General features: G+C 36.9%; 1 protein-coding gene across 1 annotated transcript; it reads right to left on the bottom strand.

Moving 5' to 3' along the window:
- Positions 1 to 14,087: 14,087 nt before the first annotated feature.
- On the bottom strand, positions 14,088 to 80,963 carry NETO1 (neuropilin and tolloid like 1). The gene is made up of 11 exons (XM_072851321.1): positions 80,827 to 80,963; positions 77,179 to 77,232; positions 75,415 to 75,552; positions 66,564 to 66,812; positions 42,725 to 42,766; positions 42,487 to 42,614; positions 31,884 to 32,112; positions 19,568 to 19,681; positions 16,701 to 17,259; positions 15,475 to 15,549; positions 14,088 to 14,244 (listed from the first exon to the last, which is right to left on the bottom strand). The coding sequence occupies exons 1-10, from the start codon at positions 80,852 to 80,854 to the stop codon at positions 15,489 to 15,491; spliced, it is 1,602 nt and encodes a 533-aa protein (XP_072707422.1). The 5' UTR covers positions 80,855 to 80,963; the 3' UTR covers positions 14,088 to 14,244; positions 15,475 to 15,488.
- Between the last annotated feature and the right edge of the window lie 63,216 nt (positions 80,964 to 144,179).

Raw genomic sequence — 144,179 nt, forward strand, 5'->3', positions numbered from 1 at the left:
AGCTGAAGAAGAACTGGTTTTGCCTTCACTTTTGATTCAGATATTTTACCAGAGCCATTTCTGCAATACTGTTTGACTACTCAGAATTAGCTTTAAGCAGCCCAAAAACCTGTTGATAACATTTATACTAATTAATTTTAGAGATAAAGGAAACAGATCTTAAATCTCTGCATCAAAATATGCCAGTTTTCCAGAAGAATAGATTTATTTTGCATACACATAAGTACAAACTCGCTCATCCAAGGACTCTCCCAAAATATGGAAAAACCTCAGGTTTGGATCCATGGTATGAATCACCTCAGACTCATGTATTTCTCTCCAAAACACCTGAATATTATAACAAAATGGTTTGTTTTGGATCTCTTTCTTTTCCTTGTTAAATAAACAATGATCATGTGATTATTTTGCTGTAAAATCAACTTATGTCATTTTACAAATCTTACCAGTTTCTGGCAAAGGAAAATTTGCCTTGCTTTACAGCATAACTGTAATTACATGTAAAACTTACGTAGTCATGAGTGACATCAAGGAACACCTGATATGAGGTAAATGTCTGGGACATTTATTTCTTTTTCTTCTTCATCTAACAAGTTCTGGCCAGATACACTACTTCAGCTTAGAATCTAGTATTTAGGAACACAAAAGCTAACCCAATTGCAAGCCTGTTGAACAAATGAAGTACAAGGCCTACTTTCAGTTTGACTCAATATCTTTTTCCATCCCTTCATTCTTCTTTAATTTGATATCTAGTCAGTACTGTTTCATTCAAACTGTAGTCTCTTAATCTTGATGGAGAAAATGAGCCTTCCACCACCTGGATCAGGTGAAAAAAGAAGAAGATTCATGCAGTTTATATGCTGGTGGCTGAAGCTAATATAGACAAAATAAAGTTTCACATCTGTTTAATAAAAGGCATTAATTTGCTTTGATGTGGTTTTCAATTTATCCAAGGATCTCCATTTATCACTTTCCAGATGAAAGGTATGGTTATAATCAGCAAGATCAATAGACATCAAAGCTCTTTAAACAAGGTTTAGCAACTGCTTGCTCGAGGCATATATAGCTTGGCTACTAAAATTAGCCTGGGTCTTTGGATTATAAATAACATCTTGATCTATGGCTCCCATTTCATTTAACTAAACAAATGTTAAATTCCTGCCCCTAGAGTCTCACAGTGACACTGGCCAAAATTCAAACCCTGGAAGTTGTCCAGGATGTACAGTGCATAGAAAACGTTCCCCATTGATTTTCAGACAGAAGGAGAAAGTATTAGTCAAGATAAAATGCTTTGCTGTACATTACAAATTACAATGCTGTAATGAGAAAAATTCTTTCTTGCCCTTACTATATCTACAGCGAGGAACTTAAAGCGTGCACGAGGACACTCAAACACCCTCATCAGAGGGAAAAGTTAATGCCATGATGACATCCAATGCATTGTTTAAGCTAGTTTTAAAGTTAACAATTAGACAAAGGTATTTGTATATTAAATAGATTTTTTTCATCAGTTCTAAGTCTTTCAATATACATCTGAGACAGAAATTTCAGATCAGTCTGTAATGTTCCCTAGAGACCTAGAGAAATCGATAAACAAGGCCATAATGAATTCACAAGACAGTTTTGTCATTAGAAAACCTTGTAAGCAGCCAACAGTTTAATTCTTACAAGGACTGGGAATCGCTATCATGCATCTAACACCTTAGACTGTGTAATTTAGGTTTTTAGAATAAAAAAAGTTAGTAGACTTAATTACATTGCACACCATTAGAAATAACTTCTTACTGACTTGGCAAATCAGTAGATTGGATGGGATTTTACTTTCTCCTCTTCTATCCCCCTACAGTTATCAAATCCAAGTAAAAATTAAAAATCTAATTTTTCATTAATTTCAGATGGCCTACAAAGGTCTTCAACTATCATCTTGCATATACCAATATGCTGTGTGTACCTGCACAGAAGAGAGATAACTAATATCTTTTTGGCCTTGCACATAAGGCCTAGGTCAGTAACTGTAGTGGAAAGTCTTTGCTTAGATCAATGTTAGGATTTTCAAATAGGTACCTGAAAGGAGGGCAATATACATTCATTCAAGTATTAGCCAGGCAGTACTACTGGTACGTACACTGCAACCCAACAAGTACACAGTCACTAGTACAAATCGGAATGAAAATCAAGCCAAATCATTCCCTTTCTCTTTCCCTTCTTCTCTCCACCACTCAAGTAAATATCTTCCTTCTTCATGGAAGAACATACCAGCATTCAAGTATTTTTTTAGAGGAGTTGCTTTGCCCGCATCTCTTCTTTCATGCTCTTATCTGAATCTGTAGTCCCTGGTATCACATTCTTTTCACCTGTATTGTCAGTCATAGCAACCAATGCTACGAATTGGATCAAAAGGCATTACTTTTAGTTGTCACTGATGTAAAATAATAAGCACTCATCCGACAGGTTTAAAAAGAAGAATGAATGGATAAGAATGTAATGAGGCTTCAGAAATGAAACCAACTATCAGTAATATTAATCTTGTTTTCACAATGGATGTTCTGTGAAATAGAAAGGAGGTTTATTTTCTCTGGAGAGCCTTGATGAGAACCAGGATTCTTATTAATTAAAAACATTCTTTTTTTTTAATTAAAAGAGGAGAGAGAGTGCTTGCTCTCAAATTCCTTATTTGTCATCTCATTTCCCAATTCATTCTCAGGCAAGCACATTTTGTAGATTAGGCCTCCATTGGAAAAAAATCATGTTCATATTTTTTCTCTCTTTAGAAACCATCAAAACTGAAGCATATCCTGAAAAGTTTTAAAATAAAATACCCCCCCTTTACCTACACACAAAGGAACTCTTAATTAAAACTTAATGAAGGACAGAAGAAAAAGCAATAACACAATATCAAGGGACAGGTAGATGAGAAGGAAGCATTCACCCTGAGATATTTAATATTTTAATTCATTATCTGGAAGAAATAAGAAACTGAGTGTTATGAGTCTGATTCTAACCTTATTAAAGTCAGTGGCAAAAAGCCCGGTTAGTTCAATGGGGCCAAGATGAAGCTCTAATTGAATTAGGAACTGACTTCAGATAAAATATGTTACGTTCTTCCCTTCGTCTTCCCATTCTAGCAGAAAGAAATATGAAAGATTTATTGAAATCTGTCACAGAGGCAGGTAATTGAGTTTGTTTTGACTTGGATCAAAAGAAAAAAGCACTCTCATGAGGAAAGTAACTTTGACAATGAAGTCATTGAAATAACGATGCTGGACACTGAGCTTTCTGATAGAAACTGACTGACCTACTGAAGTGTCTAAAACCTGTCCTGCACTAAAACCTGAGGTGTCTAAACACTTTGCTGATAAGGTAGCTCTATTTAAACACAATAAATATTTAACCTTTCTTGAAAAAAAAAAAAATAGAATTAGTTGAGGGAAAAAGGCACATCCGCTTGTGCTTACAGTCCTCTCTGCCAGTCAGCACTTGCTGTAAGTTCACGTAAGGTGTAAGTTCACATAAGGAGGAGCTTCCCAAAGAAACCTTCACTCCCTTTTACTGGATGCAAAACAACTTATCGGCTGTTACTGGTGAAAGAGCAGTAATAATAGACCAGGAAAAGACCGCAATTTCCCTTTGCCAACAGCACCTCAGGGTCTCATTCCTCCAGCTGCTACCAGTTGCTGCCACCTCTTTGACCTTGGTCATCTGTGAGAGTGACTGAGCTGGGAGGAAGGGAGACTCAGCTATCTAAGGCATATGTTGGGGAGAACCCTTCTTCTGTAGGGATTTTCTTCCAGCCCTCAGAAGCAGGAGCTTCCAAATTCTACTGGAATAGCAGAACTGAAACATGGAAAGACAGATGCAATATCAGAGCCTCTTTTCAACTGGAAGGTTTCAGAGTGTTACCTAAAGCTGTGAACTCAAGTAACTTAATGGAAATAATTAATTATTCTAAAACTAATCACCTGCAAATGCAACACTCTAGCTGTTCTTGCATAGTTCTCTGTTAAATTGCTCTCGTGAGAGTTGTTCCTTTTCCATTTGAAGACAACCATTCATTAGAACAAGAGGGAAAGCGAAGGGAGATGAGTGAGGAAAAGTCCAACTCCTTGGCCCAGTGGTTAGATCCCATTTTCTTTGATGTGGGAGACTAAGTGTGAAACCTCCCAGATCAGTTTCAGACAGAGAGACAGCAATTGTATTTCATGAAAAATAATAAAGGTGAACAATCACCTAGTAATAAATTAGAAGAATGTCAGACAGCTTGCATCTACCTCTCATATTCTTTTTGTTGGCAGCAAATGAAGTACTTTTACAGAAGAGGGACTTTATTTACAGGGCTTTGGTTTCCAAGGTACAATAAGGTTAAGGGGTCCAACAAACCTCTAGAAGTTTTTCAGATAAGGCTGTTTCCTTCCCTACTCACCCTGCAGTGGCACAAGCTTGGGGAAATGCCAAGTACCCATCATTCCCTTTGGCTCCTGCTGTATTTGTCTCAGTAAGGGTCCAACCCATCCAACATCTTCTTGAAGCAAGATTTGGTTTTGAGACATTATATGCCTTTGACTAACAGCTTTTAACATTCATTAAGAGTGAATTAAAGACACAAAAACCAATACCAAAACACAAATAAAGTAAGTGTGGAGTTTCATTAGTCATGATCTGGTAGAACAGATGTTTCCTAAGTGTCATGACATTTTAGTGACATCTTTTTTGCCCCCAGAATAAAACACTACCAGCATCTTCAGAAAGCGAACAGATAGATCTTTTTAATTTATGTTCATCATCATAGCAATTGAAATACATTTTGTAATGCCAAGCATGAAATGTTCTGGAAATGGATGAAAGCATTCCCTTGTATTTCTCTGTCCAACTTCTTTGTGCAATATCAGTCCAAATACTTGCAGCATTACCTTGTGCACATTTGCAGTTTTCAGCAATCTGATGACTGCTTATTGCTGTCTGGGGACATATAAGCTCTTGCGTTCATAATGGAGTATCCACGTACCTGGGAGATATGCATATTAAGTGATGGAAAGCATGCCATATTAGAAAATTGATTGCATATGTCAGCATATGCACCACATTTTTACAAATTAGTCTGTGTTAAAGTCCACTACACGCATGACTGGGGGGAGGGATTCGTGACTTTTGTTCAAACTTGAGCTTCCTTCAAATTTTTAATCTAGAATGTATTTCCTGTTGAAAACAGCAAAGGCAAAATGCTGTAATATTCTCATATCATGTTTATTGGATTTATGAATTTTATGAAACTTCAATAACAAGCTTGGGGGAGGCTTGCATAAGCATCAGCGGTACATGTTATGATCGAAAGCCTGTATCAGTGCAGAATTCTCCCCAAACAATACATCACTCAAGCAGTAGATGTAGAGATAAGCATTTCTATTATAATGAAAGAAAAAAATCTGGAGTATGCTTTTGTTCTCCCTTTCTCCTTCACAATGCTTGTTATCATTTTAGACATCAGCATATGAAAAAGGACAAATTCAAGCTCCTCAGAAATAACTCTGAACTGCCTTTTCACTAAAAGGTCCTTTTCCAGGGTTCTGTGGATTGGGTCCTTGAATATGACCTTATATTACATCATTACATTTTTCCCCTTCAAACAATGCACTATGATTATGGTACTGCCTAAATGACATAGCTATGCAATGTTTTGCTAGGCTCAACAGGAGTTCCATAATGTACTTCCTGTTTCTAAATGATCTATAAAATACATAGAGCAGAGTAAGATGTTGGAACTGTCTGGCTAACAGCTTTCAAAAGTATTTAGGAATGTAGAGAGTTCATAATTCTTAGAACTAGATGAAGCAAACATAACGAAAATGTTAGCAGACAATGCCTGATCCATGTCTAAAAACAAAGCCCATAAACTCATTAGAGGATTTGCAAATTGTCGAAAAGGAACAGAGGTGGCTCCACTCCATGGTATGTTGTATGCATTAATTTTATGCACAAGTGTACAATGATTTATTTACTTACCACTGTTGGGGTTTTGGAAGTTTTTTTTCTTAGCAGCGTCCTTTGCTTTCCACTTTCTCTTGTAGGTACTTTGAAACTGAGGATAATAAGGACTGTTTTCACATGGCAAAAATACAACTATGGTGTAAACCTAGCTAGTTGGAACTTTAGGTTTTTTTCTCCCCTAACAGTAGAAGGATCCACATGGCTATAGTACTCAGGTTGTTCTTCACATTGAGAAAATATGTTGGCAATTTTCAGATGCAAAGATTTTCTTCTTTCTTCTGACCCACTTGGTACTCATTACTGACAAAAGTCAGCTCCAAACTGGATAACAGTTCCTAAGATGCTTGGAGAGCTTTAAAATGTTAATAAATGTCGGGGGAGGGGGGCGGATAAAAAAATTTAGATCTTCAGAGCTTTATGCTTAAGCTAAATGTCATTTGAGCCATGGCGTTCAACAAGAAATACTTCAGATAGGTGCTTATCAATGAACATGTCTCAAGAATGCTAAAGAAAATCCAGAGTGATAGAATGTATTTTAAATTAAATTATCTATCTATTTACCCTGTTATTTCTACTTTGACTGCTAAGATATAGAGAGAGAGTCAGACGATACAGATATATAGTTAAGGTTTAACTAGACCAAGTTCTCCATCACTCACTCACTTCTGTTATTACCATCATAGCTGGGGGTGGGATTTGCAGTGATAACAAAAATGACAACAGGTCTGTCACAAAGAGCATTGCCTCTGAATCATCAGCCCATTTATTGCCATCAGCAACGGAGGGTAGTGAGCCCACCATCACAGACTGGATGACAAGATCCTGATTCAGTAACTAGGAAAGAACCTCAGTAAGAAAAGACATTTCCTAGTGACTTTATTGGATATTACCCCCTTGGTATGTAGTAGCTTGAAACCATATGCCTTATCGTAAGAAAACAAAAAGGGAGATGTTAAGTTTTGCAGTATTTCAGGGTAGTATCTACTAGGTTCAGAATTGCACACCATAGTTCTAAAAACTTTCACTGCCATGATCTAATTCTGTTGCTTCTTAAAGATTGCATTTTATACCTCCTATTTAAATGTTTTGTTCATCATGGTGCCCAGATTCTACAGAAAGGAGCCTGTGCAAAGTCTGTTTGACTAATTCTGAGATAGAGAAGCATTCATTTTCTCAAACCATTAAAAAAGTTCCTAAATGTTCCCTTTCTTTTCTCCATATACTCCAAACAGATGTGTGTTTAAAACTTTGTGCTATATAAAGTTTATGTCCCTGTTGAGATTTCCATAAAAGTTTATGCCTGTTGAGAATTCTGTCTTGATCAAAGCCAGTTGAATAATAAAATCTTAGAGAACTAAAATCATGCAGAGCTTCCAGAGTACTTTCCTATTTTTATTTTTATGCATCTTGGATCTAATAATTTTCCAGCAGCACATTAAGTGATGCAGCTAAACTCTAATGACATCTGATAGCCTTTTTTTAAAAAGCTGTATATTATATGTTATCACAGCAAATATTTTTTTCTTTTGACTCCCCACTGAGATAAGCTACTGAATTACAAAAGAGATGTTCATCCAATAAACATATGCAGAGTACAAAGTTTGCATTACAAAAGGGGGAGGAGTACTAAAACTAAGAATTCTAGCTGAATTTAAGGAAAATCACACACCTGAAAACCCTAGCACATATAATAATGATGTCACATTATCTTTGTTCCCTTCTGCTATGAACTGAAAGTTTTCTATGTTCGTATCACTCTCTTTTTCAATCACCAATGTAATGGTGATATTAACAAATGGAGATGCCATATTCATATCATTTCTAATAATTTAAGATTTAAGTTATTACTAGCTAACTAACACTTAGTATTTGCCTAGACTGGTGTAGACTTTCCACCAACACACTAAAAGTTAACAAGATCATTTATGTCACTAAAGTTACTCTCAAATGACAGCACAAGTCTGTGGGCCTGGATCTTTGCCATGCAACTTACATAATAGTGGAAGAAATTCCTCCTGCAGGCAAAGCTGTAATGTACTGTTTCATTACTAAAGGGGTGCCAGATACACTCAGAATATTAAATAAAACTACCTCATGGGTGTTTTCTACACAAAAACAGTCAGTAGAATGTGGGAATGAAAAAGTTTGAAAGGAATTTAAAATGTCTTCCATTTGGCAAGGAAAACTCAAAATGGAGGGACTTGGCTCTGAAAAAAAGAAGACAATAATTCTTTCTGGCCAGCAAAATCAGTTGTATTTAAAATGTCTGTCCTAGAATAAAGGATATCAGCTCCTTGTTACAGATTTTTAAACATTAGATTTATAATTTTAAACTGGTATACAAATATAAAATTATTTGTATTCCTCAGCTGAACTCCATTTTATGACAATATGAAATTTATTAAAAAAATGGGGTTTAGTATTGGGTTTGTGTAGTAACCAAGTGTTCAGCTGTTAGTCTTGTAACTGTTAAAAATATTATTGCTGCATTGATCATTGGAAAGATATGCTTACTTTAGATTTCTAGCATTCTCTTTCATTGTTTTACTTCCTTTTCTAACTTACATGGGTCAGTTAACTATAGAACATTAAGTTTGCTTTGAAGCACTGATTCGTCAAACAAAGGGAAAGAGCAGTTCACCTATATTTTCACTGATGTTGAAAACTCCTCTAGCACTAAGCAAGAAATGAGGAATGAAGCTCTCCTTCCCTGATGTAAATTGTATTCTGTGCTTCACTAAAGACAGTGAAAGCCATTCTCTTTCAACAAACTGATTTTTCCTAATTAAAATGTTCACTGAACTCAGAAAAAAAACAGGATCTAGAGGGATGATGTGAATAGAGCATGAATCGGGCCCTGCAGTTTTATTAGCAAAACCTCAGATGGAAGGTATAGTCATTTACTGATGCAGTTGATGCAGCAGAATGGTTCATTTAACCAGATACATGTATCTAGGATCTGTGCAAAAAACCCCAATTATTATTTTTTTTTTACAGTAGCTGCAGAAAGTGCCATGGATACCTTTCATATCCAACTAAATTAAATACCAAGTAATCACTTTCCAATGAAGCCACCATTGTAGAAATAGTTGAGTGTGTTTACTATGTCTCTCACTGGAGCTGAGGAGGACAGACTGAAGAATGGCAAACTTAAAAGGTCTAAGTAACTAGATATTGCAGAGCTGTCCACTGCATGTGGCAGCACAAGGCTGCCCCTATAGGCCCAGTAAGTCCTTGTTTGCCTACATTTCTGCAAGTAGCTGTTAAGTCCTTCCAGAGCCCTGAACAGAATCGGTACTCACAGTTGTGGTATCCTGCTCCCTGGGATAAAGAAGGATTGCACTTCAGTCTTCCCTTATCTGAGAATGAAGAGATGCAATGCTGCTGCACGGTGTTGGTCAAGCCTGTTACTTTGGTAATGAAATCTGAGCAATCTTGCTCTTTCCGTTTTTTATCATGGGCTGCTTAGGTTGTCTCTCTACTCCTAGTTACGGTTTGTTGCTTGAAGGGGATGGCAGCTTCCCTTTTTTCCCATAGTGACCTTGTTGGGAGATTGTGGATCATCATGACTCCTTTTCCTGGGAAAGAAAATGGATGGAAGCAGCAACTTCTGCTTCTCCTGGTAGCTGATGTTCTTACCTTGCTGATGTTAGCTCTGCCACACCACTGGCAGGTGTTTGCCAGGCTATGCAGATCAAATGTGTTTTAATAGGCATGTGAAGGAGGCTAGGACAGGGATTTATGTTGTGTGGAGAGACATACTAATATAAATACAGCATAGGAGAAAACATAGAAACGTTTGAAACAAAACTTGGTTTGACAGTGGTGCAGGTATCACTGGGAGAAGAAAAGGGGTGGAAGTGAGTTTCTCTTTGAGGCACATTGAGGTATGACTGTAGCAGGAGCAGGCATGCTAACCCAGATGCAGATGGCCCAGACAACACTGATGCACAGTCATTAAACTACAAATCCAGTATCCCTAATAAGCCTATATTCCAGTCCATTCCAATGCATCTTCATAGCTTTTTTTGTGCTGTATAAATTAAAGGTAATTAACATATGCTGCAATAACATGTTTTTATTTTGCTGTTTATAGGCAAGGTAAGGTTAAGATGGCTCTGAAGTGATAGATGGGAAAGAGCCATGTGGATGCAAGGGTAACACAAAGTCAGTGAGCTCATAGGATTTCAGCATTTTCAGTGAATTTGGAGGAGAGAAGGGAAAAGAACTAAACTCACTGTGGACAGAAATGAAAGGCAGCAGTGATAAAGATGTAAAATGATCATCAAAGAGTAGAGAGATGATGCTAAGGTAATGATGAGGAAGAACAGTGGAACCATGAGTCCAAGACTTCACATCAAATGTTAAGTCAGGAGTGAGGAGATAAGAGACTTCCAGATCAGATACAGACTTATGTCTTAAAAAGAGTTTTGAATGGCGCAGTTTTCATCCTTTGTATCACTTAGCTCTTCAGCTGCGCTCCCTCAGCTGGAATATCTTTGTCGTAGCAGGGAGATTCCACATAAAGTAGAAGACAAGAAAACACAAAAGGCAACTTCTCGTTTGCAGGACAGTGTTATATAAAGTGCAGGTATTACAGCTATCTTTTGGAGTTGGACATGGACAGAACATTTTTATTTGGTGGCTAAGGCATTTATCTGTCCTAAATGTGCCTGCAAATTTGTGAATGGGTACAAGCAACAATCCTTCATACTCTTCTTCTAATTGCATACCTTTCTCTGTTTCTTTTCTTTGTCTGCCTTTTTATTTTTTTTTTTGGTGCTAGCAATTTCTTTTGAGCAGGAAACCTTTCTACTTTCTCTTATTGCCTTCCATTGGTTACCTCGTTGCTAGGTTCAAGAGAATATCTCCAGCATAAAAATGGAGAAAAATAGAAGGATGAGGTACTAACATTTCTCAGAGCCTTTTTTTTTTTTTTTTCCAAGCTGTTTTTAGAATTGGGAAGATAGAAAAGTTTTACACTGGGATGGTGTACAGAATGGACTTCCTGAGATTTTTAATGATGCTGCAGAGAAGACTTTACAAACTGAAAAGGCTGTATTTCCTGGAGCAGAGAAAAATGGTTGGGAGTGGTTGTTCACACTATCATCTGAAAAGAAAAGTATATACATAACACTACCCCCATGGGAAAAAGTTAAAAAAAAAAAAGCAAAACTATGAAAAATATGGCAATGCACTGTGATAACAAAAACTCATGTTTGAAAAATATATAAGAAATAAGCGTACTGTCAACATGGCTATACATCACACACATTGCACCAGTCAAACCAAAATGGTCTGGTAACTACCATTCTTAGTTTTAGCTTAAGGCAAACTTGAGGTAAAATGCATGAAGCTAACACTACCAGCTCAGCTAATCCACGGTAATTTACTAAGTTGTTATACAGAATACAAGTAGCTGTGTTAATTTAACAAGCCAAACCTTCTTTCCATAAAATGGAAAAGGTGTAATAGAATAGATTAAATGTCACTTATAGTATGTGGTCAAATACCAGTTTTGAGTATTCTCTTTAGAGTTAATTGAACTTGCGTGAACTTGAAGTTTCTTGAACTAGCTTGTCTGTTTGAACTAGCTTGCTTGAACTGCTTTCTTTTTTTAAAAATGTGGCTTCATAATAATAAAAAATACTCATAGCAAAGGCAAACTGTTTACTTTCAGCAACAACCCCTTTTATTTTAATATTTTGAGTTTTATAGATCACATTAAGATATCCTACTATTGTGTGATACCAAACAAAAGTTATCTTTACTATTTGCAGTATAGTGGACCAGGCTATTATTTACACTGACTATATACAGAACATAATTACTTAAAATTAAATATTTAAATTATAATATTTTAATTGGGTTTGAATTAATTGTTCTTTATTTTTTTAATAGATAATTTAATAATTTGACCCTGTTCCCCCAGTATACAGGTATTTTGTCACTTACAATGGTGTTTTTGTTTAAGGGTATACCTAGCTATTAGACAACATGTTTCTAAAGGAGTTTCCAAGATCAAGTAAGCATTACCATTTTCACTTCATTTGACCTGCTCTATTTACACAGGTTTTTATGTTTCTCGCTCATTTTCCCTGATGCAATTAGTTTTTTTTAAGAAAGCAAGGATGTGCATGCAACATAATTATTAATAACCATGTCTTCTCCAGTTAAGTTCTCTCAGTCAACACTTCATTGGAAAAATCGTAAAATGGATTTCATTGTGTGCTTGTCTAGGAAGGAGTAGACCAACTCTATGTTTCAGTGGGATTTAGGCACTTAAATATATAGCAACTTTAAAATCCAAGGCTTCAACATTTTTCTAGGTGATGACCAACATCATAATTCATTCAAAGCTAAATTCACATATTTAGATTTCTCCTTGTATATTTATTTATACAATGTATCCATTAGCATATATTTATAAATATACATAAATGTGTGTGCATGTATATGCATTTCTTTCAGCAAGTCTTTCATTGTTCCTTAATTTTATAATGGATGCACGGATGCATCCATTTTAAGCATGGATGTGGCAAATATCTTAACATAATATACTTAAGAAAGGATCATGAGATAGGACTTGGAAAGACTAAGGAAAAAAACAGTGATAAAGTATATGAACTTGGAAAGAGATACTGATCTGGAAATGAACTATTAGTGCATGCTAAAAATCCATGTAACTGAGAGATGACTCAATGACTCAATGACTGCAGAGGACGGAGGACTGTTTGTTGCATCTAATATGTGATAACAAACAAGTTAATCAAGCTAAAATAAAATTATGTAAAATACATTGGGAATATAGTGTACAAAAAATGAAGCAAATACCTGAAACCCTTCGTCTCATGTCATTCCTAAATCACATTTGTAGAAATTATTTTGTAGAAATTTGATCTCCTGTATTTTTAATTATGTAAATTATGTACTATATATTTAAATAACTTATACAGATCACCTTATTTTTTATGTCAGTCTTTCAGGTTTTCCCTTTTCCCATCTATTTATACTTTGGGAAGATCCATGGAATTCTTCCCACTTTTTCAATAAAACTAGCAAAACTTTTATACAGGAAAACCTAACAACCATGAATGACATAATATGTTTAAGAAGGAACTGGGATTTATTTTGAAACAGAATTTGGAAGATAACATTTTAAGTAGATAATGAAACTATGATGTTATGCATGGTTATTGAGTTCTTGAATGAGGGGGTTTTCAACTTTACTTAATTGTGGCTTTTCAACCTACAATAATTCCTTAATAACTTAACCTTTCAGGTTTGATTTCAGTGTTGGTTACTAATGTTTATAGCTTGAATTATGAATATCATTTTATCTTGCATAAGGAAGTGGTGTATATCTGTATCTCTAAAGTTGGAGCCCAGCCATAACATTTGTATAACTGACAAAAATCTGCTACTCTGCTACCCTGAAGCAAACTTCCTAATAATTGCCATGGAAATAAATTAGTTTAGAGTACAGAATTGAACACAAAGGTTATCACAAACCTTTTAACTGAAATTAGGTGATCAACTTTATGTATTATGAATTCATTTAAATCTTAAAAAATTAATGTATTTTGCTTTTCAATAAGTGAGGGATGAGAGACAGCTGATTCTCTGATGTATCTGGGTTTCAGGTTCCTAGAAGCTACATTTTGAGATTAATCTTCTGAATTACACAAGATTTGTAAACTGGGTAAAAGAAAACATTGCCGTTAAAGTCAAGGTAAGAAATTATCATACATTTTTTTATGTATCTTTATATAAAAAGTTACAAGTAGCAAGCATATGACACAGAAATGGAACAGTAACAGCAACAATCATGAATGCATGCTTTTTACAATGTATCTACTAAAGGGATTTTTGCCAACTCAAATATTCAGTAACATACATGCAGATTATTTTCTCAATGTCAAATTCAGTCATATTGCTAGATGCTTATCCAACAAACATTTCTATTGAAGTGATGATGAGTGGCTAAATACCTGATCTCAATAAATTGTTCCTGAAATTGGGAATTTAACTTGCAATGAAAAGAAGAGAGGAAAAAAAAAAAAAGAGAAATGACCAATAAGCATAATAACCAAAGTCTTATTGCCTTCTAGTAATTTTACTCAACACTGCTGAATTTTGTCATGATATGAGAATAGCTGGTCAGAGAGTCCATAAAACCTCTAGCTGGTGTTTCCAAGGACGATAGTTTCACATTTCATTGTAGCATGTTCAAAATCACCCAGGAGCGCACTATTCTCAAGCAGTCTATATAATGAAAACAACGTACATATAACAAAAGTTCAATGTAAATCTTCCACATATCACAAAACATACAAGTAAATAACAGACATAAAACATATAAACTGAAATAAAACTAAGATTAAAAAAAAAAACCAAACCCAAAACAAAAAAGGGACAGTCTCAGTTAGGAGCTAATTTCTTCAAGTTTGCAACAAATCTCTAAATGTATTTAAAAACTAAGGAGCACTTGGTGGCCAGCAACCAAATTACAAAAGAAACATATTATTGTGGAATGGGAATATATTGCTAAGGAAGTAAGATATGTCGGTACTTCTTAGGTTTGGATAAAGGCAATGAAATGAAATTAGAAACATGTCCACTCTCTCATTCAGACAGCTGAAATAATTCACTATAGATTTTTCCATACAGAGTTTGCATGACTGCATGAATAGTTGTCTGAAAGCAAAACAAAGTTAAAATATGTTCTCTCTATGAGGAGAAATACAGAAAAAATCTACCTAAACTATCTAGAAGCAATAAAAGCATTAATGGATTATTTCCCAGTAAAATTGCTGTACATACATACACATATAAACATGTATATATACATATATCTGTTTATATATATACATATAGACAGACTAGCAGCTATCTATAACTTCATTATAAATATCTAAGATTATGTTTATTGAGATTAAATGTTGATAACAAATTATACAAAATGAAAAGCCTAGGAAAAGACTCAAAAAAGGAAGTTTAATTTGCAAATGTTAACATTAGTGCTACACAATCTCTAAATTTATCAGTACTACCACATACCCTTCCCCCAACACTTCACAAGGTTGAAAGAATAAAATGAACTGAAAACAGATAGTTCCACATCTTCCTGCTTGGGTTAGATTACCAAGTTTTACATACTATTTCACATGCTGGGACTCTAAATTTTATTTTCCTAAATAAAAAAATAAATGAGACACCAGAGCCATGCAAAGCATCTGTCTTTATAATGTGTTTGGAATGAAGAATATATTTAGCTAGGGGATGATTATAGTGCTGTCAAGAATAAGGAATTAATAGATTTTGCTTAGTTTACAATGCTAACATGGTCATCTGTCTTTTAGTTTTCTCAGTAGTCAAACCTGGCTCTCTCCATACAAGGTGACATATAACTTGAGAACTAACATGCATTTTAGCAATATAACAAATAAAATAGAAAGAAACAGATGGTTCAGTTGTATAGGTATGTTTACTTACCTCAAGTTTGTCTCTTAGACCCTAGTTGTGTTGTACTCAGACTCATGTTTGCTTAGAGACCCAATGAGGCAGAACCTGGAATGTTATGGCTATTTCATTCAAAATAATAATGTTTGCATAGAAAAAAAGAAATATATGCATATAGATACTTAATAAACAGTACACCTTGATAATCTGATAAATATTCATGAAGTAATTTACATTGGCATGCAATTAGATTAAAATAATCTAATAACTTATTTTTTTTAAGAGACAGAAATGCCTTAATGTGCAAAGAAAATATGGAGGGCATGTAAACAGTCAGAAGAAGTGCATAAATAATGCATGCAAGAGAAAACACAAACATATATAAAAAATTTCTGTGTTCTTTTTCAAATAAATGGTTCATAAATGTTTCTGCTTTTCTTTTTCTTTTTCTTGTAAACTTTTAATCATTCATATTTACAGTCATTCAAAGTGCAATATACAGTAGGAATAGCTCTTTTATTAAAAATATCATGCTTGACTTTTTTATTGATTAGAAAGATTCCTTTTAACTACATTCTTATATGTAAATATATGAGTATTCTCTATTCACTATGCTGTCTCATGTTCTAACTGATATATATATATATATGTTAATATGACAAGCCAAGATACTGTGATTAATAATGGAACAGATACAGTAAAGTTTTGCAAATACTGTCATTCATTATATAAAAGATAATGTTTCATGAGAAAAGGGGTTTCCTTACTCCAGGACTGTGTTTCTCATTGTGGTGCCATGCATCAAAATGGATACATGTATTTTTTATTTATTGACATATTGATTTAGAGATGTTAGACCAACAGTGGATGATACTCAAGGCTACCTCAGTTACAGGGAAACCACATGTATGTGGCTCTTTCAAAAACTAGATTCACACAAAATCTTCTTTGTTTTTTAAAAATTGTACCTGTTCTCTGTTGGCCTGTGTGTGTATGCATGTGAGTATGTGTAAAATAAAGAAAAAGAAAGATATAAAGTAGAAAGGTAAAACTGAGATACAGGATCGTTCAGGAAACAGGAGCAGAGATAAGAGAGAGACAGGAAGAGAGAGATAATATCATGGTATGTACTATCAGGAAACAGAAATTTAAACAATAAATAAAGAAGAAAGAAAATGTGTCTTTACTGAATAAAAAGTGAATATGTTTGGGCAATCAAGTCCTTACACAATAGTCTTCAAAAATCTATTGATACTGACCGCTGAACAGCTTTATCATGTCTGGACAGCCTGTGACTTGTGGTTGGTACCTCTTCAATTTCGTCTATCTCACACGCATCTGCAGCATCTTGTGAGTAGCTATGCTTCATGACAAGGATATTTCTCCTGTTCATGGGCTGAATGAGTGGTTTTACAGGCTGGGGTTGTATTTCTGTCAAGACAGAAGCATCTCTTGTGCTGAGGTTACTACGGCTGCCCTTAATGCTAGACACTTGTGATCCACAGTGATGGTCATGAATGCATTTTGAAGATGATCTCCGCAGTTTATGATAATTTTCAAAGTCATCTGCAACATCAGCAAGGTCAGCTGTAGGCCCTGTCCCTCTGAGGGTGCATAACTCATAATGAGGAGGCTCAAACACCTCCTGGAACACTGTTTGATCAAAGTCTGTTTTCCTTTGGACGAATTTTTTACGAGGCTGCTTGATCTGTACTATAACAGAGATAACAATGAGGATGATCACAATGCAAGAAGTCACCCCAATTATAGTCCCACTGGTATTGGTAAGTTGGTCCAATAGGTTAGCTTTTCTTTTTTCTGTGTAACAGGAGAAAAAAAAAGCACAACATTAACTGCAGTTCAAGAATAAAAACAATCATGATGGGTTCACAGATTACTTCAAAGCTGAGCCTAGTCTATGTCTGAGTTCACATAATCAATCTCACTGACAAAAAGAAAAAAGAAAGAAATCAGGTATTCGTGAAAGCCAAATAAACAACACAGAGGTCCTCTGTGTGCCTATTCACTTGGAAAGTGATTTATTCAGGGTATATTACAAGCTTAATTAGATGAAAGGATTATTTACATTTTTTATAAAAAGCACCCACCAGAACAAGCAGATGGCTTTAGTGTCACCTCTGAACTCCATTTGCCTGCTAAAGTCCCCAAGACTGTTACAGATGTTCTCTTCATTATTTCCTGTCTCTTCCAGTAAATATATGCAACTAGGACATTAGGACCAATGAAAGAGCGAGAATTTACAGGATTTAAAAAGAAATTCTTCTTTGCATTGGGAACTTCGGTGAAGTGCTAATATTTATGAACTGACTGGGACTGTTGGCAGTATTCAATGAAAAAGCTAAATCAGGAGGAAATATAAAAGTTATTCAAACTGAGGTTTCAGAAAGGAAAAAAAAATGTGTGCAAGTTATTTCTTTTGTTCCTGACCTATTAATTACCAGAACTTTTCTAAACACCCATAAAAATCCAAAAGCTGATCCTACCTACTATCCTTTACTTGGGGGCCCCTAGGAAGTTAGCCAGCAAATTCAGCATTGTGAATGAAGAAAAACAGAAAATAGGCAGTAAAATAATAAAAAGAAAACCAGTTTCACCCTACTTTTGTGTATATTTCTCAGTGATTTGCTTTCACATGGCTGCAGATACATGTGACATGTGACGGTGACTGAGCCTTGCAGAAATCCAAGCTGAAAGCATTAGCATCAGTCTCTCACAGGCATAGCAAGACTCGACAACTGTGATTAAGTTTCAACACCCAGTTTAGTGTAATTTTTCCTGGCAACCTAAAACATATCGAAGGACTTAATAAAAAGCCTTTGAAATGAAAGTTATTGACACCAAAACAATAACATCCATCATAATCTCCTAGATACCAAAAATGAACTTTTCAGTACTCCCCATTGCCTACTCTTGTAGATTCACCTGGAGTTTCTCTAACTGACTGGCACAAACTCTGGGGAAGTAGCAGAGTTAGGAAAAGCAACACAGCAGCAAACAACCTTTTTGCTGGAATCAGCAAACCTCTTTTTAGTCAGAAAAACAAGAGAGGATGAACGCACAAGACCCAATAAAAAGATACTTGGCAAATGAAAGATGAAAATCATTCTGGAAAGGAAAGAGTGGGGAAGGTTTTCTGTTTTCCTCTGTGCTGAAGAAGTAGAGAACAGATAATTATTTCCCAATTGTATATTTAGTTTCTTTGAAGAATATTATGCCATGCCACAGTTCTGCTATGTTCTTTTGAAATATGTTTTCATTTGTGTTTTACCTTATTGCACTGCTTGTCAGGATTTTACAGGCTTCAGCAGACTTATGGGCTGACTGCTAATCCACCTCATTCTGAATTTTTTCTTGATTGGTTCCTAAATTTGGCATATCCCATGTTTCCAGGAACAAATCTGCAGTAGCGGGGCGGGGGGGTGGGGAGGGGGGCGGAAGGGAAGCGAACTGTCTCCCTAGCCTGCAACATAAGTTAGTTAAGCTCTTTTCCCTGAAGACAACACAGATGCTGATTTTTTTTTTTCCCCGAAACACAAAGCAACATTTAGAAACCATTGTCAGCACCTGGTTAGGAACATCAGTCCCTGCCTATGAAATAGACATTATGCCTGATTTCCTGTGCTTGTTCCATGCTCTTCAATTTCACTTGATTATAGGTAGATTTGGTTGCTTTCTTTCAGTGTTAATTCCACTTCACCTTGGCTTTTTAGCCCACCTGGGCTATTATGGGCATGGCACACAGCTAAAAGACATCTGCTACCCATATGCTATTCCATTGCAAAGGTAACTATGACAAAGGAACCAAAATATGACTTTTAATTACATTTTAGATTGTATGGAAAACAGAGACCAAGTGATCAGAAAGCCTGCCAGAAGGACATAACCAACACAAATCAACACCAAGCAAAACAAATGCAAACACTGAAAGTAAAATCCATCAGTATTTTTACCTCTCTTCATTTTCTCTATTGCTTGATGTATGCTTTCCCTGAATTACTCTTCCTGAGCTTTGACCCATCTGGCACATACTTAACAAGAAACTAAGGATAATATGCTGTATCCCACGCAGTCTAAATGACTTGACATTTCCAATTCTACACATTACCTTTGCAGTGGTTTTCATCCCAAGGATACACACAATTCTGGAGTCCATTGCAGACCAATGTATTATTAATACACATATTACTGTGGCAAAAGAATGTGTTGGCTTCACAAGGGGCTAAAAACAAGAGAGAAAAAGCTGATATTAAGTAGTAAGTCATTCAGCTCTCCACAACAAACACATCTAGGAGTGATCATGTAATCTCTAATAGGAAAAAGCTGTACAACACGGGTTCCTTGAGCATATTTAATATTTGACATGCAGCATTGAGACCACTCAAGTCACACACTGTTTATTATTCTGTGGCAAGAGATTTTCAATTCTGTCTAACGGACTTTCCCATAGTCTGAGTCTCATAGCTGTAGTGGGTTGCCCCCCCATACATTGGTAGAGGGTCATTGATGTGTTATCAACAGTTTTAGCCACAGATCCAAAACACAACACTCTATGGGCTGTTATGAAAAAAGTTAACTCTATCCCAGCCAGATCCAGTGTATAGGAAATAATTTGTTTTAAAGTTTGTTGCTGAAACTCCGGTTTTATAAGAAAACTTGTGTGACTCAAAGAAGATATGTACTTTAGTGCCCACATCAACGCCGCCTGAACATTTATACACAGAGAAAATAAAATTATTTTTAAAACCTTTTGGTCATAAGAAAGGCTACAGCAAAAGAGTACCCCTTTGATCAAAAGTGTGAAGCTTAAAAAAAGCAACAGTCTTTAGTGTCTCTGAAGCCCATAGTCTAGGAGAATCATGCAGATTAAAGCTGCAGAATGAAGGCTTTACTGAAGGCCATATACTGTTACTGTGAAGAAGCAGCTTGGAAGCCATCAGAAGGAATGGTCCATGCTGCTAAACTGTACTACTTACTCAAGTGTTGGGAGATCCTTCAGTGTTGGGGTTGTAAAGATACTACTCCACAATTATATAACATAGTAAAAATAAATTACTTCTCATATTTCTTTTATTAAAACCAAACCAGAACATCTTCCTCCACTTAGAAAAAGAGCTACAAACTTTATCAGTGTTAAATCAGTAAAAATGAACTGTTTATGTATTTTTTATCAAAAATAACCCAAAACCAATATTATTAAGGGAAAGTTAAAAAATAACCTAAGACCCTTAACTAATCAAAAAAGAGTTATGATATTCATATTATTGATACTTAGTATTTGATGCTTCATGGCAATTTTTCTCCTCTGCAACTGTAAAAGCAGTTCCTATGACAACATATATGCATAGCGCAGAGGCTGGCACAGAGCAGATGACTGCTTCAGTGGTTTGCTAACTAAGGACAGTACAAAAGATTTATATTGTAGAACTTAATGACTCCATATATCATGTCAAGAAATCCAGTTTTCAATAAGTGTTTAAGTTCAGATATCCATAACTGACTATAATGGCTTCTTCAGAGCAGTTATGGTCTGTTAAACAAATAGTAAATGCCACCAAAATTTGTACACACCCCCAAATATGCAACCATCCACTCAGATATAACAGTATACACATACTGTATCTCTTAGCCAATGCAGAAGACTGACCAGCCAGGCTGGTTCTGCCCACTGTTCAATTTTTGGAAAAATCTGGTATACCATCTCCTAAGCTGCAGTGACTCTAGTCAGGTGTTAAGCTTGTTACAGGAAGGATTTTACTTTAAACTGGATAGAAAGAGCAGAAGAGCACACACGCATATTAGCAAGGGAGGGTGCTTTGGGACAGTCCTTATCTATCTGTTGCTGTCATCTGGGGACAGTGAGGGCTGAGCCTGGAGGATACTGTGTCACATCATGATGTGACACATCATATAGGGAACCCACCAGAGGCACTATCATTCTTTCACACTCTAGCTGAAATACCTGTTTCTGGGCAAGGCAAGGATCTTTTGGGACTGGTTCTTTCCAACACACAGCAAGAGTCTCACTGCCTGTTCCAAGCAAAAAAGTGAAACAGAGAGGGAGAGAATTTATGAAAGGGAAACCTAGAGAAGACCTAAGTAGCCACCCATTCAAAATACATGGTAATAAGTAGGAAGCACACAAGAAAAGAAGACCCAAATGACAAATGGAGAAAGCACAAGAAGTGACGGGAACAAGGGAAAAAAGAAGTAGTACAGGATTAGGAAAGTTTATGCTAATAAATCTATAAAGAAGAAAACAAAACAAAACAAAACACCAAAACACAAAAAAAACATGCAGAGTGGCATGAAAGGCCTTAGAAGTGAAGTGGTGAGGACAGAGTGCTGTGTCTGAGCAGGCAGAACCTCCTAGATGTCTATGACTTGCTCTTGCCACTTTAAAATCAGTCTGATTTAATCCTGAATGCAACAGCAAAGAAAGAATTTATAGGGGAAAAACTACCCCCAAAAGAATAGAGAACAATGTAAGAAAGGAAGGACAGTTGTGTGAGGCAAAAAATAAAGGAATTTAGAAGTATAGTGGTGGTAAGTAGGAAAGGAAGGTAGTAAAGTAAGTGAAAGGAAGAGGAAGAAAGAGAGAACTGCACAGCAGAAATAGATGACACTTAAGGCATTCTGCACTGAAAGGAATGACAAGAGATTTTATATAAAATGAATAATATTAGGAAATGTTTCAGAAATAAGAGGAAAAAAAAGAGCAGTACAAAAGACATTTTTTGCAGATTTAAGAAGAAGGGATAATTATGCAAAGTGATGGAAGGGGGATCTGGAAATGAAAGGCAAGAGAAAGGAAGCAAAAAGAAAGAAAATTTCAGTTTCTCTAAATTGTGCTGTTGAACTATGGAGGAAAGAGGTAGTATATGAATAAATGTCAAAACTAGATGAATAGCGAGGCAGAGCAATTTCAGAGTAAGTACAGCAAACTTAGCATGAGAGAAATCCAAATGTAAGATTCCTAAACCTAATGACAAACACCCCCCTCTTGTTCATGTTTACAAAATTAGTATAGTCAAGTCCTCTCTGTAGTCCCTTGAACCTGGTGTGATTAAGCTGGACAAGTAATCAATATATTTTTCCCACTCTAATGAAGGCTTTTTGTTGGAATGAATGAAATCATCAAGGCAAGCTGAAAACTTGTCAGTCCCATTGTACATTGGAGGAATTAGGTTTTTTGCCCTTGAAGAGGCACAGCAAAGGGGTCTTGGAATGCTGTATCAAGGACATTCTACTAATAGCAAAAAGATAAATGAACTGGTAGTAAACAGGATTCTTTTACAGCAGGATGGATCTAGTCCTGATGCTTTCCTGAAGCTGTTACAGAACCCAGGATGGGCGTGGTATCAAGCAGACAAGATATGTGGCAGCAACACTTGATAGCTTAACCTAAGTCTTGAACATCACCTATGGCAATGTCTCAGTATGTAGATGTTTAAACATGAGGAAAGGTTGTGGATGTTTTCACAACAGGAAGCTACTGCTATAATTAGCTTCAACTAGATAAAGCAGCACAAACCTCTCCACCCAGCAGAAGGCCTACTTTATCAGTCTACAGTCTTCCCCATGACTGTATAAATGCCCTTTACATGAGAGAGCAGCGGGAATGCACAGAGCTCTGCCTTGGGTTGGGTGAGGAGCCAAGTGAGAGTTTTTGGGTCAGGATTAGTGGGCAGCCCAGTGTTGGCCCACAGCTACCAATATTGTAGGTGGTGTCTGTCTGCTATGGACTACCTGATCAGGGACAAGAAATAGATGAAATCTTCTTCGGACAGCTGGAAGAAGCCTCATGTTTGCAGGCCCTGGTCCTTATGGGGCATTTTAACCACCTGATATCTGCGGAGGGTAACACAGCAGGGCACAAGCAATCCAGGAAGTTTCCACAGTGCATTGATGATAACTTCCTGATACAAGTAATCAAGGAGTTGATGAGGGAAGCTCTGCTGGGCCTCATACTTTTATAAACAAGGAAGAGCCGGTTGGGGATGTGAATGTCAGGTGCAGCCCTGGCTGCAGTGATCATGAGATGGTGGAGTTCTGGGTGCTGCAAAGAGGGAATAAGGTAAAAAGCAGGATCACAACTCTGGGCCTCAGGAGAGCAAAATTTCACTGTTGAAGGGTCTGCTTGGAAGAATGCTATGGAAGGTGGTCCTGGAAAGGTAAAGGTTCCAGGAGAGTTGGTTGATCCTGTAAGATCACCTCTTCCAAGCTCAATAGTTGTCTATCTTGACAAGCAGAAAATCAAGTGAAGGTTGCAGTTGTCTGCATGGATGAACAATGAGCTCGTGACTAAACTCAGACATAAAAAGGACACATACAAGAGGTGGCAGCAGGGTCAGATGACCCCAGCAGAAATATAGGGGCACTGGCCAAAGATGCAGTAATACAGCTAGGAAAGCTGAAGCCCATCTGTAGTTGAATCTGGTGAGGGCTGTAAGGGGCAATAAAAAGGACTTCTACAGGTATGTCAGCTGTCAGAGCGAGATGGGGGAAACTGTGAGTGTGATGCTGAATGGGGCAGGAGACTTGGTGAGAAAGGACATGGAAAAGGCTAAGGTACTGAATCCCTTCTTCTCCTCCATCTTTTTTTGGTGGGATTTGCCTTTTGGAGTTCCAAGCACTTGAGATGAGGGAGAAAGCCTGGAGCAAGGAAGACTTATGCTCAGTGGAAGAGGTCTAGGTTAGGGAATATTTAAACAAACTGGACAGAAATGAGCCCATGGGCCCTGGTGTGATGTCCCCAGTAGTTGGCTAATGTCATTGCAAGGCCACTCTTGATTATCTCTGAAAGTTCATGGTGATCGGGGGAGGTTTCCAAGGACTGGAAGAAAGCAAATGTCCCTCTGTCTTTGAGAAAGGCAAGAAGAAGAATCCTGAGAGCTACAGGTCAGTCAGCCTCATCTCGATCCCTGGGAAGGTGACAGAGCAAATAATCCTGAAAACCATTTCCAAACACATGAAGAACAAAGAAGAGTGTTGTCTGCATGGATTTATGAAAGGGAAATCATGCTTGACCAACATGACAGCCTTCTATGATTGGATGACTGGCTTAGTGAGTGAGAGGAGAGCAGTGGATGTTGTGTTTCTCTACTTAAGAAAAGCTTTCAACCCTATTTCCCATAACATCGTCATAGACAAACTGATGAATATGGGCTAGATAAATAGACAGTGAGTTGGACTGAAACTGGCTGAACTGCCAAGCTCAAAATATTGTGATCAGCATCATGAAGTCCAGCTGGAGGCCAGTCACTAATGATGTACCCCAGGGGTCAGTGCTGAGGCCAATACTCTTTAATCTCTTCATTAATATCCTGGATGATGGGACAGAGTGTATCCTCAACAAGTTCGCAGGCAGTGCAAAACTAGGAGGACTGGCTGATAGACCAAGTGGTTAGGTGGCTGTACAGATGGGCCTCAATAGGCTGGAGAAACAGGAACTTCAAGAAGAACAACAAAAGGAAATGCAAAGTCCTGTGCCCGGAGAGAAATAACTTCATGCACCAGTACATGCTGGGGACTGACCATCTGGAAAGCAAGTTTGCAGAAAAGGTGCTGGTGTGCAGTAAGATGACCATGAGCCAGCAATGTGCCCTTGTGGCAAAGAAGGCCACCAGCATCCCGGGCTGCATTAGAAAGAGCATTGTCAGCAGGTTGAGAGACGTGATCCTTCCCCTCTACTCAGCACTGGTGAGGCCACATATGCAGTGCTGTGTCCAGTTGTGGGCTCCTCAACACAAAAGAGACATGGACATACTGGAGTGTGTCCAGCAAAGGGTCACAAAGCCCATTAAAGGCTTGGATCATCTGACATACGAGGAGAGGCTGAGAGAGCTGGGACTGTTCAGCCTGGAAAAGAGAAGGCTCTGAGGGGCTCTCATCAATGTGTACAAATACCTGATGGGAGGGAGTAAAGAAGACAGAGCCAGGCTCTTCTCAGCAGTGCCCAGTGACATGACAAGAAGCAATGAGCACTAAATGAAATACAGGAAATTCCCCTTAAATGCAAGAACAGACTTTTACTTTGAGGCTGGTGAAACACTGTGCAGGAGCTGATTTCCCAGAGAGGTTGTGGAGTCTCCATCATTGAAGACAGTCAAAACCTAACTGGACACAGTCCTAGGCAACCTGCTGTAGCTAACCCTCTTTTGAGCAGGAGGGTTGAACTAGATCATATCCCGGAGTCCCTTCCAACCTCAACCCTATTGTGACCCTCTGAAAAGGTGGCTTCATAACTAGATTAAAAGTAACAGCTGGGAATGCATAGTTATGTTATTTCTCCTGTGTCCCAAAGCTGCCTTGCGTCAAGCTCTGCCAAGGTATCGGCCTAGAAATAAGTGAGATAGCATATTCAGCAAAATGAACAATTCATAATGATTATAGCACAGGCGAGCAAATTAGAACTATAGATATAATTCAACCTGATGTATTTTAATAACTTTAAGTCTTTGATAAATTGTTGGATTTTTACAGCATGAAAACACTATAATTTAAATTAAATCACCAATTACAGAAAAAAAATATTATTAAAGGTTCTTTTTCCAGTTTGTATTTCAACCAATAATTATTTTTATGTAAAATTATAGTTTATATAAAATAATATATACAAAACGAAAAACTTCAAACACTTTCATTCTACATTATTTTTAATGGTAATATTTTCTTCTTAAAAATTTGTGTGGTGTGTGTAGGTATACCTTGTATCTTAATATACAAACAGATTTTATAGTTATTGAATTAATTATAATGTAACATCTTCTGCTTTGCAAGAAGTATTTATACTGAACACAAGATGGTGCACTTATCCTAGAAGATATATAAGCAAGTGAGTTAACAGGAATAGACATGATATCCCAGATTCTTTTTGAGGTTTAGGAAACCTATACTTCAAAAAGATCTTATAATAATAACACTATTTCTGTTATCTGGCATGTAAATATATTTTGTTTCTAGTACAAGTTAGGAGATTGTTATAATGATCATATTTCCAGAAGGTTACCATCACAGTATTCAAAAAAGCCTGAGTTTAGTATTTGAAGGTTACTGCTTTCAAAATTTATAAAAATTAAGCCAATGGAGTTGCCTATATTTTCTTAATATTGGAAGGTTTTAGGAATGCACATGGAGCCAATAATCAACACTTTTTCATTTATTAATGCTAAATGATCATAACTTCTTTTAATACTGATTAGCCCTAGGGCAGAGAAACATAAAGAGCATTAATAGTTCTTCCATATGCCATGTTTACAAAGTAACATGAAACAAAAGCAGTCATATTTCATATCTTTAAAAAAAGACTGCTTTCACTGAGACAATAAAATAAATGATCACAAGTAATACATGCACATTTATACTATAACAATATTTATAAAGCACTATAGCAATTAAATATTCTGCGTGTTATTAATAATTACTATACTATTGTGATGTTCTGACATTAATAATAAAATACATTATCTGTGCGTGTTGAGCATCATTTTGTTGGGCATTACAGGATACTTTGGGTATAAAATACAAACACGGCCAGGTCAAAACATTTTTACAAGATGAAGTCAAAAGCTGCCTTGTTACGGACCTGTCGTGAAGCCTGGCTGTTCGACTTCAGTGCAGTGCTTTCCCCAGTGTATTTACACTGTTTCTCAGCACCACGCAGAGTTAGTGCAACTCCTTTGCTTCTAGGGTGTGAACTAGCTCTGAGCAAGCTAGCTTGGGTGTCTGCTTCGTACTTCATTGAACCATGTGGAGTTACCCTTTGAGCCTGTTTCAAGACAGGGATTTCAGTGCGGGACTCCCTAATCTTAGATGAATGTCCTACCCTACTTGCTGTTTTTAGGCTCTCTTCTCCCCTTCCCTTCTTGTCATACATTTTTGACAGGTCTTGCTTTCTGCTGAGGGTGAATGGGAAAATTCTAAAATCTTAACAATAGTTAGATGTGAGAAATATTTTACACTGAACTCGTTAGACATTTCACACCTACTCCTCACATACTCAAGATAGCTCATTGCATCATGCTCTGCACATGAATTCTTTAAGTATAGATCATTTAGATTTTCCTACTGTTCCTTAATGAAAAATAGATCTATCTTTCCTTCACAAGGGAAAGAAAAATGAAATTCTTCAGATATTCCTTGAATCATCCTTGAAACAGAGGAAGAAGTTTTCACTCAGTCTCTCCAAGTAACAGTTCATCAGTCATGCTGAGAGACTGTTTCAGTTACTTTATTAAAATTATAAAATTAAGAAGGTTTTAGTTCTGTACACTACAAGTATACTACCTAAACTAAAATTACTTCTCATTTGCAACTAATGAAAAAAAAATCTTATTAAAATACAGCTATTAGAAACTTGAAATGTGCTTAATACTGAATTTTCTTTGTCAGCCACCTTCAGACAGCTCTGTTCAAGATAAATGTAACTTTTACGGCTAGTTAATACCAGATACACATCGATAATCTAGTCTTTAAAAAACACTTGTATGGGGTTTCATGGGGTTTTTTTGATGTACGAACTCACCAGAGAATGGCAGCTCAGGAGCATGTGCTCAGAGCTCCAGTCTGTGTTCAGCTATACACTCTAGGCACCTCAAACAGTTATTTTGTTCAGGGTCAGAGAGTCATTGGGATGCTTAGCCAGTGCGGGTTTTTCACTAGAGATAGCTGCAAATAGCACAGAGGGGAAGAAAATCACAGATGAGTGCTCACCAGTAAGGAGGCAATCCCAGTGTTTTCTTTTTTATATATTAGTGTGGAAGCAGGCAGCAAAACTAGCAAAGCTGCAATCTATTTACACTCCTAAGTCCTTGCAAAGGGAAGCCATCTCTTCACATGTGTTGCACTTAATCACTTTATTGTTCCCTAAGTAGTTCCCTTTGCATTACCACAATAAACACAGTCATTAATACTGCATACCTGCAGCGCCTTTTCCCCATTAGAGAATTGCAGGTGATCATCTTCAGGGATTCTGGCTGTAAACAAGGACTTGAGTGCTGTTACTCGATAAAGCTGTGCACTACTCTTCTAAACATGGCCCTGGATTTCTATCCAAATGCAAGTTTTGTTAATAAAAAGAAAATAAGAATGACAGAACTTGTGTTCCTTTAGGAAAGCCACGTGTGACAGGGCTTTAAAAACAGGCATAGAGCTCAAAGGGGCAACAAAATAAGAGAAGGAATGGTATTTTTCTGGTCTGGGCTTTGTGATGCAGGGTTATGGACAGAGAAGGAAGAAGTGCTACCAAATAGCAGTCAGAGGTGAGAGAACGAACATCTTGCCTGCTGTGCATACAGAGGGATTTTCTCTTATCCCATATGCCCTGGTTCTACGAAATCTGCTTTTAGGTTAAAGCGTAGGTGTGTCTGCTCAGGAGCAGCTCTTTGAAGAAGCTGTAGGTGTAGCATGTCTGTCATTAATCAGGCTGGAGATCACTCTCACAGTCATGGAAAATGAAATGAACAGTTAGTCAGCGGGTGAAAAAACAAAGACTCATTTTTCAAGTCTTCTTACCAGATGAACAGACACCTTTTGATGATACCAGCTTTCTTGTTTTCCTTTTTCTGATTCTTAAATTAATTTATTGGATATTTGAAATCTATTGTAGGCAGTGACTACCATACACAAAAATATGATTGGATATATATGCTTAGAAGATATATTAAAGATTAAGAAGGTAAGGACATAAGCAGACAAACCCCATAATGATAGTTGGAATAGCTCATAATGCTCATCACGAAATATCAGATCATCACTCTAAATTATCAGCTATTAAGAATTAATTGGTTATTAAGTGTTACTTAGAGCTCTACCACTATTTTGATGATGTGAGAATCATTGCTAATTTTCTGGCATAGGAAATTTAACAACTTCTTGCACTGTATGCCTTTCCTTCAGACATATTTATAGCACTGCTGCTCTGCAGAGCATCACTGCTAGGGGTTTGGAAACTTGTAAGACCACTTTTTAGAGGCAAACAAAAAGACATCTATATTTCAAATGTAATTGGAGCACACTGATCAAACCGTATGAAAATAATCATGTAAGAAATCTCTTTAAGATTTCTCTGTTCTACACAAATGTCAAGTCCCCAGGAAACGGCTCTATAAGAAGAATTAAAACTGAACAGACTTACACAGAAAGAAAACATTCCTCGGGCTAAGTAACCTGTTTCCACAAAAAAACCACTTCCAGTTCACAGAGCCTTGTGGAAGGGAAGACTCACAATCTCAACAACTTAGCTCCACACTAAGGAGAGGAACTTGGGGAGCTGCAGATCACAACACCTCCTGGTCATTCCCACAGCAACAGTAAATACAGGAATTTTACTTTGTCATTCTTTCCCATGCACATATCCACAACATAAATGTCATCTTCTATTTTGTTTCTTTCTCAGCTCTAGGTGAACAAAATAGCTTTTTTCCTCTTTCTTTGTCCCCGAGTAGAGACACAGGTGTCTGTTCCCTGATGCACATCTCCCTGAATGAGGTCTGACATTCCTTCTCTTCCATGCAGATGATCTAATTATTCCCACACGCTGCGGAAAGACGTTGCGGTTTACATGCTATGAGCTGTGTCTCGCAATGCGCACACCAGACATCTGCTCTAGCTGACTCCTGACAGCCAGCACCAGTCTGCGGCATAGGGCAGCACTTATGGACAGCTGACATGGCACAGAAAGTACAATCTGCATCACCTTTAAATCTTTAAAGTCAGTTTCCAGCATTAAAAACACAGATGCAGTTTCTTCTACTATTTATGAGCAGGCTACGTATACACATCTCAAAGCACAATTTAGCCCTTAATAAATTTTCAGCTTTTAGAGCGCAATGACTGTTCAGAATAAATTTACAGAAAACACATCATGGTAATACTTTCAACTTCCCAGTCAGAATACCATGCAGTATAAACTATTGTCTGTTTACAAGAATGGAGTAGCTCATAAGATGTAGCATGTCAGGTAAACATATTAGGAATATTATAAGAGAAAAAAAACACATTTTTCCTTATTTTTCTTTAAAATATGAAAGCCTTGCAAACACACACTTATTCAAACCTTCATTTCAAGTTAGTCATCATAGTGCTTCACTCTCCAGTTCTTTATATGCTGTGAACCTCCAGTGTCTATGCAGTTGTTTCTAAGGTAACAGATCAGGATGCCTTGTGAAAAAAATGAATCAGATCTTGAATATTCAAGACATCTCCAGTTGCAGAAATGAGAAAAGGGCAGTATCATCTCAACTGAGGGTTCTCAATATCTTTTAGACCCTGGCCTCATTTACAGACAAGAAAAATACAATCCACCCTAAGGCTGCAGTGTGAGAATAGAGTGCTGTATGCAGTTTCAGGCATGTAGACTGTCAGAAATTTTTAATCAGAGCCATAATTAAGGAATTACAGAGGCCGTTCTCAACAGAGTCTCAAAGCCTCATTGCAGGGTACACACACGCAGAATACAGATGAAGAATGTGTTTGGTAGGATTGCGCCTTCATTCCAACCACTGACAGCCGCACAGAAATCTTCCTGTCAGACATGTGATGCACAAACCAAAACATACATTAAGAATGAACATGAATCAGCATGTGAAAATAAATGCGTATACTCCTTCCTCAAGGTACCAAATATGCATTATTTCCATCAAACCAAACGAATTGATATATTTAACAGGTGATTACTTGAGTAAATAATTTTCAGTGAATGGGATTATTGGGTTTTGTTCAGGATTTTTTGGTGGTTTGGTTGTTTTTTTAAACTGGCTAGAACTACCTTTTGTTTCTTTCAAAGGCTGTTTTGCTTATTATCTAAGTCCAGAAATCATATAAACGTATGAATACAGGCAAGGCACATAGAGAGAATATTAACCAAAATATCATGTAAGGTTTTTAGAAAACTTCTGTTACTACAAAAAATTAACTAAATTATTTGCTTAACAATATCTGACATATATGTTTATTGATATATGAATTCTGGAATATGCACAAACACACCTACCATCTGTGATAAAATAATCATAAGGTATTTTTCAAACGCCTATCATAATGAGATCTAAAAAATCAAATTCATAGGAAAGGATCAGGCTTGATAAAAACGTTCAGAGCTGTATTCTTTTCCATGCTGTGTAAGGAAAAACTGAGACATAGCGGCTCACTAGCCTGGGGATCAGATAAAAGTCACGGTCATACGACTGGACAGGTTGTGACTACTCGTACCTGTCTTCCTGTCCCTGAATCATGTGCTCTATCTACTGTGTTACAAGTTATTGCACACTATAAATGATTGGAATAAAAACTGTTCTGAATATTTACATAGCTTGTTTGGGAACATTCTTCAGTGACTACTCTGCATGAAGAAAACATTAAGAGTTTTTGGGACTTGTATCATTTAACAAACTGAAAGGTGGACGCATTGATTAGGGTCTTACGTTCTTGGAAAGATGTGAAGAGCATCTGGAATCGGCTGCTTCGACTGCCTTCGTCTGCCCACATGCGGATTACACCAAGACCTGTCCGCAGCATTACATCATTAGCAACAGTGCTGCAAAACTTCGCTTTCAAATCCTCCACAGAGCTGCTTCCGTCATAGACAGCTACGAAATTCCTTTTGCATTCATTGGAATTCTGCATCTCGTAGTCCAAGAATCGCAAATAGATCTATGAAACAAACAAACAATAAAGGCAACATGTACAGACATTTGAGAATGACTAAACAAACATTAAACACCTTTGCTCTACCTTGTGGGAGAAAGACTACACAACACTACCATCAAAATAATTTTTCTGGAGCTGGTCATCCATAGGCCACTTCCCTGGAAGGGCATTAATATGGAAACTGAGCACTGGTTATACTTTCTGGTATTTTGTCTTGCTTCAAAGTAGAATCTAGTGGAAGATCTAGATATTTTTGTTCTTTGCAGTAAGGTCCTAATTTCCAAATATATACCCGTCTTTGAGAAGTATGTACAACAGTCCTTCAAGCTGAAGGACAGACAAACTAGAAATTTCTTCTTTCACTGGTTGGCACAATATTGGTCTATTACTTGCTTGACATGGAAAATAACAAGGCAAATAATTGCTGCTCCCTCCCCAGAGTCAATATGTGTCATCTTTGTGATATGTCTCAGCTACACTGATTCAGGAAGTGAGAATCTGGGAGCCAGGCAGAACTCAATCATTAATCTTTTTATGTTTCCTCAAGCAATTTGGCCACAATCTCAGCTTTTCTAAACAAAGCCTTATGGTATATATCTTCATAATTTAACAGGGTTGAAATCAAGTGTATTTTGTGGAAACTATTAGAAACCTAAGAAAGTTTTTTAGGAAATGTTGCTTGCATACAAGCTAAGTTCTCTCATAAATGTAATAGAGGTATTGCCCTTTGCAAAGAACTCTTTAAATCTACCGAAAAAGAACCAGGGGTGAGGATAAAATGCTATTATTTGATATTCAACTCTATATGACTTTAATAGGAAAACCCACTCATTTTAAAAGCAATTGATAATACAAGCAACAACAAATATTCCAGTAACAGCGAAGGCAAGTAATATTTTCAATAGACACATGATACATAATCAAACTGCCAAGCATACTCTGGAGACTTCAGGAGAATGATACAGAAAGGTGAAGTAGGGCAGAAATAGCATAAAAAGCCAGTAAACATATCCAGCACCCAGCTATATGCATCTTCACTTGAAAAAATAACCAAAAAACCACTTCACTGTATTAGGCTATACTTCTTTATAGTCTTATTAACTTCAGCTAGTTTTTTACATGCACAGAACAACTGCTTAAAAAGCTTCTCCAGATTTGCATAAAGTACACAAACATAGCATATCCTAGTAGCAACAAGACTCACCACTTCACCTTGTTAATATATTAAAGCTCTTATGGTTTGAGAATTATGTGCTACTAAGCAGTCTGCCACTGTTTAATAATTGGTCAGATTTTTAAATGAGCCTTTTCAGGTAGTGTATTATGGTACATTTTCATTCTTTGTTATGCTTTGCAACTGGTCTCTCTGAAAAGAATATTTGTAAAACAATTTTTACTAGCATATGAAATTTGGTATACTAAGTTTCATTTTGCTTGCTTCACCTTTTTCTAGTATGTTATTTCTTACAGTAATCTTTCTTTACTTATATTCCAACATTCCCATCCTCCAGAATAACTCAGAAGAATATATTTCAATTAAATTGCAGTTAAGTGAATTCTACTTTCACCATGTATCCTGTTTTTTAAATACTATAAATTAAGGAAGCTGTTTGTATTGATCTCTACAAAATGGAACAGTTAACAGCAATACACGAAGTAACATTCAGATGGCAATATCTTATATCAAGGAATACTTTTTCTAGTGTTTTTAATTTCATTTACTGGTTGCTCCACCCCTGCAGTGGAATGAAAAATTACTAGAGTTCGGTCACTCGGCATTGCTAAAATTTTCTCACAGTATCCACCACTTTTTATAAATGTGTTGTCTTGAAATGTCTTGCCATTTCCTCTCCTACTGGGGAACATGCAGTTTCCATTCCTGCTAAAACAGGTCGCCTACTTCCTTGGTGAAGGCATACTTAAAGGCTTGGTTTGAATTCTAAAGATTTGTTGAGTGCAGAAAATGCATATCTGAAGTTCCTCTGCACTGGCTATGTCCCTTTACAAGTCTTTCTCTCATTCTCTACTCTCTTCCTCCCTTCCCCAGGTGCTCAGGCACCTGACCCTTTACTCCTTCTCGTGCTCCAAGTCCTTGTTCTTGGTGTTCTTCAGCTGTTTAGAGCACTTCTGTCTTGCTGATACCTGACTACTTTAGCGCCTCAGGCAAACTTCATCTTCAGGGTGGCTCCTGCTCTTTTCTGTTTATATAGCATCAGCCACTTCCATGGCCACCAGGCAGATGGCTGACCTTCACTGCCAGCTACTTCCTAGAAAGTGTTACACCTCTGATAGGAAATGTATGAAAACGTGCAGAAATTAACTGGAACCAAGCAAAAATGAGCAGCAAAAGGCCAGTGAGAGAACCGCAGACAAGAATTTTGGACTAGTCAGTGACTCAAATGCAGCCATGCAGAACTGGGGTGGGCAATGTGAGATGGGCTCTTACTCCTCACTCTCATGGACCTTCTTGTATTAGCAGCTCCTGGGGTCCAGCTGGCACAGGCACGCTATTGTCCTGCTGGAGCAAGATTACACATGAGAGAGGGAGGTATGGGAAGAGGCAGAGCCATGATACCCACACTCAGCAACTGGCCATAGCTGGGACACACCAGAGAGCTGCCTCTGTGTCCTAGAGACCAATTGCTCCTGCCCAAACCAGAGCATAACAGGCCCTGTGAAATCCTGGCACCCAGCCTCTCCTGTGAAGCTGCTGAGATAGTCCATAGTCCATCTCTGCATAACATTTCACTTAGAACGGGGAGATAAATATGCACCTCACTTGTCTTTCCTCCACTAACACAAGCAGCCTGCTTCAGATGGATCTTTCAGTGCTTGCCAGCTTTGTCACAGGTAATGCAATAAAAACCTCCTGCAGCTGATTATATGCAATATTGTATACCCATGGCTGTTTTCCAGAAAGCGAAGCACGTCAGGTAAATGTGTCATAGGAAAGCACCGAAGGCTTCCAACATATTATTGTCATGAATCATTACTTTTATGCCATATAGGCCTATCATATGTATACCATCTATATGTTACAATATACCATATATAGATATGATAGACCATACAGATATAATGCAATGTACATATATCACATTTTTATCCTATTCCACTCTTCAGGAAAGCCCTTACCTACTGCAGAAAAAAATTATCTTCGTCTGACTGCAGAACAATAGTAAAACTATACTTTACTTAATGGGGGAAAGACCTCTTACACCTGCTCACTTGTTCTCTATTTCTCCACTGCCGTCTTATAGATATACATTTATATGTACATACGTATGTGTGTATACATATATATAAGCACACATATATCTTGTATAGGGTATCCCATTTCAGTATTGAGATGTAATTTATATCAGTTTTCATTCTTACGAGAAATGTGTGCTAATCCTCCCTGTGGTTATAAAATACCAGCTTTCACAGCAATTTCTAGCATTCATCAATTATTCCTGATCTGTTCAAACAGATTGTTCATATAACAGTACAGCCAAAGTCTGATTTCTATGGGCTTATCATTTGACGTTCTCTAGTTTCTGGTGGCACACTAGCCTTATAAAATAGTAAAATATTTCTTAGAGTAGCAGTTATAAATGCTGAGAAGGAATCAAGAGAACAATAACTTAGCATTTCACTTTGAGTCTTTCAGTGAAGAAGCCAACACTTTCAGTTCTTCCCAAGCCTGAATTCTGCTGTCGGTCATACCAGTTCATTCCTGTGTGTGATAAATTCAGCTAAGATCATAACATATATAGACTTTATAGGTACTGGAACCACTAGAAAGAAATATTTGACTTAAAAATCTATGTCCATCCTTCAGAAGAAAGATGGCACCTTCTCCAATGGCATGAAGTTTCATAAATTAGAGGAAATAAATTCCTGATATTCTGAGGTGAGTTGGAGTTTCATTCGCATAGACCCCTTTGGAGATGACTATTCCCAGAACTTTATATAAAGTAATGAGGACTTGATACAAATCTCACTAAAATCAGTGGGTATCTTTCAATTTACTTATTTGGATCAGACCTATGAATTAAGACTGCAGTGCATTTTTAAAAACTGGAAACTGATTACACAAACTGACAACCTGATATTGGATCAGATTTTATTTTAAAGAACTGGAATAATTTAATTGCATCTGCACGCCTCTGCCAATTTTTATGGGTTTGTTACTATATATTTGCCATTGTTCCTGTCACTGGCTGTAAGACCCACACTGGCAGAAGAAAATGACTAATAAATTGAGTTCCCCAGGGAAAGAATAAAACTGATTATATGACAAACTGTTATCTAATGCAAAATGTTCCTTATACATAGTTTTCTGAAATCAGTGGCAATATTCTCATTATTTTCACTGGTGTGTGTATCTCACTAAAAGAAATTAAGCAGAAAGTGAGAGAAAAATTATCAATATTTCTGGTTATTTCATTTACTGAGATCTTAGTCATTACTTCTACCAGCAGTGGATGAGAAACTTTGCTCCCCCAAAAGAAAACAAATGAACAAAAAAGAGGTCAAAAACTATAATGCCACCATCTGCCTTCATTAAGCATTTTTTTATTGATGCCAATGGGAGCTTTTGGAATGATAACATTTCCATAGATACTGACACGTTATATTAGCATAATCGGGTCATTCTTGTTGAAGAGAACATCTTATTTGAAAGAAGCAGCATAACTGCCATATCTTCTTCTTTCACATTTTTGTTGTAAAGTTTTAATAAGACACTTTCCTCAATTCATTAGTTCCACATTACTTAGAAGAACAGGCTGCTAGCACACAAGTATTAGCTTTTACTGAGTTTTGAGATGTCACTGCAAATGCCAATGCCATTAGCAACAAAACTGATAAAACCTCACTGCAACTGTGGCATATATAATTTACACTCGGTCACATTATATTTTAAATAATTGTCCTGTCACCTTTAAGGTTTGTATTGTCATCATAATAATGAAAAAGGAAATGCTGGATAAGTTCTACTATTTTTTTATTTAAACTTGAAAACAACAGAAATCTCTGACTGCATATATTAGAAAAAAAAGAATAATTGTAAACTATGAATAATATATCACCTCAGTAAAATGGTCAGATTATAATCTTTTCATGGTGAATCACTTTTGATGAGTTCTGCTTTTTAATCAATCACTAAATGTTAGGGCTGACAGCATGATTGATCAGGCCAGTCAGGAAAAGCTTCAAACCATATCCCAGCGTATCAGACTTAATATATGTGCACAGACATTCAGCCCCTTAAAACCAGAACAAACAAACAAAAAGCCATCATTCAACTGCTGAAAGTAATTTAGATGTAAGACAAAACCCTCTTCTTCATCTGGGCCTAACGTCCAGATTTCGCATATTCAGCTTCTAGGTTCAGTCAATTCTCTTGTAAGCACAGAACTCGGTTAAATGGTCCTATGTCTTTCCCTATTGCCCAGTGATCAGTTACAGTGTCTGCTTTGTTCTGCATCTTGTTCAGCTCTATGTGATTAACAAAGGACTTTCAAGATGATACCTCCAGTGTTTAGGCCTGGGAAGCCCAGTTTTTTAAAGCAGATTGTGCAACGCTAATTAATCTCCTTCAAGGCAAGACGATGACAAGTATACCAGCCTAAAAAGCATATTACTAACAACACTTGAATTTGTCTTCTAAAGTAGCCTGTCCTGTTGCTTGGATCCTAAACTTTTTTTTTTTAAATCAACATTACTTCAGCCCAAAAGTGTTAACAGCACATGTTCTGTTTGAGTTTTTTTTGTTTGGGTTTCTTTGACATTTTTGGGCCTGCTGTTACTAGTCTGAGACCACGCTATGCAAACAGAGAACTCCATACCTCTTATTTTCCTCTCTGCTGGGGCTTGGAAGATACTGTCTGTTGAAGGTGACAACCTTATATGGTACTTCTTCTAACACCCTATGATTCGCAGCCAGGCTCAGACATCAAAATACCATTTTCCTGGACAAGTGAAGCTCTTTGGATTTCTTTGCTTTCTCTTACTTGTTTCTTCAGACTTCTGTGAGTCCCCAATAACTGACATTTACTCTAACTGACAAGTCACCCTCATTTTTCTCTCATACAGTGGCAAAATGCTCACAAGTGACAACCTTTACAGCTCCTTGGTGCTGTTGTCCAGCCACCACCACACACCAGCCGCCATGGCTGGACCTGCCCATCTCTCCTTGTCAGCCATGTCCTGGCCCTGTGGCCACCCTCGCCCTGGCCCCTTCCTATGTGCTGTACATCCCCCTCTCACTGCTCCCCAACAGCTCTGCTTGAAACAAACATCACCGCTCGTAGGAAGCTCAGGTTTAAGGATACTGCAATAATATGTCAAAACTAGATACTCATTAATTAATCCTTTCAGTTTCTTAAGCTTTTTGTTAAGTCTTGCATCCTATAACCTGTAAAGATATCTTCTTTGCCCAGTAGCATGCTCGTGGGGCAGGAGGATTAGTCATCACTTTGCCTAACTAGCTTACAACTTCATTTTATTTCTCGTGGTGTACATACAGAGGGTAGCCTCACTATTTGCTCAGTCTAAATGTACATCTTGCTCATTCCTCCTTAATAGATTACTTCCACTGGACCAGATTCAAATTAATTCTGCCTATCGGTAGTTTGGATGCTCTTTCCTGAGATGCCCAGAGCTTCTGATTATAAGCACTGCTTACTGTTTTTTCCCAGCATCAGAACATAATATTTGTAAATGTTTTGTTACTTTTGCTGTCAAATTCTGCTGTCTTTTTTTTTTTCTGCAAAACCTGTCAAGGAACAAGCATGACACAATGATACTTTGCTGGGGAAGTTACCCACCAAAGCTACCTGAGCACAAACATATCTTCCGTCTTCCAGGGGGGCCTTGTCAAACTCTGATGACACATCTAATATAGAAAAATGCTTGTGGTCGATATTATCCTCCAACATTTCACCCTTAACAGAAAGTGAGAAAATACTATCATTCTTTTCATTTTCTTATTTTCTATTCATAAATAGAGGTTATTTGCTTATCCACTGCTGTAGCCAATGATATCACTGAAGTGTTTCAAATCCCGGTGCAATTAAGCTTATCCATGTCCTCCTTTGGGCTTTGTTCTACAGTGAAGAATTTTGGGATGGGAAGGTTCCTCCAGCTCTTTACTGTTCTGGGTGGGCTGGCACATTCAGTCAGCAGCTCTCTTCATTTTCCATTCTTGCTCTGATTCAAGTCAACTTCTACACGAAGTGTAGAACCCCCAGTATTTCTGAACTCCAGATTCACAGCTGTCTTACTCAGCAGGAACTGACTTCGAATGATTACAAGAAACACACACTTTGCAACCAGTCACTGTCAAATATAAGGCTCCACGTCTGTGTATAGATTGAAGTCATGTTTAAACTGCCTTCTGCTGTCTTCTGCACTTCAAGAAGTTTTCAGTTCTGTATGCATTTTCAGCATTTTATTTTTTGTGCTATAAGGTAATCAGGTCTATTTTAAGTGTGTGCAAGAAACTTGCTGTTGTCTGTCCCATTCCAGCTTGCTGAGGATAGCAGCAGCATTACACCCAGACTGTCAGTTTGAAGCTCAGGCTTAGAGATCTCAAGTTCATACTCCCTGACTGATCTCATTGCTCATATGTCGAGCTCAGACTTGGCTTGAATCTGGAATTGCAAACCAAAGAAAGGACTTGCATCTTGTTTCTGCAGACAGTTTAGATTGGATGAGCTTAAGCCAAATGAAATTGCAAGCAGCCCACATTCTGGCACAGTTTAATTAAGAAACTGAAGATGTAAAGATCCAACCCAAACTCTGTCTGAGAAACTCTGGCCTTTTAGGCATAGTTCCCAGTAACAAACTGTGCAGCCCAGAGTACAGGAACATGTGGATTTAAAGACGTCTGCTGAGTTCTTACTGTTCTTAGCAGTAGAGCCTGTTTTCATAGGTGCAAGCTGCCATAAATTAGAATGATGTCACTGAATTATTGTACTGAATATGTCATTAGTTCAAGGTTAGATAAGCACAAAGGAAGCTGACTGTAAAATATGGACAATAGAATCCAGTTCAATTGAATCAGGCCCATAAACAATCTTACCATAAATCTTACTTCATACAAGGTTTTTTACAATTTTATCCACTAATTCCATCTTTAATATCTGAAAATTTTTCAACCTGTCCTGGTATGGTGATACCATAACCATATGTGTGTGTGCTTGTGTGTATACATACATGTATATATTTGTGTATATGTATATGTGAAAACCACACTAAGAAAGTTCAAGTGCTAAATTGGACTTACCCCTCTAAGATGAATCGAGGCTTGAAAATTGTTTTTTTTCCTAGCTTGCTGAAAAAGCTTTCAACTCCACATTAGGAAACACTGATTTATATGCTTTTATATTGCCCTATCTCTCCACCCAGAGAATTCTGTAAGATAGGGAGCAGCAAGATTTGTCAAGAGATGACCCAACCCAGCCCTATGCCTAAAGGTAGGATTAGTAATGTTTCTCTCATTTTTCATGGGTTGTTACCTAACCGGCACTTTAAGACCTCTAGAAATGCTGGCTGAACAAACTTCCTTAACCAGTCATTCATAATCCCCTCCTTGCTGTTTGAAATTTTCTTCCTCAGTATCTAACCTGAATCTTTCTTTCGGAGTGCAGGACCATGACTTATCCCATAGACATGGACATCAGAGCATTCCTTCCTCGGTGTAAAAGCCTTTTATTATCTGGTATCATGCTGCTTCACAAAATCTTCAGTGTTTCCTCAGGTTTTCTAGAACTGTCTCATCGCTCTCCCTTCCAGATGCTATTCAGCTGGCGTACACTTTTTGAAATGCAACACAACTAAATGCAGGTATAGAATTTCATGAAGAACTAAACAATTTTTAATCCTCTATTAACAGTGGTAGTGTGGCATTCTTCTGTTATACACTGTGTTTATGGTTATGTAGCTACACAATTTGTATTTTTACATCAGGACTGAAGTGCGGATAAATCCTACAGGTAAGTAAATATGTGATTTTTAGCAGGACTTTGAATCATATAGAACTTTAGAGTTAGGTCAAGCAAGAATATCACAACGACATTACCTGACCAACCAAGCATAAACTAAAATTAAGATTATAGGACAATTTTATTGGTTTATTTAGTTATGCTGATTTTAATAAACACAATTCTAATTTTGTGTTTACCTGTTTTCTTTCTACTAATACCTAAGTGTATAACATATGCAATAATCATTCATCAGTCCGGTCCTTTCATGTCTATAGCTGCTTACTGTAGCAAAGTGGGAAGCTCATCTACTTAATTGAAAACCTCTATGAATATTGAATTTATCCAAAAGTAAAAAAAAATATGAGATTAAAGTATATTCTAGAAATAATTTATCTGTAGTCTTTATAAGACAACTATTCAACTCCTCTCCTAAACTTTCACAATAGAAAAATGCTGATACTAATGACTTTTTCTCTTCTGGAAATCCTTCCTCCTGCTTATTCAATACCAAATGCTGGAACAGTTAGATATAGCCAGTACAGTCTGCTCTGAGATTATACAAAAAACCCCTTATCTGTTTAAAGATGGCAGAGATTAGTGGATATATAAATTCTATCTTGTAAAACCTTTCCTGTCCAATAAAAGTCAGCTAGAAAAAATATAATGTGGAGTTGTCTTTAACGTGGTGAATGAAAGTAGGTGGGAGAAACAAAGCTGTTCCAATTGTAAGGAGAGGAGAAACGGTAGTGTAGCCAGCAACAATTAATCCATATAATAACTGATAAGCCATGGATAAGAGAGGAACTCAAACAGAATCCAAGAAAAAAATTGTTAAATTCATTGCAGCCCTCTCCTGTTTGTTACAAAGGCACGGCTTGCTGACTGTGGTGGGACAGAAATGAGAACACTATCTCTTTTTGTCTGTGGCTCTAAACCAAAGGAACTAAAGGTCTCATACAGAGGAACGTGAATTTTCCTGGGCTCCATTTTCACAGTTCCCAGATGAGAAACAATGATGACCTTAGGGAGCCAGCGGTGTTCTTAGTAGTCTCTATATTAGGTATTTGAAATATATTGCAAATTAAAGTGATAAGATTACATCCAGCTTAAGAAAACACATTGATAATTTAACAATATGAGCAAAATTAAAGATGAATTTAAGAAAATTACTTATGGCACAAAAAGCACATTAACACTGCCCACATCATTATTTATAGAGAAAGAAGGTTATTTTGGCTGAGGTGACAAATTACCCTTCCATGGCAGAAGGAAAAAAATAGTTTACAAGTTCAAGCTGTAAAATTATTAAACAAGATCTGACTGTACTAAGAAATGCACAACATATTAGAAAAGTCAATTTCTTAAATTAAATGGCAAATCAGCAAGTGGATGAAAGACTGACCTTGGATCGGGGTGGTGCTCGGATGTACCATTTACAGTCTACTGCTTCAGTTTCAGAAGCTTTTCCTTCTTTGACAATTTGTACAGATTCCACAATTCCTTCAGGTCCTCCCATCTCAAACTCACAAACTGAATAACAAAATACCAGAAAAAATGAAACCTGAACAGCAAACAACAATATTTTCTACAGCAGAGTACAAAGGCCTCCAAGTTAAAAAAAAAAAAAACAACATACCAACCTGGCAATGGTTTCAAAACACCAAGGTCCTTAAAATCTGGATCTTAAAAATTGAGAAAGAGAAAATTAGTTTTGTTCAATATCTTGGCTATAATGTCGACGTGCTAAAATTTGACAATGCACTTCAGTGATATAATTATACATATATTTCTTGGAAATGAGAAATGTTCCAAAACTATGGCAACACACTAATTATTAATGCAGAAATTATTGATACTATCATACCAAGTTCTTTTTTTTCTGTTATGAAATCCTTCTTTTCTCTGTCTTTCTCTTTCAGAAGAGTGAGTTCAAAAATATTTCTGCATACACTAGCAAGCAAGAACATCACACAGCTAACCACATGGTATTTTAATACATCAGTCTAATGAAAGAGGATATATTTACAGATCCACTCAGAATCCTTTTGCCTATTTTGCATTTTGCAGTATAACACTCAACTTAACCAGAGAAGTCTAAACTTCATTCTGTGTTTATGAATACTCTGCCATCCCTACTGACAAAGAAGAGACACTTTCTTTGTCAGAAGGATCCATTTGGTCTTCCTGGAATAAATACCATAAGGATTTACCATGGAATTCATTGTGCTAACAAGGTAATAAGTCTAATATATGTGCTATTTTCAATCAGATAAACATGATTATATTTACTGTCTGAGATGCTTTGTATCATGCTTTTATAGCCGGTATAACACATAGATGGAATGAGTTTGGTCTTAGACCTATGCTTCAATAGACAACTATCCATAGAGAAATCATCATTTCACAAAATTTGTCCCAGTTTGAAGATACTGTCCAAAACCTGAAATGTGAAAGAGGCTAAAGTACTTCAACAGAAGATGATTTCTTCAAAATAGGCTGGTCTTTTCTGGGAGATTTTTATCACTTACACCGCTTTTTTACCTAAAATGAATGTTCTGCACTGTTTTTCTCATTTTCAGGAGGAAAAAAAAAAAAAAAAACAAACAAGAAAGAAATCCACTGGCCTTTACTTTTTTTCTGGAAAGCTGATAGGATCTGGTCTTCTGAAATTAATGATAAACACTTCTATACAAACACTCTGCATTAAGCTTCTCCTGAGCCACATACATAGTGCCCAGGCCTCAAAAGGTTTGCACAAGAGGAAAACCGAGGTACAGTTTGAGCCATGTAGTCTACTAATGGAACTGATTTTATTGTTTCAGGATTGGGTCAGTGTAGAAAAATCTATAAATAAAACAATGAAGAGAAAGTTTGGAAGTAGGAAATGTATCAAATGAAAAAAAAAACAACCCACCACCAAAAATGCTGTTCCTTTCTAGCCTTAATTGAGTCAGGACAGTAAGAATCATAACCAATTAACATCCTGAAAAAGTCTAGTGCTCTATAAGCAAGATCAGCCATTTTAACCTGAACAGTCAGAATGTGTTGACTTCAAAAACTGGAGTTGTAAAATCACAGTTTAAAACCATCCCTCTATAAACAGGCTGCTGCTATTCTTCCCAGTTATCTTTTACAGTTGCACAATATAAATTGTGAGTAAATACTCATGAACTTAAGGGACTGCAGATATAACTGAGTAGGCAATTAGCATTAATTGTTAAGCAGTTTTATAGATCAGTAGATAGATATGATAACCAACTACACTAAATGTAATTAAATATTTCACTTAATGTACTCAGATGTTGATATCTAGTGCTGAAAGCAAGATACTTAAAGGAAACCTACTTTGACTACTGCTTCAAATTAACATCCAAACCCTGTCTAGTGTAACCATTACATTTCTTCCATTTGCTGAGTTTGCAAGGATCACTCTGATTTACCGAAAACATTCCACCACATTAGCAAAGTACAGAGGAGGAAAGAAGGAGAAAAAGGTCCTGACAGGATTTCTCCCATATGGAGTTTTCATATAAAGGAGTGCTAGTAGCAAGGCTGAAGCGTAATCTAGACCATGCAATTTGACCCACAAAACAATTCTGAAAGTATGTTCTCATTTGCTGACAGTACAGTAACATTGGTAACAATGCACAGAGAAGTGCACAATCTGTTAAAATTCTAGAAATATGGTAGATCTTGCTCAGTTTTGAAAATTAATCTGTGCAACCTTTTAACATCTCAGGAGTGACAGTGAAATAAAATCTATGGCACCTGAGGTGATACACTTCATTAAACATTAATAGCACACCAATATTATTATAATAAAACCAACAATCTGTAAATAAAGTATTATCAGATGCTGAAAATTCAACCATGTTTAAGCATATTTACCCAGCAAATGTTTGTTTTTTAAGTAGCCTACCATTAAACAGATTATATTTTAGCAGTTCTTCTGTATGTAATTCAATCAAATTGTTATTATCAGTCTGGCTGGGTCAGAACCCTTTTAATATCTAAACACTGACTGGCTAGATCTTCCGATAGACAGATAGTCCTGATGAAAATCGTGTTCCCATTAGGCAAAACTCCCAAGACAGGAAAATTTTGTTGTGAAAATTAAGATTGATCACCTATAATGAGAGAGAAAAATAGGAGGCAATAGGCCTTGAGGGGAATGTAATACATGTAAATTTTTTTATGGGGATCTCCTTAGTGGGGAAATTAAGTATGTAAGGAGAAACCCAGGAATTTTCATAAGAAATGTGAAAATGTGTAAAGGTTATATAAATGGAAGACCGTGCATCCAAAGGAAGTTCTGTGGCTCTTTCCTGAAGCATTGAATGTGTCTTTTGAAACCAACTAAACCCAACAAAATAAAGGTTATACAGGAATTTCCCTTGGTGATTTATTACAAGCTACTCCACAAATAATAGATTCCTGCAATGTTTATTTACTATAAGCTTTCCTGTAAAGTCTCTGCGAAGCACTGAATTACATTTGAAACGTCTTATGAGATGTGAAAATCTATGCCAGGTTATTTAGAGTTACTGGCAAAAAAGCAGAATGAGAAACTTAAAGAGTGGCCCAAGGAGACAATGGTGATAATCTGTAATTTCCTTAACCAGTAAAAAAATGTGAATGAGCAGACAATGAGGTGGACTGGAAACTGGCTGAACAACCAGGCCCATGATGGTGGTGATCAGCAGCACAAAGTCTAGTTGAAGGCCATAGCAGTGTGCCCAAGGGGTCAATATAGGGTCTGATCCTGTTTAACATCGTCATTAATGATCTGGATGATGAGGCAGAGTGTACCCTCAGCAAGTTTGCTGATGGCACAAAACTGTGAGGAGTGGCTGATACACCAGAGGGTCATGCTGCCATCCAGAGGGGCCTCAACAGGCTGGAGAAATGGGCTGACAGGAACCTTATGAAGTTCAATAAGGGGAAATGCAAATACCTTCACCTGGGAGGAATAACCCCAAGCACCAATATATGCTGCATCCACCCAGCTGGAAAGCAGCTTTGCAGAAAAGGACCTAGGGGTCCTGGTGGACACCAAGTTGAAGATGAGCCAATAGTGTATCCTTGCAGCAAATAAGGCCACCAGTATCCTGGACTGCATTAGGAGTGCTGCCAACAGGTTGAGGGAGATGATCCTTCACCTCTACCCAGCACTGGTAAGGCCACACCTGGAGTGCTGTGTCCAGTTCCGAGTTTCCCAGTACAAAAGTGATATGGAGCTACTGGAGACAGTCCAGCAAAGGGTTATGAAGCTGATCAAGGGACTGAAGCATCTCTCCCATGAGGAAAGGCTGAGAGAGCTGGGACTGTTCAGCCTGGAGAAGAGAAGGGTCAGAGGTGATCCTATCAATGTGTATAAATACCTGAATGGAGGGTACAAAGAGGATGGAGCCAGGCTCATTTCAGTGGTATCCAGTGACAGGACCAGAGGCAATGGGCACACACTGAAACACAGGAGGCTCTGTCTGAACATCAGGAAACACTTTTCCACTGTGAGGGTGACTGAGCCCTGGCACAGGTTGCCCAGAAAGGTTGTGGCGTCTCCATCCTTGGAGATACTCAAAAGCTGTCTAGACATGGTCCTGGGCAAGCAGCTCCAGATGACCCCACTTGAAAAGGGGATTGGACAAGATGACCTCCAGAAGTCCCTTCTAACCCCAGCCATTTTGTGATCCTATGATTCTGTAATAACTAAACACCAGAATTGGCTAATATTGAAATAAGTAGTCGAAAGACAAATTTAAGGTAATAGCAGAGGTTAAACAAATCTGTATCACAATGCAGACTTGTTTTGGTGGAATTTGCTTTGAGTCATGGCAACATACATATCCAGCCTGGAGAAATCTGTAATATTTAGGGCTGGTTTCAAATGGATCCACTAGGTCTTCATGGGAGCCTCTAAAGGTTTTAGATGCTAGCTCTGGGATCTGTTCTATACCTGGCCCATGGATACCATGCTATGTTTCTTTATTTTTAGTTTCACTGTTAATATGCAACAAGTCTGGCTTTTCTAAGCAGCTGGCAAGCATGGAATTTAAACGCAAAAACAAGAGGACAATTGTAATGAGTTAGGGCACTGATTGCTCAAAAATCTTATGAAATAAAGGAAATTGTAAAGTAAAAAGGGATTGTAGGTTAACTGGATTAATTCTTCAAAAAGTTTGTAAATGACTTTCTTTACGAGTAAACTGCAGCATCTTATGTGGTTGCCCAGCTGTGGCATATCCACACAGAAACATATTTACCCCCTATGCATACATGTATGCATGCACTCTCACTCTAAGTCACTTGCGCAGAAAGTGAAATTGTTTAAAATTCTATTACTTCAGTGATTTCTGTAAGAGACAGGTAGATAGTATCTAACAGAAAAGGGAAAATGCATTAAGTTAAAACTAATTACTAGCAACAAGATATTCTGCTCGTAAGTATTATTACAAGTCTATTTAAAAAGATCAAAATTTGAATAAAAAAATCCACAGTTATCAAAACTGTTCAACTTGCCTTCAAAGACAGATTCCACAAGGCTTTTAAAAGTAATTTTAAGTCATTCAGAAAAATTACCATATTTTCTTTCTTACAAATGCACAAATTTGTGAGTAAACCTCTCACATTTTGTCCATCAGTTTCTTTAGCTTTTCATATAAAGTTCATTTTGACACTTTCTTACACAGTCAATGTCAAACCTGTTGCTTGTACTGATAGAAATAATAGGTATCTCACTCTTGGAAGTCAAATGATTTAAGTTAACAGATGTTTCAATATCTCTTTCAAAAAAAGTAAGATTGAGCTGGTATGTTCCTTAGCATATCTGGACTCGAATATACTTTATTACACAGAATTTTTTAGATCTGAAGTACAATATATACAGTGAAGAATATGAGCAATTACTGTATGGTCAGAAGTCAAGATGAAGGAAGTGCATACTGCAAAATCCTGGTGCAGATATGAGACCTCAGTGTGATTAAGTTTTGAGGTATTTTGCTTTCTTTTCTTCTATAAATGAGAAATGAAGGAATTAATTGATCAAACAGCACACTACAAAGGGCTGATGTTTGAAACTTAAAGGACTTTTTGCTGTTTGTGAATACAAAAACCTCCTTTTTTAGTGGATATATACACAAAGTAGTCACAATATGTAGAAACCATATTTCCTAATGATAAATAGGGAAACTGTCCATTTTTACTCATTGAACAAACAGCTGTAGATACATCTTTTCATTGTTTGTCTTTGACTTCTAGTCTTTGAATGACTAGAAATAGGCATTCAACTTCTATCTACCAATATTTAATAAATTTTAACACATGCACATGGTTTTCTGTCATAGAACTTATTAGAGACCTGATTCTACATGTAAATGCTCATGGAAAACTGCACTATTCAGCAAACCACCAGTTATTTATTTTCAGGTTTATGAAGTCAGGTTCTTTTTACAATGATTTCTGGGAGCCTAAACCAGTCCTGCCCTCTTGAGGGATGAATTATAATTCTCTGTAAAAGCAGAGCTTGCAGAACTCAGTACAGAACAGCAGGATTATTCTAAGGTATTTTATGTGGTTGGCTCCTAGTATTTGATGATACAGTAAAAATACTGGAAGATGATGACCAAAAGATTTTAAAAGCATAAAAACCTGCTCAAAGAATCACTAAAGTAATTCTAAAATAGAAAAACATTTCTATAAGTAAACATTTTTTGTGAGGTGTACAAACAAAGGGGACTTAGCTATTCTGCTGGGGAGAGTAAAGGAAAAGTACTAAGTAAAAAAAAATACTGAGTGAAATAGATGTGCAAAAATACACAAATTACTGTTTTGTTAGACAAAAATGAAATTTGTTCTGATGAATCTTTTCAGCTCTGTAGCCTTGTTGAAACTTCCATATATGTCTATATCTGTATTAAAGATACCAAAGGATCTTCAAAGAAAGCCTATAGTTAGCAAGACAACCTGAAAAACAGTTCTATAATAATTATAGCTGGCAATAGTATGTGCTGTATTTGCTCTTTGTATTCTATGTTCTTTCTTTTAAGAACAATATTGTGAGCAAGGGCAGATACTTTGGAGGCTACGTATTTATAATCTAAAACAATGCTTCTCAAATTTTTCACTCCTTAGCACAGTCATGAAAGAACTCAAAGGTGGTAAGTGCAAATATAGAAGTGAATATGACTCTTGCTATTTCACCTTGAAGTTCTACCTGCTATTAGATCAGTAAGAAGTCATATGAAGACAAATAAGCCAAAAAAGATTTGTACTCTGGAGAAGTTTGAGAAATTCTGTTTTAGAGGATGTAGCTCCATAAGGAGACACTACTTTTTCTTGCTTTTGGTGATCTGACTCACAGTAAAGTACACTAAAGCTACTATTTATCTTAGGAAGAAATTTTATAAATGAATGCTGCCAGCAGTAGGTGAAGTAAAATAATGTTTCGAAAAATACAGTCAACCTGCTCTAGTTACTTTAACCGGATTCCTTATATTGTTGAAATAGCACAAACTGCTGCCCAGAAGTTTGATTTCTAAAATATTTTTTTAATTATTTTTTTCTTTTGTCACATTTACTAATCTCAGCTCATACTCACAACCAAAGTCTCTTTATAGTGTAATTAATATATTATACTGATTTACAAACTGCACAGCTATGGTGAGCTCATTAAGATGAGATATACTGCAAGTGTTAGCAATAGCCGGACATTTGTATACCAAAAGTTAAAACTTGTTTCTTTAACATCTGTTTGGAAATGAAAAGGCAGTATCATCAGAAAAAGAAAATCCATGTCTTTGCATAACTTCTTGCTAAGATTGGTCAAACTGAGCAGACAAGAAGTGCCTGAATGAACTCCACTGGACCACATGATTACAGAGGTTGCACCTAGATTTCTCTTTTCATTAACACAATGGCAGGCCTGCTTGCCTCCCTGTCTACTCTGTAAACTGTTTAGAGTAGGTTCTTTCTCCAGTGTAAATTTTGTATGGGTGGGAACCATTTTAGAAGGTAAGAGGACTCATGAGAGCCTGGGTCTCATCCTCAAACGGTGTTTGGACTATTTGATATGTGCACCTAATTCCCAGAAGTGAGAAGTACTTCTTGGAACTGACCTAGTGAGAAAGGAGAGCAAGAATAGGCAACAATGTCATACTCAGGCTGCTGAGTGGAAAGAGAAGTCTGGGAGCCTTGATGATATGTGTGGAATTATTTGGCAGATCATTTTTATGATGTTAAATATTTACATTAGCAGCTGAGTGCTCCAGTTAGGCATCATATTCCCCTTATGCAGCACACTGTGTGTGGAAACACAGGGAAAATGATCCTATGACGAATATTTCAGGGGCTGCATATACCTTTATCTGCCAGTTGCCCAGAAACATGTGAAACAAGACTGAATGACCCCAGGAGCCCACTTTATCTGAGCAATGCAGCCTTGCTGCGACAGTGCAGCTGACTTGACCGCCAGGACTGACTATCAGTCAAGGGCAGCACCTTGTATACATCTCCCAGTGGCTTCCTGTGATTGACTAATGGTCTCTGAACTTGACTAGGAAGAAAGATGTGCAACATAAAAGTGCTATGGAGCTTTTCCTGAATTATGTTGAATACTAAGTATGGCCTAGTCATGCAATTTCAGCGCAATACTACTAAGGCTTGGGATTTGTCTCATTGGTTTGTTATAGATGACTCCTAGCCTAGCCCAAGGAAATAATACTTTAAGTTCATGGCAGAAGTACAGGGGAAAATGATCCAGAGGGTTTAGCCACAACTGGTTGCTAGGCATTACTTCTTCAGATTGAATCAATTTATACATGGTTATTGCTTGCTACTATTGAGTACTAAATCTGCATATTCTTTTCAGAGAGGCCATTCATGCTGTATCAGTCCATAGAGTGGATTTCCCAGGACAGAGAGAACTTATGGGAATAACTTGGTGATATAAAGTCACATTTGTTATTTTATCACAGGAGAAATGCTTTCTCCTAGTTTTACCTCAGAACATTCAACAGAATGAATACATTCACTGCAATGTTCCCAATTCTTTTGAAGAGCTATGTCTTTTTCAGCTATTATAGTCAACAGAATATATTACTTGTGCTACTTCAAATAGTACTGAATAACCTGTAGTTGACCACACATTAAGACACATTTCCAATACAAACAGAAAGGTCAGCATAGTGTTTACACCTACTAACATTCCCTTGCTGTAGCTGGCCACACCAGCTATGGCATGTATGTTTTTGGCATCTTTTTGAAGATAACTGCATCTCACATGAGAAACTCAACTATCTCCTCTAGTTTCCACGTGTGAATAGTTCACTGTCCACTTTAACAAGAGATTTCTTGCACTGTCTCCAAGTATTTTTCTCTTACAGCCTAGCAAAGCACCAGGTGGACTTTCACTAAAGCGAATAACTGTGTCAGAGAGCACTGGAAGGGTACTGAGTTGTGTTTGTAAAAGCAACTGATTGCTTAATCATCTGGCCATATAAGATACCAGAAAAGAGATGAACCAGATGCAATACTCCAGAAAATATGATCCTTAGAGTGGAAACAAGTGAAATAGCCATAGACAAAAAGCCATTCATTAGTTTACTGTGCAACTGCTAGATTTTTGAAAGTTATTGGATGAATTATGTTGTAGTGCTCTCCTACAACAAAGTCTTTGTATGATTCCAAAAGCCAATGTCACAGGATATTTTTAAAATGCATTCTATATCCAGAGTAGAAATCTGTTTGTGTTTAGGATCAAAGGGAGAATTCTAGGTTTTCATCCCCACTGGAGCCTGCATGCTCTCTTTCTAAAGGAAAAATAAGAATACTAGAACATATCAAAGGAAGAGTGAAATTCATTCGTTAAACCAAATTGTCAACTCTAATTGTAATTATATGTCCCCACCACAGACACGTTCAGTGAGCAAGAAGAGGAACTCTAAAAGCCACATAGTTCAATGAATTGCTGAGGAAGGCATATCAACACCAAGTCCCAGAAACAACTGCGGGAAAAATAAGTCTCCTGTCCTGTCCTTTTAGCATCCATAGCAGTACAGTGTTCAGTGACACCAGAGCTTTCCTTCCCATTCTGCTACTTTTAGGATGTTTCCTGCCTAGAAATTGTCCTTTCAGGGAGCGCTGAGCTGTTGACCCCAGCAGTTTTCCCAAATGTGCAAAGCCCTCTGTACAGATGAGAAGATGGGTTTTCATCAGCTTTAGCTACAGGGTATACTGTGGAGCTTCCTTGGAGATATTCTTGCACTTTATTTTGTTTCTTCATCTTTTTAACGTCATAGGGTAGCAGTTTTCTCTGAGGAAGAGTTTCAGTATAGTCCAGTTGTCTGAAAGAAGATAACTCTGTGTGTTAAACTGTGAATTCCTACTTAAATTACCCACAAACTATGCATTTTACATTTTATTATACAAGATAACATTCAGATATTTAAGGATATAAATAATATATGGGAAGGGAGCAATAACCCTTCTACTCTTTCCAGTATTATGATATTCAACTTCTCCTGAGATTAAGGGAGGAAAACATTTTGATAAATTTTTGGTTAAGTAAGGCTTTACAGATAGGTTTTTTGCCTTACAGTTCATCTGCTTCCTGTTGGTTACAACTTCATGAGAGTGACATTCTCTTTTGTTCAAATAGATAATTTTTCTCCAATTTCATGCAATTAAAAGTGTCAGAGAACAGTCCAAACCATGATTAATTGCTAATACTGACCTAACGTAGACAGAATCTGTTAAAAATGAGACACTAGGTCAGCTGGGACTTTTATTATTTTGATGAGGAAAGCCCAACTGTATGCTTTACTATGTATTTGACTAAACCAAACATAATTCATACCAACCCTAGCCCCAAATGGTTTCCACTTAAATTAATGAATAAAGAAGATTGTTGCTCATCAGTAACAGTAAGACATGTTTTGCTATATGCCCACATGAAAAAAATCAACAGGCTGATAAATTCTAAATCAAAGGGTATTGTCTTCAACCTTTTTAACTTTTTCTTTAAACAACAAGATCCTTCTAATGGATCCTCAGTCCTCTTTGAGTATCATTTATGCCACATGCTCTGTGTTCACCAACCAATTCTCAAATTGGTTTGTCATGACCATCAGCAAACAAATGGGTCTGTGGATAACTGGAGATCTGTAATCTAGCCTTTAAATAGAGTTAGATGTCTATCTATAAAAACTCAGTTACTGCTGACTTTTCCTCATCCCAGAAACTCCAGATCCAGCTATCCCTAAACAGTGATTATATTCAATATAGATTAGTAAATTTTTAATTCTATTATTATAACTTGGGAATTTAGATTAAAAACTTATATTTACCATATAATTTATCAGATTTGCAGTTTTTCTCCTCTATTCAAAAGCTACCAGTCTGATTTCCACTGGATTTACTCACAGTTTTAATATTGATTCTAACAGAAGCAGGTTTAGGACCACAATCTGAGTTGAATTTAGCAACTGATTTATTGAGTGCTACACTGATTGACTGGCTCAGCCTCATACAGAGAATGAAAACTGGTTTTTTGCATCACATTCACCATGAAAAAGCCATTGTGATTCATTGAATCACACTTTGGAAACATGGTGTTCATAAGTCCTTATGTCTACTTTATACAATATCCAATATTGCCATTAACTGGCTGAAGAGACTGGGAAAAGAACAGCAAAGTGGGTACTGGTTAAAGATTGTCTAGTTCTTCCATTGATGTGGTAACATTTAGAAGAAGTGAGGTATCAGGACAGCTTTCACTTTCAGCAACAGCAGGTCAAACATGATGGTCAGTCACAGCACTCAGGATTTTTAAGTATGGGTCAGCCACTTATCCAACAAGCAGACAATAATTAAATTTCATTTGACCAGATCAAGTTTTTGACTGCCAAACAGCAAGATTTTTCCTAGCTTTATTTGGAAGAGTCATTTAAAGCTCTAGTGATTAAAAAAAAAAAACCCAAACATATATAAAAACCTTTCATTTCAAAGTACTTGGTAAATCATTGATCTTTATGTATATTGGAATATCACTGATATGCAATATTTTGGAATACAAACAACTATATTAATGCTACAAATTATTCTTGTGGGGAGAGCACATACAATTACAGAGATTCAAATTCCCCAAATCTGATTTTTAAACTACTAAGCCAGTATGCATTTTATTAAAAAAAAAAACAACCTATAAACTTATTTTATATAATTTCAGTATGGACTTTGTAGTTGATAACAGTTAATAACCAACTGTCTAATCCACATAATGAAATCAGTATTAAAGAACAAAATGTTTTTAATAATAATTTTCTGCATTCTCTTTTAATATTAATTTTCACATAGAGTTGAGAAATGAGCTACAGGAAAGGGAAGAAAGGAAAAAGTCAAGAGAAACCAAGAAGTGGTATCATACAATCTTTTATTAACCCACATACTGCAAACAGCAGATTTGATAACATTGTCTCTTGAGCTTCAACTATCAGATAACATCTGGCAAATGATGTTTGTAAGTCCTGTTACACAACATCTTCTGGCTTCTCGGTGTCATCTATGGGACTGATATGTGACTAGAATAACACATTTCACACTGCCTGCTTCTGTCATGCTAGTACAAATTTCTAATAATGGATGTGCCACAAACATCAGTTTATTTGAATCTGAATTCTCAGAAAATATTTGTCAATTCTGTTCTCATCATCTTACTCATGACTCAAGCAATCTTTCTTAACACAAATTGCTGGATATTAGATGTAGTCTTTTGACATCAAAGTATTCAAATAAACTTTCTGCATGTCTAATGTGTAATAATCTCTGAAGCAATATTTTTAAAATGTTGATCAAAAGCACTTGCTTACTTATTTTCACAATTTTGCAATGAATTTATTCCTTTCGATGGCATTCTCAATTGTTTGGTAGATCTCATCACCCTAAACATTAAAAAAAAAATTAATCGAAAGTCCATTTTAGACTGTGTAGCACACACCAAAACATTTTGTCTCACTTAAGTTAAATTCTCCTCTACAAATCTATTTGAGGAAACACTAATGTCAGACACTCATTTACCTAGTGAATTGCAGACTATGCTGTGATCATGTAAATACTGTGCATTTGACATAATCAAGAAGAGTCTTCAGAGCAAGAATAATTTGAGGGCACTGGATCTCTCAATTTCAAAAGATATTTGTGTACTTGAATATTTGTGGTATTTATTATATCATGCATTTTTAATAAGAAACAGAAAATGTCTATCTTGAGAATTGCTCTCTAAGGGGAGAAGTAATTTTGCTAACAGTAATGGTACCTGATTTGATTATGAATGACTACCATCTTTTTAATGAAAGGTTCTCAGTTAGACTGTATGTCCATACGATTGCAAAGCACTCTTAAATCAGATTGGATATATCATGGCAGAAACAAATACAAGACTAAACCCAGCCTGCCTGACCGTGCATCCAACTTCATTGGTATGAATAGAAGTCTCATTCTTAAACCAGAGAAGAATTTTGTCTGTTTAGCTGAAATCTTTTCTGTGTTGTATGAAGTTGTAGATAATGCTTTTATGCATCTGATTATACTAGTTAAATAAACACTGGACTGCAGCGAAACCACTTTGGGAAAATAGTTTAAAACTTTAGGAAGACAAGAGGGGTTAAGGAATGTTGTAGTCTTCATTCAGTAATTATAAATGCAAGTTTTGAAAGTAGTTTTAAATATTTCCTTATAGTAATAAAATAAAAATATCACACTTTTATTAATACAATGCAATTTCTAGCAAACAATCATGTTGTTGGGTTTTTTTTAGTTAAACGGGGAAGAAAAGGCAGACAATACAGATATGAAAAATGTAATTGAAAGATAACGAAGTGCCAGGTCCACAAAGAAAAAAAACTTAAATTTGAATCTTTCTAAATCCAGTTCTTTTGCTTAAATGATTGTTTATTTCAACAGACATCTCACCACCTAAATGTCTTTATACTTCATCCTAAATGAATTGAGAAAATAAATGAACAGAGAAGGTAGGTGCTTCTAAATGTCTGCAGATTGCTGAATAAATGAATAAGAAGTAAATAAACTAGTGATAAATAGTCATAGCTGCCAACAAACAACACACAGTATGGAAGACAGACACCATTCTTTGGAAGATCTACAGCTAAGCTAGCTCAGGCTCAAGAGATCTGAGTTCCTTCATTATTGGAAAAGTGTGTGATAAAGGCAACTACTCCTCGATCCTGGCTTCTACTGAGTTCCAAAATCAGCTACAGTGAGGACATTAGATTTTACAGAAGGAGCAAGATACTAAAGATCATCTTGGCTTTCCCTAGGTACCTCTTGTTTGTGGAGATTTTTTCTGGGAGCTTAACTTCTAATTTTAGAGAAAAGAACATATGATAACACAAAAAATCACAGGCCTCTTTTCCTATCAATAAATAATTGTCCCTTTCAAAAAACTAGCCTTAAGTACTGCTCCATTTTTATTTCAAAAAGCCCATTTGGCAATGAATTCACTACCACAAGTTTAACTAGTGGGAATATAGTAAAAATCTACTGGAAACTTTATTTTATGTTTAAAATTTAAAATCCAAGGAGTGGAACCAGTACTCATTGCAAATGGTTGCAGAACTAGTATCACTTCATTTTACAACTTGTAAACCTGATTGACAAACTGAGTTGGACCAAAAAACTTATCTGAATGAATTCAGTTCTAAGCATGATTGAAGAAAATTGTACATTTTTACATACAGAAAATAATTTCATTTCAGATTATTCCAAGCTGATTTTTCAGGGACAAGGATATCTAGAGGAAGAATAGCACAGAAAGACAGACAAATCACTAATCATGATGTTCTAACTCCATCAAAAACTCAACTTACTGTAACAGAATATGAAAACAAGTGAAAACTGGGAGTGAGTGAATAAGTTGAGCCTACTTAAAGCTATATTAGTGTGATACTGATCAAATAGACAAACACTGATTTGATATATATCTACCACATAATTTGTGCAAAGGTAGAAAATGAATTTTTAATTAATTAAAGGAGTTGAAGAAGTACTAGTTCAGTTCTCCAAAATAACCAGATATTTCATTTTGACTTAGTTCAATAGATGAAAAGGTAGAGGACAGTATTTAAACGTACTTACCTTTAAGTAAGTACACAAGCCTAGAGATTGCCCAGATTTAGGCACATACTTAAATGTAGGCTTCCTGAAGTTCTTTGCTAAATTGGGACTAGATTTAGTGTCTTGTCAGTGCAGCATTTGAATATAGTAAGCTTAAGCAACTGTTCTTTGGAATTATCCTTGGGCATATCAGAAAGTAATTTCAGAGATTTTTGATGGATTACAGTGTTAAGTTATAGTAGCCGTTATTCTTACTTGGCCCAAGGGCCTTAGTGAAATGAACAGGTTTTGTAGAGAAAAACATAAAGACACCTAGCATTTGGACTTGCCACAATAAAAAACATGTGCAAATTGAAAATATCTACACATTGAACATAAATTGAACAAAAATCCCTTATTGGTTTTCCCAAACAAAAGAAAAACATTAGCTGTGCTAGTGGTATTCTGCATGTAAAGATGATTTCAAAGATTTGCAGGAATGAAAATGATGTGACAATGTTTTTTTATTTCAAAGCTAACTAATAAAACATCTACAAGATACCGTGTAAATTACACTATTTGACATTATTGAAACAGACTACAGGAGGCAAATTCTGAAACTTTAAATAGGGATGTCAGATACTTGTGGCATCCTGTATTTAGTGGCTGAACTTTTTGTCAACCTTACCCCGTTGACCAGAAGAATATACTACTTATGAGATTTTAAAGGAATATCTCTACATAATGTGAATTCATAATGCAAGGAAAAAAACCCTTTAATCTACTCAGTATTCACAAATGTTAAACAACACTCACAATAAGCAAATGTCTCTTGCATGAACCCATTATTACTATTATATACCTCTTCATTATAGATTTCCATATTTTAAAGTTTAGATTTTTTTAAGATTGGACTTAAAATATTCAACTTCTTACTTCCTAAATTGGTCATGATCAGTTTTAGGATAACATACCTGCATTTATTGTATACATAACATGAGTTAATGTTACTGAGATGAGGTTTGTTTATAACTCCTTAGTGTATGTATAAGGTAAAGGCATATATGACAAAAAGAGCTTGTCAGTAGCTTGAGGTAGGTTATAACTGTACAGAGAGAGAGTGAAAGAAAGAAAGAGAAAAAACAGATAGGAGTAAGTCTGGGTGTTAGGAGGCTTGATTCAAGCTCTTGATTTTCTACCAGGTTTGTGTCTAGCACTACATCCATTGGCTAGAATTAACCATACAGATGCCATCTACCTCTCACTGAAATCTTCGTATCTCTCTTCCTCACATTGGAAAGGGCTATGCATGATAGCATTTCTCTATCCCCACATGGAAAAGACTATGCGTGATAGTATTTCTCTACCCCATGAGAGCAGTATGATATTTGATATCACATAATAAGAGAGAAAGAGAAGACAGGTAAAAGGCATAGATACTTTAATGGGCCAGCTAAAAGTTTATTTACAAAATAGTTAGGACAAAATTTCTATCAAAGTTGAAGGAAGAACAACATTACTTTTAGACCTGAGCACAAAAGAATCTCGAATGTGATATCTGAGATGAAAGAATGACATAGTCTGCATTTCTCAACAGACAGTAAACAAATCAACATTGGTCATAGCCATCAATATCACAAAAGATATATTAAGGTGACAACATACACCTACGAGAACTACAAATACACAAAACAATATTCAATAACATTCACCTCAGTAAGCAAAAGAGACTTTCTGGATTGACCTCTTTACAAAAAATATTAATACTACCCTCAGAAAGTGAACCAATGCTAAACAGTTGTGAGTATACAAAACAAAGGCTGAGAGAGGATATATTTTATATTTGACATATTTACTAATTTACTAACCATTGTATACTGCAAAAATATTCAATTCTAGAAACAGAAACATGACTGACTTTTCCAAAGACTACAGTGTACAGAATCAGAGCTACTAATTATTGGGCAAGAACTCTTTTTATTAGTTACATGGGAGCTTTCTAACAAGGGTTTGTGTGCACTTCTTTAAGGAGAATTAGCTAGAAGCACTATTCAAAGAGTAAAAAATCTGTTAAGAAAAGCTAAATATGTCAATAAAGATCCTTATTTATTGCTGTTAGAATTGAGAAATACTTCATTAAATGAACAGATGATAACAAAAATATCAACAATCACAGTTACCTGAACCTATGCAAATATCAAATTAACAAATACAGGTAACTGAAAAGAAGTGATATAAACATGGTTTTGTATCTAACATAAAAGCATCATTTTCTATACGGACAGCTAAAGAATCAGACCACTTGCAACTCTGTGGCTAGAATAAAAAATAGTTTCTCTGCCTAACAGAAGGGCCACAGTCATGCTGATTAGACAAAAGCACTGAGGTGATTGTCAAGATTTATTGGCTATACCCATAACACCTCAGAAACCTGTAGATACAATACATAAAGATGAAAATTCAACGGCTTAAGGAATGGATAAGTAAAGAAAAAGAATTGCTTCAATGTCAGCAGAATCTCTGCAGACATCCACATCGCCAAGGTCACTAAGAGAAACTATTACAGACAACAGTGTTGCCAGGATGAGGCCACAACACAGTCAGCCAGAAGTGCATCCCAGTAAGAGCTATTTAGAAAATCTGCCAGATAAGGAAGTCAGATGATCTGGAACAACTTTGAAGAGTATTCAAAAACTCCTTACTCATTACATATGAGGCACGAACTTTCTCATTTTTTCCATGAAGAAATAGGTGTTAAAAGGTTTGAATGAGAAATACCAAGTAAGATACTAAACAACAGGTTTTGGAGATGTTATTCTGAATATGCATATTACTAGTGAAAATCCTCATTGTAAACAAGGTGTTTCCAAACACTTGTGGAAGATGACTACCCAGGCTTTCTGTTCAGTACAAATTCCATATTATCTTCCCTGCTCTGCCATTTCCAAGTGTCTCACAAACATTAAAGAGAAATCAAGAATTAATAGGGAAAGCAAATGCCCAGGGCTCACTGGTTATTTCCACATTTTGCAAGTGTTTAAAGCAAAGGGTAATCACTCTATATCAGACCTAAGGTTAAGCTAACTCAGTATAGTATTTGCATAAAGCCAAAAGTCTATCCTTAGGAAAAAGAGCATAAGAAAAGGACAATATTTAAGGAAAATCCTCTCCTGCCTCTAAGATTTAGTTTTAGATGTTCTGTAACAAGTAATAAAATAAACTCTTTTGAGAATTATGACAATGGTGTTATAAAAACACAACTTAATCTAAAAATGTTGGGTTTCTAGTATTATTTTTGAATGCACATCTAAGCTTCCTAAAGGTTCCTCCCAGGTGTTTCCAAAAAGACAGACTTTTTGTCAGAGAAATGTGGTTCCTCTGTAAATAATATTTAGCAATACAACACCATAATCACCTTTATTGGTGACATCACCTACATATCAAGACAGGTATTTCCTGTGGAGATTGAAAAGAATTATTTGTACCTGTACTGCAGTACAATATCGTAGTAAACCACCTGTAGAAGTCTGTGTTCAGTTTGTTGTGGAATGGATACAGAGAAAAGATTCTTGGAGAAAGAAGGGGCAGTACTGATGGCAGGGGGAACAAAGAGCCTGTGGCATAAAAAGACAGTACAAGGATTTGGCTTGTGTAGACAAGCAAACTGACATCTTAAAAAAGAGATGACTGCAATCTCTAAGCTCATGAAGCAGTGGCATATAGTCCTGGTGGGAAAAGAGGTTTCAAAGCTAACATGTAATGTTGGTATAAGAAGACAAAGACATAAGGTGGCTATGAATAATTTTAGGTAAGAAATCAGAAGAACATTTGGAATAATTTGGATCCTGGAACAGGTCTTCCGTAAGAATGGCTTAAACAGAAAATACCCATATAAAATTAACTCTGAAAGTCTTTAAAGATCTATCAATAGAGGGATAGGAATTTAAACATTTATGACATGAATTGGAAACTTGCTGCTTGCAGTCCCAGTGTGAGAGACAAGACTACATGACTTGGAAAGCCCCTTCACTCCGATATTCATACACAGTCAATACAAATGCAACTCTAATGTCCCTAGTTAATACAGCTCTTGGGTTTTTTCTTTCTTCCAATGTTAGAATACTTAAAACTATATCTTATATTTCTATTGCTCTTACTTTTACAGCAAAGCTCAACAGGGTAGGAACTTAAGTGTTCAACTTCTTTCTGTTGGTAATATGATACTCCCAGCACATAGGGATTTCTAAACCAGGAAGTTCTGTAGCTGCCTTTTGGGTATTGTAGAAAGAAAAATGTAAGTATGTGATACCAAGAGGTAATATGGGACCTGAGAATCCCATGAGATCTTTTAGACACTCATTTGTGCCACATAAGGAATTATCTTTCACTTGAAATTTAAAATAAACATATTATCCCATTACATTCTCACATTTATGGTACTGAAATACTCTGGGCCTAATCCCACAGTTCCTGTAAATTAATGGAATCTGTAGAACAGCACAACACAAATCAAATTCCCTTGAAAAGACAATATTTATGTAGCTGATCATGATTTTCAATGTAACATGCAAATGCATCATCCTAGATGTTACAGTGAAATTCCTTCTTATTCACAAGACCAGATGCCCTAATACACTGTAAACAGCAATGAAGTGCCTGACTGTTGTGCACTTGTATGAACAGAGTAAAAGTTCATAACTCAAGGAAGGTGCTTATAACAATTTGAAGTGCCAAGGGCTAGAAATCTCAATAAATAAAACAAATTCACACTTTTTTTTTTAAACATTAGAAGGTTCTGGCTCAAAAGTTTAAACAAAGAGTTATAATGAGTAATTTCTCATAATTTCAAACCAACTCTGATCCCAAAGGAAAAAAATTGACTCATTCAAAGTTGCATGGCTCTGAGATTGTTTATTGTTTCTCAAAAAACTGAACTGGATTACAAGTTGGTTAAAAGTTGTTGTCACTGCTGACATTAACTTAGAAGCAATCACACCAAGTTCAGAAGAGAACAGCAAAATAAATAAAAAAATAAATAAAAGCAAGTGAGCAAGCTCCCACAAGTATTCAGCTGTCCCAGATGCCTGGGAAATACCCCTTCCTTAAATACACACAAGGCAGGGCAAGGACATTAGACGGCAAAATAATTTGACAATATGTTATCTAGGTTCTTTAGAACTGTGACTGAATTTAATAAATTCACAATAAATTTTTCATCAATCCTAAAATATGGAAATTTTCCAATCAGGAAGAATTTGGGTTGGTTTGGGTTTTTTTCCTTGAGATAGATGATGTCATTATTCTATTAGTCTGACATTCTACAGCTACTTGTACCACTGCAATGGGGATGTAAAAGTACCGTTATTCTGATTAGACGGTGTTTTACACTCCACTTTTCGGGACATAAGAGTATAAAGCTTTTTTTCTTTTTCCATTATCAGGCAGTTGAACAGAAAACATTACTGACTGACCTTTATATTAATGAGGCTAAATAAAAACACAGATGGCTTCTACTAAGTGAAGGAACTGAAAGTAATGATGTGCTATCTTAAGCCACTGTCCTGCAAAATCAGGGACCAGGATAAACAGAAATCTGATTATTCTAGCTGAGTAAGAAAGCTCAAATAAACATATCCTCTCTCTGTCTGAATCCTTGTCTACACTAAAAAATTGACTCATTTTAAAGAATGATTGTCAAGAATAAGCCTCCTTGAAGTAATACCTGAACAGCGATTCAACACCATTTCAGAAAATGCTCTTGAGATATAACTTTTAGTAAAAAAGAGGGTAACAGATTGAGTCCAAGGGCCCAGAGATGTGAAATGAAATTTCAAGTGTAGGCCTTTCAGTGGCCCAAATGATAAAACAAGAGCAAGAAAGAATTATCATGTGACTTGTCTCGTGTGTCTTTCCCTAGCCAATCATATTTGCATTCAAAATGAACCAGAGCAACCTGAAAATATTGTAGTCTGATATGTTATTTCTTTTACGCATGAGATTTGCCAAAAAACAACAAAATGTTTGCATACATTTATGAAGGTTTCATAGGTTCAGATAGTTCCATTTATTTAACAATAAAAAATAAAATTAGAGTAGTACATAAAGATTAAATATGGTTTGTTTTGCTTATAAACTCTCATGTATACAAAATGGCTGAAAATGTACTTTATACCCAAATTGCATCTGGTTATTATTGGTATTCAGCTGTAATAATATAAAAGAAAAAAGGCAATTTCTTTCCTTAACCCAAAGTTTTGACATTTGAAATAGTCTATCCTTATACCATACATACAGCTTCATTCAACCACATCTTGCTTAATCCTATAATTTATAAAATCACAAAAATGAAAACCTAAATTATCCTCTTAATAAGGAACATTTTTGCAAAAGTTGCAGTAGTTTTACCATTTACTGGCTGTGTTTATGTTGGGTTTGTGTGTAGTTCTGGATTTGTCATTAAAGTTTCTTCTGCTAGATCTCACCTTTTAGAGTGCTGAAAAGTGCTCTGAAAAGACATCTATTTAAATGGACAGAATTTACAGCAAGAGAATTATGTTTGTTTCAAGATGCCTGAAATTCCGACCTGTTGAGAGACTGTTGAAACTCCACTGGACTTTTGCATCCGTGGATGGAGTTCCAACCTTTTCAATACCAAGGAGTCAAAGAAATTATTAAACAGAAAAGTTCTAGTAATTGCAAAATATTAGTTTATTCCTTAGGATTGTTCTATAAAATTTCTTTTTTTAGGGCTTAGTCCAAACTAGTTTTAAAATGCCTCAGGTGACAGGGCTCTTTCCATTTGCACAGACTAACAGATCTTCATTGGAACATTTTTCCTGATACCTTAATTGATCTTCTTTTCAGCTTCATCCAGTTAGCTGTTTTTGTATACCCTGGAGACATAGTAAATAATTTCTTTCCCTGCTTCTCCAGGTACCATTCAAATAATAATAAATGGTTGCAGCTTCAATTTAGTCAAATTTACTTACTTAATTTTTTTAAATCTTGCCACACAGCCACACATTCAACATCACATTTCTTGTCTTTATCAACAAACCAGAGCCCCATCAAGATATCAAATGCAAAAGTGGCAACTGAGGAACATTTCAGGGGTGAGTGGAGACCACACAGGTAGGAAACATCAAAAACTGCTGGTACTAAAGAAATAGCTCTGTTGCACTTGTCACTGGGTTGGAGAAAGCCTCCTATGCAGGCTTCAGTTAGGCAGAGTGTGCTGCTTGTGCCCAGTGAGATGGATGCAACAAACTGCATCTCCCCTGAGTGTTCAGCTGCTCTACACACCAATAGTTTCCAAATGAGTCTTTGCTTTGGATCATTTTCTTGATGTTCTTTAAAGAGAGGTTAGCTGAAAATTTTCTTCTGATCTCTCCTTTGTTCATAATTTAATTTCATAAGTTGTCAGTACCCAAGATGGATCTAGATGGTTTAGGTGATAATTTCTGGAGGCAGTTCCTCTCTATGCTACTCTTTTATACACTCTTGAAAGCCATCACTCTTTTTGATGAGTTGACAGTGACACCTCCCACTGCACACATTTGGACAACAGATATCAAAATGTCAAGCCTTATCCATGCCTACATAATAAAGGACTGGTCAAGTAATCATGCGGAATGAGAACTCCTTCCTGTTACTGGTGATCAAGAAGGCAGCAGTGCTGTTTTGCACTTGTCAGATTAATCATATTCTCATTTCGGCCAATATACCTAGAAACCCTCTATCATTTGCAGAGATTCCTATTGAAATCTATGGAGGAAAAAAAAAAGAAAGAAAAAGAAAGAAAAAAGAAAAAAAAAAGAAAAAAGACATAGCTATTCCATCTGAAGTCTGCAATAATTTATGCTGTTATAGCAATTCACCAGCATTGATCTCTGTCTAGAAAGCCACCTTTACACCAGTAGAAAAGGAACGAGGATAAAACATGGTCCATGAAATTGTTTTTCACTTGAGAGTTTTTTAGACAAAATAAGCTGCAGATTGTGCTCTGAACGTCTTTTCAACCATAATACATAACCCTTTGAAACAAGAAGGACATGAAATCTAAAGCAAAGAACTTTTGGCAGAGGTGGGGAGGAAAATGGCAAAAGCCCACAGAGCCATGGTAAATGAGAGATACAAATTTAACTAACTTTTCAGAGACAAGTATGTGTGGATATAGTAAAATTTTGTCCATTGTCTTTGTATTTACAATAGATACATATATCTGGCTATCAGGTTATTTGCTACAGAAATTCTATGTTCTGTTGCTGTTTGAACCTTCTAAATATTAGAACCTTCTAAACCCTCTGGAAGACAGTGTCTTTGACTTAAAGAAAATTGAACTATGCTGGGTAATTTTATAACTATTTTTCTTGCATTAGGGAAAGAAAAGCACATAGAGGAACATTCAAGTAGTCCTGCTATCTTCTATGATGCTACTGGAATAATTAAGCAAGAAGCCTGTTAATTTTAGCAGATATTCTAAAGAATATTGTTCCACCTAATACAACAATTTAGCTGAAACAATAGTGACATAATTGACAAAATTACATAATAATTACAGTGCTTTAGAGCAAGCTGTATTAAGGTATGACTCATCACTCAATACATACGAAGGTACAGAACTACGTCAAATCCAGCAGTGCAGTGCAGTATAGTGTAGCTGCAGCCAAAAATGAAATTTAAAATCAGCAATCTTTTGTTAATAAGTGGGGGGAGGAGTGGAATTAATAGAAAGTATGACTATGAATTTTGTTTTATTTTAATGAATTAAATTTTAAAAGTGACAAGGAATAATTGTACAATTAAAATTAAGATTTATATCTTTTTTAGAAAAATATTTAATACATTTTACTATTTGAACCTCACACTTCCTCTGGCAATACTTGTAATGGTTTGCTTTATTGAAAAGGGAGAACTATTCCACTCCTCAGTTGGGGAAATGATTGGTGAAGTGGAAAAGCAATGATGGAATTTTCTGAGATAATTACATTTTTTTATTAGAATACTTTATCAATGATCATTTTGAAAGAAAAGCTGCAGAGTGTAACAATCAACGATAAAACACATAACTTCCCGTGAAACATTTTGAATTATTTTCTATAATAGAATTTGATTGAAAACAATTCTTTTAAAAACTGCTGAGGCTGAATATATGCATCTTGGACAAAACTGTATTGAAAATTTCTTCCTTGAATAAGCCTTACTTGTTATGCAAAAGATATATATACCTTCTATAATTTTCCTGTCTGTTAATACTTTCCTTGATAATAAACACAGTCCCAGTTAAAGATATAATTCAATAGCACAATTACACATCATTAGCAAAGTTACTATGCTAAGCTTTTTCTATCAAAAAGTGTGATGGTTTGTACTCACCAGGTGTAAAATTATACCGAGCAGAAAACCCAATAGATTCCAGCTCACCATCAGCAAAAAATTTAATCCATAGGAATCTGCCACTGGATTTTATCACAGGTGGATTTTGCTGTCCACAGAAACGTCCAATGATGGGGGAAAAGCCAAAAGGTCCATCTCGTACTTCAATATGGTCAAATTTACACTCCCAAGAAGGCTCTATGGAATATTTTTCATCAAAGTGTAGTTCAATGCATTGTCTAGGGGCAGCTAGAGATGAAAAGAAAATTATCTTATTATTTTCTAAACCAAGACCCCTCAAACCTAAAAAAAATTAAAGACAATCAAATATATCAATTTTGTATGCATCTTAACGTTTTGCTTAAAAACTTGTTTGAAAATTACTACATCTATATTTTTATAGATTTTACACCATCAGCTTACTTGTCTATTATTTGCCTTTAAAAAAAGTGCTCATGACAGCAGTTCTTAGTAAAACTGAGAGAGATATCTATGATGTAAAGCACAACACAGTTTAGGAAAAATTGGTTCAAACACAAAATCTTTCTAAGAAAATTACGCATCTGAAAAAACAGTATTTTCTTATATTTGGGGTGGAAATATTGGGGAAATTTTATTATATTTGGGGAAAAAAATCAGAATTTTTTTACCTAATGCTCACAAAGATGAAGAAAAAACTGATCGGAACTGTGGTATAGTAAGAACGACAAATTCTGTTCTTATATGTATTGCAGTCAATGACAAGCTTGAGTGTAATTGTTTATACTCAGAATTACTTATCTCATTTGAAACATAAGAACAAGTGTAGTGAATTCTCACTTAAGAAACTAGATATCAATGAAGCAAAATTAACATCTAACTAAAGAGCAAACAATATTTGACTGAAAACCTTGAAAAACTTTATAGTGGTCACTTAATTAGACATAAAAACCATCTTTATTCATAGATACTAAGGTTAGTGGCAGTCAGAATGATCTCTAAAACAAATATTCCCTGGCATCTCCTGTACAAAGCAAAATAGTTACTAGTTGAACTATAGTATTTTCTTAAAAGGAGAAAAAAAAATCATGGTTTTGTCTACAAATTTTAACAGATGCAGCATCCCTGGGGTGCACTGTTCCTACGCTTAATTCTGTCCATAGCAAAAAAATGTATGCCTTCAGTGTCTAGATCATCGTGTGATACAGGTTTTGTTGACAAAAGCCTTCTGCTAAGACAAGGGTTTGTTGTATCACTCACTGCTGGATCCTCTCATGGGATCATGTCCTACACTTTACATATATTAGAAGAGGTTGAAATTGCTATGAGCTGTGCCTGAGTTACCATTCTTTTCACATGAAAACATGCAAGATCAAACTCCAAGCCAAGTGCATAAATTTAACATGGAAACTGCTGCCCCTCCAGCAGTCAGTATCCTTCTCTTTCTTTCCTCAGGAATAATAGGAAAACTTATCAGTGTGACCAGAACGCTAGATCTTCTATGTATTTTGAAATGTTTTAAATTGAAGCTTTTGGGATGAGCTCATTACTCCCATAAGAAAGGAGACTATTTTAAATGAACTAAATAAGAAGACAGTAGGTAAATCTTATAATCTTTACATAAGATCACACAGTCAGATCCCAATTACAGCTATTTCATGTAAATAAATACAGCCTCATTTTATAAGAAGCATTGAAGAAGTAAGTTAATAAAACATGTTATTTGAGAAGAAAGATTATTTTAATAGCTTTATTTTCAATGTTAATATAATTAGGTGATTGATATTTACTGAAATATTAAATTTAACATAAGAAAGAAACCTTATCTACTGTTCTCAATTTGAAGAAATTCACATTTAGTGAAGTACTTACTATTGGCTTGTTGTTATTTGTACCAATTTACAGGAAATTTGTGATTTTTATGCCCATACAAATCAATAGCAAAATCGAAACCTAAAACTTTACATATAATTGCAATAAATTCACAGTCCATGGAAATTAAACTACTTTGAAAAAAACTTACAAAATTAAAATCAGATAATAAAGCTTGTAAAGAAGATCTTATTAATGTTACCCTTGGTGAGGTGTGAAGACCAGATCTTTTAGATTATAGTAAAAGAATGAATAACTGGAAGACATCACTGATTAATTTTATTCAGCTGTTTCTACCCATGACTTCATATATTTATAACAAATATTGATTTAAACTTAACTAAGCAGTACTAGGGCACAAGAGAGCAATCCACACCTTTCAATCTGGGATCATATTTTGTATGTTCTTATTCCATTTAAGGAGATTTGTTGCGAACTACTCATCATTCACCTAGGACTGTAGGGTTAGGTATCAGAAACTCCACCCTGACAATGCTTTAGGTAATCTTAAGAATGCTCATTAAGGCTTGAAAATCTTATATACTCACTATTCAAATATTATGCTATTAAGCTACCTAAAGCTTTATTGTAATGTTTTAATGTCGCAAACTAGATATGAAGATGAATTCTGCTAGTATTAGTGTCAAACAGCATCATACCACAATGTATGGCTGCTCTGCTTTCCACAGCAACAGATATACCTGTTTCAAAAATGGCTTACAACATTAATGTAACACATTTGTCCTTTATAAACTTCCTGTGTTAAGCCTTCACGACTCTATTTCATACCAAGAGAAGGCTTACAAGTGCTGGCCCATAGCTAAACCCTTAACAGGTCGTCTCTGAATCCAAGACTCATGTAACATATGATAAAAATGGGCATGAGGCCCCCTCTGAGTTACAGCTCAGTCATTTGGTATGATTTTTGGTGTTGAAAAGGAGTCCTAAAGCCAATTATAGCCTCAGTATAATAAAAAAGGAGTCTTTGTGGGTAAAAGAGAATCAGGCCTACAGAGTTACGCATGAGATCTATTGACTCGGTGAAAGCATGGCCTGAGAAAAACTGCACAATTTCCACAACCTCATGTAGCTCTCTGAATCTCACATTGCAAACCAGTTTTACGATCAGAATATTGCTATAGTTTACTCTTCTCTGCTTTTATTTTTCAACAAAGTCAAGACAAGGCTTTTCCTAGCAAAGCTCAGTTCTTGCTAGAGGATCAGAGAGAATCACCTCAGCTCAAGGAGCACTCAAGAAAGAGTTTCTAGTTTCCCCCAAAGCTCCAATGTGTAGAGGCTGCCCCACTTTAAGAATGGAGCATTGACTATTCATTAGCACCATTTCTCCACTGCTAAATAAAACAAGGCTGGGGAATGAGTTTGGGGGCTGGACCACTGACCGTTCACACTCCTCAAATGTTAAAATCACCTCCTGGCATCATTTTGGCCATGCCAGTCATAACTGTCGAAATTCATTCTTAGGCATGATGTGGTGGTTCGCATCAGTCAAGGGCAATTCACAGCAAGCACTGTATCTGTACTCTTGACTTGGAAGGTGAAAGGAGTTAATCTGTACATGTGTGATTTTGTCTATCAGCCTTAAGGCCAGTGAACGTTTCCTGACCTGTTTTAGGTATTAGTATAGGTACTGCCTGTGTCCCGGCCTGCTCTGCAAGCTAGTCCAAACAGGACAAGGTCCTTTCTCCTAACTCTCCCAAGGAATGCAACACTTTGTGTTTCTGTAACTGTGAGACTGTGATGATCACAAAAGATTGGGCAAAGGGAGGAAGGGGAGCTATACATGCATCCATGCAGCTTTTCATCATGTGCTTTTAAATGCACTTCTGTGCTTCATCTTGTATGATATTTAGAGTTAAAGGTTAAATGTTTTGTTTGCAATAATCTACCTAGGAAACAAAATTATTCAAATCTTCCTGGAAATGACCATAAGGGATGAAAACACACAATTCAAACTCCCAAATTTAACTTCCTTTTAAAGAAAAAGGTATCGTTCTGGACTTACACTCTGGCTTTAGCAAAGGGTTTCTTTGCCAAATGCAAGCTAAAACAAGCAGGTATTGTATAAATACACATCTTGTGCCACAGCTTTTGCAACAAAGTGTGTGCAAATGTGGTCACAGTAAAACTTACAGAAATACAGTGAGAACAAGTCCAGAATAATGACTAATAATAATATATGTATAGCTACAGAAAAACAAAAAAACCCAACCAAACAAAAAGCCCAGAATATGCAATTCTTCCAGACTGGATTGGAATCTGGCCATCTAATCAGAAAAGGAGGGATGAAGTGGTCATTTCTGCTATCCTTATTCACAGGTCAAGCCCATTCACAACTTCAGAACTTCTTCTGTGGCTACAATGTCAGGAAAAGTTCATGTCAAGTCCAAATGAACTATATTGAAGCTGTCTCATAAAATTATTTTACTTCAAATCTTAAAAATCTTCCATATTCAGCTTCCAATTATCTTTCCTCAAAAATGTTTAATACCATGGAAAGACTACTTAATGCTTGCATGTCTTGTCATATTTTTCATCTAATTATCTTACACAAGTGCTGTCTTGAGATTTTACATTCAATGAAAAAAAAGCAGTGGGTTCCAACTTGTGGTAGAAGAACAGTTGCAGCAAAAACACACAATTAAGGTTTTAATTCTGATCAGCCTCTAAGTCTGTGTAACTGACAGCTGAAGTTAGGCAAAAACTCTGTTTCAGTTTACCAGACTGCATGGAAATAAGACATTGAACTCAACACCTACCCCTACCTATTTGAGCTGCTACAGTACTAATAGTTTTCAATAATCCTTGGTCGTTCTGGTAGTCCAGCTATTAATGATAAGAAAGCCACCTATATCCTCCTTTTAAAAGAGGACTGTTTCCTCGTTTTGATGAAAACTTTTTGAACACAAAAACCACTTTGAAATACAAAAGGACTTTGAGCAGAGGTTTTTCGTACAGTGATACGTGACCGTTTCCTAACCCCTGTGAAATATCTAGGATTAAAGAGTTTAATGGTCTTTAGTGAAAACTTGGAAGACCAAGAGAGTTAACTCTAAATGTTCAAAAACATATAAAGTAGAAGATTTATTTCTTATCTCCATAAAGCAATTCTAGTCCATACCTATGTTTATAAATAAGCATTTAATTAGTAAAAACTGAAGAATGGATAACATCTTACAAGTATTTAACTCACAGGATTTCCAATCCAATTCTTAAGATATATTGTATAAAGTATGACTCTCCCACTCCTCAAATATTTTTAACATAAACAAAAGCCTTTGCTCCTACAAAATCTCCTGTACAAATTTCCCTTTGGAGCATACATGCCAAATTTTCTTCAGTCTGGCAAAGGCTACTGCTGCCACTGCTGTGGTTGTTCTGGGCAGCTGTGAATTTTGCCAGGTTAGAGTCATGAATATGCAAAACAAGGGTGAAATTGCGCCCAACAGGGAATTTGATGTGTACACTCAGCTATTGCCTACATTTTCTATATGCCCAATAAGACTGAAAGAAAATTCTCAATGCATTTTGAAAGGAAGATGGGATTCACCAGGAGCTCCTCTATAGCATAATAATTTTTGTACTGAGTCCACGACTTCTGGATGACCTAAAGGATTTCTTTTAGAAAGGCATCCAATCTGGACTTCAACATTCCTAGTTGTTCCAGTAGTTAATTATCATTACTACTAAAATAGAAGAAAAGGAAAAAAAAAAAAGAAAAAGAAAAAGAAAATTCTAGCTGTTTGATCTGCTTACGCCTTTGACTGCTGGGATAGAAGCCTCTGCAGTCAGAAATCCTCTTCTCTTTTAGAAACTCACAGTCTATGATCATGGCAATTTTTGCCAGCTCCTTTACTTCACCAAAGTAATTCTGAAATGATAAAAGGCTTGCATACATTTAAGATGAGGGGGATGTGGGGGAAATGTGGGGAAAAAATTGTGTCATGAGAGGAAATTCAATTTTATTACAACACACTACATGCTGGAGTCCTCATTCAAGTCCACTAAATTCAGTAGGAATTGTGTTTGAGGGAAGCCATCAGAATTTGCCCTAGATTGTGTTTGATAGCAAAAAATGAAGGAACGAAAGCAAGCAGGCAGGAAGGAACCTGGTGATTCATGTATGTATTTAAACTCACATCATACAGCTGTCGGTATGGTATATTCAGTCCTGGTATGCTGAACTCTCTAAGACGTACAAAGGGGAGATAGCAATGTGGGAATGCTATTATGGATCATATCGACAGTTCCCCTAGTTTTGTACTTGGTATTCAACAGCAGACAGAAGCTATTTGAAGCGTGTTGGAATCTCAATAATAAATATAGGAATAAGATGCATATGGAGATGTTTCTGTCTTACTCTAAAATTGAGTGGATGTTTATGTCCTGGATTAGGAAGGATTATCCACTCCATAGATTGTTATCTGACCTCAAAGATATTGCTATTAGTAAAATGATTAATCCTTTTTTTTTTCATTCCTTTAACTTCAATATCTCATGACAATGAGTTCCACAGAATATAAAAGATATGGGGAAAAGTTTTCACTTGCTAGCCTTCTTTAACATTTTTGGCCATTTTTATATGTTGTAAAAAGAATAAATAAGGACAAATAATCGACTATAATTACAAAATAATTTTTGTTGTTCTTCAGTGTTTGTCCTTTTGCCTTTTTTGAAAACTGCCACTTTTAAAAATATCATTGCTCAGGCATCTTACTACATCTTTGTTTATTTTTGTGACATTTTTCAAACATGACTATTCCTGATCTTTTTAGAAGACAGAAATAGACACGGGGAGATCAGAGCTGAAAATGTTGTGCAATATTCATGGTTCTCATCAAATTGTATACTGATAAAACTGCTATCGTCATGGGTTTTAAAATACCCAGTTGTAATCCAAACTGTTGGTTATGGCTGGACAGGAAGCAGAAAATATCAGTGTTGTACGAAATTATGTGCAACTGGTTTTTGCCAGATTGACTTTTCCCATAAAATATAACAAGATGTCTGTTGAGTTCTGATTATTCTTTTTACTATACATTGCTCCAAACTTGTCAACATGGAATTTCATCTTCATCATTGAAGTTGGTTGATTAAACCTTTCATTCCTAAATTGGTTTTAGACATTTCCAATTTGGCTATTCTAAATCATGTTATTGTAACAGCGTATTTTGCCACATTTCAGCTTATTAACTATATTTTTATAAGTACTTAATTATTATGATAAAGACAAAGGTCTTTACAATAAAGGGCTTTCAGGCACCTTCTTACTAAGAGGAGGAATACGTTATGGCCTGAGATACTGGACTAGGGTTCACAAAAATGATCATATTTTACTTTTTTTCCACACCCTTTGTCTTTAATGATAAAACACATCTCTGTGTTTCAGCTCCTTGGACATAAAATAGGCTTACTTCTTCCCAGCCTCACAAGAATGTTAGAAAGATAATCTGATCTATATATACAAAAAGACCTGGATCTAGCAACATAAGTGTAACAAAAGATATAATGCTAAGTAGTACATATTGAACCTATACATTTATCTTTTTTTTTATTTTATTTTTATTTTAAATCAATTACTAAACTGTGAAAGAACTTAAGTGTTTACCATACATCTGCTTAAATTTTGGACTCAAATGGGAAGACTGGACAAGCATAAATTTTCTTTAAAGGGCTTGTTTGACTCCATGATTTATAATCACCTCTTTACTTCTGACTTCGGTCAGGTTACCTAGCACTAGGTAACCTGAGTGGAATTCAGAGATCTCAGCCATTTTGCTGTGATTTTTTTTCTAAACAATACATACAACATTCACTATCCATCATTTCCTTGGAAGGTTTTAATGAAACATATTTCTTTTGGTAACTCAGTACTAGATTTGGAAAGACAGACTGGTTTCTAAAAGAGCTTAGTGGGGGGTTCTAAAGTAGCTAATTCAATTTGAATCAGCTATATACCTTTGGAAATCTCTCTTGCTACTACCTGCATCTTTAGAAAAATAAATATTTTTATAATTCCTGGCTCCATCATTTGTAGTTAATAATTCTGTCCAACCAAGCATGGAGAGAACAAGCATCAGTGTTGTATTCTGCATGTATTCACAACTCATGGAGTGAATCTTCTTGATTCCAATGACTTACCATTGTGTACCTGATTCATCTTTTCTGCTACTAAGCTCTGACAGTATCTAATCTCTATTACTTTCCACAGATTCATTTGTACAACAATCCCTTCAATATCCATTGTGCTAAGACTGATGAAAAGAAACCACGTAACTTGCTTGTAATACACCTCTAGCCTTTCTTACATCACCTCCATGCTTGCAACTGTCTACTCTTTAAAAACTGTGTCTTACAGCTGTTTGGTGTTAATGTTTATTCTTTCCTGGTTTTGTTTTGGTTTTGTTTTTTTTTCATTTATTTTAATTTCTCATGAACAATTGGATGGAAAATAATTTTTACACTCACTATATGGATATTTTCTGCATGACTTTCTTTACTGTACTTTGCCTAGCTATGCTTGTCATCCCTGATTCAGTTATGATAAGTTTAAAATATCTATATCAAAGTCAAAAGTATTTTCATTTCCTGTGTTCACTTTTTAAACTCATTTTAAAATATTCTTTCTTCTGTCATGTTATAGCATTTTAGGTTCTAGTCGTTCTCTGAATATCCTGAAATAAATTATACTGTGTTTATTACTAAGTGGCGCATGCTTACTTACCACCTGAACTAATTTATGAGTGATGTCAGGAAATAAATCAAGTATTTTCCAATATTTCTTGGTACCGTCTACAAAGTTTTTAAATTTTTTACAAAAAAAAAAAAAAGAAAAAGAAAAAGTGCAGAGATAGAGTTTCTCTAAATCTTGTGTCTTGAAAAGATTTATCATGAGCATATAGGCTTTACCTATTCACATATAATAAACCACTTTTTTTTTATACAGTTGATGACAGAATATAAAGATTCTTTGGCTGGTCACCTTCTATAATGTAGACGCACTCTCTGTCAGGAGGATACTTGTTGGGGTAATTGGGAGAAGTGAAGATGCCTCCTTCTGCATATTTTGTCCAAGTTCCACACTGCACTGGTTTCTGTCCTTCGGAAGTAGTTTGCTTCTCTGTGAAATGATCACATTAAGCATTATATAATTAGCTCACAAATTATTATGTTCCTATGACGCTCAGAACTCTCTTGCAGAATAAACCAGTCCATTCTGTCAGTGGCCTCAGCTTTTTTCTTTTGAGACTAAGAGTATGATCATTGACCTGAGGGAAAACAAGGCTGTTCTTTAAAGGTACAAACATATAATCCTTACTCAAAACATTTTTTCAAAACAGAGAAGAGGCTTCAATGTCTAGGGGAAGACATTTATATTGCTTTTTAAATAATAACCTTGTAGGGAAAGCATGTGCTCAATAAATGGGAGACATGAACTTCCCACTGATATATCTCAAAAGGTTCAAGCATGTGCTCTAGCAGCAAGCTACGTGCAGTAATACAAGAATACATCAGAGTCACAAAATCAAGAAAAAAACCCCACAGAATTATGACAGAATATACAAATTATTTTAAATTTGCAGCAGCTTGACTCTATATTCACCGGACAGAGAGAGATGGGGGAATTCCTGGATTCTGGTTCATAGATTATTTTTATCTTGCTGTTTGCTGTAAAATTAATAAATAGCTCTGAGGCCAGGAATTACAGCCCAGAACTTTCCTCTTCTTAGGTGAATCATCAGAGAGCAGAGTCAGACCTTCTTGTTCACTTTCTTCCTAGCCCTGAAACACTTGCACTCCTTTCTGCACATTGGCAGAAAGCCTGGAGACAAAGGTTTGAGCCTGTTCAGGCTGAAGGGGATGAAAGATCACTTCCTGGGCATTATGCTTTAACCAGTAGGCTAAAATAAGGTGGATTCTTCAGAGGGAAAAATACCTAGGCTGGTATTAAAAGGAAGAGTTCTAGACCCTTAAAAGTAGGTTCTAGACCTCACACAGGTGTCTGAAGAGGGTGCCAGTGTTTTGCTCCAAATAAGGTATCTATATCCAAGGAATGTCCCATCTAACTTAAACCTCTGATGTGTAGAGCCGAGTTGTTTGAGGCTCCCTCTTACAATCAATGGAGGGAGACCGGCATCTTCCAAGGATTATTTTAATCACCTGAGATCTGCCTATGCTCTGCAAGTGTTTTTCTTCCTGGTCTGTATCCAAGCTGAGTACGTCATGGATCCTAATTTCCTGAAATGAATTCAGGCCTGCAGGGACTGAGCATTCAGACGCAAGTTCAGACACACACTGTGCTTAGCAACTCTCCCTGCTTGGCTCTCACCACACTTAGCATCCAGGGCTCTTAAGAACATCTTTCTATCCCCGCCCTGCACAAATGCACCCATGATACCCAATTTCAGATTTTGAATTCTACTTGAACAAGCAAAAAGATCTTAAGTGTAGATAGCTCAGTGCCCAAACTGGACTTCCCAATTTGAAAGTGGAGGCACTTTACAGTCTTTAGTTAGAGTCAGGCTGAGACTTTAGTTAGTTCTTGCTGTGGGTCAGGTCACTAACTTGTTAAAAAAAGTACTACTGGATTTTTGTGTGTGTACAGGCACACTAATACTCAAACCAAATGAACAAAGGACAGACACTGGAAGTAGGTGAACTTCTAAAAATTTCAAGAACTAACAACTCAAATCCATACTTTGGACTCTAATATAATGTCTGAAAAAAATGTGTGAAGTTTACATACCTGTTCCTTTTTTGGTTGCCCCAGACAAATGTAGGATGATTAGACTTGCTACAACTGAAAGAGAAATATGCATTAGATATCACAGTGTGATACTGCCTGCAATCAAATCAATTGTAAACATCTATCTTAGAAGAATACAAATTAAATAGAATTACTGTAAAAAATATTTCATGTTTACTTGCATCTTTAAATTGCACATTTTGTATAAACAAGTTTCTTTGTGATCTGTCCTTGTAAGTATTTGTCTTTGTAAATGTATCCAATTAAAGAGGAGATCTTTTGGGTTTAAACAAAATCCCCAGGCACTGATGTTTCCCTCCTATTTTTTTTTCTTTTTTTAATATTAGAGAAAAATATTTTACCAATATTTATTTATATAATCATAGCCTGGGCCAGTAACAGAAAAGTGGCTGCTTTTAACAGAGGGAGAAAAAGGCCTGCTAAGTTTCAGTGCCACTGGACTCATTAATGTCTCTCACTATGGCATAATGATATTTGAAAATGAGTACTGAGAGTATGAAAAAAGTGAGGGGTTGGGTTCTTCACATCCATCAAAGCATTTGCAAATCCCCAGTGAAGTAAATTATTGTGTGTGCTTAACAATCCCATTAATCTAGTTTGTTTGACTTGTCAAGAGGGTGTTGCTTTGTGCTGCAGTGAATCTGCAGCCCATTTTACAAATAGAAATCTCCTATCTCCAACCATGATAGGACAGCTATGCCTCTTGGGAACAAACGTGAGCTTTCTGAGATGGGCTTCAACCTGGAGATAATTTCTGAGCTTCTGGGAGTTTCCGAACTTTTTAACTAGAAAAGTCTGAGAGGCAAACACTTATGACAGTCATAATGAGACTGCTTTGGAAGATCAAAGTGACTAGCTAGCTACCTGATGAAGAAATCATCCACTGACGATAGCATTTTCTTGTCATCACCCATATCTTTGGCTATTCGAGAAAGTGGGATAGCAAGAGCATAAGAGATCCATCAGTTCTTGGAGTGCTCACAGTTTTGACCCCAGCTAGTTTCGGGTTAAGCCCGGACATAGTGCCCAGATGGCACTGAAGTTAAAGTGGAGATGAAGTTGCGTGTTTATTCTGAGAATTTTGGATCAATCAGATGCCATTCATATTATTGACTACGATGAGTAATTGATGGACCTGTGGTCTTTAACAAATGTAATTGAATGGCATACTTTCTTCTTATTCCCAAGAGACAGCAAAAGTCATAATGGGCTAGTAACTAGCTACCTAAATGATTCTTTCAAAGATGGTGCTTTCATGATTTTCAGCTTTTACACTGCAAATTGTGTGCAATTTTTACCCCAAAAGAAGCCAATCTCCATATTTCCAGTATTCTGATGGCATTGAGATCTCTATTTCTATGGCTTTGACCCTTCCTGTGTGACAGAGTGTTTGACGCATGGATGATGGCTACTTTATTAAGCAGGGAAAGGCTGAAGTTCTGGGAAAATGAAGGCTTGGAAGCATATTCACTATTTCTTGGTCAGGCTTAAAGCCCCTGTGTCTTTTTGAATCCCTCAGCTAACAGAGATGGATGATGGCAGAGCTGAAAGTTAAAAACTCTTCTATGTCATGGGCATTCAGTGAGAACATTACATCTTCTGCTTGGATCTGAATGCCACCCAACCATTCATGCCCTTACTCTCCTCAGGGATGGATTCTGGAAATACCTGCTAGCTGGGACTCTGCCCGCTGGCTGTGTCACAATCTGAAGGCAATGCAGGATTCGCCCATTTACTAAGTTGCTCATTTACTTTAGCTGTCTTTCATGCAGTGAACATACTGCATCCATGCCTGTAATCCTCACCAGTCAAAACCTAATTTCTCAACAGTGTAAGGTGGATTGGTGTTAGAACATTGAGCCAGCTGCCAGCATTCTTTCTGCCCACAAATTTATGGAAGCTAGAACAGGATGCACAACAGCCAAAAAAACCCCATGTAAGAAATATTTCTTCTTAGGCAATTAATAACAATTAATATCTGATTCTTACAGGTTCATTTCAAACACCTTTATCTATTAGCTCTCCCCTCCTTTTCTATACGGAAAAAATTAAAGTTCAGAGAAGTAAAGAGAGTTGGTCCAAGTCACAGAGGTATTATTACCAAGATGACAGAAAAAACACAGGTCTTTTCAATTCCAGCTGTAACCGCTAGAAAGGATGCTTCCAAGTCGCAGAGCTATGTTATTCCAAAGCAGGGAGCTATACTTACATATCATTATGTCAGTATTGATCATTAATAAGTCGTCAAAATAATCTTGATAATAAAATGTAAGACAAGAAGAGACTAAGATACTAAGTTTTTTCTGGACATATTATATCCTACATTTGGATAGATGAAGTGAAATACTTCTCCTACGTTTCAAAAAAAGAGAATGCCTCTTGATTTAGTGGCATTAACACCAGCATCACCAGAATTTGTATATTGCCAGAAAGTAATTAAAATTGTGGGCTTTATGGGAAAAGATAACACAATATTTTTTACTTAAGCAGTCAAGGCAGTCCATTTTATTTTACCACCCCTTGCCTTTTTCTTTCTCAGAACACAGGAAAAGAACAGTGCTTCTCACAGAGAAAAAAAAAAAAAAAAAAAAAAAAAGACCCCAAAGAGACCAGTCATGCATTCTTCACTCATTGAAAACTGTCACTTGCGAAGCTTTGACAGTACGGCAACAATATAGTGATTATCTGGGTCTGGGAATTATTTTAAAGAAGTTTCCACCAAATTTCTTGTTGCATTCTCTCTGTCTTCCTCCTCCCCCTTTCCCTCCTAATCACGGGTGTAATTATAATCATGCTTTCTAGTGCCACTCTGATTACGCAGCTTTGCATCTTTTCAGATCTGTGCATTTTTCCATTACAAGCTGTACATTAAGAGATTTCTCTCTTGGCCGGGCAGCTTTTTGGAGGCTGTGATTTGGCATAGACATGGCTTAGCCTAGCAAAGAGTTGTTGGACGAGCAATACCTGGCCATAGCGCTGCGATTTTACAGGTGTGGGCGTAGAGAGAGGTGCTGGAAGGAACTGTGGACAGTCAAGCCCCTTCAGTAGAGTGGACCCTCTGCAAAACTGAGGCGGGAGAGGGGTTCCCATCCACGCAGCCTGAGGCCCCTGGGGGTCTTCGACAAATAACTGTCACATTTCGGTGCCTCCCTGCTGCTCCTGGAGGATTTCGCCCGAGGGGGTCGCCCCCGCCCCGCAGCCCTCCGGGATCGGCGCCCGCTGTGGCCGCCCCCGCCGCGGCGCTCGGCGCTGCCCCGCGCTCCCTCGCCCCTGGGCCGCCGGTTCGAGCCCCGGCTGGGGCTGCACCGCACGGCCGCGGGCGGCGGGGGCCGTTCCCCCCTCTCTCCCCCGTCACGCCGAAAGCCATCAGACGCGTCGCGCCCAGGTGAAAACCTCCAGCCCGCAGGAGCGTGCCCCCCCGCCCCACAGCGCTGACAGACGCCGGCTCCCCACCGCTGCACCGCACAGTGGTGGGGAAGGGGGTGCTGTGTGTGCGTGGGGGGAGTTTACCCCCACGCCGCCGAGGTCTGGGCGTCCCGTTACGCTAGTTGTGGAGGCAGCGGAGGGCAGGAGCCCGTGCGCGGCGGCGGAGCTCAGCCGGGGGGGCGGGAAGGGAGAGATACTCACTGTGAAAGAAGCTGCGCCCATGGGTCATGTCTGTTCCTTACACAAGGGGCTTCGCTCTCCACTAATTCCATTTAGATACGGGAGGACTTCCAGTGGCGGGGAGAGGATGGAAGTAGGAAAAGAAGAAGAAGAAAAAAAAAAATCCCGAAGCCCACACACAGCAGAGCGGAGCAGCCCTTCCTCTCACTCGCTCTCCCTCTCCGCCTTCAAATAATCACCGCCGGCTCAATCCCATCACACCCGAGCTATCATCAGCACCACCATAAGCGTTGCATCGCGGCGGCGGGCAAGGCGGCGGCGGCGGCGGCGGCGGCGGCGGCAGCGGCGGCGGCCCGCGCATCCAGGTGCCGGCGGGCGGCGGCGGCGGGGCGAGCCGAGCCCCTAGTCACCAGTTTCATACAAAACCAAAAGCAGATCGAAGCATTTCCTGCAGGACTCCGAGCCCAGCGACTTCCAGCCCCTCGGCTTCTTTTGATGCATTGAAGAAGGGATTAATGGGTCCGTCATCAGCTCCCTGTGCTTGCTCCTCTGAAGGGGTGGGGGCGGGCGGGCGGGAGCCCAAAGAGGAGGGGTCGGGGAAGAAAGATTTACCAAATAGGGGATTTAGTCATATTTGTGTGCAATGCGATCCTCATTAGAGCAGAAATCCTTTAAAATCGGACAAATCCATTTTTGCAAAACCCTCTCCGGGCGCGTAGCGTAGTATCAAGTGGCAGCAGCGGCAAGAGGCTGAAAAAACATTGCACCGTCTGAAATCCTCTCGGGAATGGATGGAGCGAGACAGAGATGGATGAGGATAGAGAGATGTCTCCTCACTTCTCCAGTCCAGGGCGAGAAGCAGAAGAAAACCCTGGAGACTCTTCCATTCATTCAGTGCAGGGGAAAGGGAAGGGGAGGGGAAGGGCGGGAGGGTGGCGGTGGTGGGGAAAGAATGATTTCAAAACTGGCAAAGGAAGAGTAAGAGGAGAGGGATCTTTTCCCCTCCCCTAATCAGTTCATGGATCAGACAAAATGCTCATGAGATCCTCCTTGAACTGCACCTGCCAAAGGAAAATTGAAAAGATTTTCCCCCTGGAGAGGCGACTTCTCCATTTACGCACCCCCCACACGCATGCACACAGACACGCACACGCACAAAAGGGAGCAATAAAAGTTTAGCTGCTAATCCTCCGGCCGCAGATACAATGATTGCCTCTTCCAATCAGCCCAGGGACGCCAGCAAAATCTTTCCCTTTCGCTCCCCCCTCCCTTTCTCAGGCTTATCTTCCTCCCCAGCTACATCCCACCCCAAACACCCATCCCTTTGACGAGGTTGCGGAGGGCTAGTGGCCAGGGCTGGAAGGGTGGGGGGAGAGTAGAGTAGGGAAAACATATTAATACTAAGAGTACTGAGAGAAGCTGAAATGATCTCAGCGAAAAACAAGAGAGCAGGAGGAGTGAATGGACAGAAAGGGCAGTGCCCCCTCTTGGCCCCGGGAGCGGGCCCTGCAGGGCCGCGGCCCCGGCAACCCCCGGCCCGGGCAAGGGGAGGGCGGCGGGGACAGAGAAGGGGCGAAGCGCACCGCTGGACCGGCGGGGAGGGCCGAGGAGAACGGAAGATTTGTGCCACAGAAGTGCGAGGGGAGCAGAATGGGATCCCCCGGCCCCTCTGCACTGCTGCTGCGGCGAGCCTGGGGAAGGGCCGGCGCGGGAGAGCCGCCGCCGCCCCCCGCGGGGATGCGGGGCCGAGCCGGGGGACCGGGGCCCCGGGGCACACCCAGCCCCTTCCGCGGGCTCCCCGCGCCGCAGCCAGCACCTCGGAGGCAGGGGAGCCCCCGCTCCTCCCGGCCCGCACCTGATGCTCACGCCGCTTGCAACGGGAGAAGTGTGTCTGGAAGCGAGCAGCCGGGGCGGGGGGCGGTCGGGAGGGCGTTGGGGAGGAGGCTGTAAATCAATTACAGATAAAACACAGTCCGGGATCCACCTTTGCGCGGAAGAGGGAGGCGAGCGCAGGTCAGGCGGCGCCGATCGCCGTTTGCGGGCCGTCCCCGCGGCCGGGCGCGGAGGGGCGGTGCGCACCCGCGGAGCCGGGCTGCCCACCGGGGTCCGGTCCCCCAGCGCGGGGTCTGCCGACTACCCGGTGGGTAGTAAAACGTAGTCGGGCGACCTGTTGTCTTCAGGGCAGCTTTTTAATGAGGCGGGTACCTTTACTCCCTTTGGGACAGCGCTGAAGAGCAGCACTGCTATTCCAGAAGGTGAATGATGAGGAAGCCTCGGGTTTTTTTCAGTAAATCGCCGTGTTTTAACAAAGAACCTCAGGGCTTTTTTCAGCCTGTGGATTGTCTGCTCTGTACTCTGAAATCAAGAATATATATGCCATCGATGCTTACGAATGCAGACAGGCAGCAATAGCGGCATGCACATTAGGATAAGTCTGAGGTGATCTTGGCTAGCAGAATTCATCCATTCAACCAGCCAGTCAGCCATCACCCCAGCCAGCCTGACTTTGAGCATTTAAAAATCCTGCTGGGTGAGAAGGGCACAGGATTCAGCTACAGGGCTCTGCAGTAAGCTCCTTATAATAAGGAATATAGAAGATAGAAGACTTCATGAAAGGATTCACCTATGTTTTGTGTAATCTGTCTTGCCATTAGCAACATCAAGTCTGCAGCTGTTAATCTTAATAAACTGTCCTACTCTGCTTTCTAACCCTCTCAGCACTTTCTCTGACCTTCCCTATTCTCTCCTGCCTCAAATTAAAGAACTTTATTTGTGCAGTAATTGAAAGTCACTCGATTTATCCATAGGATAAACTTCTATAATACAGATGTGCACTCTGCTTTAGTCAAGCAACAGTAGGGTAACTGAAAAAGGATAGTGTTGAAAACAGTCATAGAGTGTTTATAGACAGTCAGATGTTTCTTCTGCAGGATGATGCAGACATCCATATGGCTAAGTTTCAAGTTATAGTTACTTAAAAAAAAAGGTTATAGAACAAGTAGGCACAAACCAGCTGATTTTGCTGTTCTGCGAAAATGTGCTGTGTCACATCATATAACAGCGAGCTTCAACATTTTTCCTGTTCTGAAACAGGGTATTTTCATCTTTAAAGATCTTAGATCTCTTTTGATTGGCACTCTTAATTTTAAGGACACCATTGCGATAGTAATGACAAATAACATGTGGTACATCCCAGGTATGTTTAAAATATGCCAAAATGTAATCAGTCACCATCATTATGGAGTGATACATCCACAAAACAGCTGAGGAATGGCCACAGTGGCCATTGCATGTTCTCCTAATGAGACCTTAAGGGGATATCTCAGGATCTACATAGCTGGATGCTAAAAGCTTGTTCAAATGTGTTTATAAGCAAGCATGCAGGGTTTGTAAGTTAGAGACTGGTCAAAATCACTTTCTAACCTCAGTGAATCTCCCTCCTGTAGGGAGTTTGAAATTTTGAACTTCATACAGCTACTAAAGTCTTCACCACCACCTTTTTTTGCTTTATGTCTCATTTTGTTGCAAAATCTGTTTATGTGAGCTTTGGTAAATACTCTTTCTAAAAAGGTAATAGCTCACCAGCCAGCATGCACCTTTCACTACCCTGGTTTTGTATGGGTAAATATTTATATACTTAGTGTGTATTTTTTGCATCCTTAATTAGCCAATAACCATACCCTTACATTTCTACTAGGCAGTAAACTAAAAAAGGGAGAAGGGATTCATATTTGATAAAACTTGAAATGTAAAAAAAAAAAATTAATGGAAAACAATAGTGACCGTAAACAATTGTCTCAAATGACATCTTAGTATCATTTGGAATCCTTTGGATTTTACTTGGTAAGAGTCTTATTGATTTTTAAATGGGTTTAAGTTTTTTTGAAGTTTGAAATTTTGCATTTTCCTTAGAGTAGGAACATTGCCTTATTTTATTACATGGAATGACAGCTACACTTTTAGATTAGAAATGTACTTTTATTAGTTCTTTATTGGATGTCAGCTGAAATGTTATTTTTAAAAATAAGCAAGACAACCAAACACAATTATGTTCCTTGATTCAGTACATACAATGTTATTCTTTGCAGTTTTAAACCATCCATTACATGGTAATCTCTTCATATAGTGCATTCTGCCAGCCTCTCTCTTTCACTTTCACAGCTGAGTTTTTCTATTGATTTTTATGGGAGTTTGTTTGAACCCAGAATATTTTATTCAGCAAGATATGAAACACTTCCTTCCTGTGGTCTATCATCTTTAGGCTAACCTAAGACACTGATCAGCCTGAGGATGGTTAGCATGGCAGAAAGGAGATCAACCATTTGGAGACCGATTTAAGCACTATGGAACATTTTCAAATTGAGATTACAAAATGAAAAAAGACAAACAAATACAAAACTATTTCTAACAGTTTTGTCAGAAACAGTAGTATACAGTCTCCTATTGAGAGCTAAGTGAAGGACTTGATGATTTTCTTTAACAGACAGAAAAAAGCTTTTGTTTCTGAACTGTGTTATGCTGGTGTTTCAATCACAAGAAAAGAAAAAAAAAATCTGCCTTGCTTTCCCCCTTCTGTGGTTAATCTATGTGTTTATATGACAAATAGCAAAAGTAAGTCCCGGGCAACTGGCTTTAGGTGGCCCTGCCTGAGCAGAAATGTTGGACCAGACGACCTCCAGAGGTCCCTTCCCACCTCAACTGTTCCGTGATTCTGTGATTCTGTAAGCAATGGGGGACAATGGAGCATAAAGGAGGGGAACAGTTTCAGTTTTATGGTTAGTGAGAAAAAGGAACTCTTTAATATCCAGGATTGAATTAGCTTGCTTTTGTTTGTAACATATAATAGAATTAGACAATATATCTGGATTATTTTCTCCTTAAACCAGAGGTTATTATTCAGTCTCAGTTAAAATGGAAAACTATTCAGTCTCAGATAAAGTTCCTCAACATGGGGGCATCCTAGGTAAATTGCCCCTGTGCGTTTCTCCATTAAAATCTTTCTTGTGAGAACAGAATCTGTCCAGCATTTCTACCTCTTCTTGGCCATTTCAGATAGTCTTGTCCTATTCCTGCTCTGCCATTGACTACTGTTCTAACTACATCCCTTAATAACTAAGTGAATTAATTCCACTTTGTGTAGATAGAAGACTCAAAGGATTCAAAGTAGCCACGATTTAGTCCCACATTCCTGCCGAAAGACTCTGTGAACTGCAAGAAACAGCAAAATTATGAAACGGAGGTGTGTCCTGGTTTCGGCTGGGATAGAGTTAATTTTCTTTCTAGTAGCTGGTATAGTGCTGTGTTTTGGATTTAGGATGAGAATAATGTTGGTAACACCCTGATGTTTTAGTTGTTGCTAAGTAATGTTTACACTAGTCAAGGACTTTCCAGCTTCCCATGCTCTGCCAGGTGCACAAGAAGCTGGGAGGGGGCACAGCCAGGACAGCTGACCCCAGCTGGCCAAAGGGCTATTCCATACCATATGGCGTCATGCTCAGTATATAAACTGGGGGAGTTGGCCAGGGGGCAGCAATCACTGCTCGAGGACTGGCTGGGCATTGGTCAACGGGTGGTGAGTGGTTGCATCACTTGGTTTTCTTGGGTTTTGTTCCCCCCGCCCCTTGTTTTCCTTTTCATTACAAATTATTATTTTTATTATTATTGTAATTGTTATTATCATTATCATTATTATTTCAGTTATTAAACTGTTCTTATCTCAACCCATGAGTTTTCTTACTTTTGCTCTTCCGATTCTCTCCCCCATCCCACCAGGGGGGGAGGGTGAGTGAGCGGCTGTGTGGTGCTTAGTTGCCGACTGGGGCTAAACCATAACAAGGAGACATTGGCTTCCTGATTTATGGAGAGCAATCTACCCATCTGAGAGTGGGAAAGAAGAAATAAGAGAGTGATATTTCACTTCTCTACACTTTCTTTAAAAACAGTGTGGATGCTGTGCTGATGTATGTAATCGCAGATGCACTTTTTGTCACGATCTCTTGTGAATGGCTTTTGTTGCTAGAATGTAGCAAATCCAAACTACAGGCTCAGAATAATATGTCTATACACAGTGTGACATTTGGAAACGTTAAAATGAATCACCAAACTGATCAGCACATCTACGTTCGTATTTCAGTTTAGATTAGGAGCATGGTTTTGAAGTGAATCTCCCAGTTGCCCCCACTTACCACATTTTGGATTGCAAATTGGAGCAGTCTTTGAGTGTGTGAGCTGTTTTACTTATGGATGAAACTAAGCTGAGAGATGTGTTCCAGGAGCAGAGTCTGTTTTCCAACTTCTAAAGGGCATGCAGTCCACAGGAACAGAGTAAAACTAATGCTAAATAGCTACCCCTTAAAACAGATACAGAGAAGGTGTGGAGATCTCAGTACCAACCATTTCACCTTTCAGATAAGCTCCTTTTGCACTGAGTTACTTATTAATATGGATTTATCCAATATTTCTTTCAACTGGGATAGAAGCTGAAACAAGAAAAACTGAAATATACTCTATTCTTTTTGTGATGAAACACATACCGAGAGACATAATATATATATATCCCTGTTTGATATCAGGATAATGGCACCTTTTGGTCCCTTAAAATAAAATCTATTCTCTCATTATCCATTTTCTGGTCATTTGCAGACCTCTCTCCTGTAAGTGGAGGAGGACTCTGGGTCTGCACCCTTCCAGCAAAGGCTTTCTTGAACACAACAGGGTCAGAACACCTCACAAATTTTTATTGGAAATTGAAGTGTATTTCCCTTCTACAAGCCAGTCTGGGTGATAAATATGAGAAGAAAGCAGTTTAAACAAGGAAAGAAGAGAAATCTGATACTTTTTATCTGCAGAGTTACTCATAATTAGCCTAGGACTTACTAAGTGCAATTTGGATTTACACAATACCCCACGATTTCAATGAGATAATAGGCTTCTACGGGATGCTTATTTTTTTTTCTTATTTTTCCTTCCTGTTTGATTAGTCTCACTCTGAAATTGAATGAATTAAAAAGTATTTGTTGCACGATACAGGAATTGGCAATGTTGCCTGCTCTACTCAGTTTTCTTTGCTTTATCTAGAACAGCGGTCTCCAAAATGTGGGGAGATTGTGCACTCACAGGGTGCACAATACAACCCATTGGGGTGTGGGAAGAAAATATTTTTTGCACCATTAATAAACAAAAGTATTTTTTAAAATAGTGTTTATTTAATCTCTAGCTCATCCTTTTTAATTTCTATTTTTGTATATGTTTTATAATGTACAAAATAAATTAGCACAGTAGTACATGTATATAATTTATAAATAAATAAATATACATATATTGGGAGTACATGCTTAAAAATCTTACTGATAGGGGTTCACGATCAAAAAAGTTTGGAGACCACTGACCTAGAAAACCACTGCCAACCGTCCTCTCTGGAGCAAATGATACTTGCAAAAGTTCTAGCCAGGTTTCCAATTTTTAGGCTGAGATATATTTGGCACTTAAATTAAGGGTTTCAGGAACCTTTGATTTTACCATTTTAAGAATCAGGGTCATTCCTAACCGAATTTCTTAGTGAAGAATATGGGATTTTTTTTTGTAATTCACATGTTGGTGAGTTGGTTTATGAATTAAACATAGACATACTGCTATCTGAAAGAGCTCAAGAAATTCCATGCTTATTATTGGCAAAATCTGGAAGAAAGCTGTTAAATAGGAATATTTGAAAATATTTTATCTTTTCCAACTCATCCATTCAGAATTTTGTGATTACTACTCTCTGGCCAAAGTAACTAATGCTAAAAAAAAAAAAAATGAAAAAGAAAAAATGATAAATAATCAGTTTTTGAAGAAACAACTGTAAGAGTACATGAATCTCATGGCAAACCTTTCCCAAGATTATATTCTGAATCATCACTCACAGGCTAAGAATTTGAAGACAACTGTGGAATATAAACCATGGGAATAAGCTTAATTGAAAATTGAAAACTGAAATGGCAGAAGCTAAAATTAATTTAAAAATTGATAACTTACTCCTTACCAAACTTCTATAACTTACCACACAATGAAAACTTATTTAAAAATTGCTACTTGCATTTTTTCTAAAGAATAACTTCCAGCTAGTTTCCACACAATGGGCATGTTGTGTGAAAGTCAAAATCTCTTTTAGATAGATCAGTCTAATCCAAATCACTAATATTACAGTAAGAAAGTGCTACTAAATTTGGGTACCACATAACATTGACTGGCCTATGTTTGAGATTGAAGACTCAGATCTCTGTATCACAGTTAAGGGTGACCTTTTAAACCTGATAACCACCATATAATCAATAATTGGTATAATAAATTAAGATCTATTGCAAAATCAAATGCAAAGCTCTTTTCAGCAGAATGTTATGGTGGGCAACATTACATTACATTACATTAAAGAATTTAATTTAATTTAACATTACATTAAAGAATTTAAACTATCTGATATTTATTATGAAGTAATAGATTGTAAATATATAGTTATATATTATTCATAAATATTTTAACAGTCCCTCTGTAATTACTTTATTGTTAAACCTGTTATTTAATACTAAGAAAGACTATGTTAGATTCAAGAACAATATTATGTTAAAGGATTCAAAGAATTATTAAGAATGGTTCAAAATTCTGATATATCTACCTATTTTTAAATCCTGAAAGTGATCCCTTGGATAGGAAAATATACTCCTCTGTGATTCATATTTATACAAACAAAAGTTTGTGAATTTTTCAAATGTGTAAAATATCTAGGCTTTCACTTTTATACCCTAAACTATATTTCACATTTTTAAATCTTCTTAAAATCAAATGCTACATATATGCATAAACATGCATATGCAGAATTTTGGAATTAGGTATTCGTAATAGCACTGCTTTATCTTGTGTAATGAAGACTAGAAATAAGCCAACTTTGAGGTTTCTAACTTCATCTTTTTTGAACTATGCCAATTTAAGTATGAATACTCATACAAGTCACAGCATTCATTTCCATATTTACTGGAATTAAAAGGAGTCCTTGCACAGATTTTGCTCAATCCTAAAAAAAGGGGGGGAAAAAAGAATCCTCCCCATATGATGCCGGCTGTAGAAAATGTTAATTCAAAATGAAAGCATCTGATAAAACTGCAAGGCTCCAAAGTGGAGAAGTGAAATGTAAATTGTAGGATGGATTTCTCAATAAAATCAAGTGACTGCATACTCCATAGGAGGACTCCAGTGTCCACAGATAGCAAACAGAAGCTGATGATGAACTGCAGGAACTTTCTGCTCATGCAAGTAAGACAGTTCTGGGCCTCACTCCTGTTGCTCTTCTGCAGGAGAACTTTCCCTTTTGAGTCACGGGGGAATAGAAAATTCCTCCTGTATCATCTTTAACTAGTTATATGCAAATACGATAACAGAGCATTCATTTGCCTATTGGTCTGCCATGTGTGAATAGAAAATGTCTGGAAATAAAGCAGATAACTCTTGTGGTAATAAATTATAGCCTAATGATTGATGCTATTGGGAACTCAGCACAATATGCAGATAAAGTAGACTGTATAGCCGTGTTCTGGTGACATTAACTATTAATTGATTCATCTGCACTTACCTCTGAGCCATGCCATTGCAGCTTTCCCTACACTCTTTTTCCTATAACAGTATTTAGGGTAAATATACCCAAATACCAAATGGGGGTCCCACCTGAAAACTGTATTTAAAAATAATGTGACATATGTAAGGACTGTATGTACTTGTTCTTCATTGCTTCTTAGGGCAAAGTTGAATTTAGTTATAAAGATACTTGCATGTTTTCCTGAAGCTCATTAAGTATTCTCTTTGGCATTGACAAAAGAAATCATCTCCTTATTAGGACAAAACAGCACCATTTCTCCTACCTAAGAGTATGGAATCTTAAAAGAATTAATTGGAAAGTTAAATTAATTTTTATTTCATTAGTGTTTCAGTGGAACACTGTGATTAAATGCATTTTTCCAGGGGATTGTTAATAGGGCTCAATTTACATTTTAAGACAAATACTCTTTTTTACACTAGGGAGGCAGAGTAGGTCATCTTTACTATTTAAATGGAATGTTTGTAATATCATGCTGTGGAAAGAAGAGCATGTATCATGCTGTCTTACCAAACTTTTCATCCTTGTGAGAGAGTAAGAGAGGCAGTGACAGGTCACACATTTTGGACTCAAATTAATTATTGTTAGATACCATGAAAATATTCATTACTGTAGACCTGGTTCAAAAAGGGCACTTAGTTACAATCTCTTAGAGTAAAGGAATTTGAATGCTGCATGCAATTTGCTAACTGCCAAGTCAGCATCTTCGCTATATCTAGCACGCAAGTTGTATATGTAGCATATACAGCAAAGCTACAAGTAAATAAATGATGTACTGAAAACTAGATTGAGATGACACTAAAAGAGGAAGAGTTATACGGGAACACTGAATTAGAAGCAGAAGCCTAGCTTGGTCAGCAGGTGTAAATCAGCAAAATTTCACTGAAGATGTTGGATACACATTTATCAGTTCAAATTAAGTCCAGTTTTAATTACTAGCTTCTAGATTAAGGCATAGTTTAGACTTTCATTGTATGGTTCTGTTCTTAATCTTGAGGTGGGGAGAAAAAGGAAGGTTGGCAGGGGATGGAAAGAATACATATATGAAGGCAAGTGTGACATACTCCTAATGGAGATACTTGGATATTAACGGATAACAATGCAAACTTAACTCTTCTTGGGTAAAACTGTTTCATTACAAATACTTAAAAAACCAGGAAGCTCTGCTATTAAATATCAACATCTGGCAGTAGAAATCTAAATACTTCTGAGGACCTGAATTCACGTGACAGAATTACTCGGAGACAACCTCCACCAGGGTAGGATTAATTCAGGATCATACCACCCAGCTTACACCCTCCAGAAGGTGAGTTTGAGTTTTAAACACAGTGACCATGAGTGAAAAGAGAATCATGCTGAGGTTCTCAGCAATACAAGCAAATTCAAGTGGTAGCGTCCCCAAAATGAAGACATTTGACCTGGGCAGAACATGAAAAGCACTCCAAAGAGTCACTGCCCCAGCAGTACCTACACAAGTGGGGCTGGCAACTGCTGCTGCAGGGAGTGTTCATTAGCACCCCAAATATCTGGAAGAGACTGTTGCCAGTGTGTCTGTACTGGTTTTGGTGGGATAGAGTTAATTTTCTTCATAATAGCTTGTATGGCGCTATGTTTTGGATTTGTGACTAAAACAGTGTTGATAACCCAGGGATGTTTTAGTTACTGCTGAGCAGTGCTTACACAGTGTCATGGCCTTTTCTGTTTCTCACCCCACCCCACTAGCGAGTAGGCTGGGGGTGCACAAGAAGTTGGGAAGAGACACAGCTGGGACAGCTGACCCCAACTGACCAAAGGGATATCCCATACCATATGGCGTCATGCTCAGCAATAAAAACTGTGGGGAAGAAGAAAGAGGAAGGGAGGGATGTTCAGAGTGATAGCTTGTGTCTTCCCAAGTAACGGTTGCCTGTGATAGAGCCCTGCTTGCCTGGAGATGGCTGAACACCTGCCTGTCCATGGGAAGGAATGAATTAATTCCTTGTTTTGTTTTGCTTCCATGAGCACCTTTTGCTTTGCCTATTAGACTGTCTTTATCTCAACCCACGAGTTTTCTCACATTTACATTGCTGATTGTCTCCCCCATCCCACCGAGGGGGAGTGAACGATCAGGTGTGTGGGGCTGAGCTGCCTACTGGGGTCAAACCACCACAGTATTGCATGTGGTTCACACAGCCAGTCCCTGTCTGTAATGGCACAGGACACACTGATGCCACATCTGACCTTACCTGGGTCTTTTTACTACTTCCAGAAGTCAGTTGCCTTGTGTAGAGCTTACTTTATTAATACCTGAAGTTATCTGGGGTGTTTTTCTTGTTCTGCATACATGGGGGTTTTACTTCTAGGAGATTGGCATCAAAATATTCTAAATGAGGCAAAATTATTGTATTACACTTTGGGACAAAGTGTTAGTAGGTATTAAGGTTGTAATTTCTCCAAGAAGATAACTATAAATACAGTCTTTCCTTGACAACTATTTACATCAGTAAGTTGTTACCAGGTGAAAACTGTTTTCAATTTCTAGTTTAAAATGCATGTCCTGTCATTTAAGTCCTATAACACCTCTTCATAGTTAAGAAAAATATGTTAAAACCCAGCATTCTTAGTACACATTTCCTGTAAAATGCAAACTATTTCTTTCCAGAGGCTAGGCTCACAGAAAAATAATCAGCCATCTTTAAAGTCATAGCTAGGGCAAAAATTAGTATTATTAGGTCAATAATGTTAAAATTAGGTTTGATTTCCATCTTTTGAATGGCCTTTCATTCACAGTGCACGTATGCAAATTTTCACAGAGGTTTTCATGGTTAAATAGTATGCACTTGCACATGACAGTTTTTTAAATTACAGTTCATCTTACTTAGTGTATTCTGCATCAGCTTTCTAAAATGAATAGCCTCAAGTTTAGCTATTTTATTTTAAAACTGCCAAACATTATTAGTAAAGCAGAGAAGCAGTTCAAAAAGTAATTAATTCCAGGGCTTAGAGTAAACTGCTATTTTAATTAAAAGAACACTAAATACTAATGTCCTGCTTCTTTGTACTTCGAACATGAAATAAAAGAAGGCTAAATCAGTTACATTTCATACATTTTAAATGTAAGTTGGAATATATTAAAGGCATATGTCCTGTTCCTGCTCTTTATAAACTGACTCCAAAGGAAAAAATCAAAAGTTAGAGAGATCATATACCATGCTTTCTTTCCAGCTACAAGGTTTATCTCTTTGACCTTGTCCTCTCTAACACACTTTTAAAGAGTTGGACAGGAAACCTGCATCTGGAATCTGAGAAATAAAGGTTCAAATATTTTTTTTCCTGATTCAGACTACAGGTTTAATCTAGAGGTGCTGCATCCTAAGTAATTATCAAGATGTTGACCATGGCCTTTTCTTTTACTTAATTACTTTTCCTGGAAAATCCAATGCTGGACAGAATAAACTTTTCCCAAAAGATATTTTCTTGAAACTAGCTCATTGCCACAATAATTTTCACTTCAACAAGTCATTATGTTTTAATAAGAAAAAAACCCAAACAACCCTATTCCATCAAACTGCTGCACTAAAAAAATCCTAGCCCTTCCAAAATATAAGAAAATATGTTTGTGAGCTAGAAAAACCAAAGCAAAGCATTCCACTTTGCATACTCAAGAGAATGAGATATCAAATACTCAAATGGTGTTAGTCACATTAATTGGTGCAACACAAAAACTGTGTTGGACACTCCCTGAGGTTTCTTCAGCTCAGGTATCAGGTAGGATCAACTGCAGAATTACAGACTGAAACTCCAAATGTAAAGCATAAATATCCATACCAAGAGCATTATTGAATTTGGCTCCTGAATTTACATTACCAGAAGAGATACACAGAGAGGGATGTTCAATCATTCATTCTCTGCTCAGAGAATGACATTAACCACTCAATGAGTTGGCCATTCACTGATCCAGGATCAGTGAAACTTGCTTTTGATGTACTGCACACTTGAGTAACTGTTCTTTGCCTACAGATAAAATTTTATGTCATAATCTTTTTTATGAGAGAAAATTTTATCAGGATTATCATAGTATTATATGAGACAGAATTTTTTGTAAGCTACACTATTGTCATGTGACATGTTATTATTGGCCCAGTGTTACTGATATGAGCACATACCCTGGATGGTGTACCAAGGCTTATCTCAAGTTGTCCAGCATTTTCAATTTTAAGGTCCATTCTCAGTTTCTTATACTTTTCTAAGCTTTATCCATGTGTATAGGCTTTTTCTGCCAAGTATCTGATGCTATCTTCATACTTTCGAAGAATGTCAAGAATCGTTCAGCCATTTCTCAGTCTGATGTAAAGGAAAAAAATTCTGCTAATTAATTCTTTATCTTCATGACAATTATTTCACTGAAAAATTTTATAGAGACCTTATTTTAAATAGAGGGATATGAATTTAAGTTGAATTTATAATGCCTTATACAAATAATAAAAATAATAAAAGTAATAAAAGTCTACCCAAATTTGACCAAATCAGGAGACTGGAAGCACATTAGGGCTATCTTCCACCCAGTAGGAAGGAAAGAGGAAAAAGATAGGTATGAAAGGACTAACACATAACTGAAAGTATACTTCTTCTAGATGGTGCTATTGCTTCGTTCTTGTGGAAAAAAAATCTTTTTAGAAAAAAAATAGATTGTGATAAATTAATTAGGGTCTGTACTATTGTTATACAAACAAGAGATATTATTAGGACATAAAATAATCTCACATATAGCATACCAAACTTCTGAATGTATATTATATTTATGTTTTCAGGTACTTTTAAAGGTAATTTTCAATTTTATACATATTGCCATAAAGAAATTACATTGCAGTAATTATCACATCTTTAAAATTTATAACAAAATGAGCCTTTGACCACAGAAAACTTGCCTTTTTCCATTGACAATATTAAAAGGCTTGAAAGCCAGAAAAGACTCATACTCTGAGATCTGCATGTACATGTTGCTAATCAGATGACTTGCACAGCGATCAGAATTGAAAGAGGTCTCCAAAGGTCAAAAAGGAAATGGACTAAATCAGAGAAATGTTCTTTATAGAGGTATTTACATTTATTAGCATTTATAGCATTCTAATAAATTTCTAACGATCAGAATGTGTTCCCTTCTGTTCAGATGACTAATTTATTTATATGGATTTAAGAATAAAGGGTTCACTGGAAATAAATTGAGGGATTCAGTAGCATAAGTGTTCACAAAGGCTGTAGTTCAAAATCACTTACCTGGCAAAAGTCCCAGGAAGACAGCATTGATGTCATCTATTCAGAACATTATATTGGCTCCATTACTGCAGTCTGTGAGCATCTTGAAGCTTTTATTATATTTATTTTCAAATTTTCATAGAATCATAGGAAAATAAAGCTGAGAGAGACTTTAAGAGGTCACTGAGTTCTCTGGCACAAGGCAAGATGAACTATATCTTTGCCATCCCTGATACATGTTTGTGTTGCCAGTTCTTAAAAATCTCTAGTGAAGGAGATAACAAAGTCTTGATGGGCATTTCTTTCCATGCTTCAGTAACCCTATTATTACAAACAGTTATGCTAATATCCAACCTGAATCTTTCTGGATGCAAATCCACCATATGCTGACAAAATGCCATGGGCCAGCTGAGCATGTTTAAGCATCATGAGCGACTGGGCTTACACTGCTCTGGGTGCAGTGGTGCCGCTCAGTTGAAGCTTACTCTCCCATTAAGGGAACTAGATTTTGCACTTAAATATTACGAGCAGTCTAGTCTTTGGCTCAAACAGAGATCATAAAAGAAGAGTACAAAAAAGAGATATCCCAAAACATAAACTGTGGGCTTAACACTCATAGTCCCTCCCTCCGAACTACCTGCAAAGGAACTCTTTGCCAAACTACTGCCTCTGCAAGCTTATATATGGGATACTTTAAATGATTTCTCAGTGGTTTATGGAAAGCATTGCAGTTTTAGTTCAGTTACACCTTTTAGGCTGTTTGTGGTATAGGTTATAATATAACACCGCATACCGCATATTTGGGGTGCCAAGTATTCCTTCCTCATTTCCCTTCTGGCTGCTTAGTACAGCACATGAGACAATGTCCCTCACTATTGCTCACCTTTCCCATTTTGGTTGCTGCTTCTAATCAGAGTTTGGTTCTCATAGCCCACTTCTGCATAAAGCTTTAATAAGCAAGAAAAAAGATAAATTATGAAGTAAGCACAAAGGTCTTTATGCTTTCTCCACAGCATATAATATAAAAGCACAGTCTAGCACAAGGGCCTGTGATCAGAACATGCTTGCTGGAATCTAAATAATTACCAGATAATCCCTAAATTTTCTCATAAATCTCAGGAACAGTCAGATGATGGCATTTTTGAAAATAATAAAGCAATAATCCTCATAAATCATACCAATTTACTTTCAAATTAGTTAGAAACTCACCTGCCATACAGAAAGGGAGAAATTACAGGTGATAACATTTCTGAGATCATTCAAAAGTTAATTCAAGAATGCTCTGAGAGTTATAGTCTGCCCATCCTTTTGTATGATGACTACTGTGTTACAAAATTTATAGTCCTTAACCTTTCTTTGAAATGCGCTTTAAAAAATGGACCCAAATTCATCACTAAGTTGTCTTTACCCTTGCAAAAGAAATTATTTCAATAAAAAGAATCCTATTGATCAGGTTGTTTCCACAGTAGATCTGAACCGAATAGACAGATCACTTGTTTAATTTAATGAAATGCTGTATTTGCCAAAAAAGTCCACCACAAGCCACATTCACATTCTGAGTTATAAGATGAAAATTTTAATAGGATTAGCATTGGATTTCATACTACTTTCAGAATCAGAAATACATGATGTAGTGGAAAAGGGAATGTGTTAATTTAGTTTCCATTGCTTCATAGTTTAATGAAAACCTGACAGGGCAGATATATAAGGCATATATATATAAGGCATATATATAAGGTAGATACAGACAGTGTACAGAGAATATGCAAGAAAACTAAAGTTTTATCAGAAAAATAAGTAGATAAATTCTATGTATTTGTTTTCATCACAGAGGAGGTGAGGATGTTCCCTCTCTGGAACTATTCTCTATGGGTGAGTTCAAAGTACTTGGAGTGTAGGAGGAGATAGAGGAGTAAAAGGTGACAGTAGCAATGCCAGCTTGTGAAAGAAAGCTGGTTAATGATCTTGATAACTAGAGATCAGCCTGAGCTCCACAGTGGGCAAAATGGTAGAAACAAGAGGAAAAGGTAAACTGAGGATAAATACTGCATGCTACCAAGAATCAACACAGCTTTTGTAGAAGAAAGCCATGTCTGATACATCCACCAGAGTTCTCCAAGACAGCAATAAACATGTGAGAAAATAAAAGGCAATTTGGTTAATAGACCATTCTTGGCTTTTCAGTATATTCTATACAAAAGTTCCTAAATAAGATGTCAGAGGTACCAGGTAAGATTTTCCCATGGTAAGAAACAAAACACGGGAATAAATGGTCAGTTTTCACAATCACAGGGACTTCTCAGAGGAACCTTTTTGGGTCTCTGTTGTTAAATATGTTCACAAATAAATCTGAAAATTATATAAGGAACGATGTGATATAGCTTGCTGAGAATACAAAATCATGCAGAAGAGTCAAAGCTGAATGTGAAGTAGTACAAAAGGACCTTATAATATTTGGTTGAAGCCTTAAGAAACTGGAAGATAAAGTGGTAGATTAACTCAAATAAGATAATACAAAGTAATTAATTAAAAAAAAAAATCACCCAGTGACATACTCACAATAACAGACTCTACTTTATTATGATGAATGAAAGAGCTCTTGGAGTTTTTGTGGGTAGCTCTTTGAAAATATCAGATACAACTTTCAGCAGGCAAAAAGGCAAAATGAGCATTAGTCATGATAAGGAATAGAAAAAAGAAAAAAATAAGCAACTTACTTAGAACGCAAATTCTCACATGCTGCCTACAATCCTGTTCATCCCATCTCAGAAAATTTACCTTAAAATGAAAAAATACAGATTAAAAGATAGGAAGAGTGTTGAGAGAAATGGAGTAGCTTCTGTTTGGAGAGAGACTACTGACAACAGATATGATGGGGGGCCCCACAGGATTATTGGTGAAATAATAAAGTGGGTGAATTGGGAAAGCTGGAGGATAAATACCTTATTTCTTTTTTTCCTTTCAGAATCTGCTCTTGTTGATTGTGAGGGACAGGACATTGAACAAGATTTTGGTTTGACTCAATGCATAATTTTATAAAATATAATTAGCATCCTTTTCAGGCTCTGCTTCAAAAAATGCATGTCAAAGTATTATTTGCATGCAATCTGTATGATAAGTCTAAAAAGCAGGAAATTTTTACCTGGACTTGGTCATATTTACCTTGGATTTGGGAAAGAGTGAGGAAATTCCAAGGAAATTTTTACCTTGGACTTAGGGAAGAGTGGCTGGAAAGCTGCCCAGAAGAAAAGGACCTGGGGGTGCTGACTGACAGCCGGCTGAACATGAGCTGGCAGTGTGCCCAGGCGGCCAAGAAAGCCAACAGCATCCTGGATTGTATCAGAAATAGTGTGGCCAGCAGGAGCAGGGAAGTGATCGTCCCCCTGTACTCGGCACTGGTGAGGCTGCACCTTGAATACTGTGTTCAGTTTTGGGCCCCTCACTACAAGAGAGAAATTGAGGTGCTGGAGCGTGTCCAGAGAAGGGCAATGAAGCTGGTGAAGGGTCTGGAGAACAAGTCTTATGACGAGTGGCTGAGGGAACTGGGGTTGTTTAGTCTGGACAAGCAGAGGCTGAGGGGAGACCTTATTGCTCTCTCCAGCTACCTGAAAGGAGGTTGTAGAGAGGTGGGGGTCGGTCTCTTCTCCCAAGTAACTAGCGATAGGATGAGAGGAAATGGCCTCAAGTTGTGCCAAGGGAGGTTTAGATTGGGTATTAGGAAAAATGTCTTTACTGAAAGGGTTATCAAGCATTGGAACAGGCTGCCCAGAGAGGTGACGGAGTCACCATTCCTGGAGGAGTTAAAAAAATGCATAGATGCGGCACTTCAGGACATGGTTTAATAGGCATGGAGATGTTGGGTTGACAGTTGGACTAGATGATCCTAGAGATCTTTTCCAACCTTAATGATTCTATGATTCTATATCACATGAATTGCTGGCCAAGTACTAGTATGTGCTGGTACAGACTTCCATTGGGTGATGCTGGTTCTTTCAAAGCTAGCTGTTTCCCCATCAGGCATCTAGTTAAACCAAGTGCTACAAAAGACCTGAAAGATTCTTCTTTTTTTTCCCCTGTATATTCTCAAGAAGGTTACAAGGACTTGAACATATTCAGATTCTCAAGGTCTAAGGGAGTCCTGCCAAGCGATCTTCCTCTGCCTTGGTGACCACAGAGCTCTTGCAATATTCAAAGCTCCCTGAGGTGCTTGGAAGTCCCAAGGGCTCTTCCTAAGTGTCCTTGAATCAGATTAAGAGTCTGGAGTTTTCAGGTTCTTTCCATTCCAGGGGTGAGCAAGAAGGTCCTCTCTTGGCCAAACATCCTTCCTGGGGTTTCTGGAGTCCCTGATCTAACACTGAGAAGCTAGAGTCCAAAAATCCTGGCTTCCAGACTCACTGTCAGTACACCAGTAATGTCTCACAGCCTGTGCTTATTCTGCAATTTGGGTAAAAACCTGTTGCTGATTACACAGCTTTAGTGCTTGAAATATATACTCAATTATTTGATCTGATTAATTTACATTCCCAGAGGCAAAATCTCAGCTTAAATTTAATCAATATAGGGATCGAACTGTTAATTCTACAACTCAGGTCTGGTACAGACTCCTATGAAAAGTGCAGAGAAACCTTACCTAACCAAACAAAAACCCCCAAAACCAACAGTTCAATACTCATTTTACAGAACTTTACAGAAAAGTTAGAAGTTTGGCTATAATAAAAGCTGCATTTTGAGTCAAATCTTTTCTCTGTTTCACAATCCTGAGTAAAATAGAGCCTGTTTAATTTTTGTCTCTTTTCATAATGCCACATTAAAAGGCCATATTTAAAAGAGAAAGAATGAAATTAATTTTCATTGTATGACTCAAGATGCAAAAGGAAAGAAATACAATTCATTCACAAGTTTCGCTGTTACTTAGTCCACAATGTACTCTGCATTTACATGTGTTTTGAATGCATTGAATGAATGATATTCCCAAAATCTTGTTATAACCACAATATACAATGCAATACCGTTATTTATACATTAGGAAAAAAGCTATTTAAATTCTTGGTTTCAAAGCCAGTCTCTCATCCTTAATCACAGCCTGAATTTCCTTTCTTTTCTTGATTTAACATGGACTCATAACTAATATTCATATTTTCCCCTGTGCTTACTCGATTCTTCTTTTAAACTAATTTAGGTTTGGACACTGCAGTTTGGATGGGAGCAAATGTTCTATTTGTATTACTGACTAAATGAAGAAAGAACAGAATAGAAACAAAAATAAAAGCATGATGAAGATGCAAGCTAGTAGATTTATTTTGTTATGTGCCTTACAGATGTCATAGATGAAAGGGAGTGTTTGCTCCATGGTGAATCTGACCTTTTTGAGAACTGCATTAATAAGGTTTGGCCATATTCCAGAATAAGCAGAACTCCTTCTGGAGCGTCTGTCACAACTTTGCTTTCATTCTCCTACAGCACAAGAGGAAGCCCTTTCTCTCTTGAAAATCTAACATACCCATCCCATCCAGCCTTCTTAAAGTACAATATGGTTGTGGACCATCTGATTTGAACAGCATGGCCAAACTTGAAGAGTTTTCGTACTTTCACAGGCAAAATAAACCCATTTTAAAAAGAATATGTGCCTCTGCATTGTAGTTGTGTGTCATCAATTACAGGAGTACAGTGAGATTTTTTTAAATTATTAAATTGTGAAATTTTTCCTTGAGCAATAGTTGTGGCTAGATAAAAACTGAATGGTGCAAAATGTGACTGTTACAGGATGCTTTAAGGAAAATAATTTTGACTGGGAAAAATCTTACACCGGGTGAAATTTTAAACAGCTGTGAATGAACAGACATCACAGTGCATTAGAAATGATGAACTTATTTTCAACATTAATGTAGCATTGAGCTATTTCAAAGTCATCATATGAGGAAAGCTTGAATGAGGATGGACAATCATTAACTACACATGCACATTAAACACATAGAAGTACAAGATGGCTTCAGCCTTCAAAGTTTCAGAATCCTGACATGCATCAAAAAGATCCAAAACACATGACAATGCATGTGAAGATAAACAGACTTCAATAGCAGACTACCCACTTACCAAAATACAGCCAAGATGACTATGTGATCATTTGAGTCCATGAAGAAAATAAATTATTATACAAAGACTTGATGATGACCAAAACACTTTGCAAAAACAGCACTTCAGTATCACAGTCTTTTCCTCATGGCTGCCCATACTGATGGTATAGGGGGGAAAAAATGGAGAGGGACATTCTGACCATAAGAGAGCGTAGATGATCACTTTATGCAAGCTACAAAAAACTTGTTCCTCTGACCTTGAGTTAGTGAAAGGTGACTAATTAGTCTTCTCTGCTTTGACACCTACAGTTCACTGTCCTTGGGGCAAGCAATGTGTGGCAATTTATGTCTGCATCCTTTAGTAGCTTGAAAAATGAGATGATAAGACAGATCTAGGTTTGCAACTCATGTTCATGTGGTCGCAAGAATGTCTTACATTGTCAGATATATTAACATAACGTTAGAGTTTCAAAATCATCAGGATATTGCATAATGTAAAAACACACTGTGCAGAAAATGCCTTTCTCTCTGCAAAATACCCTTGAGCAGTATATTCTACTATTTCTACAGGATAGCCATTGCAAAAAGAGAATGTAGCTCTTCCAGGAGGTAATGAAAAGTCAGACAAGATTTCATTTAGCAATTACACCTGCAGATGCCCATTTTGAAATCTTTCACATGGTGTCAAATGCGTGTGGTGTCAAGAATAATAAGACAGTTCTGAATATATTGAAAAAGGTCATGCAGGAAAACAGACATTGCTAATGGCATAGTCACGTGTCTGGGGATATGAATGTTTTGATAGTGATTTATTTTTGAGGGAGGCACATATTATACAAGCTGTTCAAGTACCAGTTTGTGGATAAATACCACTTAGAATGTTGTTAAAGGCAGCCTAATAATGGTGACATGAATGATAAAGTGATATTAATAGCAGGTCCTTGGGCCTTTTTTTGTTACAAGTTGAAAACAAGCAACCACTTGAATTCTGGTGTCTTATGAACTACCAAGTGACTGCTGTAATCTTCTGTAAAGCTGATATAGATCATTGCCTTAAGCTGCAAGACCTGTGAATGGAACACAGCAGAAGATAATAATTGCATTCTTCTTATGATTTATTTTCATTTTTTGATTAAAAATAAAATAGAAGCCTTGAATGCTTTAAGTGTGTGCCTTTTAAGTGTAAAGGTTAGGGTATTCGCTTGCATGATAAGATCCTAAACAGTTTTTGGTCTACAATGAAAAATCTCACTCAAAATATCTTACATCTGCAGGTCAGGACCTTGAGCAATCAGCCTGAGGTAACATTTTCACCAATGCAGGGAAACAATGCAATACAACAAAAAATGTACTGATATAAGATGAGGTCACAATTACTTGTTTCTGAGCACATTTTTGTCTCAGAGTGTCCACTCTGATCTATTTTTATCAAAACACTTTCAGAAGACCTCTAAAAGTTACAGCCAATGTATGTTTCCTGGCAAGAACTTTTTTTCTTTCAAATGCAGTAAAGCAAGAGTTCTCTATCATATGGTTTAATAATCCAGAGAGAAACAAGTCTGATCATATTTACTGTCAGTAGGGGGTTATACTTCCATTCATTTCAATTTTAGTTTATCAAGACACTGAATTGTAAAAGTACGTACATGAGATTTGTTAGGATCCAAGAAACAGCTACATAATCTGCTTCTATTCACATTCTCAAAATACTTTCTGAAACATTTATGATCATATGTGCTTATGACTAGGAAAGTATCCTGCATGTGCAGATGACAGCACAGCAAATTTGACCTCAAACTTTCTCCTCAGCAGCTCAAGCTGCCAAGCAATATCAACACAGCTGGCTTGCATTACTCCATGCATCATAACTTGCATTTCACTCATATGTGAATTATAACTCATGCATGCAGTTCTATTTTGAAACACATTGATAAATGACAGGTGGAAGTATTAAAAGCTGTCTTCTCCCTGATCTTCCAAAGCAGCTTCATGTTTCAGTTGCTAGACTCAGTTTGGATAAATCTCTATAAATTTAAGCCGAGGAATAATTAAGGAGACCATTCTGTGTTTGCCAGCTGGATAATTGCAGTCTTAAGGGAAAATCAACATTAAATCAAGGCAGATGAAGATGTTTATCCTATTAAAGAAAGACATCCATAGAAATTGTTTAAAACTTTATGGCAGTTTTGCTAGTTTCAGAAGGGTTCTGCAGGTACTTGTCTTAAGGCACTAATATAAATTATTGAGCCATCTTACTTTCTCTGTCCCATGACAATCAGGAGGAATGAATGGGGATTATGGCCAAGACAATGCCCAGTCATTTTTCAGTGACAATTAATGCAGGTTTCTGAACTTACCAACAGGTCTTAACAGCACAAGTAAAAAGATACAAATGAATGAAGTGCTTACACGACAAAAATATACAAAAATGCACTAACAAAAAAGTATTTTCTTCATGTCATTATCCTAATTTTTACATCTTATGTATTGTAAGCATCCTAACCTTTTCTTCAAAATTACAAATATTTTGTGACCTTACTGTCTCCCAGTTAGGGATGACCAACTTACCCCTGAATTGTTTTAGAAAAGCAGGTCAACTTACCCCTGAATTGTTTTAGAAAAGCAGAAGTAGTATCTTCCCATTAACAAATCCTTGTAGATTGGCCACCTGAAAAACAAGTCACAAACCATGAAACATTATAGAAAGAATAAACCATACGTTAAGGTTTTCCAGAGAGCATGCTTAAATAGACAAATCAGACAAGTCAATTCCTTTAAATTGTAGGCAGAGAGAAACTTCTTGACTGGAAAGAGGAATGAAAAAACTTGTCTTGGTGCTATGTGACACAGGTTTCTAATACCTAGATAAATCATCTGCCATGCACATTCAAAGTTCAATTACCCAAATATATGTTTAATTTATTGCTTAGTTTCACTGCATTTTCAATGCATTTGGTTTCAGCAGATTTTCAGTCAGTAAAAATTCAGTACCCTATTTCCAGCTGCATTGCAGTAATTGCAAAAGTCATTTCATTATATCGTACAGGGTGAGGTGAAATACACCAGAACTCCTTTAACTTCTGCTGTTCATGAACTACTGTATAGTAGTTTAGCCATCTAAATGTCCTTCTCTTTCCATGACTAATGTAGTGGCTCAGTTCATACTGACAGTAAGTGAGGAGTCTGTCTCAAGGATTCTACATCTTTTGGGTTTTAGATTATTAGGTTTATTTCAGTGCAAAGTGGTAGCCTTTTGCTGCAAAGATCTCACCACATCTTGCCATAATCTGGTTTCAGGAAAGGGATTTATCAAACCAATCAAATGTAAATCTAACAAACAGACATACTGGCAGGCAAAGTTTCAGCTGTTGTTGATCTTATTTCTCTTCAGGTCTTTGGCAACGAGTGTAAACCTACGGTGGCATTTCTATGCCTTGATTATTACAGGCAAATCAAACTAAAATTTAAATATCTCTGGTTTGTATTTACAAAAAATATTTGCTTATATTTATTTTTTCCCAATAATATTTTGATAATTATCTTGTCAGATTGTTGCACATGCCAAAGTAAAATTTTTTGGTAGTATAATCACATGATACGCAGTATAAGTTCTCCACGATATCAGGCAGTAAAGTGCTCTTTTTTTAATACATACTTTTTCCTCTCTCATTTTTTTCTGCTCTTAGATCAGCTGCAATAGCACTTTGCTAGAGCTGCAGCAGATATATGGGATATGAGAGATTTGCTTTTTTTCAATCAGATACAAAAGAAACCTGGAAGTTTTAGAAAAAGGAAAAATAAATATAAAAAGTGAGTGGAAAAGTGTACTTTAAAATATAAACATTTTCTTTTTTAAGAGTGTTATGAGATTAACGATTAATGGTTCTTCTCAATTTATTCCCTCAAGTTGCTATTACTATTTACTACCTTTCTAGAATCCTAAAATTCTTCAGCCTTTGCAATCTTTCCTATCATCTTGATCATTTGATCAAGAGATTTCTTAACCTCAGACAATTGCTGTTATGTTACACAGCAGATCCCTGGAAGCTCCTCTGTCTACAGTAAGGACTGCAGTAGACATATGCTGTGACAAATGAAATGATAAAACTGCATGGCTTGATTAAGATCTTGATTATACTGGAATAGTACAAAACCCATGATTTCACTGTTTAACTTTCTTTCCAACCAACTATTGTACAATATTAAAGGTAAATTGTTTAACTTGTCGTACAAATAATGTTCTTTTATAGTTGGTGATAAATTCATAATTATTCCTTCAATCTGAGATTTTGGTTTACTGTCCATTTATATAAATATATGTGTGTGTTCATAAACACAGAGTTTGTCATTCACATCAGAAAGTCTCATTTCCTTTTGCACAGGGAAACTGCTTTTAGACACAGGTAGACACAGACCACTGACAAGAGGAAAAATTACTTAGCAGCAAGTGATTTCCTTTGTCTCGCATTGTCTCTCCATATGCAAACTCTATGGCCAGCTTCTTTTGAATTCCTGTACTTGCAACTGTAGCGTAGTAAGGAAAAAAAGCATGTGGAACAGAAAAAAGATGCTCTGAATTGACACAGGAACTCTTGGTTCAGTGAGAGTTGAAAAGAATATGACAAGATGGGTTTAAGGATGCTCTTTGCTCCTGTTAACTAGACATGTTTCAGATGAGACTGAAATTATAGAGAAGATGAAAAGAGATATTAGTCAGTTACACTTCAAAAGATTTTCATGATGGCTAAACTGTCTCTTCTGACTGTTAGTGTCATACATAAGGATTATGCATGATTTAATGTGCCTTTTGCAAAATACGTATAAAAGCTGGTCCTTGCTTTCTTCTCAGGGGCACTCTGGTAGGACCTGGGGATTAGGCAGTGAAAAAAGGGAAAGAGAATGGACTCCTTATTTGTTTGGCAAAATATATAGTGGCCTTGAGGCTCTAAAGAATGTAAGAGCTGGTATTCACACCATAAATGGCATCATTTCTAATTCAAACATCTTGTTATACTGGTAAAAAAAGAAGTTATAATTCAGCAAGAGCAAGTAACAAGATAGCTATCTGCAATAAATGTTCTTGCTTTACTATTCAAGAATAACAAGAGATCTCAGTGAAAATACTAAGATTCACATTTTTTTCATTACATAAAGAGTTAGTTAAATATGAGCAACCATCCCATTCCTTAAAATAGTTAATGGCCATTCAGACTAATGAAAATAGGAACAGGATTTTGAAAAATTATTTACTTTTTCATCATTCTATAAGAATTAAAATCCTAAATGCAACCTCTCATTACATGTATACTTGATTTCATCAAAGCTATAAGCTTTTCACCTGCCTCTGTGATCATCAGTTTGAACCTTCAAAGACCTTAATGTGATATAACAGATGTGGTTTCACAGTAGTGAAGTAGGGTAAGAGCAAGTCTGAAACAGGACTTCGGTTTGTGTCATCTGCTAACACTGCAGAGAGGTAAGTCAATGTTTAAAGGAATTATCTACTGCCTTAAATCAAAACCCAGCTTGGCTGTACTTGGCAATAGTAAATATGATTTTTAGTGTGTCCTATGACAAGCTGATTCTATGGTAGTTGCATACAACTACCATAAGTGTTCTCAACAGGGCCAAGGTCTTGCTTTGCTCCAAAATGATGGAGTGCAACACAAAGTCTATCGTCATAAGAAAAATGCAGTTTTATTATTTCAGCCAGTCATAAATGGCCCGCAACTGATTTTGAAATCAGAATTTAGAAAACAGAAGGGCATAGAAGATGGTGACAGGGAGGAAAGGTAGGGAAGAGAAGGGAAGTGCAGGAGAGAACAAGACAAGTCTTGGGTCTCATATATTCCAAGTGAGCTCTCCAGGATTATAGTTTGTAAGAAAAGCATGCATCCTTTCAAATTTTGGCTAGAAAGGTAGAGAGGTAGCGCTGGTCACGCCTTTTGAAGCAGGAAACACATCTAAATCACAAGCTGTGAATGTCACTGGACCCTCAGTGTAAACTAAACATCAAACAGTGGTCAAATTTAGTCAGATAGAAATATGGTTCATTTCAGAAATGTTGTCTTATAAGGGTCATTTTGGCATTAAAATTTGGCACTTTGGAAATCCTGGAACCTCTGCAGCTATGAAGAGATTTTAAGGATCTAAACTTTGGATTTAGACATCTAAAACGGCAATTATCAGTGAAAAATCTTTGTCTCAGTGGTCTTGTCTCTGTCTTATTTTAAGACATCAAAAATGTTCAAAATAAATAAATTCTAGCACTCTCCTTTAGGGTGCTGTGATCTTTGAAAATATGTTTACATATTCATTTGAATTGATTTCACCATCTGTTCAGATATGAGTGGCTGCTAAATGATGATCTGCATAATGATACTTAAAGTTTCCTTCACACGTTGGAAGCTTTCGTTACAAAAAAAGTTTGGCTGCTGCCCTACAAACTAGTAGAGTAACTTGCTGAAAAGGGCAGGAAAACTTTTTAAACCTGGTTTTGTAAAGGTCTTTAAAAGCTGTGAAAAATATGAATACATAGTGCAGTTAGTCTAGCTTTTATTATATTGGATGGATTTGCATGCAGTGAAGTAAAAAACATACTTAAATTAAGAATACATGTTCCTTAATTTGAAATAAAATGTTCATGATTACACAACTATGTGAACTAACATCAAAAAGGTTTTTATATATAGATTATATAAGTGTAGAAAGGATATTTGGAGATCCTGGAATTGTTTCACTTGAAAAAAATAGTGACCTAGGATGTCCTGCATGGTTTTTATCAACCAATAGCCACAGGAAGTTACTGACCTGTCATATTGTAGAAGGTTTGTCAAGTAGCGACATGGAAAGATTGAGGCTTGTTGCCCTGGCATTTCACTCAGATATTCTGTGACTGCTGGGTCAAAATTTAATTTTATAATTCTCCAATTTTTAATATGAAAATGCAAATTTCGGGGGATTTAACTTAAGGATGACATGCAGAAACTAATTCTGGATCCAAGCACCACTAGACAGTTGTAAGTGGTCCAGTCACACACATAACTGATTTCCACTTCTGAAGTTTTGAACTATGCTGAAACCCTGAGTTTCATTATTCCCAATGCATCTTTTCTCTCCTTTTACCTATGACTTGCTCTAGATTCATGATCAGGTTTTGTTAGCAGAGCTATTGTTTCCGACTTCTTAACCCGCGAGAAAATATTCTGGTCTTTGATGATGAGTAGACAGGGCAGGCATACATTTCCCACTGAAAATGCTGAGCTAAATAGTGCCCTGCTGTAGTAAGTGGACTGCTTTGAAGAGCCTCGCAGAGTTTGAAGTTATTGTTGGGAATGCAACAAAAAAAGAGAAAATGTGCCAGGGAGAAGCAACAGGAAGATTTAGCCCAAAATGTCATGAAAATATTAGACAGCATGAGGTATCACTGTCTCCATAAAAAGAAGCCTTGCCTTTTCTTCAGCCTAGCAACTCATTTCTGCCTGTGTGTGATACTGAAGAAGATGTAGGAGCTGATCTGGCTTTATTTTTTTATTTTTCTTCTTGATTTAGTTCACCAGTTAACTATCAACTCATGGTGACAGTCTGATGTGGGCAATGCCCATCTTCTCAGGAAATGTTTGTTGGTTTTGTTCAGGGAGGGACTGCCAAGGTCTAAATGAAACTCAAAACTGAAAAAAAATTCTGAATTTATTTCTGTATTCAAATTGATGAACGTCTCACTCTTAACAGATCAGGTTTTCCCAGCAGATACCATTCTTGTGAGCAAATGTCTCAAACATGGTGAGGCCTTTATTATTTGTTTATAAGGAGACATTACTTTGTCACTTTGGAAACATCAGCATGCTAGCAGCCAAGAAAGTTTTGTCTGGATGAAGACTATAAAAAATGGTCAATGGGTTATTAAACTGGCCACTGACAGAAGCAGAATAGCCTCAGGCATACAAGGGTGCAGAATAATAATAGGAAAACTGTTATTTACAGTGTACACCTTTTGGCTCTCTAAAGGTCTTTCACAGGAAAAATCCTGACAAGTTTATTGTCCGAGTCTAACCAAACAAGAAATTTAGGAGCTCATTACTATATTTGACATAACTGTCAGGGTTTGGTAGTGAAGGGGGCAGGGGGAACCTGTGTAGGGGGGCAGGGGGAACCTGTGTAGGAGGGAGCCAGCAGCTGCCCTATGCCAGACACAGCCGCTTCCAGCTACCTCCACAACAGAGAGCACAGATGCACTGCATGCCAAAACTGAGGCAATGTGTTGAGTTTATGGTGCCTCTGTGAAGATGTTTAAGTAATGACAGTAAACACCAAGAAAACAATGCCAAAGGAGGGACACTGGACAATGGAGGAGACGCAAGACACCACATCAGGGCAGGGGCAAGAGAGAAGCAAGAAATATGCTGGGGCAGAGGCATAGTAGAGCAGGAAAAAACGTCAAAGCAAAGCTAACCACCCTGAGCAGGGTGGCAGCAAAAGAGACACCTGAGCGGGGACAGAGAGGAGACCCAGGTAGAGGCATGACCACAAAGGCACTGCAGCCGGTGGAGTAGCTGAGTAGGAACCACAACGCAGTGACCCTCATCTCCTGCACCACCCGTCACCTCCCCGAAGGGACTGAGTATAACCTGCAGCGAGGGGACTGGAGACCAGGAAGGGGGGAGGAGATGTGTCCAGATGGAAGCTGAGATGTTTTCCTAAGTGTTTATTTGTTTGTTTTTATTCTTCAACACAAGAATCAGTATTGAAAAGTTTGCTAATTGGCAATAAATTAAATGGATTTAATTTACCTGACTCAAAACTGGTTTTGGCTAAGAGATAATTACTAAGAGAGAAGATTCTACACTTAATTTTTCTGCAAAGAGAACAGAAACTATTAAGAAGGGTTTTTTTTCCCTTGAGTATCAACTTTGGTGAATGCTACTTACCAAAGTAAGAAGTATATTTCTTTAGTTGTTTTAAGATCAAGCACCTAAGACATCATTACTGTAATTCTTAATTTATGAAATATGTTCAATAACTCTTTGGTCTGATTTAATCAAGCAGTCAGAGGGAGAAAATATTTTCAGAAAAAAAGTAATTCTATGTTCTCTCTAGTTATTCTAAAATATTGGTCTGAAAAAAGATAAAAGAATGGGGGCTAAATTTTCTTGTGCCTGTATAAATGCTGAAATTGACTGAGGCTACATGGGCATGGTCAAAAAGTTAATTAAGTTAACTAAAGGTGTGAGTTTAAAGTAGATTACTTAACCCCATCTGCTACTCATATTAACATGTTCACTCAAAATTTAAATGGAATAATTGATTTGGTGCAATTAACTTCAAAATACATTAAACTAAACTGAACTGAACCGAAATCCTGTAATTCTGATTAAGCATCACCACACAGAGGTTTAATGTAATTTAATTAGTCCACTCGAAAGGCTAATCCACAGTAACTTTGGAATGTCTTTGGATACCCTTTGTGAAGAGACTGGATGGCTCATGAAGTAACAACTGTTTGTTATCTTTTTCAAGAACCCGGTTCAAAATTTATCCAGACTGATTATAAATAGAAGTTGTTCAGTGAAAATATGTTCAGCAATGTGAGGGTTTCACTGATCTACCTAGAGGGTAAATCAAAGCTGAAAAAATTATTACCATGGTTGATATTAAGCATCTTGTGAGCTCACTTAGCAAAGGTCAACAATGTAGCTAACAGGAGAATAAATTGTTCTTTCAGGTACTTCCAGGACAGAATTAAGGGAAACTGACAAGGCAAGACTCAGAGGTGGTGTATGGCCAATTCATTAAACTGAATACATTTGACCGGGAGACATGACTCTTGCCCATTTGTTAGGACTAATTATTTACACATATTCAAGCAGAATAGCCCCAAAATGCAGATGTTAGAGCACTTGTTGGAATTTGGGCAAACAGATTTGAAGTTCTGTGTGCGGCTCAGGTAGAATGGAAATTTGAGCCTGGGAACACGACAGTGAATCTCTATGTCCTTCTTTGTGGAAATAAATAAATAAATGGTTTTTAAAGAACTTCCTGAAATCTCAGACAAAAGCATTTCCCTCTTAGTCATTCCTGTGTGTGTATCTGTTTGTCTGTTGTAACTAATGAAATTTCCTTCTTCATTATATTTGATCAGGTCTCTTGATAACCAGTGGCTTAAACAACTGGACAAGTAGATAAGCCACCTTCTTGTGTGTGTGCCTGCACGTGTGTTGCACTTCCGAAAGTTTACTGAATCAGTGAAAATGAAACAGCGGTAGCGATCATTCAGATCAATCACTATAACTTGACAGAGAGCTGCGATCCACACTTCTTTTTTTTTTGTTTTTCTTGAATGGCAGTTTCGTTTGCTGAAAAGCACTCAAGTTAAACTGTGGAAATCAAGGTCATTTACCTGCAGTTGTATTTGTCATACAGAACAAAACTGTCAACACCAGGCTTCCCATATGAACAGAAATCAAGTGACTAATTTCTGCTTGCGTACAAAGCACAAGTTAAATACTTTGTACTTCTCTGATCTTATCTCAGAGGTAATTTCTCTTAATGATCAAATTCAATTCTTTATGAAGATTTCCATTGTGACAATACAGCGGGACACATCAGCTTTTCTCTTGCTCCCTTAACAACAAGCACTGAGTATTGTTCCTTTGTTAGGGTATTGCTCTCTTAACATTGAGTCTGGTGAGAAATGAAATACTTTTTCTCCTATGGAACTTACTGGCAATTGATAGCGAGTATGACATCATGAAGCAGACTACATGCTTATAAAACTGTAAATAATTTTACCGTATTTCTTCCTATTTGTAATGTAATATTTCACCGCAGTTCCCATTTCACATCAATTTCTGTTTTGGATCCTGATCACTGCTCATCTAAAAGTTTAAACTGTGCAAAGCCTCATCAAAAACAGGTACTGACAAGTGTATTGTCTTATTTTTCTACATTTTCTTCTTTCTATTTCTACTGGGAGAGGTGGATGAACAAGAGAGGAAGTGGGAAGAAAATGCAAGAGAAAAAGAAGTTAAATACTTCTAGTAGTTCACAAATTCCAATGCCATAGAAATCAGCCCAAGCAGTTACATTCACACCCAGAGCTGTAAGTATGCAAAAGACTGAAATTCAGAAGGGTCCGGATATAGACTTTCAGTTCAGCACACGATAAATATAAAGCTGCCTGTATCTGTACTTAGTTAGATTTTAGGCCATAAAAAAAAAGCAAACAACAACCCCCCAAAAAACCCCAAACCACAAAAAACACCCAAAACCAAACCAAACCAAACACTACACACACAAAAAAAACCCCAAACCACCAAACAAACCCACACAAAACCCCAACTACCATAAATTATAGACAGGATGTTGTAGCAATGATTTCATTCAGGTTCATTTCTAAAATTTAATACTAATAATCAGGGAGTACAGTAATAAAGGTTTACACAGTGCTGTCAGTGAGCATGACTCTTTGAATTAACCTGTGTGTACTCAAGAACCAGAATCCTATTTTAAATTTGCATTAACATAGGCTTTTGTTTTTAATTCTGTATAACTTCCTCAGTGATTTCTGTTGCTAACTGAAACCTGAAGGCAGATGCGTGATTTCAGAAGCTGGCAGTATACACCTTATGGATTTTCTATATAAATATTTTACAGAAATCGATTGTATGAACCAATAAGAAAAGATATAAGGTGCTACTAGATTAACATTTTGGAATGCTACATTCAAAGATCAAAGAAAATGACAAGAATGAAGGTTTATTTCTTGGGACTGGAAGAGAAAATAAATCTCTTGGTAACCAGGTTGATGAGATTGTGAATGAACTAAGAATAAGGAGCATAAGGACTTTCGGAATTCTTGAAAAATCTAAAATAAGTGTTTTGTCCAATTCTCTTTGTTCAGGTTGCTTGCCTGAAATTATCAGGTCAGAAGCAAAATGAGAATGACACTTTAAATCCAAATTTGCACTTCTGTACCTAATGAGATTTGACCTTGATTCAAGAAAGCCCTTCAAACACGCTTTTAAAGAATATGAAGAGCACTCCCTCCTATTCCATAACACTCCTCATTTATTATAAGGAATACCTTAATTTTTGGTGACCTGTGTCTACTCTGCTTGCTCTCTCCAGCAGTTTTTTTAGCACTGGGAGTTCTTTTCATATTTACAAAGACTTTGGGGATATTATCCCTGTCTAGTAGTGTGGACAGATGGGAAAGAATGAAGTAAATCAACTTAAGCCCAACAGGTCCTTCAGGTAATAACACTGACAAACCAGTAAGGAAACTACTTTGTAAAATCTCTCCAAATATAACAGCCCATGACTAGCTCTAGGAAACAGAGCATTTCCTTTCAATACTCCCTTTAAAGCCTGTATAAAAATTCACAAACACTGATCTACAGTTAAGGACTCTACAGAGACCATTTGAAAGAGCACCCTGGGTATCTGTTCAGGCTCAAAGTGATTCCAATTTTAGCAGCAAATGAATCTCATGACAGGCAGCTGTGTTTAAAAGGTTTAAGGAAGGATAGCTTTCTTTTTTATTTTTTAATACAAGAATTTGGACTTTGTACTGAACAAAGTTTTCAGAGAAAATGGCTTGGCACTTTTCACAGCAAGACATCAAGTCTCCAATTTTTATGGCCCTTTAGGATACACTCCTGTCTAAAGGATTCACTCTAAGTTACTACTTTCCCCTCCTACAGGTAACTGAGCCTTTTGGTAACTGAAAAATGAAAAAGAACATTATTCAATTTTATACTGTACTAGTTAGAAAAGGATATGAACAATTGGTGTCCAAAAATCTGAGTTCTATTTGCACTCTTAAATTACAAGAGAAGCATAAGAAGCGAGAAACTTCAGTTAGTTCTGCCCATCCCGTATGCATAATGGTATACATACACATATTGCAGTGCTTTGAACAAGGTTGTGCTCCATGAAGTTGCATATGGGGGGACCTACACAATACAGATATGAACACTTTGTTCATTTTTTTAGATCTTTTTCCTTGACTGAGAAGACTGGTAATTAAAGGAAGCAGAAAAATATTTAACAGGAAGACACAGGTTGCTGTGAAGCAAAAGAGTAGATCTACTGCCACAAATTCACAAGGAACAAGAGTTTTTTTAGCATCACTTATCATGCTTTGTACTTTGAAAGGATTTAGGCACATGACCAAATTTCTCCAGAAATAACAAACAACCTACATCAGCTGATCTCTGCTGAAATTAGCATCCTTAACCCCATCATGCTCAGCAAAACTAGCAAAGCTGAACAAAATATATCTAAATGTTTCCACAATTCATGTGATTTTGATAAAGTTATTATTTAGGAAATAAACAAGTTTTATACACATATTATACAAAATTCAGACTCAGAAAGGAATAGCCATGCTAACTGGCAGAGGATTTTTTTCAGAATGCCACGAAGGGAAGCTATTTCCATTTTGACAGCTTCTGTCTATTACCTTGTAAAAATCATACTTTTCCATAGAGATTATTGCAATATTATCACAGTTAAAAGTAGGACAGATATGAGAAGGTAAATACTAAGTGAAAAACAAATCAGAGACTGACAAAAGAAATTAAGTAGTTCAAGAAATACATGTGCTACCTATTGCAAATACACAGTGATGCACTCTCACACTTGTGCTCATTCCTCTAACTCTAGCAAACACTAGTTACTCGTTCCAGGGATGACAGGTGGGAAGGAAAAAAGTCATTTATTTGTACTGCTTGTTTAAAGCATGCATTCCTACAAACTCATGACAAGTTAAGTAGGCGCGTTCAGTGCCAGCCTGTCAATGAATGGAGTTCTAGCCTAGAGGGGCTTCACCCCAAGGTAAAGGAGGAATACCTGTGTTCTTTGCACACTTGCTGTGTTTCCCCTAATAAGGACATTTTCAAAGGAGGGCCAAACTACTGTGAGGGACCACACAGCCCAGATGGCAGCTCCTTCTTTTTATCTCTAGTTAACATTTGGAGAGAAATGTGCTAAATATAGCCTACGTGGAAACAGAGGAAGGATCTGAATTTTGTTTTGTCTCTGACCCGAAATCTTCCTGTAACCAAGACACTGAGCTGTGAGTTACATGTGTAAAAAAACTCTGAGGAAACGACAGGTTCCTCATAGACTCACAAGCCCCGATAACAGAAATTGATGAAGTATTGTTGCTCTGGACTTGTGCTTTCAAATCTTTTCCCAAGTGAGCTGGCAAGCAGGGGCTGGCAAAGGACTGCTTAATGTGCCTGAGAGCAGCTGCTGTGTCTGCACTAGGAGTCTGGGCTCCTAAGGTCAGTCATGTCTCAGACCCTTAGAAAAGAGCTTCTCACTTTATAGGAAATGCAATCCAGTTGTATAGTGAAGGATTGATGAGAGAAGCGGAGATTTATATGTCCTCATTGCTATATCTTGAATAAAACAAGGCATTTCATTCTCTGCTTATAAAAATACACAAAATGGAAAGAAGAGTACACACAGCATAGACAAGAGTAAATTGAAAATACACAGATCCCTGCAATAGCTACTACTGCAGTCTCTTTACCTTCTGCTGTGGTCCTTGTGGTGTGGCTGTGTTATTCACTCAGCAATGATCGCGATGACACATTAATTCAGTTTGTTAAAAAGCCTGCAAGAGAAAAATATTTGAAGAAAGCAAGACAAAAGCTAAAACTCAACAGGAGCTGGCAAGTCTGACAGGACCAGTTGCACACTGGAAATACTCAAAGAATAAGGTGCACAGGCCATTCTTCTGAAAGAACTGTTTAACTGAATATTTCTGGTGCGTTTCTCTAATCAAAGCCAGCCTGACAGGCCAAGAAAAACAATTGCTTTTCCTATGCAGTATTAATACTCATTAGCAGCTGCTTCATCCCAGATTGCATCATATCTGTCATTACTTGAAGGTTGTGGTTTAGCACTAAAGCACCTGCAGCATAATAAATGCATCCGAAATATTAACTGTCATGTACAGTATAGCTGAATATTGTATGAGTAAATTGTGTCAAACAGTTGGAATTATCTAGTCTTCTGTCTGCATCTTGTCTTACATAACCTGTATGAGGCTTGTGAGTTCGGAAAGTCACATTGGCATCTTGCCAAGCCTCAAGAATTCATTGGGATTTTAAAGCTCTTGATGATCTTAGCCCATATCACTGCCAAATATTTGTACAAGTGACTTTGGTTTGTTGCTCTTCAAATAAAAAATAATCAGATGAGAGATTCTCCTCGGCTTTTTAAAGTGCTTTTTCCTAAAATTAACCAGCAAATACAACTATCTTACTCTTTCAAATCATTATTTCTCAAGGAGAACATATTGAAATAATAAAAAAAATTTCTGAGTCAATACCTGTAAATTTTTGGAAATGGAGGAAATTCTTATCCTTGTTCAACCTTCATATCCTCAGCACTACATTGGAAAACAGCAGTTCTCCAGACATCTGCATGCAGCGCTAGAGGCAGCAACTCTAAGCCACTGTTTCATATTAGCATAAATGGCTTTTCCTACTAAATAGTCTGTTTTACCCCCAGCCCTGCTGTGGCATGTAATGACAAAAATTCAAGTGGCAAATGAAATAATTCAGTCTGTCATTGTCTAATCTGAAGATTAGATTCCAAGATATTTACACATTTTTTTACACTTTTTAAATACAAATTACATAAAAACTTAACTGACACTGTAATCAAATTATAGTTCAGCTTGGTAATTCTTGCTTATTGCATACTATATAAAGAGTCTGGTATATGTAAAACAAGACTGGAATAGTATAGCTGAAATACTTCAGACCCCTGCATGTTTGTAGTCACTGGTTTATTTCAATTCAAGGAGGTGGCTCATCGTTAAGGAGGTTAAGCTACTCAGTAAGGCTCCAAAGACCTTGCAAAGGTTTTCTCTACGTTGACTCCTCTACCTCTGTGTAAGTGTGTATACATATTTAAATGCTCACATTTAAATATTTTTATGCCTTTTCAACTCAGTTTGAGCAACTGCTTCTCGATATATTTAAACCTTTGTGCACTCTACTCACAGAAATAGTTGTTCCTCATCTGTTTGACATCCACTGCAAAGTATGGGGCTAGCCACAATTACAAAGGATGTTTGCCTGAGCTGGAATTGCAGCATCAGTCTCTCAAAGAGGTGGAGTGAGATGAGGTGCTAAGGACAGTATGATCTTACTTGTATTTGTGTATTAGCTACTTTGTACTCACAACAGATAAAAACTTGTGAAGCTTGGCAAACTAGCTCAACTGTAGGGTACAAACACAGTTTTCTGATAACAACCTCACAGCTTTGTATCTTAATGTTCATTATGGAGGCTATACTTGACTTTTCCTGATCTCATTAAAAGTCAGATTGTAATTTCCTGGAGTGAATTTTATTGAGTATTCACACCCTGGAATTATACCTCTTTTCCCAGCATCCTTTCCCATAAGTACAGAAGGGGAATAGTTTGGTTCCTAAGTAAGTAGCTCTTTTCACATTCATGGTAGTCAGATGTATTTGACCAAGTATGGGTTAAATACTGAAGGGGCACCAACTGTATGGAAAAATAAAGCAGTCACTATGCTTTCAGCAGAGGTTGGACAACATCCAAAGCCATAGGCTTATTTTAGCGAAAGGGGATGTTGGCTAGAATCCTGCAGTTACTTGGTGGTCTGATAAGGAAAAAGAACAAATCCAGAAATCAAATCAGATTCTCTCAAGCAGACAGTGAATAGTATTACTCATAGCACTTCATTGGCATTGACTTTCTATAGTTTTGCCATTTATTATATATCAGGTCCTCAGTTCACTGGAAAGTTTTTTATTTTTTTGTCAGTCCTTCAGCACTTTCACTAATATGAGTGAATGAATTCTTATTTACCAATACAAGAAGGTTCCCTACTCATTCTTTTACTTCATATCATAGAATCCTAGAAACCTAGAATCATAGAATAGCTTGGGTTGGAAGGGACCTTTAAATGTCATCTAGTCCAACCACCCCCCTGCAACTGAGCAGGGACATCTTCAACTAGATCAGGTTGCTCAGAGCCCCATCCAACCTGACCTTGAATGTTTCCAGGGATGGGACATCTACCACCTCTCTGGGCAACCTGTTCCAGTGTTTCACTGCCCTCATTGTAAACAATTTCTTCCTTATATCTAGTCTAAATCTACCCTCTTTTAGTTTAAAACCGTCACCCCTCGTCCTATCACAACAGGCCCTGCTAAAAAGTTTATCCCCATCTTTCTTATAAGTCCCCTTTAAGTAGGCCACAATAAGGTCTCTCCAGAGCCTTCTCTTCTCCATGCTGAACAACCCCAACTCTCAGCTTTTCCTCATAGGAGAGGTGTTCCATCCCTCTGATGGTTTTTGTGGCCCTCCTTTGGACCCACTCCAACAGGTCCATGTCTGTCTTGTACTGAGGACTCCAGAGCTGGATGCAGTACTCCAGGTCTCACCTGGATGCAGGGTCTCACCAGAGGAGAGTAGAGGAGTAGAATCACCTCCCTCAACCTGCTGGCCACACTTCTTTTGATGCAGCCCAGGATACAGTTGGCTTTCTGAGCTGTGAGCGCACATTGTTGGCTCATGTCCAGCTTTTCATCCGCCAGTACTCCCAAGTCCTTCTTGGCAGGGCTTCTCTCAATCCCTTCATCCCCCAGTCTGTGTTGATACCAGGGGTTGCCTTGACTGAGGTGCAGGACCTTGCACTTGGCCTTGTTGAACCTCATGAGGTTCACATAGGCCCACGTCTTGAGCTTGTCCAGGTCCCTCTGGATGGCATCCTGTCCCTCAGGCATGTCAACCACGCCACTCAGCTTGGTGTCATCTGCAAACTTGCCAAAGGTGAACTCGATCCCACTGTGTATGTCAATGATGAAGATGTTAAACAGTACTGGTCCCGATATGGACCCCTAAGGGACACCGCTCATCATTGATCTCCATCTGGACATTGAGCCATTGACCACTACCTTCTGGATGCGACCATCCAACTAATCCAACTAATTCCTCATCCAAATGGCTGTTCCCTCTACAAAAAAATCCTCTTCATTTTCCAAATTTGATACCTGTCACTCTGAATGGACAGTCCTTCATTTACATACTTATATTTTCAGATTTCTTTAACTGTTTGCTATCCTATATATTTTTCAAGGATTGTGTTAATTTGGCGCAAAGGGTGGTTTATGGCTTATGAGTAGAATTAGCTAAATGCGTTTAACATTCCGTATGCTTTTCCATTAATAAATAATTATTCCTTTTAGTTCAATACACTAGAAAGTTATATTGAAAGAGCATAAAGTGCTAGCATTCAGGAACAATGCTAGGATTATTAAGTAAGATTTATTTCAAATATAAATTAGTTTTGAATTTTTAATTTTAGCTACAATAGAGTTCATATTTCATTGCAGTCACTCAAACATAATAAAGCAATGTCAAGCAGTACAGAATAGTACAAAAGGTTTCTGGCATGACCAAGACACACTGTGCGAGTGCTATTGTCTATTGCAGTTTAATGAGCCTCAATAATTGTAGCTAATAGGTCATATTGTGCAAAGAAAAAAAGCATAATTAAATGCTATTTCTATGTAATTACACCATCCATTATTCATTTCTAAAATTAAGACAATTTTAAAAGCCTTCTATCACAATAAGTTATTAGAGAAAAATAAAGATCATTTGAGATGAAACCTTGTTTTTATGTTTTGTTATATTATGTATCTAAGTGAATGTCTGCAGACTATCCTGGAAAAGGAACTCATTAACTTCCTGAGAGGAGAAAGTCACAAGAGCACACCAAACCATCGTTGTCCAACACTATCACTTAGACATGGAAAAGGATGCAAAAGACACATAAACAACTCCCATATCAGAAAATCACAAGATGTCAGGCACTCATTTTGTAGTATACAATAGCCATACAGGAAGAGGGTTGTACATATAAGAAGATGTGTTGAAAGCTAGGTGCATACTTGATATGCTATGAGATAAAACTAAATAGCTTAATTTTTGCCAATGCTAAGCAGCAAACTCAGCCAGTGGAAGAATTTTCCAGGCGGTCTGAAAAAATCCTTGAAGAGTCATCTCAGTGCTTCTATTTCATTCTTCCTTTCCCTTCCCATGGGAGTCTGGGAATCAACATCATAGAAATTGAAGTTAATCAAAATTGTGATATCAATCAAAATATGGAACATATATCATCAGTAACAAAGTTTCCTATGAAACTCAGTAGCATACAAGACCAATCATCCAAGTGTGTTAAAAACATTTTTCAACAACAAAAATAAACAAATACCCTTTCCTTTTTTTCCTACTAAATGCCCCCTACTGAAAAAACCCCCAGAACATTGTTGAAGAAGTGCCACAAAAATGCCGAGAAATACTCTCAAACTTCAAGCATAGGTACATTCTACTTGTCTGTTATTACATTGTTTAAATGCTGTAGCTCAAAATGCAGTAGTGGTAGGATCCCAAAACTAAATTCTAAAGTTTAATATTACATAATATGAGCAGTACCCACAAGATAAACAGGCTGAACAAACCCTCCAAGAACAAGTTTGTCAGCAAATCATCTATGTTTCTAAGACGAACACACTTTGGACACTGAGATCTAGTGAGATAAACTTTAAACATTCACATTGGAAACGTTCAAAAAGGTCTGGTTCCACCTCAGCAATTCAGGCATATACCTTCAAGAACAAGTGAAGACCAGAAAATGGGTGGTAGTGAGATCCAAGTTCCTTTAATATTTTATGTTTCAACCATCTAATTATTCAGATGGTGAAGACAGGAGGAATGATGCAGGAGGAATTATGCCCTCTGCCATCCTGGACACTGACTGGCAACAAAAGAATAAGTGAATCAAGCTGTTCAAGATGTTCTTGGGAAAAAATTGTACTGTCCTATTTATTGATCTACTGTTGATCTACTGTTGTAGTGCAGCTCTCTACAAAAATCTCAGCACTTGAAAGACAGACTCCAGAAAAGGAACCAAGAAGAGGCTCTCAAAACAGGGCAGACAACACACTGGCAGTGCAAAGACAGTGGCACATTTCTTTCCACAGCATTACTGAGAAGATGATTTTGACTCTTAGAATAACTTGAATATAAAAGATAATGGAATTAGAATACCAAAGCATTTTTCAGCAAGTGCCAGCAAAGAGACAATTAACCCAATTATACACTGATACCAGAAGAAGAAATGGGCATTTATAACAACAAATAAAGTGGAATAGATAAAATTAGAGAACCATGTCAAGTCAGGTACAAATGGGAAGATGGATTACATCTAGAGAGAAACAAAATGAGCTACAGTCATAAACTGAAGAGGATACAATGGCATGTACAAATTCTGTGGTCAGACTTGTTTCACATAGTGGATATTAGATTTGCTAGAAAATAGCTAAACTCCTGCCAAAATAAGCTGGACAACTATTCAATGAAAGTGATGTTTTCCAGGCTGGTAAACAAAAAATTCCCCCAAACTAAAATGAATATGAGAGACTAATAATTTCCACAAAGGGAAAAATAGTAATAAACCATGTAACATTTTAGAAGACATTAAAAATAGAAGGCATTCTAAAGACAGGAGAGAAAATAAAGAGAGAGGAATATTGTTCTCTACATCATAGCTTAAATAGACTTAGATCTAGGTTTTAATATTAGTCTGAGGTTAATGAGCCAGAAGCTTGAGTAAGACAGAAACTGCCCCACTGTAACATTATATGGAATTGTGATTTGCATCCAGTGTGACTGATTCATATCAGTAATTCAGATTTTAGATTAAATATTTTTAATCTTCCAGGTACATAAGGATATTTTGAAAGCTCAGTATTCTAGAGAATTAAATTTCTGCCAAGACCAAATTGCTGCACCTTGTAAAATACTGTTAGCAACTGAGAATTTAAATAACAGTGAATGTGTGAAGCATATTTCAATCTGTTGTTGAGGTATCTTCTACTGAATTGGCTTTTTTTATTGATCACTTTTATTGCACATAGATTGCCAACAAATTACAACATTTGAACTCAAAAAAAATTTCCACAGTCAGTGTTGCTATATCAAAATATCCCATTTTACTGGCTTATATAAAGAAATGCCACCATAGGAAAAAGAAATGGCACAGAACGTTACACAGAGTGGCACCTTTAGAATATCTTGACTCAATGAATATTGCATTAAAGGTCCAGAAAATTATGCAGAAAATACAGAAAAAGAAAAAGTAAACTTTAGTTAACCTCTACAGAATAGTTCACAAGTGAAAATAAAATCAAAGGAGAGTATTAGCTGCAGTCATAGTCAGGTGTGCTCTGTGCCCTCTGACTGGAATCAAAACAAGGCACAGGACGTTACAATAAGGGAAAGGGATCTTGCCCTCTCACCTTACGTACTGTTACCTATCATTACCTAGAAACATAAACATGCCACCATCTCAACTTAAATGAGTCTTTTACTACAAAAGTAGCTTAATTGCCAGTGGAAGTCAAGATGTAATATCAATTCTGTGTGGCAAATGCCCCTTATGCACTGTTCAAAATGCCATCTTTCCCACCAAACACCAAACAAGCTTTCTCATTATCTACTTTAAAGTTCCTGCAAACTAATCCTCGTGCTGTGGTATTTGCTAAATGCTTCCAAAATGTGATGCTCACAAGTGCTCTGAATAAACTCTTGCAAAACTGCAAAGCACTGAAAGGGCTGACAGAGAGCAAAAAGCATCTAAATAGCAACTACAGAGTTTTTTGAAGCTCCATTGGCCTAGACAAAAAGTTGCTGCTGCTACTACGTGACTGCAGACCTGAAGAGCTTGATAATCAAAATGATAAGTCATTCTCTGGGTAATCTCAATTAAGTGGCTTCTAGTGTTCAGCAAATTCTTCTTAAATGTATTTTCCTTCACAGAAGTTGACAAACAGCAATGTAGCATTGTTTTAACCTTGTAGGAAAATGTCAGGCTTCATTAGTAGTTTTATGAAGATTTACATCTTCAGTTAATGACACCATCTGACACCCAAATCATCATTAAAAAAGCCCTGGTTAAAAGATTAGGTACTTAAGGATGGTTTAAACTGTTTTCATTCTAATCAATTCCTGTCTGTCTTTTACTACTTTCACTTTTTGTATACCTGTTTTCTAGGTTTCTCCATTTGACTTAAATGTCGACCTTCTAGAGGAGTATCAGAAAACTTGTCAGATGTATTTATAGAGTAAAAGCAAACTGTCCTCTCAATATTTTTTGCTGTGTGCTATAAATATTGCAGTCCATTTTAAAACTTCCATTTTAAAGCAATATTTTAAATTCTTGATTTGGTCTTGGAAATTTAGCTAGACTGTATACAATTGTTATGTTAGATGAGACTGAAAACAAGATATGTAAGTCCAAACAAAATTATCCAAATCTGATGTAAGCTGCAAGTAACTTAAAGTATTACTGAAGTTTGAAGAGTTTAGGATTTAATGTCTTGTTTAATTTCATGCTCTGACTGGCTGGTTCTCAGATAATAAAAACTTGACTGATGCAGAGAAGGGGAAAGGAAATATTTTTCACTGCTTTTTCTAGTCCAAGAGCAAGAGGACATCAAATAAACTAGCAGATACAAAAGAAACTAAAGAAAACATGTCCATACACCATGCATAGAGTACTTCTTGTGGAACTCCTTGCCACAAAACTTTTCCAGTACTAAAGGATTCAAAAAGGGGTCGGATGTTTTCACAGAAGAGGATCCATGGCCTTTTATGTACACCATGGAATATCCTGCTTCTGTCACCAGGACCCTCTGGGTTTCAGCTCACTGGTTATTGGGAATAAGGGCAAATAATATTAGGCATTCAGGGAGTATCACTATATACTTGCGCCAATTTGTATTTTTTTCCTGGGGCATTTGCACTGACAGAGGGGGTGATTAGCTGGGGCTTTGGCATAATCTGCAGTGGGCATCTTACATTCTTAGAAAATACATCTGTGTGCTTCTGCAAGTAACAGGTAATAGAGTTCTTTCTATATTAAAGGCCAGAGGCCTGGTCTAAATTTGTACAGATTAACTAGAGTCAGGGTCTTGAACTCATCATCTAGCTGATTAGATTGCAGCCTCATCTATTAACTATTTACTTACCTAGAGAAAGCATTTCTGTAACAGCCTGTTAAAAACCTGTTAATTATGATTTCTAAGAAGTATTTTGTATTTATCCAGAAAAGGTGCAGTTTCCTGAAACACACCTAGGTTACATGGCCAGGGACTAAAGGTTAAATTTCAGAATGGAAATAATCTTCACCAAAATGTGCCATAAACTGGTGGTTTTGCAACAGGTTTATACTGGTTACTGGCCATTCAATGTATTCTGCAGCTTTTTTATTACTACAATTATTAGCCATGAACTTAGGTGTTGCTGCAATTAGGCATGTTGTCATCTAATTCAAGTTAAATGTATTGCTAACCTGACTTCTGTTGTCCACTGGAACACTTAGGACTTGTTTTCAGACTTGATTTGACAACATGGGATCTAGATAATAGGACTTCTCCTCTAGGATGAGATGCAATAGTGCCAGTGACCTGTAAGCCAAAATACCAGTTCTACTCTAGCATGTTTTTTCTAATTGCTATGAGACCATAGACAAGTTATTTGGAGTCCCTGTGTTCCCGCTTTCCTAGGGATTAATATTTATGGCATTGTTGGTTATAATGTCAATTATTAGGCATGTTTGCTTAATTATTGAGAAGACACAACCCCAAAATATGTTCTCACTACTTGCTCTCTGGAGTTTAAAGTAGCAGCACAGAAACATACTCTAGAGGACAGAATTTCCCCCCCCCATATCCAAGTCTTCTCAGGGGGAAGGTCATGTCAGAGCACATAAACAGTTGCAGACTGACACTTTTTTTTGCTGCCAGAAGAAGAATCACAGGCAAGGCACAAAAGAGTAAAATGAAGCTTTTAGGAGCTGTTGAAAGAATAGCTATGGTTTGAATATTTACTATAGCAGAGTTGTTCAGGTTTATACTAGGCAAAAGCTGTCTTGCACCTCTCCACTCCAGGGAGGAACAGGCAGTTGTGAGTGGTGAAGTGGTGACTGTGATTTTCAGACAAAGCCTAAACAAAGATTTTTATTACCTCTTCCAATGTTACCACGAACCATGCATATTGGTGGATGGTGGTAAGGGAGAAGAGAGAAAGATAGTATGATAACCTCTTGTCTTGCCCTTGTGCAAAATAGTAGTCACAGGCCTGCCTCTTTTAACAGTGATATACTGAGTTTCTGGCTGTCTGAGCTACAGCATAACTACAATCCTGGGAAGTGAGCATGGCCCATGCACAGAACTTTACTACACATAAAGAGTGAATACAATACATCCCAAACATATTTAATTATTTCAGGACATGATACAAAGTAAATGTCTGATAGATCTAACATAACTGGAATTTGCTATGCCATCTGATATGAGGGATACACTGGAGATGCTAAGCTGTACAATCAAAACTCTATTCAAAACTGACTCAGCTTACACCAAAACTGTAACTTACTTAATGTCCTCCTGTACATGTGAATATAGACTGGATGAAGTTCCTTGGGATCAAAAGTTCCACTGTGACTCGATTGAAATATTTCTACTATATATGTTAATGTCCTGAAAAAGTTAAGCTGTTAGTTAATATATATATATATATAAAAGCTAAGTATTACAATACTAAGTGGTAGTGAGTGCCTTGAATTTGGACATTATTAACACAAACTCAAGTTGTGCAGTAGGTAAATGTCAAGAAGATGTGAAAGGTTTAGCGAGGCCTCAATTACGCCTGGAGACTGTATCCAAAGTACTGGAAACTTTGGAAAGTATCTAGTTCAATACAGCTTCACATCACAAAAACTGCAGTTTGTTTAATGTTTCTTAGAAACAGTAGAATTAGATGCACGAAACATTTGTTTCTGTTGATATCTCTCCCTTTTCTTTTTAGTAATATGAGACATATGAAACAGGTAGCTCGTTCTCTAAAATACATCATTTGGTTGAGTTTCTGAACCTTAATGAAAGACAACCTTAATTTGATAACTTCTGCTTTCACTACATATTTCAAAAGTATGCAAAACTTAAAATAATTTCTATGAAAATACAATATATGTCATTCCTTTTCAAGCAAAAATGAAAAAGAAACTTCCTTGCTTGATTTTTTTTTTTAATGGGAGCTAGCTTTCCTTGGAAAGGAACAGTTTCTACAAAGCAGTTGGAAGTAGAACATAAGGAAACATTAGATGTTCAGAGCTGGAGAAGTCATTGCAAGATCAAAATTCAATTTCTGTGATTGAATACACATAGGAAAAGACCTACTATGTACAATTTTACACCATTTTCCTCCATGCGGTTCTAATCAGTGTGTCACTTTTAGAGCATATATATGGAGACTGTGAAAAGCACACACATGAAACAGATACTGGAAATGGAAAATATACTATGAGAAAATGATCTTCTAAGTATTTTCATTGTTCTCAATAGATAATCAGATACTTGGAATACAGGAACTTAACAAGTGCTGAAGAAAATTAGTCAGACTCTAGTACAATCAGTACACATTTTTTTTTAAACTTACAGATACATCAGGTCAGTGACCCACGCATATTATCTATCAATCAGTGAGACCGAAGTGATGGCATAGTCAGCTCAAAAAAAGGCCAGCAGCACACAGGAATTTTTTTAAAGTGTGCTGTCACAGACTTTCAGAATGCAAAGGCAATGCAATTTGAGCACTGTTACAACAAACAACAAACATTCCTTAAGATAAATGGTCATTATTGCTGAAGTCAACAGCTACTGTATTTTTTTAAAAATACAACCAATGTCTGTAGAACATTTCCAAGAGAATGCAACCATTATGCTTCCTATTCAGTGATCAGGCAAATTTATCATCCACGATTTTTCATGAACTCAGATAAATTCTGAGCATCTACTGTCTGCTCCAGGTAAGCCTTGGGGATCCAGATCCAAAAAAATAATTCTAAGCTTTTATTACACAGATCTCAGATTTTGGATATGAAACTAAAAAAAATGGAAAACTATCAAAAAACTTCTAAGTAATATATCTGAATTCTACAACATAACAAAATAAAACCAGAAAATATTTGTTTATCATATAAGAGATAATTTTATTATTGTTCTACATAATGTTGGAGGAAATTAAAGCAAATAAACCCCACCAACTCCCACAGTACAGGTACTTGCAGGAGCTAGATATTTTAACTATTCATGACTATTCATTATTAGATGCTTAGAAGAGCTTAGAGGTATTGAACACATAATAGGTTTCATCACTTGTGAGAGAGAAAGAGGATGAGGAGAACTAGAGAGAAAGGAATTGGGCAAATTTTGTAAAGTTTGTGTAGTCCACAGTAGGTACATTTCTCATCCAGTACTTTTATTTTTAAGAAAATGAATTGATTTATTCAAAGAATGTAGTGTCAACCTGATGCAGTAAACAATGCTAACAACAAGCAGCATTTGCTTATGCTGTGTGTTCATCAGTTGTGTGTGTCTCATCATGATGACTGCTATTCCATAGACAAAGAGGGGCTATAAAAAAAAGGCAGAAGGAACTGGAAAGGATAGTACTTGTGAAAAAAGCAAAAGTGGAGAGAGGGACCCAAAGCAAGAGTGAGAGGAGCAAGGAAACAAACACACCAACAAAACAGAAAAGAACATGCAAACCCTAAGTAAGGAACGAAGGTGGAGAGCTAGTGCAAGTCCATATATGAAGGTTAGTCTTCAAATTAACATGTCATTAATAGATTTGCTTTATTCTTTCCACAATTAATAATACTTGAAGTATGTTATTTATACCAATAATGACCAGTATAAATCTTATGTTCTTAAAAGTAGCATTATCTCCTCTTAAAAACCTGATGTGCAAGATGATGGAGGACATGCAAAACAAGGAGCACAAGATATTTTTCATCCAAGAACTATAAACTACTGTGGGAGTCATTCCTTTATAGTGCCAATAACTCTCTACAAGCACAGTATAGGAATCTTTATTTTCACTGGAAAAAAAAAATCAACCTTAAAACTAAGTTTACAGTATAGTGGAAAATCAGAAACCAAACCATAAAAATGAAGAAATACAACCTGGAATAGAATAAGGAAAAAAAATGCAAATTCCACAGAAAACGTATTCAATTCCTTACTAACTTTAGAAGAGATGCTGACTACAAAAACAAATGGACAAGTTTGATTAAATATGTTTAACTATATATGACATGTTAACTGTATATGGAAGGAAATGTACTTAGTGTGTTCATTTATTCTGTTAAAGCACATGAACACTTCTCTTTCTTTATTCTTTCAAAGCTATTCTGCGAAAGAGTGTTCATTTGTTCAGTGGAAGCAGAAGGAGCTAAGATGCACATCATTATTCTTAATTCATGACTTGTGATTCCTTTGTAAATTCCAGCCTGGATTTTATTAACAGAATCAGAAGCATTGAAGCCAGACTGAGTCATCAGTTTTATGGGAAAAAGAGTAAATGCTTGGAAGATGGCCAGAGGACAACCAATGCAAAACTAGAATTTTCTTTCCATTTGTGAAATAAAGAATTTCCTTTCCAGAATTTTGTTGAAGAAATAATGGTCATTTTTACCCATTTATGCTGGTTAGAAGAAAAGCTGTACCACAGCTGCAGTACAATGTTGCTTTCATGCCAGATCTTTTCAGAATATATTTCTTGATTTGTTTTTGCTTTCATCTCATGGAGAAAGTTGCTATATATTTCATTTGGACTTGAGTAGTTCTCTTTACTAGTATTATAGAAATATAAAAAATGCATTCAAATGAACATTGGTCTGGACACAAACTGGTGTCTTCTTATTTTTAATAATGCTTTTACAGGTACCATGATGGGTTTCTCAGTACTGTGCAAAGCCATACTTTACAGAGATAACCAGTCTGTTTGAAGAATTGGAAGCAGTAGCTATTTAAATGTAATACAGTTCTTAATTTATTAGCATACAGTCTATATGAGCACCTCTGCCCAGTCTTCCATTCCCCTTCCCCTCCCCTCTCCCATCCCCTTTCCCATCTGATTTTCCTTTTTCCTTTCCATTTTTTCTTTTCTTTTCTGAAACCCTTGTCTTCATATTCCATCTTTAAAATATGTTTTAGGAAGACATGTCAGTCCGTAACTCAGAACAGTCCACTCAGGATGTTGGAATCTGGTTCTGTTCTCTCCTATACCCCTGGAGAATGATTTAATAACATGGCAGTAGGACATCACTGTCTATTTCTATTTTTGAAGATGTACACTTTGCAAAGGAGAACTACAAGTTCATTGGACTGAAAAATTTGAGAAAAAGAGAATGACCGTGTTTCACTATGTATGTTTCACTATGTACTCACCTGAGAGGAAGGAACCTGGTTTTCAATCCCTGCTCCAATTGCTCAGTAGTTTTATTCCAGTTATTTATTAAACCATCTTAACACTCATTAATTTATCTGTAATATCTTCATTCTCTCCAAGAAATTCATTAGAGAGGGTAATACAGTTTAAGCCTCACCAGGGTTAGGCCGTAGATGAAGGAAGAGTTGAGCACCTAATTTTTGGATTTGAGCTCCCTAAAATTCCATTTAATTGTTACACCAGACATTGAGGGCCTTTTATGGATTAAGGCTTTAAACTTTTATACCTCAAGTCATAAAACAGGGATACAAAACTTTCAATATCTCACAACATTGCTGAAAGATTTAATTCACTGACACTGATGGGAAACTACTTGAAAAAAATGTTGAATGAAAGGTGTAGAAGTGCAAATATAGTTATCTTTGCAGAGGAACTGTAGACAGGAATTCTCTCAAGCATACTTGTCAAGTTTGACCAAATAATACTTATTGCTTGCTAAGGATGTCTACTTAATAGCTGAACGAAAACACAACCTACTTTTCCCCCCATTTTTTCTCTTTTTTAATTAACAACTTAAGTGAGCACTCTCTCATTTCACAAAGACAGCAGATAGTTTATATTTTCTTTGACAAACTGAATTAACTTTAAATTGTTCTTTTTGGTTTTCCCTCATCAAGACAATAATATTTTTCTGGATGAAGGAATAGTGAGGTTTAGTCATCCCTTTGCACGTACATTTAGGAAAAAAATATCCAAAACAGAAGCTATGTTCTTCTGAGCATTAACATCCAAGTAAAAAGGAAATGGTCCCCTATCAGGCTTGATAGTGTATCTTATGTGTACATGGGATGAAATCTCATGCAATCCTTGTTGAAAAAAAAAATTATGTTTAAATAAGCAATGAAATTAGTAAAATCAACTGAGGAGATTTATAACTAACTCCTCTTAATCCATACCACAAATAAAGCCACTTTTTTCTTCTTTATCTTATGCCCCTTCCCATCTACCTCCCTTGGAGAATGACATTTTAAAATAATAAAAATATTTTGAAATTTAAAACAGACAGTATCTATAATACACTGTGACTTAGTCAATGTAGTTGTACCTTTAGCTTCCTTAATATATGTTCTCTAATGTATCTTATTGCCTTTGAGAGAATTAATAGCAAAAGAGGCTTCCAGGCTTTACTAGCCACAAATCTGTTCATTTACTTATCTTTCAACATGTTTTTATTTTTTTATATTTTTACACTACGTTATTGTGAAATATTGAGAATGGCCAAAACTCTGGATAGGTGTTTTATGACCAGGAATGATTAGACTTTCTTTAGATTCAAAAGCTTAAAAAAGTCTATGGTACAGATACAGTATCATGAAGAAATGTCAGATTCCAGGGGATGATAATTACGTTGACTTTAAGTGATCACAAATTCTAAGACAGCAACCAGAATAATGGCTGAAATTAGTTAGCAGGGATTGAATACAAAAGCAAACAAACATTTCCTCCCACAAGAGCCTGAGAAAAGAAAAGCATTTTTTCCATAATCTGCTCCACCCTCCATTTTCTAAGAGGTGCAGATTTTATTTTAACAAAAGCAGGAGTTGTTTATTTTCAAAATTCAAACCACACAAGTCTTTTTCATGAGACTTCCTTAAACATCAATATTTTATTTGTAAATTTAATTTATTGAGTGAATAACTCGTACATCACACGGAGTAATGACAGCAAATGAAAAATTACCCGTTTGGGTTTGGGGGAGGGATGTTCTGCAAATGCAAATTGAAGTTAAATGATAAGCATGGGATGGGATATTTAAAATGTCGGATTGCCCTTATTGAATTGGGATTTTAGTATGTCTTTTAAAAATCCGATCTTTCTAATACTTTCTGTATCATTGTACAACTGCTGTCTTTTATGTCATCTGAGTGTACATGTTAGAGTTTAGCAGTGCAAACTACAGTCTGAGCACATTTGCATATTTTTTAGATTGTATTTTGTTTCAATGATTTGCTTTTGACTATTTCAACACTTTTAATACATTTGTTTGAATTGCACTGTGCATATTTGAGGAGAAATTTACTGTTTCTACAGCTATGTGCAATAAGGTGATCTCTGACCAGACTGCTTTCAAAAAATGGACTTGTTTTTCAACTCTGGGAAGAAGCACATTTTAGGAATGATGCAGGACGTAATATGAAAAAGTGAACTGAAAGAATCTTTAGGTTTTATAACCCCCATAACATTATGTATCTAAACTTACCTGCATTCCTGACTAATCAATCATGAAAGATAAACACATTCAAAACCAAATCTTGCTGTCTATCTTAATATTGGGGTGAGATAGAAGAATAGCTGGCTATCTTCTCTGACTATCTATCTGACTCTCAGCCTTTAGATGCGTAATTTAAGCAAGAAACTCACATGATAACAAATAATATTTGAGATAAATCTGCAGTGGGACAATTAATCTTCCCAGCATCTTTATGATTATTAAATAATGGAATTTCTTGTTTAAAATATCACTACACAGGTAAGAAAAAAAGGATGAACAAAAAAGGGCAGAAAAATTATATAGCCAGTGTATAAAACTGTATTAAAGATGTGGGTATACTATTCTTTATTTACCAAGTAAATGCAATGGAAAATGAGTTTATGTATAACGTACACATAGGCAATTTTATACATAGTCTTTGAAAATGAAATAGGGGTGATAAACACCAGAACATATTAATTTCTGAACATTCAGGGAATGTTCTGCTGACATATAGAAGAATGGTCTGCTAACATATAGAAGTTTTTTAAATGCCAAATCTCATTTTTATAAAAAAAATAAAATTAGATCTTAAAAGGACTAACTCTGAAGAAATAATAAGTTATTAAGCATAAATATATCTGATCTATTTATTTGCCTCATTTTGGTTATTTCAAGAGCATTTAGCTGTTTTAAATATTATGTCTCATTGACAGTAGATCTTCAAGAAAACTAATCTGCTTGTTATTATCTAAGTATAATCAAAATAGGAAAATTATGGAAATTGACACACATTATCACAGAAATCTGAGAGAAGTGCCAAACAAATTCTTTAAAATGGTTGTTTCTCAGTTATACAGAAGCTGAAAGATTAATGAATCTAACCTTAATGAGAAGAAAGCAATAAATTGTACTCTGAACATTTTCAAAGTTTTGTAATTGAGTTGGCTAAGTAAGAACAGGCTAATATCAAAAGGATATATTTACTTTGGAATAAAGTCAGCTTTCTGTGTCCTGCCCTTAAAAAGGACAGTACAAGAATAAAAGTTACAGTTAAAATTAACCTTGACCATGGGCCAAATTTGACCTGCTGATACATGCATTAAAATCAACAGTTGTCCAAATGCATCTAAGAGAAGAATTTGTTACTAAATGTGTTCAAGCCTGAAATCCCTCCTTACATGAGTTTAATAGGCTATGCACATGACCTCAGAATCATATCCTGTAAGCCAAGAAAATTATAAGTTTCTTGAGTATCTAAAAGCAAGATAGGTTGAGAAGATGAGCAGCATTACTCTCTTTTGTGGGAAAACATAAAAACTATAGAAATGGAGCAAGTTTTGCAGTTGTATCAGCCCCATACGGCCTGGATTCCTGAAGACAGAAAACACAATTTTCATTGGAAAGTCCATTCCCTCACATTTGGGCTGTGATTCTTTTCTGACAGTCATCTGTCAGCTGTAATGCTGCATTGGTTTTTCTTTTCTAGAGCATGGTTTCATAGCTGTTGTTTATTTGAAGCTCTTTTCTTCCAAATGGAGATAAAAATGCCCCATAGTTTATGCTTCCAATTGTAAGTAAGAATGAGCATTACATTTTAATCACGTTGTAACAGCTACATTCAACAAAGGGCGCTCCTTTAAAGATCCATATATGGTAAGTTTATAAAATATCTGAACAGGGGTAATCATAAAATCACAAAATCACAGTTTGTTAAATCACAAAATAGGCTAACAATACATTTTTAGCTCCAACTATAATGTGTGTTCCTTTGTGTCCATGACAAGATTTTGAGTTTAGCACAACTAAAGGGGACAAAAAAGAAATGGTTTTGCCTCATGTTATGTTAACAAAGCTCAAATTATGAGGTTCGTAACGTGTAACCAGTATTAGATGGAATCCACAGATCAAATTAATCAACTCATGAGTTAGTTATATTGATGATAGCTTAAAATTAGTATGATATTGAGGTATTGAGTATCAATGTTCTACTAAGAGTGTGATGCCACAGCATGAAATGTACTTTTGTATAGGCAAATAGTTCTAGTTAGGTCCACAAGCACTTTACAAGTTGGTCATCTTATTTAAGGAAGCACTTTACCTTTGATTAAATACATCTAAGTCAACGAGGGTGTGATCCCAGATAAGGCTGCTGACACTTGCAAAACTATATGATATTCTTTATCAAGGATTCTTGCTCTTACTCTTGAACTGTCTAATATAAAATGCCACCCGAAAGCCTGAAGAACTTCCCAACTCCCAAATCTCCATTCTAGCCTTTTCCCCATGAACTTCAGCAGGGTGCTTTTATGTGTAAAACCTGTGCTTTGTCTGTCAGAAATGCTTAATTCAGCAGTTACTTATGTTCTACATGGGTAACAAAAGAGGAAGTTTATCAAAGAGAGTTGTCACACAATATTTCAAAGATGTATAATTTATATTAGGAGTAAATTATTCACTTGAAAATAGCTCATTTTTTTAGCTGTACTTCAACTTTTGCACTGTTTCAAGAGACAGTTGTATTTATGAACTTTCAATGATGTGCAAGACTTCCTATTTGAAAGAGCTTCTTTGCCCAGAATGACCCTAACAACTGCCTTCCCTCTACACCAGAGAGAGTGGTGGGGAAGGGAGAGAAACTGGAGCAAAAACTTTACTACTAGAACCTTTTTTGCAGAACTAGTAACCTTTTTTGTGGGGAAGATGCTAAAATAGTAATGAAGGTAGTTGCCACTGTTAATATCTAAACTATAAAACTCAATAATTAGAAATGGGCGTTTAACGTGCTCAGACACCTGTAGCTTGATTTAGATTATGCTGTTCTTGTTGTGTATCTTAAAGATTGTTAAACTGTCCTGGTTTTATACAGGACTGATCTTTCTTCATCAGATCAGTTCCACACCACTAAGGATACAAAAAAACATCATAGAATCAGAGTCATAGAATACTAGGTTGGAAGGGACCTCAAGGATCATCTGGGCCAACCTTTCTTGGCGAAAGCATGGTCTAGACAAGATGCCTCAGCACCCTGTCCAGCTGAATCTTAAAATTGTCTAACGTTGGGGAATCAACCACTTCCCTGGGGAGATTATTCCAACAGCTGATTGTTCTCATTGGGAATAATTTTCCTCTTGTGTCCAGTCAGAAAGTCCCCAGGAGTAACTTGTACTCCTTATCCCTCGTTTTTTCCATGTGACTTGTAAAAAGGGAGTCTCCATCTTCTTTGTAGCCACCCTTTAAATACTGGATCATGTTTTCTTTTCAAGAAAATACCTGTATGAAAAGCAAGTTGTCAATCCTTTGCAGAATCCAAAGTAATTAACTAAGGGCAAGGAGTAAAATCTGTCTTTAAAATTACAAAACCAATACACCATAACCTTATTGTGAATTAACACATAAAAGTCTTACCAGAAAGGTGTGATGTTAATACATTATAGTTAATGAATTGCCTGTAAAAGATTCCAGCAGAGTGGAGACAATACGCAATAAAAGACATGGGGGCATACAGGTTAGTGCTGCTCTGCCAGCACTTTTTTTGCCAGATCCTTGGACTGGAATATAAAGTTTAAAATGGTTCCTTGACTAGGGGCTTCAGAAGGATAAGCCAAAAAACCCAATATTGAGCGCTGGTCTGCATAATGTTAAAGTCTGAATTCCTAACTCTCCCTTCAGCTTCGGCACCTAAGTTAGAGATCCAGAAGGACCTCTAAGCTATTTATCATGGAAATCTAGTGATCCTTTCTTCAGAGTAGATGATTAAAACATTCATTTTGGAGAGCTAACCTGAGCCCACTGTTACCTTTCAATGAGAGATTATAGAAGGAGGCTCACTGTGGTACAACCACCTGCCCTGTGCAGAAAAAACACAGCACTTGTATGGGAAATGGAGCCTGGAGCCAGTTCCTGGTTCACCTGAATGAGTTCAAATCCCACCCCAGAGTGCTGGAGGACTATATGTATTGTTATCCTTTTGCCTGAAGCTGTGAAACCACATGCAGGAGGCTTCTAGTCTCTGCTTCTTGAATTTCTTAAGTATTTTCTCTTCTGTAGGACTATTTCTAGATTCAACCCAGAGGACAGCTGCACAACTTCAACAGGAGAGGCCTTCTCTTCTCTCCTTTCCTGCATTTAAGACTACCTGTTAATTAACAATTTGGGTACTCACTCAGGAGGGGTGTGTGAGACCCCTTAGACTTCAGGGGAAACCAATCTCTCACTTCCCTGCCAAAGCTTCCATCATTATTTTATAAAAAATATGCTGGCACCTCATCCCTTGGCCACATATTTTAAAAGGAAGCAAGTGCACAGGTGAGGGGACCTGACCATTTTGAGAGGCCCTACAATCGCTTCAGGGTACCTCTGTTGCAGATTAGCAGTGAGCAGGGTGATTCAGTCCTCCTTAGGGAACTTAGAAACTGCTTCCAGGGATCAGCAAATGCGGGCAAGGATTTTTTGGATCACAGTTTCAGATCTGGGTGCACCTTCTCTTCTCTGTGTGTTCTTCACCTCATTCTTTGGAACCGGCCCTACAATTTGAGGGTCATAACTCTATAATATGCTTTTGCTTCTCCAGCTATATCCCTGTACCCTGAAGAAGACTCCCTCTGAGGTACTGCAAGGAGAGTGAGCCCTGTGGACTTCTGTGCTGGTCAGTCAACTACAGGTTGCTTTTAACTAAACACCAGGAGGGAGAATTGATCAGATATTGATCAATACAGCTGCAAACACTGTTCGGTTATTCCATGAACCTTCAAGGTGATCAGTCAGGAGAGAAGGTATACTAGCCAAGGATCAGAAGGTATACTAGAAGGATCAGCCAAGCAGGATGCACTTCAACTGAGGAAATTTTGGAGAAAGTTAAAGCTTGCCAAATACCTTATAGCAAAAATCATACTCTCTTTTTCTGGTTCATTTGGAGACAAAGGATAACAGCCGGATCTCAATACACCAGTATCAATACTTTTTGACATTAGTTTTTTCATACTTAGTAAGGAATGTATCTTAACATAGCCTGAAGACAATTACCACTGCATACTATCACAGCTCTTCTGAAAACTATGTTGGCTGCTATTCTGGCATTTCCTTATGTCCAGAAGTTTAAATTGGCCGTCTATGCTGAATATAATGAATACATACAGAAAAGGGATTACCAATGTATCCCTCTATGTATATTGAAGAAATTTCCTGAAGATGTAAGTATTTTATCAATTCTCTCTCTTTAAGCAATGATATTAAAACCTTAATTGGGATTATGCAGTAATTGCAGGCAATAACTCTGAAAAAGTAGGTGCAATTATCTTCATTATGTGAGAAGGAAAGCCAGACATTAAGTCAGTTCTGCTAGTTTGACAACATATGGGCTTTTGTTGTTAATTTCAATGTTGAGATGTTACAAGACACACAGAAGTCAAGATCAAGTGTTTCAATTTTCCAGTAATTCACCTATGTGATTACAGTTTAGCCTTTTTTGTTAATTTGCTTTCTTGTAGATATGAATATGAAGATTAATTTGTCAATGCATGTATTGTAATGTTATGTCTCAAATTAAGGAATATGCATGTTGTTATTAACTGTAATTTTGAATAACTTGGCATTCAGAAGCAGTTTTTCTCTCTAATTAATGAAAAATTATTTCGTCTCAGTGCTAAATATCAGACTACTTCTGGTTTGGGGTAGTAGAAATGTTTAGCTACCAAACAGACATGCTGAGAGTTCTTGTGTCAATATCTAGAACTAGCTGCAAAGATGTTCAAAAGAAAGGAATCCTAGTATTCTATGCATCTTTAACCCAAAGAGCATTCATGCCCCCCAATTATTTTTAATGGAATGTTTCTCAGAATGCAGCATTACTGATGTAAAAGAGGAATCATTTGACATTCTTGTTTTGTGTTTCAACTTGTGTTTTTAAAGGTTTTGGATATAAACAAAGCAATTTGACTAAAATGTTGTGGCAAATAAGTCAGTGCATCGAAGAATTAAAATAGTAATAAAATATTCTAATAGCTTCAGTGAAGCAAAGAAGCATATCCTGTAGGGTTTTTGAGCTCCATTTGTCATTAATTTATTGGCACAACTCTGTAAATATTCCATTATAGGAACAACCTAACCAGCTGTCTGTGAAATCCTATATGTCTGCCAATTGGTGATTTTATTTTGGAACTGTCAGCACTTTTCACTGTACATAAGGCAACTTACTGCAGGGGATGAAAGAATAAACAAAATCAATATCTCAACTTTTTTTGGTATTGAAATGCAGGTGGAGCAAATAATCTATTGAAGCCAAGAGCACAAGTTAATTGAATAGCACAAAGACACTGTCATATGGTATTCTGGAAACTTAGTAGAGTATAGTATAATACTACTCTCTTTATTTTTAAAGCAATAGTCATATTGCTGTTCCTATGCATTTCCTTTTGCTGTACATGGAAAGTGTCAAATTACTAACATATCATAAGAACAAGTTAATAAAACCCCATTTAACATTTTTGTTCACTATGAAGCTGTAGTGCACAGCTTTCCTTAGATACTTTAATTATGTTTGTTTCTAATATACAGTGTTCACAAACACAACTAGAACATGTGGAACAGTTTGACTATTTGATAATATCAAGTCCCTCTCCAGCCTGCCTCCTCTATGGAAATGAATTGGAAGTCTGTATTGATTTCGAGACCTAGACTCTACCTCCACTGCTTACAGCAGTAGAGCTGTCTCTATAAAGACTCCTAAACCTCCTTATCATTGAATAATATATATTAAAAAAATTAAAAATCATCATAATTAAAAAATCTTCTTAACATGACAGAGCTCCTTTTTCAAAAGAAATGGCTCAACAGCTCACATATTGAAACACAGCCCAGGTCTTCAATTGCAGTCTTTTCATCCCTCAGTTTTTCAGCCAGCTTTCCATAACTTTGGTCTTCTGCTTAAAACTTGCTAACAGGGGTCTGGGCATTTCAGGCTTGTCTTTTATCCTTCTTAGTCCATTTGCGCTTGTCTTCCTTGGCACATAAACTGATGACAGTCTTTCAGTAAGGTTGAAGAAGGAAAGGGGGACAAGCAACAGGGTAATAATATATAGAAGTTGTTTGTTACATTTTGTGAAGAAAGGCTAAAACAATTGAGTTACGATCTCAGAACTAGTTTGGCATCTTGGTTTGCTCCGAAATACAAAAGGAGAAGGAAACATGAAACCCTACTAGCTAAAAAGGCATCTGGCTTGGAAAGACTCTTAGCCACTGTAGAGTCAGTCTAGGCAGCTGCTCAGTCGCACACTAGCTCTGGCAAAGGGCAACAGGAGAGGATGTAGCCAGAATGCAGTCATCGACACTTGGCATGTGGCCCTGCATAACTAGCTGACATAGTTTCAAGCAGCCATCTACACTGTGGCAAAGTTTTCAGTCAAGCCAATTCATGTAATTTATCTGGGTTTTTAATGTAAAGATGAACTTTCAATTTTACAACAAAGTGAAAATTTATTTAAATATTCAGTGTACTATGAATATCATTATTTTTGTAATTTGTAGTATATCACAACACTTGAATCTACATATTCTTTCTCCAGAACAAAACAATGACTTTGGCTTCCCTAAGTCCACCATTCCATCATGGATATTTTTAAAAAATATATACAGAGTAGCCATACTTCTGTGCGTTGTCTGAGTTGTCAGCTTTATCCATCACAAACATTCTTCACAGCTCTTAAAGTGATTGAATCAGATTTAATATGTATATATCACACAAAGACATGCATGAGTCTATATTTATATATGTAAATAAGTATAGAAAGAAATACATATTTCACACACAGAGTTATCAAAGTCTTCCCATTGTATCTGAAAAGAGTATACAATTTCAGTTTTCAGTTTTCAGCAACACAATGGCCAGCTGAACAGGTCAGTCTCTTGAGTTTCAAACTGAACAAGGTCTTTCTGGCTTTACCAATAAATCTAGTTCTCACATAATTTTTTCTTTCTCACATCTCATACTCATCCTGTATCAAGTTCCAACTTTTCCTTTTGCTTCTTTTTTAGTATTTTTTACATTCTATAATACTCTTTCTTGCAATTCAAAATCCTCCAGTAGGGCATACTGAATTTTTTTCAGCAAAGCAGGTGTCAGTTATGAAAGCAGCTTTGTCAAAAACAAAATATGCTTTTTAGAAATAGCAACAAACTATCAGCAGAGAAAGTGAAAAATGTAATTTTTTTTTACTTCATCAAGCATTTGTTTGACTTCAATAATTAAAAATGGTATCAGCATTTTCAGGCTTATGCTTTTTTTTTTGACATAGTGCATATTTAAACAGAAAAAAAATCCACCAAAAATCTATTAAAAAATCTTGGATAATTTGGAACAAAGATTTTGAAATATTGGAACTTCCTGCCTAAAGGAAAATCCTGTTTTGGACAAGTGCTATTCCTATTTCATTTTACCATCACTCCATCTTTTTCTCTCTTGTTATGTCTATAAGACATATTCTTACCTAAACACCCATATTGTCCACTCCAAATGTCTCTCTCACTTTCTTTGAAGTGCCCAGTATGGCTCACCTTATTTATCCATAGAATATGATTCTACAAAACAATTAACCTACCAACGTTAAATCCTGTGGGTGGGTGGAGGAGAGAGGCTGTGAACTTTGCTGTAGTTGGTAAACTAAATATATTATTATCTTTGAAGCAAAAGTAGACATCAGGGGTGTCACATCAGTTTTATTGTTTTGTGAGCTCTGATCTATCTTGTTTTATGATCACAAATATGTCCTTTAGCCAAGTATAATGCAGACATGCCCATCTCACCTGATGGGTGCAGTTCCATTTGTATGGGGGAATGTGCAAGCTGCAATTTTCCCATGCTTCCGTGTTCCTGTGCATCCCATGCAGTGCCAATGCTCCCACTCCTGCTCGGGTACTGAGGTCACACAACCACACAAAGGTGTGGTGTTATTTGATGTTATGTGATAGCATAGCAGCAAAAGCTTGCAGAAAAGACAATGGTATGGGGTACCAGAAAATTTCATACTTTCTATCCTCAGGAAGTAAGACAAAGTGGAATATGCCATCAAAAAATTGAGCACCTCTGATGTTACAGATGGAAGACATAAATGGGAATCAAGTTGTTTGAGTTCTGTCCTTCTCTAAAAGTAATTTTCCATTACTCTAAATCTAACTCTCCTTGTTTTTAAAGTAGTAGTAATGATTGTATCACATTATTATCTCTCCAACATACATATGGCATTTTAGAAATGCCATGTTTTTGTAGACCTAATTGGGAAAAACGGCATTATGCCCATGCTTCTAAGCCTGACATATTCAGAAGTTTGGCACCAAAAGCTCTTTTTGAGTTTCAGCATTAACTGGGACAGAATGTTTCCCACTTCAGATCTCAAATTTCTTTCACGCTGAGTCAATTTTTTTATTATATAAAAATACAAAGTACTCTCCTCTAAACAATAAACAACAAAAGCCCAAGAAAAAAACTGTTCTACGTCAGAATCATCTCCCAGATGAAGTTGTTGGGGTTTTGGTTTTTTTTTGTTTTTCACAAAGTTACCTGTAAGTTTTGACTATTTATTTCTAAGCAAAATGTTTTCAAATTGTCTTGAAACCCAACTATAATTCCCTTGAAACTCAACTATAATTTCCTCAACCCTCATTGTTCCATGTGAGGAAATACTCAAAACAGTCATAGGAAAAAAGCATGAGTGAAACATGGAAACAGACTTTTTATTGCCTTAAACGTTTTGTACCAGATAGAGAAGGTTTACAGAGCATCAGAATCACCCATGCTGACCAGAGAGCGAGCTCTGTAGGGCACAGGTGAAGGTAACTACCAAAACTACCTCGAGCTCAATCAGAAATAAAAGAGAAACTGGTCAGGGACAAACAGATGTAAGCTTTCAACAGGTTTCTGCAGGAAAGTTACCCAAAGGTTGAATGAGCACAATCTGTCCTGGGTCACCATCAGGTCTTGGCTTCCCATCCCTCAGGGAGCAGCTGGCTCTCACTGCTCCCTGATAGGAATGCAGAACAGTGGCCAGACGTTTAAATTATTATTATTTTTTGAATGGCAGGAAGCAGATTTCTTAGTTGGCCTTCAGCAGCGATGGGTCCCAGTTCTTCAGCACAGGCCTTCACTGGGTCTGAAGGGCAGCAGATCAGGAGAAGACAAGCTGTAGCAGGAACCGCTCCTTACACTCCTAGCAGTGAGGAGCATGAGACAAAACTCAAGGAGAGTTTTGGCCTTTGTCTCCTTTACCTATTACTTCTAAGTAGGCTGGAGGCAGTTTAAACTCATCAGCATAGTTTTATCTGGAAAACTGTATAGCATTTCCTGCAACTGGAGGAACTTACCTTAGTTACTGAGTAAAACCACCTTCAGTAGGCAGTACCTAGCCTACTCAAGACTCAAATAATATTTGAGGTTTTTTATCCCTACAGAGCTCGGAAATTGTCTTATATGTTACCTGGAGGAAAATCTGTAATACAGTAAAGTCTACTGTAAACTCCGCTAACAGATACTGTATTTCTACTGAAGATATACTCATAACAGAGACATTTATACAGTCTGATGAGGTGAACATTTTGTTTCTCCTGATTTTTGTCTGAGGTACATGTTCTGGTCTTGAATTTTGCCTTTGGAGAAACATTATAATTTCTGCAATTAATTTTTTTTCCCATTAATGTGAAAAATGTTTGAAGTCTGAGCAACTCCTTTCATAAGAAAAAGCTTCATATCTCTGTGGAAACCCTCTTCAAAGCTTCACATCGCAGTAGGAAGAAAAGCCCTCTATAAAAGCTCACATTGTTTGAAGCAATTATCTTAATCTCTCTCCACTGAGTGGACATATCATTTTGAAGGTATCTACATAAGTGAGCAGGGCCTTTCTCTCTGCTCAGGCACTTTGTTTATTTTAAGTTGCTTCACCACTATCAGTGTTAGTATATTAAGCAAATGTCTCTCATTAAGCTGAGAAATGTGCATATTGCATAGTTAACATAATAAATTCACTTCACAATGCTCAATTCAGGCTTTAGAATACAGTGCAATGAAAATTAAAATTGGTTCGGACCCTTTTATTAAACACCAAAGCAGCACTGGATAGCAATATAAAATCCAATAGCAGGGGAAAAAAAGGAAAAAAAGTGTGGCTGGCTATTTTGTGTATATATGCACATATGTACTGGAGGTATCTGTGCAAGTGATATATATGGTGACTGTAACAACCCTACATTAAAATATTGTTAAAAAATAAAGTTTTACTTGCTATCCTAAAGCAACATTTTTGGAGGTGTTTTAGAAATAGTTGTTGAAACATGTTATGTTCAGATACAAATCTGAACTATCAGTCCAGCTAAATTGTTTTTGAAATATTTGGTGTGGACCTACAAAGTTGTGAAGTACTGAGTATAAATAACATCATCTGCAGCTAAAATAATGGTGGTTTCATGGTTTCCTATAAGCTGAAAATGTCAGGTTTCAGCTACCGATAATGAACATTTTCAGCTTAAACCGACTTAAACTTGAAACAATCTATTTTACCAAGTCACATAAAACAGTGTAAATATTTAAGAACAGAAAACATCTCAGTAAAGCATTAAATTAGAGTAATGATCACTTCTGTCACAGCAGTGTGTAGTGCTTATTATAAATTGTTTATTCATTATCTCACTCAAAGAATACTGGACAGCAACTTTCATGTTGAGATGGTTGACATTTTTAACTCAGTTTTCAACTTTCAAATGAATTTTCAAGAAGTTCTCAAATTTCTGGAATCTTTAGTTCATATCTGCTTAGCTTTAAAAAATAATCTCAAAGAATTTATCATCTATAC

The sequence above is a fragment of the Ciconia boyciana genome, chromosome 2 (genome assembly GCF_034638445.1).
Source record: "Ciconia boyciana chromosome 2, ASM3463844v1, whole genome shotgun sequence".
Taxonomy (NCBI): Eukaryota; Metazoa; Chordata; class Aves; order Ciconiiformes; family Ciconiidae; genus Ciconia; species Ciconia boyciana.

Coding starts and splice junctions, on each gene's coding strand:
- NETO1 (XM_072851321.1), bottom strand. CDS start 80,854: ATGACCCATGGGCGCAGCTTCTTTCACA. Junction 66,813..75,414: donor GTGCGTCTACATTATAGAAG/GTGACCAGCCAA, acceptor TTTCATCTCTAG/CTGCCCCTAGACAATGCATT. Junction 17,260..19,567: donor GGATGAAAACCACTGCAAAG/GTAATGTGTAGA, acceptor CCTGTTACACAG/AAAAAAGAAAAGCTAACCTA.